This window comes from Marmota monax, unplaced genomic scaffold (genome assembly GCF_021218885.2).
Source record: "Marmota monax isolate L192 unplaced genomic scaffold, Marmota_monax_Labrador192_F-V1.1 WCK01_AAM20220418_F8-fsc00009, whole genome shotgun sequence".
Lineage (NCBI taxonomy): Eukaryota > Metazoa > Chordata > Mammalia > Rodentia > Sciuridae > Marmota > Marmota monax.
Window position 1 is genome coordinate 15,622,401 of NW_026694710.1, and position 144,179 is coordinate 15,766,579.

The 144,179-nt window shown below is 35.8% G+C and overlaps 1 long non-coding RNA gene across 2 annotated transcripts; it reads right to left on the reverse strand.

Annotated features, from left to right (window-relative positions):
* Positions 1-9,751: 9,751 nt before the first annotated feature.
* On the reverse strand, positions 9,752-101,360 carry LOC124078795 (uncharacterized). Of its 2 annotated transcripts, none has more exons than XR_006847056.1 (3): positions 101,265-101,360; positions 89,917-90,126; positions 9,752-9,858 (listed from the first exon to the last, which is right to left on the reverse strand). It is a non-coding gene; the product is annotated as an uncharacterized LOC124078795 (long non-coding RNA). The 2 variants fall into 2 exon arrangements; XR_006847055.2 differs by lacking the exon at positions 9,752-9,858 and adding an exon at positions 62,575-63,181.
* Between the last annotated feature and the right edge of the window lie 42,819 nt (positions 101,361-144,179).

Below are 144,179 nucleotides of genomic sequence, written 5' to 3' on the forward strand. Positions count from 1 at the left end.
AACTCCAAATGCCACACCTTGTGCTGCTGTGAAGGTTCTTCTAACTTGTATGATTTGTTTTTTACACTATTAAGTAATACTGGGAAAAATTTTCCTCTCTACAGATTTATTCTATTACAAATACCACAAATGACAACAGTAACAACAACTGAGTTTAATTAGGCAGGCCCACTTTTTTCATAAGAGTCTATTATGTAGGTCAATTGAGTAATCTATGTTATGTACAAACTACACAATCTTTATTTACTGTTTACTACCTGTATGGATGATTTCATATCTATACTGAGGAAAGGTTACAGACATGGTCCCCTCCTTCAGGAGAGCACTTCAATATCTATGAATTATACATGTGGACCTCCCAGTATCCTTTCCTTAATCCATAATGATATTCTCTAATTCTACTGTCTACAGTAAGTATTATATATAGATAGTAGATATAGATAGATATAGATATAGATTTTAATTTTGTAATCAGTTGACGTCCACCCTTTTAACTATATAATTCCTATACTACTTTTTAACTTTTCATGTATACTGAGACATATGAAATTATTCAGGTGTATTTGTTTAAATTAGGCTTTCTAATCATTTTTTCAAAAATGTTCTGTGTCGAATGGTGTCTTAATCATGATGTTATCATCCAGTGCACATAACATTTGTTCATTTAAAAATGTTTACCAAATGCCTAGTTTGTACCAGGTACCATGGAAGGGTTTGTAGAATCAAAGATGGATATGCAAAGTGCTTCAGCCCATGATAGGCACTTGGGAAATTTTGTTGAATTTAATTTAATTTACCCAACAAAAATGCAGGAGTGACTCTTTACTGATCATGCTAAGAACTGGGGTCACAAAATACATAAGGTTAATGACTAAATAATGGAGTTAAAATTTAAGGTTAAATGCAAAGCTAGTCTTCTGAATTATGCAATTTTCTCACATAATGAAGGCAAGCCATTAAGGATTCACAACTTTTAAGCCTGCTTAACCCAAACAACAATGAAAAAAAGAATCTAAACACAATTTTCCAGTTTTCAGATGAATGAGGTTAAATTGGGCAAGACAGCAAATAATGAGGGATAATAATGAAGAACTCACATCATCTAGAGCATTAACAAAACTGATGTGCAGTTAATACTGAAAAGGATTTATCATTACTCTGAGTGAGAAACTGAAAGAGATTTCTTCCTCAGGGCAACATGTACCTCTCCATGTTCAGATACAATCTATTCTTCAGTACATATTACACAAACCATCTTTACTCTGCCTTACTGTTTCTACCCCTTCACAGTGTCTATCCATTATTTGTATATAATGTCCTTTCTTGTCACCTAAGTGATAAACTGTTAACTTGCTAACATGTCCATGGAGTCTCCTCTGGTCTAGCAACAATGTTAAGCAATATAATTATTTAATTTGTTTATTGTCAGTATACCTTATTCCCACTAAAATGTAAATCCATGAGAGATCTGAGACTTTGTATTTTATTTTATTGATTATTGAATCCTCAGTTATTATAATAGTGTATGGAACCTAGTAGGTGCTAAATAAATACTTATTAGTAAATGAATGAATCAATCAAAACATGGTGGTCTGGATACTTTGCTACAACTTGAATCTTGTTTAAGCCTTTGATGGTATCAACAATGCAGTGTTTCCACTGATCAAATATTCAGATTGAATTTTAATTAAAATCTCATATATTCATAGTAACTTTATTTCTATAGTCAAACTTGAAAAGCATGATATAAAAAACTACCTATGTATGTGAAATAAATATTTAAAAAACTAAAATAATTCACAATAATTAACATCATAACACCTTTATTTTTATGAAAAAATAACAAATCATGAAATAGAGATATACTACTTGCTCAGAACATACACTTCTCATCAAGTTCCATATTCTCATTGCTTCTTCCAAAATTGATTACCAAATGCCTAGTTTGTACCAGGTACCATGGAAGGTGGTGTGTGGGAAATAGAGTGATTAAAGAAGTGAGTAATGTATAGATCATCTTTTTTCAGGATTAAAGTATAAATTATATAACAAAATTAATATATGGGACAGAATAAAATTATTAATAAATCTGTGGTTATTGTGGTAATTTTTTTATTTTTTTAATTAGTACTCCATTAAGTATTTATGAAATATGGTAGAAGTTTACAGGAATTACTTCAATAATTCCATACACACACACACACACACACACGGGTCTTTTGATCTCCAGAATGTCTAGCATAGTATAATATTTGACATACATAACACTGCCATTAGCTATGAAAAAGGATACCATTTTCAGAGTTATGTTACAGTGCATCTTCAGGCGCAAAGGAGCAGGAAGACTCAGCTATCCCCAATCCCTTCATCTGAACAGATGTAAGTGATGCTACATGACTAGTATCTGTCTCCAAGCCCACTTTTGACATCAACCAAATTGCTAAGGATGACTTTAACTATAGCATTCCCTACTTTCTGAACTCCAGTTTGATAGATATTGCAGATACATGATATTCCCCAGTGATCTCGATTCATTATTTGTCCATTTACCTACTTAAAAAAATATGTACTGAATGAAGACTGTGAAGTTACTCTTCAATGTCCAGAAGCTCTTTTGAGGGTTGACCTCTAGTTCCACAGAACCTATAAAACTGTCTTATGAATGACAGGAGTTGTCATTGAATGGTCAAAATCTATACACCACTCACCTGTCAGGTCACAAAATTCTGATTCCCTTCCTTGACTGTGCCTTTGAAAACCAATTCTGGAATCAGGACTTTTTGGTGCAGTAATAGGAAAAGTGACATACAGAACATTCTACTGGGACCCTGGGGGGGACATTTTTAATTCCTATTTTTCATGAGAAGTATGTTTAATTATCATTCATCTATTTCTGTCAAGAAAGATCCATAAATTAAAATTAATTCTGACCATTAATACTCTGGCATTCAGATTTCAGAAAGGAATAAGATTTGGTGAAACACTTTCATGCTCTTGTGCTTTTATTCATATTGAGCCATTTGTCACCTACTCTGTGATGTCTTCTCACCATTCTTATAAATCGAAGCTAAAGAATAATTTATTTTTCAGTGGCTCCTGAAAAAATAGTTGTTTTTTTTTTTCTCTTCCATGAGAGTTTGGCCTACCTCTGCTTATATGCTGGGTGCTCTGCATTGTTTCACTGGTAATTCCAATATGTCCTCAAGATATGCATCTCCACTTCATATACCAAAATTCTGAGTCTCACAAAGGTTAAGTAATCGGCCCATCATCCTCCTAAGTCTGAAGTTATAAATGTAACAGTACTTTGACAATGTCCTCTCCCTTATCCCCCAAACACAACTTATTGCAAAGTTCTAGCAAGTCTGTCTCCTTATTTTTTGAAAAATTTACTCATTTTTTATCATTCCCATAGCCACTGCATTAATTTAGCTTACTGTCATTTGTCACAGGGACTATTGTTTCTTCTCTGACTTATTCTTCCTAATGTCAGCATTCTTACCCACAATGCATTGCACTGTTGCTAGAATAAACTTTCCCAAACAGAAATGAATACTTCAACCCTGTATTGCTGTATAATGAGAAAAATCCTTATGTTCCTTTATTCTCATTATTAATATCATTATTCAAGTCATTTTCATTCTCCTTTGAGGGAAGTAGGTGGTTAACACAGATTTTCTTACTCTGCCTCAGGTCTCAAACATCACAAAACCATTGCAAAATCCACAAGCATTACAATATCAAAGGAAACCTCAAGAAGGCCTTCCAGAGGAGACTCATGGAGGGAAAGCACATACTGTTCAGGAAATTACAGAACAGCAAATATCAGAGAGATCATTTCCCATGACTAAAATGAATTAGCTGCAACAAACCAAAATACACAGATAACTGTCCACCAACATGTGGCTCTGTCATTAGAAACAACTTGCTTATTTGTGAATAAGTTATGAGGATGACAAAGGACTTCTGGGATTATGTCTTGAAAGCAAGGTATCGTGAGAGAAGTTGTGCTCATGGCCAAAGGTGGTCATTCAATATCTTATTACCTAACAAGAAAGTGACTTTTGAGAGTTTCATGGGCTATTTATGTGTTCTATGTGCAACTTGGCAAGGATATTTCCTGACATGCATTTTGTGTAATATAACATTATAAATTTGATGTCATACCCTATACATACATTTGCTGATCTCAAAATTTTATCAGCCCGATTCCCATAATATGAGAAGAAAAACAAAGACTCTTATCATAGTTCATTACAATTAAGAAGAAATTTAGAATTCCACTATTTAAAATCTCTCACTTTGTATGGGAGAGAATAGAGATCCAGAGATATGACTATTATTGAAGGACTCACTCCCAGTGAGGGGATAAATTTATATATTTGGCCTAGGCAATTTATAGTCTTGGTTTGGTGTTCTTTCAATACCTTATAAAATGTCCATGATGCTCAACTTTCTCCAAGAGAACAAACAGGAAGAAATGACCATATTCCTTGAGAAAGTCAAAGAAACCAATAAATCAGATGATTCACACAATAAACACAATAAAGAGACTGAGATTAGAATTGTAGTCCATGACTCCTCTTCTGAAAGTTGATTTCCTGTCTACAAAGTTATGAGCTATGACTTTTGGGGATATTACACAAAAATATACATCTTTACAAGTTCAAGATGAGCCATAACCTTAATTTGAGATTCATGATCAACAAACACAAATTTTATATAATCATCAAAATTCTAATACATTTTTTTTCCGCTAAAATGGTCAGAATGCAAACAAACTAATGACATCTTGTGTAAGTTTTCCATTTCCTTTGGAACACTGTACTTCTAATTCAGCATATCAGTATGTAACTGGGGCAAAACCATTATTTTGGAAACAAAAAAATCAACATTGTTATCATCTTTTAGGTTATTACATCAAGCAAAGCCATTTCCAAAGCAAAAACTATGTATCCACAAAAATAAATCAAACATTTCAAAGTATAAACAAAGAAAAATTTATGCATAAGCCTGCAAAACTTCAAAGGAAGGGCAGGATTAAGTGAGAAAAGAAAACATCTCACAAATTTGGCTCAAAATCTGCACTCTTTCTTGGTATCTGAAGCATCCGAGACCTAATAGAAAACCTTGGTTTCCAGAGGATAGAAAAATAAAAGTTTAGCATAGTTTTGTGTATTTTCAGTTTTGCAGTGAATTCTGTAGCATTGGTGAAATGAATTTGGAAAGTATTATGGCTCCAAAACTGAAGAAAATCTATCTCCTATGACTGGAATTTGTAGGAAATTATTTTTTACACTGCAACCAACAAACGCAGTGAGATGCCCATCATGTGCAGGGGTATATGTGTCTTGTTCTGGAATGTAAACTGCAATGCATAGAAGCAAGCTGATATTGTTAGCATGTCTGATTGCCTGTCGCTGTCAATCTTGGGAGGGAGCAACAGATGAATTATTGCTAATAACTTCAGAGTAGGCACATCCTGTGCTCACATATTACTAGAAAGAACAAAATACAATGAATCTGATGTGGACAAGGAATGCAAGAAATATTTCTTTCAGACTGTCAGCAAGCAATGGAACAAATGAGATTTATGGCAGAATTGGATATGTGATTTATAGTTTTGCTTGTTCTTCATTTAAAAGAGGAAATTAAAACCACACTTGCATACGATTCCATCTTTGATCACCAGAGAATAGCTGCTGTGAATTAATTATTATAAATTCTATTACACTTGTTCACCCCAGGTGTGGTATTTGTAGGACCTTCCAACTAGTATCTCAGGGGAAACTGACCTCCCCCATTTTGGTTAGAATTTTGAAGGAAAAATATCTGGTATTTGGCATTTCACTGGGAAGTCATTTATTACTTAAGGAACTAATTGAATAATCTTATGGGAAGAAAATAATTAGAAGATCCAGAATAAATTGTTAACAGCTATTTACTAGCTGAAAGAATGGGTATCTGTTTCCTGTTAATTATCTATAAGCCTGAAATCAAATGCTTAAATTTATTCAAAATTATTTTCAGTTTTGATAGTTCCACTTAACTCTATAAGTAAGCATGGAAAGTATTTATTTTATAAAGAAAATATTTTCTTTATTTAGTTTCCATTTAAAACAATAGTAATAATTTATTGTGACTGGTGATATAGCTCAATTGGGAGAGTGCTTGCCTTGCATGCACAAGGCCCTGGGTTTGATCCCCAAACCACAAAAAAAAAAGAATTTATTGATTAAAATATATTAAGATGAAAACAGAACACTGCAATGGATCACTGAAAGCAATCAAAAATATGCCAAGGAAGGAATCAATTTTAAAAATTATAAATAAATATCCTACCACAAATTCAATAAAATACATGACAAAATTTCATGATTAATCATAAAAATCCAACACTTTTTGAAGAGACTACTTAAAAAACTTTTAATGGAAGAAAACACAAATCATAAAAGGAAAAAAACTCTATATTAAGGTCACAAATATTATAATTCAGGAAATGCATTTTGCTGTCACGTATAACTCATTAGAACAAATACAAAATAACTTAGGGATGTTAAAATATAAGACAAAAAGTCTTATCTATTTGATCCTGTGAGCTGCAAGTGACTGTGGAGAAACTGAGCATGATTACATACCTTACTGATGGAGCAGCAGAGAGTGGGCTACTTTAACAGAAGGGATTGGACCTTCAAATGTTTTGTGTTTTTTTTTTTTTAAATTGGAACATTTACCTTCTAATTTTTCTTTGATTCTCTACAAATGCATCCATTTTGTTTTCACTCCTAGATTCTAAAACAATTCAAGAAATAAGGGTGATAGGAACATTTATTGTCATTTATGAGAAGCCCCTCTTACCCACACCTGGGCTTATATAAATGAGCTTACTTTTGGGAAGCCCCAAGATAACCACAGGATGGGGGGCTGGTAGCCAGGGGAGGGAACCCAGCGATTAGAGCGCTGCAAATTTCCCAAAAGCAAGACATCCCAGTGTTGCAGAGCTGGGCCATCTGTGGAGACAAAGTCATCTCAGATATGCTCGGTTACCAGTTCATAAGATCATGCCAGAAAGATTTCAGATGTGCCCCTCAGAGTAGCAGGCATCAGTTTCTTAGAAGGGATAGGAAAAGAGGAAAAAGAAGACACTTTTGAAAAAGTGGGTGGGTCCACTCAGAGAAGAGAGGAATGGTGTGCCCCTCCTGCCCTCAAGTTTTGTTGGGGTCCCAGGGAAGTTATCAGAGAGTCCTGCCGCGTCCAACTCTTGACTTTGGACTGAAAAGCAAGATTGCCTCAGACGTCCAAGCCCCCATTGAACATGGTCTTACCCCATGAAGGGGATACTTTACTATTACAATGACATGCTAAATGCCCAAGAAACTCTGGGCCTCTTTGGTCCAAGCTCTTTCTACTTGTTCTTACAAATTTTATGCTTGGGGCCTTTGCTTCTTATTATCCTGTCTTGAGTTCTTGAATCTGGTCTGTGTAAAGGTCACAAAAGTCCCACTTCAGGGTTACTTCTGTTCTTATTGGCAGGGAGGATCCTTTGGACCTGCATTCCTCCTGCAGATAACAGGCTGTTTGCTGAGGAATACAATATATCCTATTGACTAAAGCCATGCAGAGCACAGATAAATTGTTTTTTTTTTTTTTAATAAAGTATGTCTGCTGGGGTTGTGGCTTAGTGGTAGAGCGCTTGCCTAGCGTGTGTGAGGCACTGGGTTCAATTCTCAGCACTGCTTATAGATAGATAGATAGATAGATAGATAGACAGACAGACAGATGTCCATTGACAACTAAAAAATATTTATAAAGAAAATAAGTGAGGCTCAATGTCATAGACCAAATTTATAGAATTATTGCCTTAACCTCAGGTTCCCACTGCTTACCTATCACCAGAAGTTTTGGGATTGGTTGGTGAACAAGATCATATTCACATGACAAGAGGGTTGTGCACCCCAAAACTCCATGAGGACGAAGTGCCCTCTGGATCCTCCTCTTACGTTTCCCTTCACACCTCTGTAGATTTGTACCCTTTAATGTATCTTTGCAGTACATCAGTGAGCATAAGATGTTGTTTTCTTGAGTTCTGTGAGTCATCCCAACAAATCATCAAAACTAGGAGGGGGTTGTGACACCCTCTCTAATTTGTAGGCATGTGAAGTGGAAGGGGAAGCTGTGGGTAACATGAGAACCACAGCTTGAAATTGACATCTAAAGTGAGGAGAGGGACTTATGGTACTGAACCCTTAACCTGTGAGTTCAGCACTAACTCTAAGATGTTATTAAAACTGGATTAAATGGTAGGGCCCTCAGTTGGAGAATTGGAGAATTGGTTAGGGTAACACCTACACATAAGGTGTGAGAAGTGAAGTGTTGAGATAGAGCAGAGGAGTGTTAAGTAAATATTAAAGGTGGCCATTGTTTTTGATCTAAGCTCCTGCTTTATGTTCACAAACAAAAACACATAAAGGTTGAAATAAAAGCAAAATCTCAAGTTTTATTTGGAAATAGCATTCAAACGAGAATAGCAGTATTGCAATGGAAATATACAGAACATAGTAAATCACAGACATTCAAAGAGGTTGAGACAGGGAGAAGTTTTAAAGGTAAAAGTGAGGACATTTACACAAGATGCATTGGAATAATAATTTTTGATTGGGAGATTAATAATGAAGGTGACCTCCTAAGTTTGAGTAGATAGATGCTGGACAGATTTCCTTGGAGAAGCACTATTAGGTTGCAGTGGCCTCTACAAGCTCATGGTTCTGGAAGAATCTTTTTTGATGGTTATCATCAGGCAACCATTTGTAAGAACTCTTCTTTTATAACTTCTCAGCTTTGTTTATTTTTGTTAGAGTTGACCCAAGCAACTCCATTTTGATTTTGGTAACTTTTTAAAATAGGTCCCAATAGAGGAAGCTTAAAATCCATGTGGAATCACTAATGCTGAAATTCCACATCACCAAACTGAACTGAGGTTGTCAGGTGGCCTTCCTAGAAATCAGGAGAAATGAGAGAGTACCCTATTTTCCGAGAAGGCTAGTGTCAATTATCAGAATAATAAAGTTTCCTCTGTCTTTAGTCCTTACATCTTTTAATCATAATAAAAAAGTAACTTTAAGTAATCTGATGTTAAACCCATCAATTATATTTTCTATTATTTTATCTTTACAAGGAAAGTAAATTTTAAATGACCAGTTTACTTTAATTTCTCATTTCTGCTTTCTTCAGCTTATTTCTTTCTATAATATCTACTGTTCAGCTCATTGAAGAACTTGCTCTATTATATAGAATCAAGTATTGTCCAGTCTCAAAAATAAAAGTAAAGCTAACTAAGAACTTTTTAAAATACCTTTATTTTATGTTTATGTGGTGCTGAGGATTGGACCCAGTGCCTCATGCATACTAGGCGAGTGCTCTACCTCTAAGCTATACAACCCCAGCCCCCAACTGAGAACTTTTAACTAAATTGTTGTAATTTGTCCTTTGACAAAGGAAACAGCAGTTTTCCTTTCAAAACTTAAAATACCTTAAACAAAACCAGAAAAGGTATTGTTTCAAGTTCTCTAAGATGTAAATGGAGCCAAGAACTTCATAGTTGTTATTATTGGTGATCCTTAGGAAAATGTGCATTCTTTTCTTAAAAGTTTCCAGCAAAACCCTAAGAATTGTTGATGTTGACCTGGCCTGGCTTTATTCCTATCTCTGCATCAATTCCTATTGATTGGAATGAAATAAAATGTTTAACTGACCTGAATCAGATGCCCATCTCACTCAAACTCCAGAGCCTGAAAACATTGCACAGGTGGTTTCCAAAGAAAAGTCAGGATCCAGTCTCCACAGAACATGAAAGCAAAGCTGGACAGGAAAAAGCAGATGTTCACCAAGAGCATGTTAAGAGAGTTTTCTGAAGTATGTTACTTGTATATCTACTGCCAGATAAACTGCACAAAAAATAGGTAAGTTCTGCCAGGAGCAGAGATAAAAGGCATTAATTTTTATTAACTTAGTTAATTGATGCATTTTAAAGTACAATCTAGTGTTACTACTTGTTTGTTGGGGATTTTTATTTTTTACATATGCCCAGCACTTAGTAATATAGGACTATTCTTTCTAAAGGGTAATATTTTAGTGAAGTTAATTTTAAAGCCTGCTTGTCATAATTTTAGAATATACTAAAGATTTTAGATGGCAAATAATAACCCATAACTTTACTACCCAAGGCCTTTTTGTGTCTTTCATTCTCTTCCCATTCTTTCTTATTACAAGTTTCTGTTTATTTAATTTCTTTCATATTTAAATTTTCATTAGGTGTTTTTAACCTACCTTCTATGTTTAGCACTGCATTGCTAATATCCGCTTGTTATTAGAAATTGTTCATGGAAAGAATTTTAATGAATTAATAAAATTTTATTCATAATAATTCTTAGTACTATATTTGAATGTTAATATTACTTCTAAAGTTTTATGTTTATAAATAATGCTGCCCTGAATACCTTCTTGTCAAAGTTTTATTTTCCAAATTTCATTTCCTTAAGAAAATTTTCTAGAAATAAGATTTCAGGGCAAAATGTTATAAGTGTACATTATATAATAAATTGCCTTTTTTATTTGATTTTAGAATTTTCTTTATAATCACTAACTAAAAAATATTGAAACATTGAACTTAGCATTTGTTTAGCAAATAAATTTGGAACACCAATTGGATGCTGTAAATCACACTGTAGGGATAAAAAACCCAGTATCATGGAAAGAAAGAAGACTTATATAAAGACATAATATGCAAACTGGGACCTGAAGAATGGCTCAAAGTCAAGAGGAGAATTTAAGTAGGAAAGGAGAATACGTAAGGAAAAACACATCTCATACAGAAGATATAAAATGAGAAAACGCATGCCATGCTTGGAAAATCACGTGCATTTTAACGTTACTGGAAACATGAGACTGGAGGGATGAAGTAGGCCAGATTTCCAAAGGGTCACCTGCAGGCATGGGGGGTGTCAAGAGGGACAAAGTCTGATGCTTACATGGCCCTGGCTCTTCATGTATCATGTTGCATTTTTTAGATTTTTACCCTGTTTAGTGAATTTCTCTGATGCAAATTCTAAAAGGTGGTATTAAAGCACAAAGGAGGAGTTGGAATAAAAGGAGGAGAGAGATGCAGAAATTTAATTCAAGAATGTTCCATGTCTGGTGCCGGAATATGAGTGGAGAAGCTTCCTTCTACTATCACAGGAAGAATGAACTCCAAGAATTTCTCTCCGCACAGGGCTGCTAAAGACTAGCTAACCTTTAGGCTGACATAACGTAAGGAGCATATGCATATTTCCCAGAGAGTACCTAACAGTTGAGTGAATATAATAAATTCCTTGTATTGCTTGCCCATTGCACACTTCAGATTGCAAAAAGCCCTATTTGACCCTCTGAAAATTTACAATATCAGTGAATAATTTCCACATGAAGAAATTGAGCTCTACCTAGTCTGTTTTTTATTTCAATTTCTGCTTCTTTAGGACTTGGCTCATTCTGGCCTCACGTTGGGATGTGTAGCTTGAAAGCTGTTCATCGAAAGTAGTGGCTCTGGATATAAGAAAACATGCAAACATCAGTGCAGCCTACACGTCTGCTGCTGCCAACTCACTGCCAAAATGCCCAGGTCATATTTTGAAGAAATTCCTTGACAGAAAGTTATAAAAGAAAAATAGTGGTAGAAAGGCTTGTGGATGGATAGCTCTGCCAGAGAACAAGGTCCTCTTCCTTTCTTTCTGTACAACTCATTAGGGACCTTAATTGAGCCACTTTGCTGTCATAAACTCCCCTGTCTGTGAAATGAGGATAATTATTGCTGCCCTTTCCTTTGCCCTTTGATAACTTCACAGGGGTGTTCAGAGATCTTATGAAGATTAATAAGCCAAATGCTTGTAGAGTGCTTTAAGCTCCCCACAAGGGAGAGGATAGCAAATTAAAATCCATTGTTTTGTGAGCACAAGGGGCCAGATACCAGAGGCAAGGATCCAGAGCCTTCAAAGTCCTTGGTCAGGCTCTATTTTGAGTTTTGGAGAGTACTTCCATATGATCTCTGGCCCACAAAACATTAGTTATTCACCTCATGTCCCAATGTGCACTTACTAGGTCTAGTCTAGTACTTAAAACAATGGACCAGATCTTGAAGTACACATTGTATTTCCTTTTTTGGGGGTGGTTGCGGGGCCAGTAGGTGTGATAGACTGAACAGTGGCTCTCCAAATATGTCTGTATCTTAATCCTCAAAACATGTGGCTATGCTCCATTAAAGAGAAAAGGGGATTTGGTAAATATGATTAAGTCAAGGGGGTATTAAGATGGGGAGATGACCCTGGGATATAGATTTGATCTCAATAAAACATCAAGGCACTAATAAGAGGAAGGTGGTTAATAGTAGAAGAGATCATGATAAAAACAGGAGGTTGGAATAGGGCCAGGAGAGGACACTGGACCAACAAATATTGGCACCCTCTAGAAGATGAAAAGGCCAAGGAATAGATTCTCCTTGAAACTTCCAGAAGGAACACAACACAAAAGATATCTGACTTCAGACTTTTGAGCTCCAGAACTCTAAGGTAGTAAATATTTGTGGTCATAAGTCACTCAGTTTATGATAATTTGTTATATCAGCAATAGGAAGCTAATACTATAGGCATGGTGTAGAATATGTGTTGAATGGCAGCCTTCAAAAGATGTCCACATCCAAATTCCTAGAACCCATAAACATGATTTTGTTTGGCAAAGGTGTCTTGCAAATATAAAATAAAGTTAAAGAATTTGGAGATATGATCATCTCAAATTACATAGGGGGTCATAAATCCAATGATAAACATCTTTATAAGAAACAGAAGAGAAAAACAGAAAGAAGACCCTGTCAAGATGATAGAAAAGACTGTAGTCACACAGACTAGCTGAGAAATGTCAGGAACAACCAGAAATTTTAGAGTCCAAGTTTGACTTTTCTTCTAGAACTTTCAGACGGTGCACAGCACTGGCAATACTTTGATTTTGAACTCCTAGCCTGAAGAACTGTGAGAGAATAAGTTTCTTTTGTCGAAAACATACATAGCTATATATGTATGTATGTTTATATACAGACATACATACACACAGATTCATAGACATACATATGCACTATATATAAACTATATGTATCTATGTACCACATCTTTACACTTTTCATATTTATGTGTTCATATATGCATGATCCCTTCAAGGAAACAGGTTTGCAGTTCTGGGCAATCCTCATTCATCATGGAAAAGAAGGAGAAGGCAAAATCATCTCTAACTGTCCTACTTAGGTATTAGTGCCATGAACTATGTCATATAATTAAACTTTCCACAAATCTGAATGAAATTGAATTATTTTAACAAAAATAATGGTGAATGACTATTGGTTGGTTAACTAGGAGTGTCAAACACACTTCTTCCTTAAAAAGTGTTGTATTGACAGGACTTGTTACTTACTACTGGGGAAGGATACACCATCAACCTCCCTGAGTGTCAATGTTTCATGTATAAAATGGGAGAGAGAAATGACTCTTGAAAACCCATAGAGTGATGGCTAATCTAGGACAAGAAAATTGATGTGAAAATGATTTACAAACTCTAAAATATTAAAAAATTGACTTTTTATGATTATGAGAATTCAAGTGAGTTAATATTTTAAGTTTGGTTGCTAGTAAATAGTCCTTTTATTTTAGTAGGGGCTTCCAAATTTTTGTGTCAAATGTATGATTAATAGTCATCTATCATGGCCTGTAAACTGCTTATTTATCAACTTAGTCAAGGAGTAAATAGAGTCTGGAAATAAGATGTGGAGATACAGTCTATATTACTCAACCTTCTGTGTGGTGATGGGTGCCCAAGTTCCTGAGCACAAATGATGGATGCCACTCCCAACCCTGACCCCTGAAATCTTTTACAGGAACCTTTGTGCTGTAATCCACTATCCACAGACTCCAGAGAGAGATGGGAAACGGAAGGCTACAGAGCCAGAGGGTAAAAACCTCAGGTTCCTGATATTGAAATGAGGCCTTTGAAGACCTGCATTACACTGTGATGTAACCAATAAATAAATTCTTGAACAAAACAGTAACAAAGGAGCAAAACAAATATTAGAGACTCGGAGTGATTTTCCTTGACTCTTGGCTTCACCTGACCAGCAAGGGGTGCACAGATTATAAGGCAGAGAGATGCCCCAGGGTGAAGGAAGAAGAGACTCATGCACTATCCACAGAGAATTTAAAAACACAAAATAAAACTCCTCTAATCCAATCTTCCTGTTATTATTACCATACACTGACAAATCTAAACAATGTCAGTGACAAAGTCTTCCTCTTCATGCGGGGAAGAGGTCATATACGCAAGAGGGAGTGGAAGAGAGGAGGCTCCTTCTCCCCTTCATTCCACTCCTGCTTGGTATGCGACTGCTCTGGGGAAACAAGACAAACAGACAAAGCCAACAGGGCTAAGGTTCGAGATTATTGTAAATTTCCATTCTACCACTTTGGAAAGGAAGTTTTCCAATCCTTCCATCTGGGAAGTGGATGTAAGACTTAATTCACTGAGTTTTCTGAGGATCAAATGAGGCAAGACCTTTGAAACATTTGGTATATTTCATAAATACCATGTGAGTGAATGCTGGTATTACTACTACTCTATTGAAAATTATTTTTATATGACTGTCATGATCACATGCATGATCAACTCGGCAGTATATCATAAACCATCACTTTCTTTTTATTATATACCTATATGGGTAGGCTGTTACAAGCTGGAGAGAAAGACTAAAATTGCTTTTTATGGAAAAATACTGCTTCTTCACGTGTTCTATTTTTGGGAGGAAAGCACCCTTTTGTGTTTCTTAAAATTAGGAAGACTAAAATTAAATGTTTCTATTACTTTGCTTGCCATTTTATTACCAAGCTTCTCTCCATCCATTCTGCAGAGAATATTCATTAAGTATCTGCTGTACGAAGTCCCAGTGTCCAGATCAATAAGGCACCACCCCTACCGTCCCAAGGTCTGGAATCTATCAATATAAAGAAACACTTGTAATAAATGTGGACAGGTGCTGCTACAGCAGTCTTGTGGGTTTTATAGAGCAGTACATATTTATTTACTTTAACTTGAAAACTCTAATTTGGTTGCCAACTTTCGATTCTGCCAAACACAGTAAGAAAATCCAATTACCACTGCATTTTCATAAACCATGGAACAATTTATCATCGGATATACAAGAACACACTTCCAGAATAAAGGCAGATTCCTGAATTTTCTCTCTCTCTCTCTCTCTCTCTCTCTCTCCCTCTTTCTGTCTCTCATTTTATTTTATTTTTTTATGGCTTCACTACAGACCATTGAACTTTCTATTTCAAGGTACAGGCCCTGGCCTCCAGACCTGCACAGTGAAATAGGTCTCCTGAGGAACACAAAGCAGGGGGAAGACTACCTCCCAGAGGATCCGCTCAGAGGACTCCACATGAACACAGATCCCTGGAGTTGTGGCCCAGGGGAATGAGAGTAAATTCTTCAAAGGTAAAGGTAGCATGGAAATGGACAGGAAAATCTGCTCACCAAACATTGTCCTAAGGCTCATCCATAAAAGATGACAAGGTCTTAGCAATTAAGCAGAGGACAGAGGGGATGGAGACAGCCTGTCCGGGAAAGGAAGCAAACCAGGCAAAAGGCAGGGTGAGATAAAATAGCTCAGCACTGAAGTTGCTCACTGGGAAGAGAAAGAGTAGGTGAGGCCCAGAGACTTAGGATCCCAGTAGACAAAAATGATTGGAAAATGGCAGCTGTCACCCTTCTTTCTGCTTTGCTTTTTTTGTTGTTGTTGTTGGGGGGGGGGTGGATGAGGGGGGGACTGGGGATTGAACTGAGGGGCACTAACCATTGAGCAACATCCCCAGCTCTATTTTATATTTTAGTTAGAGAAAGGGTCTCACTGAGTTGCTTAGTGCCTTGCTTTTGCTGAGGCGGGTTTTGAACTTGCAATCCTCCTGCCTCAGACTCTGGAGCCACTGGGATTATAGGCATGTGCCATGCTTCTTTTTGACACTGTTTTCCACTAAACAGGACCTGACTATTGACACTGAGGTTGCGGAATCACTTTATGTTATATGAAAACAACACTTTCAGACTATACAGTTTTGATATCAATTGTAATGTCAAACACTAAAACAACACATGATGTCAACACATTCTATGCATTTTCCATATTAACTGTGATGACATGTATTTTTCGATTACACTTGTAGTGAAGAAAAATGAAAGCTAATTCCCAGAATAAAAAAGAGGTTAGAAACCACCTTCATAGTGAAATTCATGTTTGGAAAGGAGACAGATATACTTTTAATATTAAGCATTAACAAATGTTAGCAAGACAGTAACCCTTCTCTACAAAAAAAAAAAAAAAATTGTTGTTACTGGACTTATAAAAGTCTAGATTAACAAGAAGGAAACAACAAGTTGTAACCCATAGCCCAGACCAGTCCTTGACCTCTCCTAATTCTCCAGTATTCTGATCCAAAGTTTCTACTGTGTGTTGCTCAGCAGCAGAAATCCTCAAAGATGTCAGAGATAGGGACAAGATTTCCAGAACAACAACATCAAAAAAATGAGCTCCCAGTTCAGGGACCAAATCGAAGTAGAGATCAAGAGAAATGGATAATTTAAAAAGGAAGTTGTAAGTCTGGCTTGGCTGAAAGAATATTTTTATGTGGTTACACAGAGTCATGGCCAAGAAATTCCACTGTGTGGGTATATGCACAGGAATAAGTGCATAAGGTTTGAGGTAGCACATCTCCCTTATCTAACCCCCTCACTTAACATCTCTTTAGGAGATGCTATTTTTAATGTAGAATGAAAAAGTCAACTGAACATTCCTTGGGATACCAATTTCTGTCTTGTCAACTGGTTGAAAGTTTAAAAAATATATAAGCAGAGGTGGGGGAGATTCAACTCTGTTCAACAGTTTTCACTATTAAAAACTATGATGCATTTGAGATAGTTTAGAAATGAAACAAAAAGGCTATGCTTCTTTGTTCCAAAAGACTTAAAAGCTTATGTCTACACAGAAACCTGACTGTGAATGGCCATGAAGCATTTTTCAACTTCTGAAACCTGAGAGTCACCAAAATACCCTTCAGTAGGTGAACAGATTCATGCACTACGCTACATCCAACAGCATGTCAATCAACACTAACAAGCACAGAGCTACCAACACAAAAAGAGAGAACACTGAAATGCCTTTAATAAGTAAAAAAAAAAAAAAAAGCCAATCTGAAAAGGTGATATAATAAAAGAGTCTAATGATATCACATTTTGGGAAAGGCTAAACTATAGACGATGTAAAAGGATCAGTGGTTTCTAGCGGTTAGTGGAGTAGGAAGGATGAACGGGGAAAACACGGAGGGTGTAGGGCTTTGACACAATGACGTGTAGGCCTATCATTTTACACTCTCAAAACCCATAGTATGCACAATAACCTTGGAATCTGAGTTGTAATGACAAGTAAAAACAGATCCATCCACTGAAATAAAGGTTCTGCTGTGGTGAGGGATGTTGATAATGGAGAGTGTTCCACATGGGTTGAGAGAAGAGTTTATGGGAAATTTTTATCGTCCACTCAGTTTTGCAGTAAACCTATAAGTGCTCCAAAAAATAAAGTGTGTTAAAGGAAAGAAGGAGCACCTTGAGAAGCTTGGTCCCCTGATCAGTGAAACTAGCTCCCTTGTGTACTTTGATAATTGCCTCCATCAGACATGGCTTGCAGACATTTCCTGCCATTCAGCAGGCTATCTCTCCAGTTTGCTGGTCATTCTCTTTTCTGTGCAGGAAGTTTAAGTTTGCTGTGGTCCCACTTGTCTATTATTCTTCTTTTGCCTGTGTTCCTGGTGTCATATCCAAGAGATAGTGTTGCTAAGAACAAAGTCAAGACCCTTTCCCCTTTGTGTTCTTCTAGGGGATTAACAGTTTCAGTTCATATGCTTAAGTCTAAACAGCTTTGAATTAATTTTTATTTATGGCATAAAATATTAATGGAATGTGTACTCTGGTAATGCAGTAGTGTTGGCCAACTCTGTATGTTACAGCAGTAGCTCTCTATTACTCTCAGGCATCTACCATCAGTGGGACTAGATATCAATTATAAATCAGAAACAGCTGACCTCTGCAATGAGTTGGAAGCAATTCTTAGGTATTTTCCATCAATAAAACTTAAACCAAAGAATTTTGATCTTCTTAAGTTTGGTTTGTTTTATATAATCTTAAGATTTAATTGACATGATAGCTTCACAAGTATCATTTGTTTGTAGTGTTTTACCTGAAGACTTATTACTATATAATAAGGGTAGCACTTATGTGAAGAATTTTGGTGTTTATGCTGGAAATTAATTTTGGTCGTAAACCCTACCTGGGTTTTCTGAAAATGATCCTGAATGCAGCTATAAGATCTGTGCATAAAGGAGAATGAAGGGAAGAGATTGTGATAAGAAAAGAGAAGACAGCAGAATGAATTCAAACCTAGTTTCTTATGTACTTATATGAATATACCACAATGAAGACCACCATCATGTATGTCCATAACAATGGGGTCCTAACTAGAATAAGATACATTTTATTCTTGTACAATTATATCAAAATGAATTCTACTATTATGTATAACTAAAAAGAGACAATAAAAAAAGCAGTTTAAAAAATAAATCTGTGCAATCTCCCTTACTTGGAAACTGACTGTCTCATATTTAAAGAATAAAAAGGAAATTATAAGATTATTAAATTTCTAAGTTTTTGCTGAGGAGACAGATAGGCCCCAAACAGTTATTTCACGAAATTAATTTCCTAGACTAGAAGGCTCAAACTAAGATAACTCCAAACACAGAAATTTTCCCCCATTGATCTTATATTCCTTTCTCTCTCTTCTTTTGAAAAATGCACCCTTCTTCCTTTTCATATTCTGAAAATCTCCCCACAGGAGTTTCCATCCTCTTATACACAGTTGGCAAGCTAGCTTCAGGCTCTGGTCTAGGGAGGGCACAGAACTCATGAGAGGTCAATCAGGAAGCCACCCATACTTTTTCCAAATGGAGAAGTTGGACCAAAGTTCTTTCTTTTTGTGTGAATAAAAAATGTGTGTATGGTGCCAGGGGGTATTTATGGATGGGAATGTGTACAACTGTGGAAAAGCCCAGTCTTAAAGGGAGAAAGTCTGCACAGAAGGACAAACACAGCATGTACCTCTATGGGGGTGGAGGGTCAGGGACACTGCTGCCTTCCTAAAAGCTAAGTCATGAAACTAGTATTTTCAGATTTGTCTTCTTTTAATATTTTAATTGATGGACAGTGTGTGTGTGTGTGTGTTTCCAAACCAATTTAGGTTGACTTTTGATAAAAATGACATCATTACCAAGCATTCTGAGTAAGACATCTGTTGGAATTTGTGTATGTGTGTGTTACATATTACATGCAGCAAATACCTTTGTTACTGTAAACTCAAAAGTGGATTTTGTGGATTCCAATGGCTGGTCATGCTTAGTAAATACAGGGTACTCATTGATAATGCAGGAAATTTATAAATTGTTCAAGTTTAACTTTGTCGCTGTTCAGGATGGGGAAGTATATCAACAAGTTTCTTGGATCTTCTCTAAAATAATAAATATGAGTTACCTAATAGTTTAAAATTGTTATGCAATGTGCTTTATCATTCAAGCATATGTATTCATGGCCATTGTTTAAAATGAGCATGAAATTCATTTAAAATGGGACTTACAGGGCATAAGGAAACATTAGTTCCATAAAGAAAGAAGAAATTATCATTTTCAGCATCTAGTTTCACTTAGTGGCGTCTGAACTCCAATATGAAGTAGAATAAGAGGGATTTGAATAGGTTTCCAAGTTGATTGGGTTCAAATTTACCAAATGATATAATAACCCAGAAGTAACCCATAAAAATATGATCTAATTTATCTAATAATACGTAAAATTAATCAAATTTACTTTGAGACAGCTGGAGCCCTGTAGCTCTGATTCAACGATTGTCTGCAACCCCAGCAGAGAGAACATAAGAGTACCCTAAAATATTTCTCATTCCCAAGGCTCCAGGATAAAGCAGAACAATTCAAATGCAAACCTAACTTGATTCCTTAATGTCAAACAGGCCTGCTTCTGTTGGGACTTTTAACACTGCCCTCTCTTCCTGCAACACCCCTGAGCTCCAAACATCAGACACCCTTGAAAACTGAGGCAGTACCTTGGGAATAAATGCAAATATCCCCAAATTCTCATTATAGCTGATGTACAACAGAATTTTGAATATTTGAAAATAATTCACTAATGTGTTCCATATACAACTCCTTTGAAAAGATCTCCAAGTGCTTAAGCTTCTCTTGGAATTTAAAGTGATTTTGCATTATATGTAAGTTCTAAAAAAATTATATAGCATTTTATCATATGCGCATGTATACATATGTACACATGTATACATAGTATTGAATATGCATATATGTGTGTACATATACTACTGTCCTATTGTTCTGTTCATTGATATTTCACTGGAAAATTGTAGAACCTAAACAGGCTATCTATCTATATCTATCTATCTATCTATCTATCTATATATATATATGAATAAATGTGTATATATGCATACATATACACTTATGTTTATACACAAGTGTGTGTGTTGTGCATATAAACTCATTTATACATATTTAAATATATATATATATATATATATATATATATATATATATATACACACACACACACACACACACACATAGTTACATGTGGGTTTTTTATGTTCAGCATTGGAGAAAAGGATAAATTTATTGCTTTTAAGATATGATTTTTGCTTTGTTTAAAATTGTAGTTTGGTGGGCAGAGGCTGTAGCTCAGTGGTAGACTTCTTGCCTAGCACATATGAGGCACTGGGTTCAATCCTCTGTATCACATAAAGATCTTCTTTGAGCATGATAGAGGGGAAAATTCAGGCTGGTCATTAACTGGCATTCATCATAAAAAACATTAAATGGCATCCTAGACTTTTCCACCCAGAAGCCAGGCTACTGTGAGATGCTAGAAGGCCTTCACTTTCTTCCAACTTCTGCATCCAAAGCCTCTTTCCTTTTCTTCTGGAAATAGCATAGAGCTCAAAACCATACCAATCCTTGTAGATATTAGGAGGATTGAATGGACTGTGGAGAGTGAAAAACCGAGACTGAGTGGAAGAAAGAGCTGATGGGGGTGGGGATGTGGGAGTCTCCAAACCTTGAGCAAAGTGACTAGAAAATACAGGGATAAACACAAGTGAAAGGAGTTTGGGATGCAAATTTCAAAGTCAACAAAATTCTCTCATGGAAAACTACCTTCCTGTAAGCTTTAAGTGTTTAGGACCATGTTATTTAGACGTGGTGTAAATATCTGATGGTTCAAGCATTCTCTAAGTGTTGCACTGACTTAAGTCTACAACCACATTATCTGAAACCTACTCCAGGATAGAGCTTACTGATGAACCTCTGTGCACACAGCTGCCACAGATAAATAGCAAGATGAGTTTATGACAATTGTCTTTCTGCCTCCTCTCTGTTGTCATGGAATTCAGCTTATCAGCTTTTGTTTTGCATGATTCTTCAAGTAAAGAAACAGTCATGTCTCCTGCAACGTTCCCGCTGATTGCTTCCAGAAACTCTGGAAATGTTTGTTGACATATCTACATCCCACTTCTAATGAGCAAGGGAAGGGCCAGGTTGATTCACTGAAGAAATTTTGATCACTGAGAACATTTGGGGGGTAAAGTATCTCATTGCATAAGTGAGCCATTTGTTTCTTTTACAATTTGCCACCCACTTTGTCAGGAAGGGTGGGGCACCTGGGTTGAAAATGATGGGTTTGCCTGAAATCCAGCAACTTCAGTGGGTCACACCAGCAGAAGATAACAAGCTCTTCTGGCGGCAGACTATATTGTTCTTGTGGGGTATGACTGATCCCAAGCGGCTCTGCATTCCTTCCGATGCAAAAGCCCCAAACATTTCCCTTTTTTTGACTTTCTCCTATTCTCCCTAGACATTTTCCTTTGATGCCTTTTAATTTTTTATTTTATTTGTCATTGTTCACCTGAATTTTCAATACAGATCAGCAGTCAACCTTGCTGGGATTTTCCATGCTTCATCGTAGGTCCACATATGTGGTGAATATTAGATGTCTCTTGTTACATGTCTTATTACCTTTCCTGCAGTACTTGGCTGCATTTACTTATTCAATACACCAAACCTGTATCCCAGGATAGGCATAAACGAGAGAAACTCTCTGGCCTTCAGAAGGACCAAAGAACGTAAGAACAACTAATCATTTACACTTTGGTAGGTGCAATAAAATTCTAAATTTTTATCCTACAGAAGTGAGAGTATTATTGTGGAATATTAAAGGGAAACTGTACAAAAAGAGAGTATTATGAACTGCTTCTTCCAGGAAGATACAGTATATATTTGCCAGGAAAGTCTCCCTTGACAATAAAGTATGGGCCCAATCTTTTTTTTTTTTTAATTGTAGCTCTATTAGAACATAACTCACATAACATTATTTTTCTTTTATAATTCCATGGTTATTAGTATATTCATAGGGTTGTACAGTTTTTGCTGTCTTTTTTGAAAGTATTTTAAAATGCTTTCAACATTTTGAAAGAAATATGGTACACTTTAGTAGTCAGTCCTCATTCCTTCTCCCCCAAAGCTTTTTATAACTACCATTCTACATCGTTCTGCTTCAGATTCACCTATTCTGGCATATTTTGTATATTTTGCAATATAACAAAGGTCTGTTCCATCTGACTTCTTTCATGTAGCGTATGTTTTCAAGGTTTATAACTATTACAATATGTATTAGTATTTCATTTCTTCTTATCACTAAATAATATTCCACTACTGTCATATATACTTAATTAAAGTAAATAAATAAATTTTAAAAATAATATTCCTTTGTATGTACATGTGACATTTTTCTTTTCTACTAACGAGCTGATGGATGCACATGTAAGTTGTTTCCATTTTTAGTTATTGTGAATAATGCCATCATATCTGCATATTTTACTGGCATATGTTTTCAATTTTTTGAGTATACAATTGGAAGTAGGATATCTCAGTCATGTTAACTCCAAAAAAGTTTTAGAAGAAATAGCAAACTTTTTATCAAAGCAGCTGGACAATTTTATATCACCATTAGCAGGATGAGGTTTCCAAAAGTTAGCCTAGTGAGTGGAAATGATTTTACATTGTCAATTTTATTTGAATGTTTCTAATGATTGGTAAGGTTGAGGATCTTTTCATAATCTTTTTGGCAATTTTATATCTTCTTTGAATAAATATATATATACAAATTCTTCATCCGTTTTTAAATTGAGTGTTTGTGAAATAGTAATAGTTCTTTACACATATAGGATATTAGAAACATTTAATATACTGTATACAAACACTTAATACTATTCTAAGGGGTTTCTTTAACTTTCCTATTATCCTTTGAATCTCTAAAATTCTTAATTTTGACAAACTTTGATTTACTTTTTTTTTCTTTTGATTCTGATGTCATACTTTCAAACCCTGTATCATCACAAAGTTTACTTCTATATTTTCTTTCAAAAGATTTATAGGTTTATCTTTTGCATTAGGTTGTATTATTAATTTCCACTGACTTTATAATTAATGTGAGCTTAGGGTCTAATTTCTTTTTTCTTGCTTTCATACTTTTTATTTACACAATCCAATTGTTACAGGTCTCAGTAACACTTTTTGGAAAGACTCCCCTTTCTTCATTGAATGATCTTGGCACCCTAGTCAAAACTCAATTGACCTTCAGTGTAAGTACTTCTTTTATCCTACACCATTGCTATATTGTTTCATTTTCTCTAGATTTTTAGTAAAAATTGAGATTAAGAATTCTGATCCTTCCAACTTTATTCTCTCAGATTATTTTGCAAACTTGGGTCCCTTGTATCACCATTAAATTTCAGGTTTAACTTATCAATTTCTACAGAAAAGAGATCTTTGAGATTTTATTTCAGATTGCTTAAAATCAGAAGACCAATTTGTAAATTATTACCATGTTAACAATATTATGTCTTCTATACCATGAACATGGACTATCTTTCCACTTACTTAGATCTCCTTTAATTTACTTCTATAGTAGTTTGTAATTTTCAGTTTTTATTAGGAAGGGATAATAGATTTTGCAAATTGACTTTTCTGCATCTATTTAGATGATCACATTGTGTTTTTCTGTGGTTCACTTAACATAGTATATTATCCTGATTGACTTTTCCAGTGTTATACCAAGTTTGAATTCATGGTATAAGTCGTACTTCATCATCATGGTATATTGTACTTTTTATATGTTGCTGTGTTTGGTCTGCTAGTTTACCAAGAATATTTGTATTTATATTAATAAAGACATGGCTGTAGTTTTCTTGTGAAATCTTTGTATATTTTAATATCAAGTTCTCACTAGATTTAAAAATAAGTTGTGGAATATTTTGCCTCTCTTTTTTTTTTGGAATATTTTACTTGAGTTTTCACTGCAATAAGATAAAATTAGAAGCTAATAATAATAAATTTTTGAAAATCAGAAAAATATAAAATTTAAGCAACAGTCAGAATTAAACCATCATTGGTTCAAAGAAGAAATATCAAATAGTAATAGGAAATACTTGAGCTGAAGTGAAATGAAAACACCATCTACTTAAATGTGTGCAGCACAACTAATATAGTGTCCAGAGGGAAAATTGTAATTATAAATGCCTACATTAAAAAGAAAATAAACCTCAAATAATAACCTAAACTTCTACCTCAAGCTGCTAGAATATAAGAGCAAATAAAACCTAAAACAATCAGAAAAATGGAAATTATAAAGATTAAAGTTAAAATAGATGAAAAGTAAAAGACAAAAATCGGTAAAACTAAAGGTTGTTTTCTTGAAAAGAACAACAAAGTTAGCAAAATTTTAATAATACTGGCAAGAGGAAAAAAAGACTATGCCCAAATTGTATATGAATAATAAGAAAATTTTTAACAACTGTAATAGTTGACATTGGTAAAGTTAATATATCTTCTAGAACCATTCTGTACAAAGTGGCAGGTAGTCATTGAGAATAATTTTGCATATTTCACCCAAACTATCTGACAGGTGAATTCCTAACTTTTCAAAATATTATCTGAAAATATCTATCTTGTGACATTGAATGGAATCTCAAAAAATACATTTTTACAGTGAATAATCATGACTTGGAGTAGATGTTTAATATACCCTTCCTTCTTCCCTTACTGGCAGTTCTCTATACATCTCCATCCCTACTACATTTTGTGACATCCAGCATGGTGGATCTGTTAACCTGACTGAATGAGGCAACCTGACTAAAGTGTTCACTGTCTCAGGAAATGCAGTAAGTAATAAGTACCTCTGTTTGTTATATATGATGACAGTTTCTTGAAGTCAGGAAGACTTCACCCTCCAACCATCATTAATTCTGACAATAGGAACAGGTTATTGGATGTTAATGTTTCCAAGGACATTCATCTCCAAAACCAAAATGAAAACAAAACACCCATCAAATAATTTATGTAAAGATTAAGTGACTCGATAGAATTCAACCATCTCACATAGATTTGACACAGATAAAGAATACAAAATATTATTTTCTTCTCCCTGTATCTTCATTTCCTTCCCTTCTCTTGTAGTATATGCTTTTGTATATTCTTAAATGACACAGAAACAAATTCTATCAAATGACAGCACCATTCACTGAGGCTGGAAAATCAGTTGTTATGACATTCTGGTTATAGCCTTAGCAATCTCCTCCAAAAATTGTGCTGTGCAATTAGAATACAGCAGATGTTTAACTGACCTCCCCTTCATTCATGAGAAACTGATTGCTTATTTCCTCATCTGTTTTCCTCCCAAACAAGTAAAGCTGGAAGCAAATTGCTAACTTCATGGTTATCAAAGACTCATTGGTTTCCCCGTCTGCATATTAGTCCCCATTTTGAGCCCTATTAGGGATTCAACTAGAGGGTTAGCCAGTACACAGCTATGTCAAGGGCTAGAGGTTTGCATCAGAAACCCTTCCCATACCCCAAATAGCTAGAATCTCTGACAAGGGAGAACATATGGGGAATGACTGCTTTAATCAAACATATCTTTTGCCTCACCTTTTTCTAATAAATTACTTCTCACAAACTCTTATTATGTGGTACAGTAATTGCAGCAATAACTGTGGATAAACATACAGTATCTGGGCAATTGCAGCACACCATGGTTATTCCAGATGACTCTTATCTATGGCACAACTGACCAAAAGGGTTATGGTACAGAACTGTATTTCCTCTTTGTGCCAGAAGTACTGAGCATTGAAATGGTTCCAAGCAAACTCCAGAATAGCATCATTCAATAGAATTTTTGGTGATGATTTTTTTTTAATTTTCCCTGTCAATACAGTAGTGAGTGGGCACTTCAAATGTGATTAGTGGGACTGATGAAGTTAATTTTAATCTGTTTAATTTTAATTAATTAAAATTTAAATTTAGACAAATTACCAAAGACTACCCTCTTGGACAGTGAAAGATTTTTTAGGCAGTCTACCACTATGCCACATCCCCTGTCCCAGACAGTGAAAAGATTGATTGACTTGGAAAAGTGATAATTTTTATACTGAAATTTGAAGAGTTCTTGCAAAATATTCTGTTACAAAAAGAAAAAGAGATAAGATCTGTCTGATCAATACTTATAGAGTCTGAAATTCTATTGAGATTGAGAAAGATAAAAGGCCTCACAGAGTACAAAAGGAAAAGTCTCCCACGGCCATGTATTTTCTTATTATCCTTTATAACCCTTATATCTTGACTTACCCCTTACCTGGTCTCTTAATTCACTACTAAGAGCAATCTCTTGTGTAGATCCTTAACTATGTTTTCTCTCCTCTCTAACCTACATGATGAGGCTCTAACTCTAGTTAAAACCTACATCCCCTCCCCTATCATGTGCCTAGGAGTAGCCGCATGTGATTGGAGAAAAAGATCTGCATTCTCATGTTTCTTGTTTCCCTTCCATGATTGCTTAAGAAATATCACTTTTTATTTGAATCCATTTATTCTCTTGTGCTTCATTTTATTATATATCCAGAAGATATGAAAATCTCCCATCTCCTCAATCCTACAACACAGATTTCTTCATATTGCTACTTTTGAGATAGGATTTCTCTGGCCATCCTATGTAAAATAGCATCTTCACTCTCCATCACATTTAACTTTGATTTAATTTCTTCCTAGGACATGACACCATGGGACACAATGTGTATTTTGTGCATATTTTATTGCTTTTCTCCTCTCATTAAAAAGGACATTTTCTGAGTACAGCAGCCTAGTTAGTCCCTGCTCTACTCTCAGCTTTTTGAGCTATGTTTTGCACAAGGAAGTCTATCAACTTTATACTGGCCTTCTCTATAGATGAAGAAAAATGTGGAAAATTTTCATTTTAACTAAGATTTTATGCTTAGCTAGTTACAAGGCTAATAATTTTAGTATAGTGTCTAGAGAATTGTATAAATAATTTTGGCAATCATACTACTAATCCTTGCCATCCTGTCTATGGGCTGTTCTTCTCCACATAAATGCTTTCTGTTTCATTGCTCCTTTCCTTCAGCTAGCTCTGTTTTCTCTGGGTTAAGATTGTCAATCAACTCTGGACAAGAAACCAGGATATAAATTTTTTGCCATTTGAAATTAGAAATAACTGAATAGTTTAAGCTTTCTCTTGGTGGTCACACAGCGAGGCTTGAAGCTGGCTCAAGAGCAAACTACGACTTCTGAGGAAATAAATCACTTCATTACTCTGAAGCTAAGTTGTGTGTGTGTGTGTGTGTGTATGCGCGCGCATGCACGCTTGCTTGTGTGTGTGTGTGTATGTGCGTGCTCATGTATAACTAAGAAGACAATACAAATGCCTTCTTTATTATATTATGCTGAAAGTTAAGCAAAGTGTAATATTAAACACACCTGGCAGATAAGCTAGCAGATTCACCTACACCAGAAGTTGGCAAATCATTATCTACTTGATCTTGTTAATGAAATTTTATTAAATTACAGCCACATTGTTTCTTACTTATTGTCTGTGGATCCACTCATACTTGTGTCAGTCAGCTTTATGTCACTGTGAACAAAATATCCAATAAGAGCAGCTCACAGGACAAAAAGTTTGTTTTGCCTCATGGTTCCAGAGGTTGAGTCCTTGGTAGGAAGACTCCACTGCTCTGGGCCCAAGGAGAGGTAGGACATCACAGCATTAGGGCATTTTGGAGGAGTACTGCTCTGCTCGTGTCATCCAAGATGCAGAGAGAGCAGAGAGGGGAAAAGGAATGGCTGTGGGGAAGAGGAACCCTTCCAGGGTCTGCCCCAGTGACCCCATCCTCCAGCCTCTCCCACCTGCCTACAGTTACCACACAGTGTGTTAAAACTGTGATTAACTCATGAGGTTGTAGCTCTCACAATACAATCATTTATCTATGAATGTTCCTACATTAACACAGGAGATTTGGGGAATCACCTCATATCCAAACCATACCAACAATACAACAGGAGAGTGGAATATGGCCTCTAATGCCATACTCAGACTTAGGGTGAACACTCTTAAATACATGTCTCCTAAATAAACCTAAATGAACCATATAGCACTTTATCCAGGTTATCAGGGAAGAAGTACACTTTGAGTTATGGAACCATTGACTAAGTCTGTTAATTTATTTTGTCCTGATAATATATAAATTTTTTGCCATTTGAAATTAGAAATAACTGAGTGTGTGTTTATGGTAAAACTAGAGACCTGAGAAGTTGACATTACTTTTAAATTTGGAGAAACACAAACTAGAGATTATAAGACAGGGATTTCCTCTGAAATTCAGGGAAAGTTAATGGGTTGGGTGGGGTCAGTGTTATGAACATTGTATTTATGTGTGTCAGAAATTTTATTTTTGACAATGATTCTGCATCATGCAGTGTTCTGTATCCTATTTGCCTACTTTAACTCAAGTCTATGGAATTTCCTGTTTCCACCAACTCATTCAATGAGAACCCAAAATTCACAAGGCAACATAAACAAAAAATGAGCACAGGTATAAAAGAATGTAGGAGGAAAGCAAGAAGCATAAAAACATATAGAATATTGAAAGAGTCAAAGTGCACAGAGAAAAGGGGAATAGTCTCTGTTGTTAAACTTGAGCTTGAACCACAAAACTCACAAACTGCATACAGAGCATACTGAGTGATTTTGTATAAGTTGCTCATTTTTTTCTCTTCTTCAATTTATCATCTTTAAAATGTTGATTATGTCTGTACTCATCACATATGAATATTAGGAGGACTAAATAACATGCTACTTCTAAATTTTTTAGCATACACTAAGTGCTTAGTTAAGAATTTTAAAAAATGATGGTTCTTATTATATCCTGGAGTAGACTGTCAGGGCAGAAATTGACTTCTTACCTATTTTTAGGGTCCTAACTTGGTGCTTGATATAAAACATATACTAGTTAAGTATTGATAAATTACAAACCTTCTCCTTGCTTTTCCTTCAAAGTGGACACTTATCCCTTTGCCCTGTCTGGTCTACCCTCCCCATCCATCAGAGAGAAATAGTCATCATTGTATTGTGAAGTCCTAGCCTTGAAAATAAGAGAACTTGACTTCTTCTTTACTCACTTAGCTTCCAGTCTGTTAAACAGCATTAATACCACATGACTTCTCTGTCTTTTGGAATATTTGTAGAAATTAAATTAATGATGTAGAGGACTTTGAGAAGGTGTATAGAAATAAATAACTGGCATTATTCTTGGTCAGTACATACACATGCTTCGTTTTGTCTCCCTGTATGCAGTTCATCCTTCATGCTCTAGGAAAAATAATTCTTTTCAAAACGAAAGTCACAACCTGTCATTCACTCACTTCAAGTCATTGAATGGCTTTTAAACAGGCTCAAATACATCTGGAATGATTTCCATGCCACTGACCTCGTAATATAAAGTGTATCCGTTGCTTGTATTTTCAACTAAAATACAAACTATATAAAGGTAGGGATTTTTAAATTGAAAATATTTATATCACCACCTGGAAAATGATGTCTAACATATAACACATGCATGCTAAATATTGGGTTGAATACATAAACTTGTAACAACATGGAAGTCTCCTGACCTGTTCTAATGGAAGCGAAACTGAATTTTAAAATGAGCAGATATGATTGCTCTTTCTGGCTCTGTTTGTTAAGAATGATATTGAGTAACTCACTTGATATTCTTCAGCACTGATTTTCTCATGTGTAAATTGAGAGTTGAAGGCAATTTAAAGTTCTCAAAACTCTGCATGATCCAATACTTTTATGGAAGAACTTAGTGAGATAAAGGGGATATTGGTGACTTGGGTTTTGAAACATAATCTTTGCTTCAGCCAAACTTTTCTGATTATTTTTTATAATGGGTCATATGGAAACTAGCATTAAGAGTTTGAAGATGAAATTTCATGACTGGGGGGGGGGGTCCACATAATATAGCCATGATTTGTTGTGGGTTTGTTTCCTTGGAATGGCTATCTTGTTTTGATCAACAAATTTATTGTGACTCAGTACGATAAAATAAGACCTAACTGTAAATATAATTAGCAACAAAGACTTTGCATTGCCACAGCTTAATCTTTGTATTTTGCATCTTAAAACTTATTAGTTTTACTTATGTAATATACATTGGTTAAAAATTCAGAAGCATAAAATAAACATTTTAATCAGTAATTGAAAATATCACATTCATTTTTAGGACCATGACACAGCCTAATATTAGTGATGAATTAGATGCAGTAATATTCAAATACACCTGTTAACTCTTTTTTAAATTTCCATAAATCATCTAAGACATTCTAAATATGTTTGACTTTAATCTAAGATCTGGGAAATGGACCAATGAATGCTATATTTTAATAGCACATGTGTGAATAATCAATTGCCGGAGTGAGATGAAATTTTTAAAGCAATCAGTTCCTTTGGATTTTCCTCAAACATTTTATAAAGTGTAAATTAAAATAACTGTACCACCCCTATATAAATGGTCTGGATGGCTCCCATTCTTTGTTTTAGATAACATTATTTAAATTTACATGTTGCTGGGAGGTTGGATAATTCTACTGCTCTAAAACAGTCCGTTGACTTATGTAGAGAGTAGTTTCGAGTTTGTACAGTGCTGTGAAACTGAGACAAGATGATTGCTTGCAGGTCATGCTTTTTGATCATGACACAACCCCATCTTGGAAACAAACTCTGCACACTTATAGGATGACTGCTCTCCTAAGCCTCCTTTAGTTCTAAATCCATAACATTCTGGTCTAAGAATTTCAAATGAAACTTTTGGACATGTGCTTACATTTTGTATCCAAAGGTTTGGTGTAGAAAAAGGAGAGATTCTAAATTTTTTAAAAAGGAAAAGAAAAGACAAAGAAGTCATTGAGATTAAGTCTCAGCTATCTGTGTCCTAAGGAAACTATAACTCTGGAAGCTCTGTTCATGGAGACGAGGAAAAAACTGACAAGAATGTCACTTTGCTTCCCACACACTATTCTGTCCTAATTTTCCTTCACCAGTCTTCATTTTCTATCAACAAATTCTTAGTGACAGCATGCACACACAGTTGAAGGCTGATGTGTGTACAACAGGCCAGAAGAGCGTGTAGGCTCCTTGGCAGCAGCCTGTTAATGATTCCTGACAGAGCTACCTTTCCATTCGTCCTCCAAATATGGGCCTCTGGGAGGTAAATTCACAGAAGGCTTTAAAAATAGCTGGTAGGTAAAACTGGAAATAAATAAACCAACAGATAACCTAAGTGGGTTGAAACACTTCTTCAAGACATAGAGGAGTCTGCACCCATCGCACAGTGATGTTATAAATCAGTATGTTCTGCAAGGCAATGACATGAAAAATGAGACTGAACAAGCCACAGATGCACAATTTGTCAGCCTCAAAGGAAAGGTTAATGCAAGTTAAATATTGACATGTCAGCAATAAGGATTACACCAATTATAAATTTACACCGTCACTGGTGCACTTTAATGACTGTGTGACACTGACAGGTCAACATGGGGTGGAGGGATGGCAATTGGGGAGCATCAGAGAAATTAGAAAGAAGCACACTTGGATGTTTTAGTTTCTCCTCTTGTTTCCTCTGTTTTATTCTTATATTATGCAGGTGAGTTAGCTTCATGCTATTGTGTCAAATACCTGAGAAAAACAACTTAAAGGAGTAGATTGATTTTGGCTCATGGTTTCAGAGGTTTCTGTCTATGGCTGGCTGACTCCACTGCTAGTGGCCTGTGGTGAAGCAGAGCATCATGGCGGAAGGGCCTGGTGAACCATTAGCTGCTCATCTCAGGGCTGCTGCAAGCAGAAACTGAGGGAGAAAGAGACAGGGGCAACAAAAACTTACCAGGGCATACCCTAGTGACCTACTTCCTCCAATCTAGGCCTACCATCTACCATTGCACCACTTCCCAATAATGTCATCAGCTATGAAATTACTCCACTAATGAGGTCAGAGCCCTCATGATCCTGTCACTTCCCAAATCCTCATCTCTGGACATTGCTGGATTGGGTACCAAACTTTTAACACATGAATCTTTGGGAGACATTCCAGATCCAAATAATAAAAATAGTTTCAACAGAGAATAGAGCCAACACACACACACACACACACACACACACAATTTATTATAAGAAATTGGCTCAGGTGATAATGGAGGCTGGAATGTACCCAGATCTGCAGGATGAATTAGGAAGCTGGAGACCCAGGAGAGCTATGGTATAGTTTCAGTCCAAAAGTCAAAAGGCTTAAGGCAAAGGACTTGATGTTCCAATTTCAGTGGAAGGCAGAAAAAAGGCTGTCAGGCAGGAGAAATGGTCTCTTACTTAGAGGAAAGTCAACCATTTTGTTCTATGCAGGCCTTCTACTGATTAGATAAGGCCCATCTACATTAGTGCTGGGAATCTGCTTTTATTCAAGTCTATCAATTTGAATGTTAATCTCATCCAAAACCAAAACAACTTCATAAAAACTCTCAAGACAATTTTAAACAAAATATCTAGGCACCCCATGTCTCAGTCAAGTGAATCTATAAAACTAGCCATCACATCTGAATTCTTGTGTGAGAAATAGGAGACTCTAAAAATTATTGAACACTTTAGATGTTTCAGGTCCTGTGACAAATGCTTTTATACATGCTATTATTAAGAACACTATTATCCTATGAAGCTACTAGCGTATATACTAGCTTCAGCTTCCAGATGAGAGGTTAAGTAACTTGTTCCAGATAACAAACTGGTGATAAGAGGACCTGGATTGGAACCTTAGATCCAAGCTTAGCTCCTGAGCTCACAGTTCTGACCACTATACTAACACAGATGCCAAAAAAAAAAAAAAAGTTATTTTCTGGACAGCACCTATATATAACCTACCAACTCAGTGAAAGGCTTCTACATAAAGTAAAAGTCTTCATTTCATAAACAAGTCTTTTTTTGTTTGTTTGTTTCTGCACATTCTTCCTATGGTGTGTTTCAAGGACTGTGTGAAAAATATTTATTAAAACGTAACAAAAGTTAATCATTGCAATCACTCAGGAGGAAAAGGAAAATATTAGTGTCCAAGCCCATAAAATAAATCATGTCTTGAAATTTATTTCTGTTATTTGAAATAAATATTTTCTATTAAATAAGGAACTAGATGTATGTTATGAAGACTTTTTGAATCCAATGTGCACTCAAGTATACTCTTCTGTAAGCAATCACTGTGGATGTCACATAAGTGGATGGTGACCTAGCTTTTGCTAATGAAGTTATTAATTTAGGAAATAACATATTTCTTTTAGAAATGAAAATATAGTTTTGAAAGAGAATGATACCAATAAACATTTTCAAGGGGGATGTCCTAAGTAATTTGGAGAATTTTAAGTTACTTTAATAAAACTGTACCAGGCAGCTTTTCAAAGTATAGAGAATTCCAGGTAAATCATACATTGATAAGAGATTGGATATAATTGATTTTCTAATTATGTGAACAAAATAGACAACTAGGAGTTGCCTCATTCTCATAAACATTTCTAAAAATCATAGGACGTATCCCTCAACTCAAGTCAAAGACATTCTAAAAGGATATGTTGAGAATAATTAATTGAAAGTTTGCAAATATATTAAGTTTCTATTGAATAACATCATTCTTAATAGATGCTATTTAACATTGTCTATTCTACTGAGTATAACTAATTTCAAACTATAATAGAAAAAGTGAACCAAATGTTTTAAGAACACTGACAACTGGCCTTATATTTCACTTTACCATTTCAATTTTTGTGTTCCTGACTTCATGAAACACCATTATTCAAAGACATTTTCATGAGCAGAGAAACAGAAAAAATATGTAGGTCTATAATTACTATAAACTTAATGAAATCAATCAGTGAGGACACTCTTAATGGTTATATTTGCAGAGTAATCTTATTTTTCTATGCCTTACAAAGGTCTCCATTTATAACCAGTTCCCACAAAAATGACATTACTATCCACTTATATACAAGGTAACTATAAAATGAAACTGTTGGGACTCAAAATTTGTAATGATATGGGAGAAAAATGAGGTAAGAATAAAATGAATGATCACTAAGATGTGAATAAGAAGAGAAATCCGGGTCTGTATTGTAGGTAAGAAAAGTCTGAGCAGTAGTAAAGAGAGCCCTAAGATTTTGGCTGCACTGGTGCCATCAAATCCCTGAAGGCCAGGGCACAGAGGTGCTTCCAGGCAGGAGTGGGGAATGTGCGTAGATGTTTGATGTAGTAATGACATGGATGGCCATCCAACTCAGGAAGTCATGTTGGAGAGGAAACCAAGCATTCAGATCTTAGTTTTTTATATATATTCAAGAAAAGGATCCAGAACTCCTTTGAGAAATGATTGATTCCAGGTCTGGAGAAGAGAATAAACTAAATGACTCTGGAAAACTTTGTGTTTACAGAAAGTGAGGAAGATCTCAAAGAGACAAAGGGACAGTCTCACGTCAAAGGGACAAGAGAGTTGCTGTGGTTTGGATGTGACTTCAGTGGCCACCCAGGCTGCATATGTTGAAATTTACTTCCCTTCATGAGGTTCCCCAGCCTTAGATATTTCATTACAATACTGAAATGCTCCTGATGTTCACAACGAGAACAATTTGAAGAAAAGAGCAAATGATGTACAATTGGATTATAATCCAAAGGGATGTCAATGAGTCAATGGAAAAGAGGTAAAAGTGATTTATGGAGAAGAAAATCTACAAATATTACCTTTGCCATGACATCATGCCAGATGTTGATATCATTTACCCTAGATATGACAGAATGAGAATGGCACTTCCCAAATTTGGTCTTCATTCCCAAAACCAAAGAGCTCAGTGGTATGGCCTGAATTTTGGAGTACTTCCGAAATGCATGTGTTGAAATCCTTACCACTAAGATGTAGGAGCAGGTGGTGATTTCGTGATGACGGTGGAACCCTCATGAACAGAATTAGTCCCTTAAGAAAATGGGCCCAAAAGAGACCTCCCTCACCCCTATTCCTTGGAAGGACAAAGCAAAAAACACCATTTATGAGCCAGAAAGTTTGCCCTTTCCAGACAACATCCTATTGACACTTTGATCTTGTAATTTCCAGCATCCTGGCTATATGATAAATAGAATTCTGTTGTTTACAAGCTACCCAGTCTATGGAATAGACAGATTGAATTACAGCAGATTGAATTAATTAAGACATAATTTTAAGTAGAAAATTGTAACACAAATTTGAATTGGTAACCTACAGAATACTTGACCAGTACTGCTCATATCGACATCACTGAAAAGTGTTACAAACCAGAGAAACTTAAGAAGAAATGATACCTAAAAATAAAAAGCCATTAGGAAAAAATAGCAAACTCCCAATAATGTATAATTGATAATAAGGTATGAGTGTTAGTCTCTCAAAGGTGATAAATGTATCATTAGAATATAAAATGCTGAACAGAAGCAACTTGATGAAGGCATGGTACCTATCTGTACTTTAAAACTATCTAATAAATCTAAAACTATTCTAAATCTTTTGAAAAGTCTATTTTTTACCCCCAAACCTTTAAGAATATTAAGTTAAACCTAGACTTATAAGAGAAAAAACTAACATGAATCAAGTGTGACTCCAATTCCTCAGCAAGTACATTCAGTTTTCTCATAGTATGAGTTTGATTTGAGTAGCCCCAACGCTCCATTGGTTGAAGGCGTGGCTCACAGGGTTGCTCTATTAAGAGATGGAATGGACTTTCCAGAAGTGAGGCCTAGAGGGAGGTCCTTAGGTTACTGGAGGCATGCCCTCAGAAAGGAAATGTACCCCATTCTGTTTCCTCTGCTTGTCCCAGTACATGTGCTCACCATCAATGTCCACCATCTGCTAGAAGCCTTGGGGTCTTCACCAGAACTGAGCTGACAGTCACCATACCCTTGAACTTCCAAAACTCTAAGCTAAATGAATGTCATTTTATAAAGTTAGCTACCTCAGGTATTTCATAGTAAGGCATAATTGACCCATTAAAAGGGTCAAATTTGGCCTCAGTGATGGAAGAGAAGCAAAGGTATAGCTAACTTTGATAGGATGATTTTAAACCAAGATAATCCGCCCCCACACTCTGTTTATTAACTTATTTTAAAGGTTAATTACCATGCCCCATGATTTGAATACTAAACAAAATAAGTACCTTGTCTCCAAGGACAGTGTAGTCAGTCTAATGGATAATATATAGGAGAAAAGGCAATGGTTAAATAACAGAGTGAAAAGTTCTATAGTATATGATAATGGAGTATGATAACAACAAATATGATTTATTGCCTTTGGGACACTGTTTTTGTGTAGATATATGTACTTGGAGTTGGCCAAATTGGCTATTTAACAAGAAAGGGAAAATCAAGGAAGTATTCCATAAAAGTGATCTTTGAGTTTAGTGTTTCCAAGATTAGAAATACGAATAAGTCATGCATGACCATATCTGACAGAGAGCATGAATTATGCAAAGACATAAAAAGATGAACTAGCTAAGGTCCAACAGAAGCTTGCTATGATGAAGTAGTCAAGTGTACATAGGTTCCAAAGTACCAAGCACAATTCTAGAAATTATTAGTGGGTGAAGAAGGTAAGTGATTGTTTTAGAGAGGTACAATAGTGAATAGCTAATCCCTTACCACAAGAACAGAGTTGAGACAAAGCTTAGCTTTTTGTGTGTGTGTGTGTGTGTGTGTGTGTGTGCTGTTATAACAAAATACCTGAAGCTGGGTACTTTAAAAGAAAGAGAGATTTATTTACTACCCAGGTTTGGAGACTGTAAGTACAACACGGAGCACTGCCATCTCTTTGACCTGAAGTGAAGGCCCAATTTGCTACACCAAAGACAGCAAAAAAAGTAGGGAAAAAAAGACCATATGAGGAAGGACCCAAGATAATGGGATAGGCTCATTTTTATGAGCCCCTTTGTAGGACTTATTGCAAGAATGAGGATCAGTACACTCCCTTAAGAAAAACATGCACCCTAAATTACTTCTCACAGGCCATTTCATAAAATTGTGGCACCACTTCAATGTAACCATGCTGGAGATTAAGCTTTGAACACATGACCTCTGAGGGACATGCTTAAGCCACATACAAATCATAGGCAGTCATAGCTTCAGTCTATGAGAGAAGGAGGAGAGCCAAAACATGATATGCTCTGTTACTCACAAAATAAAGGGGAAAACATTTTGATGAAATAAAAATGTTTTGGTTTTTTTTTCCTATCAGAATGACATTTATTTAAAGAAAGTGTTGGTAGTGTTGGGAATCCTTCAAGAGATTGACAGGCTGATCACAAATATTGTGAAGACAAATTGTTATTATCTTCCTGAAAAACCTTTGGGAGTGTGTTAAAACTTAAATCTGGTTTGACCAAGCCATTTTATTTCTATGAATATTTTATCCAAAGGAAACACTTGATAATGTAAGACGTTATATAAGAAAGAATGTCTACTGTAACATTATTTATAATTTCAAAAAAAAATAAAAGTAAGGCCAAGAATTGAACAAGATTCAAGTGTACAAATTCAATATTATGAAACCCAACTTATTCCCATATAATTAAGAAATTCCAGATATTAAAAATTACATTAGAGAAATTATGGACTCAATTATGTCTCTCCCAAATCCATGTTGAAGCACCAACCTCCAAGGTGAGTATATTTTGAGAGAGGGCCTTTGGAACGTAATTAAAGTGAAATTAGATCATGAGTGGGGCTCTAATCCAATACTAAAACTAACTCTCTCCTGCCCCCACCCCAGAAAAGGTCATGAGAGGACATACTGATAAAGAAGCTATGAGCAAGTCAGAAAAAGAGACCTCAATAGAAACAAACCCAATAGTAACTTGATTCTAGGCTTCTAACCCCCAGAACTGTGAAATTGTTTTGTTGTTGTTGTTGTTGTTTTTGTTTTGTTTTGGTTGTGCTTTAGCCACTTATTCTGTAGAATTTTATTGTGGCAGCTTGAGCTGATTAATATAGGAATCTTTCTTTAAGAAAATATTAATGGAAGCAACCTAGATGCCCTTCAATAGATGACTGGATAAAGAAACTGTGATATGTATACACAATGAAATATTACTCAGAATTAAAAGATAATAAAATTATGACACTTACATGTAAGTGGATGGAGCTGGAGAATATCATGCTAAGTGAAGTAAGCCAATCCCCCAAATCCAAAGGCTGAATGTTCTCTCTGATAAGTGGATGCTGATCCATAATAGGGGGGAGGGGGAATGGAGGAACTTTGATTGGGCAAAGGGGAAGGAGGGGAGTGGAGGGGAGGGGATATGGGGGCAGGAAAATGGTGGAATGTGATGGACATTATTACCCTAGGCACATATATGGCTGCACATATGGTACTAGGCTACATTGTATACAAAGAAATAAAAAGTTGTGCTGCAGTTGTGTACAATGAATCAAAATCCATTCTGCTGCCATTAAAAAAAAGAAAAAGAAAATATTCAGAGTACATTGTTAAAAGGGAAAGAGAGGTTAAGAATTATGTAAAATGTAAACTGAATTTTTAACTGTAATTATTCTTCTGTAGCATAAATTTTTTAAAAGAAGGATTATATTCCAAAATGTTAAATGATACTTTTCTCATATGTTAGAATTACTGAAGATTTTAATTTATTCTGCCATCTGATTTTAATTTATTCTGACCTGTAGTGAAGGCCCGATTGGCTGCCATTTCTATATTTTAATTAATCATGACCATAAATTACTTTGTCAAATGAACCCAAGTAAATAATAATAGGTAAGTAGAAGAGAATATAGGAAAAGTTATTTTGAAATGTGAAGAAGGAAATATCAAAGTTCTAGTCTATAAAATTGGGAAGCAGAAGCAATATGAAGTCCCAAAATCAGCTCTGGGGGCCATAGCCTTCAACCAGTGGGAAAATAAAGGAAACAAGGAGGAAATTCAGGAGATGCCAGTGACCTCAGGTACAGTGGATGACCTACCTCTAGAACTCTGCAGCCTTTTAGAGGATCAAGCCCATCTTGAAGCAGTTTATGTCCATACTGCCTGACCAAAATCAGCCCACGGATCAAAGTACCTCTGAGCTTCTAGACTGGATATCAGTGGATCAGGCAGTGAGGCCCTTGTGCATAGGACGAGAGTGGTCAGATCAGTGAGGGCACTAGCAGGAAGCACACTCACTTCTCAAAGCAGCCTTCAAGTTCACGCAGTCAAATCAAATAAACATAAAACTGATAAATGTAAGAATCATATTCAAACAAGAAAGAGATCAAACAAATATGAGTAAATGGAAGAGAAAAATGGGACTCTCAGTAAAATGGATTAAGAAGTTCCAGGTGGAGAAATGAAAATGCCAATGAATAATAAGCACCCCCCATATATATATGAATATATATAAACATTATATATGTATATATTTATGGAAAACAACAAACAGGTAAAAGGTGTGTGTGTGTATATATATATACACACACACACATATATATATATATATATATATATATATATATGTGTGTGTGTATATATATATATATATATATATATATATATATATATATTTATGGAAAACAACAAACAGGTAAAAGACTCATACATAAAGTTTCTGTTTAGCACTCAATGGAATCCAAATCCACCAGAAGCTACATATATGATTTTGGTTGTTGTATGCAGTTCCATTTAATTTCCATTTTAATTGGAAACTGTGCACTGGAGAACAAAAAAGATGATAAGCCATCAGAGAAGTTATTAATTCCAGGAGTAAGGAAGATAATGTTTATATTTGCCAGAGAAGAGGCAATTAAAGTGAGATTATGATTGAAGGGATAAGAGGCAAGGCATACAAAATAGAGGCATTAAAATGGTGCAGAATAACAGAAGCAAGAGGAGCATGTGGCACTGTGATTGGTGATGATAAAACTTTCCAGAAATATAATGGTCTGCCATATAATTTGTTCTCTACAGTGTTATTATTCACACTAATAAATGATGCTACAATAAAAGCATTGTGACACTAGTCACACTGATCCACATGCCATAGCTCTATGCTGTGGAATGCTTGAAAAATCATAAATCGGTGACATTAAGAGCCTAGTGATATTAATAAAACTTAAAACAAAACAATCCTGATAATATAATTGTTAGTAGTATTTGTGGTTTATCAAATACACTTACCACAGCACTTTATAATCTCTTCAACTTTGAATTTATACTTACATTGAAAAGGTGTTGTGAATTGCAAATGAACATTGGAGAACATGCTAACAAGACGCCCTTGGATCCTTTAAAATCTTTTCTGATTGCAAATATGAAATCCAAAATATTAACTATCCTGTATAAGGACGTAAATGACTTTCCCACAAGGGTGAATTGATTATATATTTTTATGAACCTTATCCATTCCAAATTGGGAAAAGAGCCGATGTTTGATTTACAAAGGAAATTCATTGTCTTATGTATCAGGTAAGAACAGAAGTGAATTCTGGAGATTATCCATGTCTTCACAGCTGAGTTTTTCTCTTTGTCTCTATTTAGATTTCTTCTTAGGAAGAGCCTTACTACCTGCTAAGTGTATTGACTAACACTACCATATCCTCACATTTTGCAAACCCAATACAAAAGAAATGTTCATCAAATCACCACACACTCACAAGGTTGGTTGTGTTTGGCTACATAACAATTTCTAGATCTGGTATTTGGGAGCAACCAACCTGGGTCATTTACCCAGCCCAAAGATAGAGGCAGGGTTTGTCATAAATGGTTCCACGGGGGCCAGTGAAGATGGGGACACACTTCCTGAAGGAACACAATCTGGAGGATCAGAAAGTGTGCAGAACACAAACACATACACACACACACACACACACACACACTTCCAACTTTATTTTTCTATAATGAAAACATTTCTCAGGAAACATATTTTCCTTTTATGCCACTTTGCCACTTAGATGTTCTGATATTTTGTTTACTTCCATCTAATAGTTTTAATAAGTCTCTGCCATACTCCCCCTGGGTTTGCAATATTTCAGCCTTTCAAAATTACAATAACCTCAATTTATATGTGTGAATACATGTGCATCCACATGCATGTATGCAACCACACACACACACACACACATAGAAACACAAACACACACAGTTTCCTGAATTTAAAAAATCAGGTTTGCTAATAACAACACTAAAAGGAAAAAATGAAGCAAGCTTCAAAATTATTAAAATAAATAATTTTGTAAACTATAAAAGTATAGCTAATCAAACTTGAAATCAAATATATAGACATATTAAAAATATATTCATGTATTAATTTATTTAAGGGGAGATACTGGAAGATGTGCTTTTGAAAAATAAAAGTGCAAACACAAGAAATGAAATCTAGGAAAACCAAAGATCCAATCCAATTAAATTATTCAAAGAAAATTTCTCTATGTTTTGAGTAAATACTGTGATAGAAGCGTAAATAATAAGAAATTGGAAATAATATAAAATATAATTATATATATGTTTGTGTGGTGTGTGTATTAATGTGGAGACACTTATATGTGTATGTACATATCTGTATATGTACATATATATATATTCATATATATTTCTTCCAGATATGATGCTTCTAAAATTCAAAATAAACCAATATATTTTTTAACATGTTGGAACACTGGGAAGTGTTACTTTTATTAGAGAGCTTAGAAATAAGAAATTGGAAAGAAAACTTATCACAACCAGGAATAGCAACATTTTGCAGTATCATGGAATTACAATTATAGTACACCAAGTGGCACACAACTGAACGATATTTGTGTCATTAAAATAAAACACCAAATATTTATTTTGCACATACTAATGCTAAGAAAAGTCAGTGGTTCGCAAAGTTTGTCCCCAGAATAGCAGTGTTGGGACCATGTGAGAATAGTGATGGTGAGCCTTCTTTGACGGTTCCCACTTCAGAACTCTGAATCAGAAACTCTGAGAATAACACCCCAAGTCTGGGTTTCATAAACCCATTCATTCACCCTCATGTATGCCAACATTTCGGAACCGCTGTTGTCATGGTGTGAGAAGGCTGTGATTGTGGGTCCTGGAGAAGAGTATGCAAGGAGAGCATTCCCTTTCCAGAGTAGAATGCTAATAGAAAACAGAAAAATCAACAGTAACATAAGTTTCCTAAGAGAAATATAGATTCAAGCCCAAAATGGAAGAGGTAAATTTACTGAAAATGTTTTCTTTGAAAGCACGAGAATTAGGAGTAGAAAATGTGGGACAGAGAATTGCTATATTTCTCTGTGACATTTTTAGTACTGTTTAATATTACAAGAAGGGCAAATGTAAGTTAATAAAAACAAAAAGATAATTGGCAAGTGATGAAAATTGGAAAAAGCATATATTTTCAAGAAAAATCGTACAGATCATATACATTCAAGCAAATAAATCATATTCCCTAGGAATATGCAAAATGTGCTTTTATCCACAACTGGTTTCACTCCTGGCATCTTTTGCTGGTCCTAGAAACATTTGAATTTGCTATTCAGGCATATATTTCCTGAAAATAGGACATCACAACTAAAGATTAGGTGACCATCAGAATTGATCTGTTAAAGTATTAAAGATCTTCACAAGGAAGTTAACAGAGACAGTAAGGAAGCACAATGAGTGATATTGAGAAAACGATCTGCAAAGGGAAAAAAATCAAGCATATCTTTGAAACTGGAGCTTGGGAATAGGAGGAATGACAGCACTGAAAATTGCAAAGCAATGGATGCATAAACCTGTATTATATAAAGAGTCAAAAAATGGGGCTATGAATTTGACTACTGACTGTGTCTGCACCAATGGAGGTTAAAACTAGGACCTTGATCAAGTTTCAAAGAAGGCAAGAAGAACCTTCTTGAAGTGATCACTGGCTTGGTGGGGTTTTTAATTCCCAGACTGTGATGGTTCAGTAAATATTGTTGGTGAGTATCTATTACTTTTTTGGTGCCATGGCTGCATAGCATCTGATAATATAAAGCTAATGTGAATCAGTGATTTATATTTTCATGATTACTTAATGGGTAACTATACAGGACGTCTAACTACATATGCAAATTAATTGATGAACCTGTCTCCCTTTTCAAATGACCTCTGTTTTGTATTCATATGGACTCTTGATTTCTGAAAAGATTTAACATTGTATAGTATTTGGGTTATGTAGAATAGGGTGAATTTTAATGAAAATCATTTATCATCTTCAGAACTTAGCCAATACGTGTTCAAGTCAAGCCTGTTACTCTGTCACCAATTTCAGCATGTTGCAATGGGATGACACATTGAACATTAAGAAAATGCCATCAACACAATACAATTTTGTTGATAACAATAATGTTGGCCAATCTATAAAATGATGGTTATTACTAATCATTTGTAACCCAAGCTTTATAGTGATAATGATAATAAAAATCACTTCTTGTACACCTACTGTGCTCCAGGTTTTGTGTTATATGTTCTCTCCGATTTCTTTAAAACCTACCCAGGTTGCTCTACTCTATGCATATAAAAATTGAAGTTAGGTGAAAAGGTCAATGATTATATGAAAACGTGGCTATATGACTGGTATGCATAGGAGCACAAAATTCTAACCTAAGTGTCCTTCCTTGAAGTTGTAATTTTCCTCCATTGATCTCATGGTTTGCTGTCTTTAAAACTCAATTTCCTGTTGCAATGTCATAATATATCATAAGATAATTAAATATATATACTATTATACCAATCTTGCATAAAACTTTTATAATGTAACTTAACTGATGAATGAATTATTTAATTCTTTTTAATATGCAATGCAATGGACGCTTGACATACATTAGTTATGTATATAAGAACTAAACATAATAGTTATCTTCCTTGATTGAATATTATTTTATACATGCTGTAACAGAGGTTAAGAAAAATTAAAGTTGGAAGATAAACAATTTAAGAGACAGCATGAGAGGGAGTGAAGCTCAGTGTAACAAATTTTTCAATGTCCTTCTTTAAAATACTATGCTGACTAAAATAGAGAAGAGAGTGTTCCCTAGCAAAGTATGGAGACAAGAAGCACAAAGACAATTATATAGACAAGACCATTGTAGAATATAGTGTTGGAGGATGTAAATAAGGAATTATTTAACTACTATTTGGTTAGTGTTATATCATGTGTTCTGTATAGTATTTTACATGACATTTTGTTCAATATTCACAACTCTAAACATGGGATACTATTCAGAGCATAACAACTCTTGTACAAATTGATTTGCACTTGAGAAGTTATAATGGCTCAAAAGGACTGAAAGGTAAGTTCTTGCTCAAGTAGTATTTTTGAACCAATAAAAAGGCAGAGCACTTGTCTTCCACGTGGTCATTCAGAGATCCAAAGCAAGGTTTTTAATTTTAAAAATATGATGAACTATCCCATCCTCGGTCTATACCCAAAGGACTTAAAAACAGCATATTACAGGGAACAGCAACATCAATGTTTATTGCAGCAAAATTCACTATAGCTAAACTATGAAACCAAGCTAGGTAACCTTCAGGAGATGAATGGATAAAGAAAATGTAGTATATATAGACAATGGAATATTACTCAGGAATAAAAGAGAATAATGCCATGGCATTTGCAGGTAAATGAATGGAGTTGGAGAATATAATGCTAAGTGAAGTTAGCCAATCCCAAAACACCAAATGCCAAACACTTTCTCTGATATAAGGAGGCTGATTTATAGTGAGTTGGGAGGGGGAGCACAGGAAGATTAGATGAACTCTAGATAGGGCAAAGGGGAAGGAGGGGGAAGAGTGAGACAAGGGGTATAAAAAAGATAGTGAAATGAGATGGACATCATTACCCTAAGTACATGTATGAAAACATGAATGGTGTGAATATACTTGTACACAACCAGAAATATGAAAAATTGTGCTCTATATGTGTAATATGAATTGTAATGCATTCTGCTGTCATATAACAAATTAAAATATTTTTAAAAATCACTCTTGCAGATGGAAATGCATATTATGCTGAGTCTATTATTACACATTGTATATGTGTATTAAATTACCTTAATAGGCCCCATAAAGATGGAGCATCAATAACAAATTTCAAAAGAAAAATCTAGTTGTATTGTCTTACAGTTTGGGAAGTTAGAAGTCTCAAATGGATCTTACTAGGCTAAATTCAAGGTATCGAAAGGGCTCTATTCTTTGTTGGAGGCTCTGGGTGAGAATCAGTTTCCCTGTCTTTTTCAGTTTATACAATTTTCCTTCATTTTTACATTTTTACTCTTTCTGTCTTCAAAGCTAGAAATAGCTAGAATCATTCTGACATTTATTGTTCTGACCTCTTCTTCAATTTTTAAGGACTCTTGCAGTTATTTTGACAGGGGCTCTTCTGCTTTAAGCACTCTTGTTATTTTTTATTTTTTTATTTTTTGAGCCTGCTGGATAATCCAGGATAATCTCCCCATCCTAAAGTCAGCTGATTAATCAGCTTAATGTTATCTACAACTTTGATTACCCCTTGCCATATAATCTAAAATAGTTGCAGAGTTCATAATTTAGGATACGAACATCTTTGGAAGGTCACTGTTCTGCTATGGCACTGAACCCTACTGTATTCTAAGCAGTCTATTGTTGTCACTCTTTTATTTTGACCCTAAAAAGAGGTAAAGTTTTGCTGCCTTCAGAAAAACTGAATCTGTGTTTCAAAGGAAATGTAAAATACAGGTGGAGAGAAAGAATGAGAGGAGTACTTTGGTGGAAGAAATATTTGAAGAAATTGAAAAGAAAAAGTCACTGTGCAGCAATGGGTAGGGTATGGAGTAATCAAGGATCCAGAATTCTTTAAAAAAGAAAATCCCATACTCTGAAGACAAAGGAATAGAAAAAAATGCACAGGCTCCAGAAGTTGGTTCTGTTGGTATAGTCAGGGAAACAGAGAAATAAAAAGAAAAATATCATTTTTTCAAGAAGTTTACAAGCCAGATGTAGTGGCATATGCCTGTAATTGCAGCTTCTTCGAGGGCTGGGGCAGGAGGATTGCAAGTTTGAAATAGTCAGGAAATTTAGAAAGACCCTGACTCAAAATAAAAATAAAAAGGATGTTGCTCAGTAGCACAGCACTTGTGCAACTAGCACAAGAACAAGACCTGGGATTTGATTCCATGTGTGTCTGTGTGTATGTGTGTGTGTGTGTGTGTGCGCGCACACACACACACAAATTACATGCAATGTAAAGTAAATTGACCTTTTGTTTTTTAAATTTGAAAAATATTATAATAAGAATATCTACCATACACTGAACATCTTTTCTTTATGAAGCTCATTAAAGATATTAGTCTGCAAAGAAATCATTAGTGTACCAAGTTTAAAGACACAGAACTAAGATCAAAGTCAGTTGGTCTTAAATTTGAGTAAACAAACTAGTAAATATTAGACTTGAGCTTTTTGACCAGAAATATATGAAACTAAGTACTTATACTGGATACTCAGGATAAATATTGGTAATTTCCATAAGTTTTCTTAGTCTATTAGAGTCTAAAATTCAAAATCTCTTGTGGTGTCACATCAAACCTAGCTGGGGGTATTTAGCACAATTAGTCCCTTGGATTTTTTTTTTCTTATATTGTTGATTGACAAGATCTAATAATAAATAACATATAGAATTAAAAATATGGGCATTTTAAAGCTGAATACTTGAATATATTTGCAAAACATAGTGGGAGAGCTCACTTTATAGTTCTGCAATGGTCTCATTTGTATTTTGAATGGCAGGTACCCTCCCACCATTTCTGCAGGTCAGTGTGAGATTCTTCTACCTGTCCTAAATACAGAAAGGAATAAATTACATTTTCAGTCCTGTGGAAATAATTATATTTTCAAGGTCACAATCAATCATCATAAACTCAGTACCTTCCCCTTGGGAGAAGAATGATTCAAATCCCTGATGCATTGCTTTTGTCATTTGAAAAAAAAATGTTCCAAATGATATAGCCAGTTATGAAACAATCTGCATGGTGAAAATTCATTGTATTCTATTGAGTTCCTACTTTGAGTTTTTGTTGCAGTAAAAAAAAAAAAACAGCAATAATGGCAATGACACTAATATATATAATTATTATTTTTCTGCACTTAATTATATAGAAACCTTATTTATATTCAGTTTCTTTGTTTAATTCTGGTAATAGTCTACTTTGATTCAGAGCAATAATTGTCATCATTTTTTAATAATAGGCATAGATGGTCAGGAGGTTTAGAACATTCTCCAATATTGGTCTTTCAATAAGACAAGAGCTGAAAATCAAACCCAGTACCCACGGGCAGGAAGAAACTCCTATGTTGGTGAATATTTACTATTTAATCCTGCCTAGAAAGTATTAAAAAGATGTTGTCTTTCCAAATAGTTTTGTAAAAAGCCATGGGATACAGACTCATCAACTTAGAGAATGTTACAATCCATTTTGAAAAAATTACTGTGATTCTGACTGTCAGGGCTAGGACAGGTATCCACTCACACCTGGAGCCAGAGTGTACAGCTGTGCCAAGGATTTAAAGCAAGGAGAAGTACATTTTAACGGCATTAGTAGAAAAGGGAATGAATGATGAGCAGGCACCAAGCAATAGATAGATAGGCTCCACAGAAACCTAGAGAAAAACAGTTATCGAGTGCTTACTATATGCTAAGCTAACATTATAACTGTTTTCCATAAAATAATTCAGTTAAACATTACAACAATCTTATCATCATAGAATTTGAATATGCTGCCTAGCTCACGTGTTCTAAGTATCTGAACCAAGTATCTGATATATCTAATACTTAGATATATCTAATATATATCTAAATTATATATATATATATTAGATCTATCTATCTAAATTATATATATATCTAAATTATTATATGTATATTAGATCTATATCGAATATATAGATATATCTAAAATATATAATAATTTAGATATATTAAAAAATATATCTAAATATACAGGGAATACACCAGCTATTGAGCAAACCCAAGAGAATAATATTGTAGGTAAGATGAGGAGACATCTGAACACAGAGTAGCAGAGGAGGTGGGAGAGAAAGAAAGGAAGAGAGACCTGGAGCAATCCAGTTTTTCTTGATAAAGTGTAAAATTAGATTGAATACATGGTCTTTCTCTCTTGTTGAGAAGCACTTACATTTTGATGGTATCCAAAAACCTGGCCAAGAAATCTCTTTAACATGGCTCAGAATTATCCTTCAGCACTCTCTCTTCTTCTTCATTCGATAGAGGTTTGTCTTGGTGCATTTAAGGTTACTATAACAAAATACCATCGACCATAGTTTATAAACAACAAAAATTTCTTTTTCACAGTTTGCAAGTCCAGAAAGTCCATGACAGGGACTTACTGGCTCACAGATCATACCTTCTTCTTGTGTCCTCACATAGTAGAAGGGCAAGGGTCCTCTATTAGAAGTATTAATTTCATTCATTGCTCCACTCCCTTGACCTACTCTCCTTCCAAAGCCCTCATCTCCTAATACATAAATGCCAGGGAAATGGTATCAACATAGGAATTTATTGGCATGCTGTTTATTCTGAATAATGCTTTACCCCCCTTTTCCATAGCAATTTTTGGAATGAGAGAGGTGCAATGGACTGAACATCTGTGTCCTTCCAAAGTTCATATTTGGAAAGCTTAATCCCCCAGATGATGCATTTAACATTGAGTTTCGTTCACTCCAAGCTCTCATGACTTGGGGTCCATCACCTAGGCTTTTGCCCCCTTGGCTGCTTTCTCACACCAGATTCCCCAGCCAGCTTCTACTCATTTTTTACAACTTAAATGCAAAGTCCCTCATGGGCTCTAAATTAAATTCCCTATCTCTAAGCTCTCAAAGCCCCTTGAATCTGCCCACAAGCTCGACTCACACATTATTCTGAGTCCTTGGTTAATGTTTGCCTTTGCTGATATACAAGAACCTCTGTGAGGAGTATTTTCCAGTTTCTGGCTGCAGGATTGTAGGTGTTAGTTCCAGAATTTCACATTCCCCCTCTTTCCCATCTATTTCTAGTTCTAATAGCTTCATTAGTGGCAAATCATGTATCCAAGTAATCCCTCTCCTCCCTCCACAAACACAGACACCAACACATACCTCACCTCCAAACAGTGCTTCTCAGTTAAGAAGGAGCAGTGGAACAGTGATGTGGGCTGAAGGTCTTGGGGGAGCCTCTGCTCCTGCCTCCTGTGGATTCCCCTGTCAGGAGGGAAGACCCAGCAGTGCTAGCAAAACCCTTGTCAATTGCGTACAGCAACATGGGCTGATTAACCCACACTAAGACGAAGCAGGCGCTCGAGTGAAGAACCGAGTGGTGACAAAAATAAATAAAAACAAAGAAGAATATGTCTAGTCCTTTCTACCTCTAAAGATCTTTCTCCAGCTTAACCCACCAAAAACACAGGAAAAAGGGCAAGGCAGACAGAAAGCATTCTGGTCTTCATGTTTCAGCATGCTGTATAGTTCTGAATATCACCCATTTTTTTCTTTTTCCTCATCAATCTCTTGACTGAAGGAACTGAAAGGCTCTAAATGTTCCTTTCCTCCCCAAATCCATATATTGAAACCTTAATACCAACGTGATGATATTCAAAGGTGATATTCAGGTTTTAGGAGGTAATTGGGTTATAAGGGTGGAGCCCTCAGGAATAGGATTAGAGCCACAAGCTGTCCAGGAAGCTAGCTATATTTCTCTCTGCTGTGTTAGAATCCAATGAGAAATCAATAATTTTCAAACAGTCAGAGAACCCTCACCAGAACATAACCGTGCCAGCACCCTGACCTCAGACTCCAGCCTCCACAACACTAAGAAATAAGTTTATGTTGATTATAAGCCACCCCATTTGTTATTTTGTTATCATAGTGCAAAAGACAGGAGCTATATTGTGAAGCATAATAATCCTGTAGACAAGCATGTATAACTTTGATTTATAGCTAAGCATGGACCCAGAATCCCGTAATACAGAATTGCCTCAAGGTTTGGAGAATGTGGTGTGGTTTGGAACATACTCATAGTCAAGATGATGTTGAGGCCCATGGAAACGTGTGTCGGAGAGGAGAATTGGGAGGAGTTTCTGATGGGATTTGGGCTTCCAGTAGAGAGTTCAGTAGGTTGAGGAAGTGGGAACAGTTTGGGTTCAGACATTATCAAAAAGTGAGGTCGATTTAATAACTGGGTATCAAAATAGATTTTATGTAGGAAGCAGAGGAGTAAAATGGTATTGGAATTGCTATACTAAAGCAGCAGCAATCACTTGAAGGCAATTTTCATCAGGAGAAGAGGATGCCCAGTTCCAGAGTTTCACATCCGCCTGTCCTTGTAGTGGTCATGAAGACCCTCACCTATATGTTAGGTACACATAGTCGAGGGGCTACACTTTTCGCCCAGTCTGAGTATTATTTATGTTCTATTGTGAATGCTGCACTCCGTGTTTACAGGGCTGGTTTTCACTTCCTCCATTGTTCAGATAGAAATGACTAAGATCCCTGATCTTAAATCTTGTTTTCTCTCCCTTCTTGGACCTTGGGGTGCAATCTTACCACTGTAATGTGATAAGAACTTACCCTTCAGTGCTAGAGGGAAAGGAGTAAAATGGAATAAGCCCCGACAAAGCAATCCCCTTGACAGACCACTAAACCCTGAGCATGCCTCAGGAAGAACACAGAGAGAAGATGTCCTACTTCCCTCCATACAAAAGAAATTTGGCCTCTTATTATTCTCTGAACATGGAAGGGGGGAGTGGAAGATATCTCACTGCTCTACCACTTTTAAGGCACTTACTGAATGTGTTCCAGAAAATGTCTCAGAGTCTGGTCCTGCCTCCCTTAGGGAAAGCCAGTGAAAGAAGAGAGACAGGTCTGGCTCAAAGTGGGAAATAGCATCTTTTAGTAATACTTGACTCAGAATATGATAGAAAGGATGAGCCCCTAAAATACTTGTTGACTTTATGAAATTAAAAAACTGAAAGAAAGAAAAAGTTTTAGTGTATTGCAATCTGTGACAGAAGAACATCCTGTTTAAGGACATGTGCTTTGGAGCCAGAAAACACAGAATCGATATCTACTCCCATTATTAACTTTCATGTCATACTGGACAAGTGACTGATAGTCATTTTCAAAGGTCTGCTCATAGATTGTTGAAAGACTAAATAAAACAGGATATGTGGTTTTAAGCATAGTTCCTGGCATGCATTGAGTACATGTTCAGTGGTACTCATGGGCAGACTTATGTAAAACACCAGCAGGTTCTGATATCCAGGAAAAAACAATCCCAAATAGAAGGAGGAGTTTCTTAATAGGGATGGCATATTTAGCCAAAGGTTTCTATATTTTTATTGAGATGTAAGTTTCTGGGCATGTGCCTTAGTATCTAAAATTTAGAGCTGTACAAATAGAATTAGATAATTATTTGTCTCTCTTATTAATAGTAAGGATATAGTGATAATTTTATGCATTATCCCATTCTATGTAGCATGCATGTTTTGAATGCCTTCCCTCTATCGAAAAAGATGAATGAACTGGGAATTAAAGATGAAAACATGGTCTCTAGCCTTATGTAACTCTCAGACATCATTTGTATTTAGTTTTGGTACTTTGATATATAATTCACTTTATTAACATATAATTTAAGATGTTTTAGGAAACATCTGATGTCTATAGATTGGTCATTGGGAATGATGTGCTGACAAAGTTAGCGCTGGTAAAGAGCACTGTAAAGAAAAAAGAAAATTAAGGTGGTGTTTTCTGCATAGAAGATTAGATGATTTATTACCCATGTTATGAGCATACTAAGAGAAGTGCTTTGTTAGCAGTTTTAAAAGAAAGAGCCTTTATTGCAGTATTGAAGTAGATTCGTGTCTTACTTAGGATCAAGATATCACATTTATCCATCCCTGAATGTTTTGGCCAATGTTGAAATTGTAAGGAACACTGAATTATTGAAAATTTATATTTTGCTTAAGGCTCAAAACAAATCATCTCAAAACAAATCATCTTCAGGGATAGGTGATTCCAATTTTTACTAAAAATATCATCAGAATGTTCTCTTGCCCTTTGGTTTCCAAGATTTTTATTTGCTTGTCCAATCAAAATTTAATATTTTGATGACTAAAGTAAATTGATGTCTTACAAGGCAATCTTTTTTTTTATTTTTGGTAACATCTGTTAAGGAGACAACATAACAGTTTGAAAATAGCAAAAATGCCACAAACTTATGGTTAGAAACACAAGTTCAATCTTTTCTCTACCAATAACTTATTGAATTAACTTGGTCAAGTCACTTAATCTCTCCGATCTAAGTTTCCTAAAATGTAAAGAAGAAAAAGGATTAGTAATATATTCTCATAAGAAACTTGTAAAAGCTGAAACATCCAGGTGTTATAAATATGAGAATTTTTTCATAAGTTAGCAAAAGGCATTTAACTTTATGATACAAAGTCCAAATGTTTTGGGTACACTGTGTTGACGACAACTCATCTGGATAAAGGATATATGCAAGCTTCTGACTATTTGCTGCTGTTGGTAGATTGAAATCAATACAGCATTTAAACTTTATTGATTTTATCTCAGATTTAAGGGCTACCTGTAAATAAAATACATTGAAACTGAGCTGAAAATATATAATCTTACACTGCACAAAGGTGTTCAGACTAAGTCTGATTTAGAGATTATGTTTAGTGAAGATATAGAATTTTGTGTTTCATCTGTACCTCATGTTAAGTAAGTATCTATTTCTTAAATTATGAAAATAACGTGAACACTAACTTCCATCTACCAAAGACTCACTTTATAGTAGAAGCTCTTTCCACATCATCTTTAATTTTCAGAATAACCTTGCAATATAGGTATCACTTGTTTCTTTTTATAGATAAATGAGTTAAAAAGATAATATGTGGTTGGTAATGGTTAGACTCGATCTCTGAACCCAGGTTAGTGGATCTAAAATTTTCTTCAGCATTCATGAAACAAACTTCCTCTTCACCATAGTTTACTTGAGGAAGCAGGAAACATGGGAAGGGGTTTTGTCTTGAAAACTATTCCCCTCTTTGCTGATAAGTCAAGTCTCTGAGGCCCTCACATGCTCTCAGCAGCCCCTTCCCTTGAATATGGCAAGTAAGCAAGAGAATGCAAGTGAGGTGCAGTGATTCTGAGGATGGTCTGGGAGAAGCCTGGACACACCTCTAAGGGCTTTCTTGGAATGCTTCCTTAAAGAGAATGTTCCTCACCTTGATGGTTGTCTTTCTAGCTGGATGGTCTATCCCCAAGCATATCCATTGCCATGTTACCAGTTGAGATCATGACCACCCTGATTCCTGCCAATGCCAAACTGATGAAGTCCTAGATGATAGCTTCCTGATTGGCTCCTTTTTAAAAAAAAAAATAGAAATGTGCATGATTCCTTCTCCTAGACACTAGTGATCTAGTGATCAAAGAGACAAGGTCCCTGTCTGCAAGATGCTCCTCATGGAGTGGACCAAGACCCAGACTTATTGACAGACAACTTAGAATGAAGATGAGGAAGATTCTGAGAAAGACTTCAGTTAGAGAGTGCAGCACATGTGTGCCTCTTAGCTAAGACAGCTTATGGACTTTGTGCAAAAACAAATAGTTTCATGTGCAAAAAGCTCAGCATGGGAATGGGGAGAGAGATGCAAGACGAGCTGAGATGAGAAGACAAGTGGAGGGAATACTTCGAAGACTTTATATACTTAAGGAGAAGCAAAAAAAAGGAAGAAGAAAGAAAGAAAATCAATAAACACATAAAGGAACACAACACTACATTTAATAGGGAAAGTTTTGTTAAACTCCAAAAATAATCTGGGTTTGAGTTCAAAAGAATTTTCTCAATCCAGAGACACTAAGGTTAATTCTTTGGGATACAAAGCTGATAAACATCATTCTTCTTTCTTTGGCTCTAACAAGAAAAGGAGGCAGTATTAAGTGAAATCAAATTTTAAAAACTGTCCAGAGAATAATATTCTAGTTACTTTGCAAAGGTATGAGTGAATCAGCATAGATATTACAGAGTTTATAGTTCAAATAAAGCAAATACTAGGAAGCAGTGAGAGAGTATGGGAAAATCATGTGTTAAAATAATTTCCTTATATGAAAACATCCAAAAATTAATTTCTTGCACATGTATTTAGCCTTAGCACTTCTCTACGTTCCTTACACCAATAAAATTTTAACAATTTATAGTATATGTAATATAGGTATTATTTAATCTATGTTTGCGCTCATTTTGAGGACCAAGAAACTGAAGTATAACAAACATAAGTAAACTGCTCAGTGTTTTACAGAACATCATTAACTGGTGGAACCTGAATTCAAACTCAATTTGATTTTAAACTTTTCTTTTAATCACTGATTATGCTATATTAGATTGCTTCTGATCATGGTTTCCAATTGCAAAATTTCCAGTGCCCTCCCTGCTAGATGAATGGGCTTGGTATGGAGCTCAGAGATTGCAGTTTAAACATGCAAGTGATTGTGATAGGAGGTGTAACTGGACCATATTTAAGAAAATCCTTCTAAACCACAAATTGGCCATTTGCAGGAATGTAAATTCATTGTTATTGTCCATGGTGACATTTGTCAATATAGGGAGAATCTTATGTACAGAGATGTACACTGAATTTGGGGTTCAAAGCCTCCTGGCCTCCTCCTATTCTCCACAAGGCATTCATGCCCCTATAGGAGCTTCTAGAAATCCAGGTCATAAGAACAGTCGGTTGTCTACTTCACGAAGAAATTCTTTCTTCTTTCTCTATGCCATTATCAAGAGGGGAATATGGCCAATTCTTTTCTATTATAGTCTGTTGCTAAAATCTTCTAAATCAACTTCATTCTTAAATCCTGTTTTATTTTCTTAATCATATATTTCCAATTCCAAGATATGTTATTTTAAAAGCACAGCAGACATATCTATAACTTGCAATATTACAACTGTTCTGTTAAAACAATTCATAAGCAGGGTTTCAAGAAGAAAAATGATGAAGCTGCTTATTGCAAAAATTTTCATTAAAAGCAATTCTCACATGGAACATCCTTCTATAAAAACATCACAAACATGTGTATATGTTAATTAGTGTGACACTTTATTTGACATCACCAATAGCTATTTCCATGTTGGCACCTTCTTTTTGATCCCATCTGTCTATAGACTGTAATTTTCTATGCAGTTCAGGAAATGCTGCCCTATCACTCACCCTTGGAGAATGGTGGAGGTGCATACAGATGGCTTCTCTCCATGACAAAGCAAATCTACTTCTCTTATGGTGGAGAACCTGAATTCTGCTCTTATATGATGAGTTAATTTCTACTCTGAATCCCACATTATAGACAGAACAGGGAGTGACTCAGGGTGAAGTGGATAAGCAGAGTAGAGACATTTTTAGAAAGCTGTTGAACATAACAACAACACATATAAGGGTTATTTGCCAACTTCCTTCCATAAAGGCTCAAATTAATAACATTGCTGTGGGTGTGTTGGGATACAATGGCCTGGCTTTCTTTTGCTACACTTTTCACTTATTCCATGTTTAAGAAATAAAGAAAAGAAGCATTTCTTAATTGTGTCCTAAAGAATCATAGTTTACAATCCACTATTATATTCTATACCACTTTCCACAGGAGAGTTAGGCAACTTTGCCAAGTTATTGATCTATTTACCAATTCATTCATTCAACAGAATTGATTGAGCATTTTCTATGTGCTTCTAAGAACTGTATTGGGCTACTCCACCTTTAAATCATAGAATTGGGATTTGCATGCAGTTTCATTGGATTACCAAGTCTAAATTCTAATGCATTTCAGGGTGAAAACAGCAGGAAAAGTTTCTTGATATCAGTTATTATTTATTTAAATGGGGAATATAATTCCAACATTTCTCTTTTTCAAACAAAAGCATTCAATTTTAATCTTAGTACCCAGGCTTATTGAAGGTAAGATTTTTTAAAGTGCAAATTACAGAAAACCAAGTAGGCTTAAATACAGCTTAAATCCTTGCCACTTATAACTAAGAAGCCCCGGAGACACATCTTCCTTTGGGAATGGGGTGCCTAGGCACTCAGGCTACCCTAATGCATACGGGTACCATCACTCCTCTCTCCCTCTCTCCCTCCCTCTTTCCTTACCCACCTCACCCTCTTATTCCCTTCTTTCTTTTTTTTTTTTCTTTTCAATGTTGCTACCTGTGAGTTGACTAGACTGCTCAGATTTCTTATGGTAAACTTTAGAAACTCATTGAAATTTAGCAAAAGAAATAATAATAATAATAATATATATCTCCTTTTTACTGTGGTATTATAATCATACATAACAGTGGGATTTGTTGTTACATATTCATGCATGCACAAAATAAAACAGTGTAATTTGATCAGTTTCACTCCCCAGTAGCTCTCCTTTCCCTCCCCTCCATCCCCCATCTCCTTCTTCTATTCTACTGGTCTCCCTTCTATTTTAATGAGATCCCTCCCTATCTTTTTCATCTTTGTTTTCTCTCTAGCTTCCACATAGGAGAAATAACACATGCCCCTTGCTTTTGTGAGTCTGACATTTTTTCACTTAGCATGCTGTTCTCCTGTTCCAGCAAATGACATAATTTCATTCTTCTTTATGGCTGAATAAAACTCCACGATGTATGTATATCATATTTCTTTAAAAGATTTTCCTATTTTAATGGTACTAACAGGATTCTGACATTGAACATCATTTGGCTAACTTACATCACATCCTTACACCTTTTAAGACACAAAAATTTATACAAACACCATGATGCTTTTTATCAGCTAGGCTTGGTCACTGTCTTCTCAAAGGTGAGAAATGAAGCCTCACCTGAACTGCATTATTCAATAAATATATATCAAGCGCCTGTCTTGTGTCAGACTTATACCACATGTTGAAAATGCATTTGTGTCTTCACTGAAGCTATTTCTGTTAAGAGAAAGCTATCATCCAGTGTACAGACTAAATCTTAATTATCATTTGAAGAAAAAATAAAAGATGCTGGTCAGTCAAAAAGCAAACAGTGTTCATTGCAGGCAAAGTGAAGCACATTTACAAAGAGTGCTCATGTTACAGTCATAAGGAGCTCTATACAACCAAATTCGCCTTTATCTCGGATGGGAACTCAGGCTCAGAGACATCAAGTATGTCAACAAGCACCTGCAGCCTCTGGGATTGTATCCCTGACACCACACTTTTGATCCAGAAATCTCATCTCTGAAGGAAGGTGGAGCTTTTCTTCAGTGTTTCTTCACCGGCTGTCACATCTGACATCTACTTAATTCATACACATGGTATGGAGTCAAATTTACCCCTTTTCTCAGAAGGAATAAAAATTTCAGTCCCTTTTGTTGCCTCTATTACTATAAGTGATTCCTGAGCACCGAAATCCTTTGGAAAGACTATGTAGGTTCTACTAATTCTCTAAAATGTTCAGGGATTTGAATACATCTTGAGCCAAAGAAACAAAATCCCTGTTTAGTATTTTCACTCAAACTAAAATTCAGCAAAATATCCTATAGCAAAGCCTCTGTCTGAATTCTTCTCTACTAGACTCATTTTCTGGAGAAAAATTCCAAACATAGACTATTATTAACCCAACCAATAATCCCTCCCATTTCTCATGCACTTCCTGTTTGATGTTTGTTTACTTGATAAAACCATGCAGGGAAAGTATTCCAGTTTGTTAACTCTCATTCACTGCCTGTTGGGAAAATCCTCTGTGTATTTTAATGATAAGAGCCATTTCCTTTACATTTTTATTATAGAGGTCTCATTATTTGCTTTCTCTTGGACTTTGTTACTCTAAAGCACTGTAGAATTTCTATGATAGATCTGCATGCCTGGAAAGATTTGCTAAATCCATAGATCATGTACATGAAGTCCCAAGCTGGGACAATCTCCCACTCCTGCCCCTTCTCCTCTAACCCTTTCTAAGGGAAATCTGCTTTGGGAGAGTCCACTCTGTTGGAGGAATGGCAGAGCAACGTGCAGCAGGAGCTCCAAGGGAATCACTGTGCCTTTCAAGGAATCCCTGGTATTCAACTTCAAGACCTGTTGCTTTTTGCCTTGTGGTCCATGGCTTCCATAAAACAGTAGAGGTAACAAGCTCTTATTGTGCTTTCTGATCTTGCCTTTGCTTAATTGAAAACTAATTCTATCACTAAAATCTTGCATTGTTTTTAAATGTCTTCAAACTTTTGCCCATATTGGTTCTTTTGTTCATTACTCCCTCTCCATTTGCCTATCTAGTGTCCTGGGTTTCATTGTTGTTGTTGTTATTATTATTATAAAAACAAACAAACAAACAAGAAATCTTTATATATCTCCTACTCTAGGAAATCTTCCTTGATAATATTTCCTCTTCAAATATGCATGGTGATTAAAAATGATTGAGTATATTAAAAAGCCTTATTCCATTGTATTATAAACAATATAAAAGCATGGTAGAAACTGATTATTATCACAACAGAAAACCCAGTTCCTAATGACTTTCAGGTGAATTCTGCCAAATATTCATGGATTTGATGATAACGTTTGTTTACGATTATTTATAAGTGTTACTTCATTGCTAAAAATAGACAAGGGTACAAGACAGGGAAATTATAGGTCAATATCACATGCAAAATTTCAAATAAAATATTGTTGAACAAAATACATTAGTATTAAGAAAACCATAAAAATAATTTATCAAAAATAACAGATTTATTCTGGGACTAAAAGAGTGGTTTCACACAAGAAACATATATTTTATCCATTAATTTTAGATATTAGGAGAAAAAAATAATGTAATGAAATTCAACATCAATTATAATAAAATCTTTTATAAAACTGAAATTAGAATGAAGTTTCCTTAATCTTATTTAAAGTATATCCATTCTGCCTTCTTGAAAAATAAAGTACAGAAAACATCAATATATATAATTTCACTTATCAATTAAAATTTATTTTTCAAAAGTATAGAAAATATCATTCTTTATGGTAAGCAATTTACTAGCATCCTCCTACCCTCCAGTATTGATAACAAGAAAAATTTCACTATCATTACATCTGATTAGCATTATCTTTACAACACCAGCAATTATAGAAACATAGGTATGTAAATAAAAAGAAGAAAACAAATCAGTCACTATTTATAGATGTCTGCCATAAAAAATAATTCTTGAATACCTATAAATAAAACAATAAATTTAGTTTTATTTTAAATAGGTAAGAAAAGCAGTTGAGATAAAAATTCATACTAAAATCAATCTTATTTCTATAGAACTGAAATAGAAATATAGAAAAAGAAGATAATATTTATACTAGCAACAAAATTTAAGTTTGTGGTAATAAATTTCACAAAATATACATACTATATTTATGGGAAGAATACATGACTCTCATAATGAACATAAAGGAATGTCAAAATAAATGGAAAGAAATACCATATGCATGTATGAGAAGGTTCAACATCATGCCAGTGTTATTACAAAGTGATTGATGGGTACAGCGTAATTCTGATGAAAGTCCAATTAGTTCTTCCTTAGGAATTTAATGAACTTATTCTTAAATACATGTGAAAGATATAAAGGCCCACAATCGCTAGAAGAAATAATATAAGATGTGCTGAAAACACTCTCTACCAGATATTAAGACATATTTAAAGTTTGGTTATGTAAGATTGTGCAGTGTTAGTATAGACATGGACAAATAGACCAATTGAATAAAGCAGAATTTTTAAAAAATAAAATCCACTAATATGCTAAAATTGTTTCATGAGGGATGACACTGCAGATCAGAGAAAAGGAAAAATTGTTTGGCATGTGACAGTTACATAATTGTTCATTATTTAAGAAAAAAGTATAAATTGATCTCTATTATATACCATATCTAAGAGAGTCAAAAGAGGAAAGACTAAAATGAGAAAGAAATAATTCAAAACTCTTAAAGAATATAGAAGACTCCCATTATAGCTAGTAGTTTCAATAGAAACAAAACCTGTTCAGCATAAAAATAAAGATTGTTTTTAAGTCTATTTAAATTAAGACCTCATGTTTATCAAAAAATGACCCTAAGAAATCTTCAATTTATTTAACTGCACAGATGTCTACCCAGAATATATTGTAACAAACAAGAATGTACACATACATACACTCAAAAACAATGGAGAAAAACCCATTTGACCTTGCTGAAAAGTTTGTAAGGCAAGAACATTTCATAGAAGCACAGTAGACAAAAAATTAAAATTAAAAAGATGCATGATTGTCATAGAAAAACAAATTAGACCATGATAAGTGCTTCTTTTTTACCTTTGGATAGATTAGCAAAATATAAGGAATGATGACCCTAACAAAGTACAGGTGAAGCTTTGAATAAAGAAAATTTACCTGATGCTTAGGGTTAAGTGGCACATTCACTTTGGAAAACTCTCCAAAACATCTTTTAAAAAATAATCATAAACACATCCTATAATCTGGCATCTCCATTTGGCTGCACAGTTTAGAATAGGCCCTAGAGAAATGCATGCTTATGGGCCAAGGACACATGTCGAGGAAGGCCCAGCAATGCCTGTAGCAGTAAATTACTCCATAAGAAGGTGGGCTCAGAGCCTTCCGCTCTGTTGCTATGTGTCTTGACTTATATTTATGTTACATGTTTTCCATCAAATTATCAAATACTGCACTATTTAAAATATTAAAATGTAAAAAAAGTCACGACATACAAAGGGCATAAATAACATTCTAAGGGACTTCAGAAGAGAACATCACTATAATAGTGTTTTCAAGATCATGAGAGCAAGGAAGTTTATATATGTACGTTAGCATTTTCAACAGGCCCTGAAGGAAGTATTATTCATTATTTATACCTTGCCCTGTTTTTCCAAGGAGTTAAAATTGCTTATAAAAATTTTTATGAAACAAAATTAAAAAATAACAAGGTACAGACATGAGTGTTTAAAAAAAATAATGAGTAAAAACAAAAGCAGGGAAGGCCTAATACCATATCAGAATTTATAGTATTCACTTAAGTTTTATTTATGTGGGGGAATGCAAATGAAGACAACCGGTGCTATCAGTAACTATATTAATGGTAATAAGTCAGTTAAAGGGGAAGACCAGGGACTTTCTTTTGTTGTTGCTTATTGGCTTGTGCTTTGCTTTTTTCTGGCACTACATTTTTAAAGGAGATATTGTGAAGAGTGGCAATGAAGACCATTGTGAGTAAGAATAACAGAACCCAGGTGACAACCCAAAGTGAGAAAATAGGGAAACACAGATGTAATCAGGATGCTTGATGGACATCAAGGGTCCCAGGGGACACTGGGATCAGACTGAAAGGAACAGTGGAGGGAGTGAGTTCTCAGTGTGTTCCCTGAGCCAGAAGCATCAGTACCTCCAGGGAACTTATAAGAAATGCTACCTCTTGTCAACTCCCCAGTTCTACTGAATCTGAAACCCCATGGATGTGGTCTAGGTAGCTGTTTTAACAAACCCTCCAGATGGTTCTAATGTGTAGCTAATGGTTGAGAACTTCAAGGACATGAAATTTGGCTTCTAAGACCATATGTAATAGAGGGCCAGTGAGGTATTACTGTCTAATCCTAACCCTCCTTTAAGTTCTCATCCCCCTGTATCCCACTGTGCAAGGAGAATGTCCTGCTTCTGATACCAAGAAGGGGAACTATGAGCCAAAGTAGATACCCTGGCTTCTATTTTGAGATTGCATCCCAATCTTAAAAGAAAACTCTAGAGCAGAATTTTCCAAAAATCAGCATTTTAAATTTTTTCAGCTGAGTAGCTCTTCAGTATGGGGGCATTTCTCATAGTAGACCCACTTCTTTTCTGTCTAGCTTTCCACTGTTTCAGTTACCCATGGTCAATAGCAGTCCAAAAATAAAGTACAATACAGCAAGATATTTTGAAAGAAAAAGAGTACATTCACATAAATTTTATTACGGTATATTACTATAATTATACTATTTTGTTATTAGTTATGGTGCTAATCTCTTACTATGCTTAATTCATAAACTTTATGAAACATATGTATGCATGTATGTGTAGAAAAGTAATGGAGAGAGAGTTGAGTAATATCTGTGGTTTCAGGCATCACTGGTGGTCTAGAAATGTGTTCTCCAAGAACAAAGGGGAGACTATTGTATAGGCAGCCCTCTGCCCTGATATAACAGAGTTCTCTAATTCTCATCAACAATCCACTTTATATCAAAATTAATTTAATGATGGCTTTTAGTATTGTTGTTGTTGACAGAGAAAGAAGCACTTCCCCCATAAAGGCAAATATGAAATTTTAAAAGTGTGGTGTTTAAAATGAAAAAAACAAAAATCAGTAGTCCTCTTTCCTGTCTAAATCTCTAGAGTGTTGTAAAACCCTTATCGGTGCAGCAGCCCTGTAAGGAAGAAATGCACAGTAATTCCCAGGCAGCATCCTCACAGAATTGAAGTTTGGTCATTCTAGCATCCTCACAGGTTTCTGAAACAACAAGCAAAAATAGAAACAGCTTGAAAAAAAAGAAATTTTGAGGAGGAATATGTCATCAAACTAAACTTTGAGAATTTGTACACAGAGAGCCTGAAAATTTTCTGTATTTAAGATTAGTGATAGAAGAAAAGTACTCAGGACATCAGTGTCTGGAAAAGGATTGTACATGGAACCCAGAAGACACATTGCATTGGAAGCAACACCAGGCAATGTAAATCAGAACCAAGATATTTTTGTAAACATTTCCTCTTAGCTTTTCCCAAATATTTAAGATCAATGTTTCACAACTGGGCAACTATTAATATTGGGAGCAGAAAAATTCTTCCTTGCAGAGGGTGGGTTCAAATCGAATGTTTATCTCTTCCCACTCTGCACAATTCTGGCATTATAATCCCCTCCCCCAAGAATGTTAGCACCATGAACAAAAACAACAGCAACAAAATAAATAAACAATCCCTGAATATCTACTGCTTCTTGCTGGGAAGCACCACCCTATTTGCAAACCACTAATTTTAGCTATATCAGTATTCTTTTCAATGAGTAAATGTGTGGGAACTAGTCCATTGTTAGATCAAACATTATTTGAGATTCACTCAAATAATGTTTGATCTAACAACCTCTAAAGAAGAGAAACACTTTACCTATAATTTAAAAGTACCTGAGTCCCATCAGTCAACCACCACTTATAGTCAAGATTCAGGAAGGTAGTCTGCTATGTGTGAGCACCAAGGCTCCACTGCCCCCAAACTCAAGATTGATATCTGGAGAAAGTCACCATCCTTTTGCCCATTATCCTGATACGATTCCTAAGCGTCATCTTATTGTCTTCTCCGTTTACTTCAGGACCTAAAGAGTCCATTTCAGCGTTTTTATTCCATTCCATCCAATCCCAATATAATCAATCACAAGGCAAATTCAGTGAAATTCTGCTTATACTCATTATAGTTGTGAGGTTAAGCTTTTGAGTATAAAACGATATACTAGATGTGGCGTGGATCTCAAGACAATCATAATCTAGTAGCAGATAAACTCATGGGATTAACAAATAGTTAGTATAGAATATGACAAATACTAAACGAGATGACTGTAAAAACTCATGACAACAGACAAAACCTATACCCTGCTCACAAAGAAAGCATTTTAGAAGATACTCAAATAAATGCTAAATTCTGAATGCTAGGTAGACATTCATCACATACACGTAGGGAGATGTTTCCTAAGTATGTTGATTAGCACTGTGGGGACTAAGAGTTGTTTTGTTTTTGTTTTTGTTTTTTTTACTAACATAGATCATGAAACAAACAAATAAAAAATAATCCCTATTAAGAAGAGGAGAGAGTAGTGGGAAACTAGCTGAGGGACAGAATTAGATTTGGTCCATTTAGGAACTAATATGTGTGAGATGATAATTTTAACCAACTGCTTAAAACTCTCAAATGCATCTCCATTACTACAGAACTACTCAGCAATTTAAAAGAATTGACATGAAACACCATGAATGGAACTCAAATTAACTATGCTGAGTAAAAGAAACCAGGTAAAAGAACAATATATTTAGTATTATCTCATTTGTCTACAACTCTGCAAAATATCAACTAGTGTACAGTGACAGAAAGCATATCGGTTGTTTCCTGAAGATGTAAGTGAGGTTGGCAGCTATGGTCAGGAGAGAGAGAGATTACCAAGGGTACAAAGAAGACTTTAAGGATGATGGATATGTTCACTATCTTTACAGTGGATGGTTCCAACATATATTTATTTGTCAGAGTTATGAAATTAAATGTTGAAAATGTATCATTTTTTGTGTGCCAAAGATACTTTAATAAATTTGTCAAAAACCAAAGAAATAAAGGGTATTATATGTCTGTTTGGTTTTTTTTGTTGTTGATGTTTTTGTTTTTACTTTGTAAAAGCTCTGTTAAAATCCACATAGAGCTCAAAATAGAAGTTTCCTTTTGGAGCGGTGTAAGAACTGGGTAATAAGGGCCCAGGGGAGAAGGATATTTTTTTTCATATTCCTCTCAATTTAATTAATCATTAATTAATTAATAATTTAATTAATTTATTGAGCACTTTTTATGTGACAGATACTACTATTGGCATTAAAGTTGCATTAATAAACAATACTAAAAAAGCCTACAATTCTTAAGAGGTTTACAGAATTATATAATTGCCACATAATTTATTAAATAGAAAAAACATGCAGTTTAACATTTTTTATTAAAATGTTTATTTCAGAAATCATTCATTTTAATTATGTATATGAATATGTTTATGTATTGTGTATGTGTGTATATATATATATATATATATATATATATATACACAAACATACATATATATGTGTGTGTGTGTATATATATATATATATATATATATATATATATATATATATATACTGTATGCATGTATCATGCATATAGATATTTCCTCTTTTTGGATCTTTTTTCTGACTTCTTACTTTTTCACCTTTTTTTATAAAAGCTAATATACTTGATAATATACTTATTAATAGAGCATTTCAATTTAACAATGTTCTTCTTGTGTCACTTCTATTACACTTATTTTTTAACTAATACATAAAAACTGCAAATGTTAATGGAATAACATATTTCCAATGCATGTACAGATTTTGGAATGTGTAAATCAGTTTAAATATATCTCTACTAAAACATTTATCACTAGCACATGGTGAGAACTCTTTAACTCCCTTTTTGTAGCTTTTGGAAACATGCAGTACTTTTGTATTATCTATTGTTATCCTATACTGCAATAACACACCCGAACTTCTTGCTACTCTCAGATGTAACTTAGCACCCATTGGGTGAAGGACATTACCCCAGGGCAGATCTACAGTACCTTCTCCTTTGTGGAGCTTCTTAAGCTCAGATGCACACAGGGCAAGCTCCTTGTGTGTCCTACAAAGTCTCCTTCATGCTCCAATTATTAAACAGGTAAAACTTCATCTGTTATTGACATATGTGCCTCTTTCACTTAATGAAAGCCAATATTTGTGTATTCTGAGCAATCATCAGTGTCCAACATATTGCTATACACATAGTGAAAGAAGTAATACAACATTTCTCAGTCTCAGTCCATTCTTCCTGACATTAATAGCTGAGAGGTGGATGCTGTTGTGCCAACTCCAGTCCACCACACCATGATTGGCCAGCTGCACTGTATTGACCAGGATTCTAATTTCCTGGATCCAACAGGAAATAGCCATGTCTTCCATAGATTTCCTAGGGATATATGAAGACATAGGTGCCATATTTGTGACTTCTAGATTTAAGAATGTATAGTTAAACTATTATAGAGAATACTTCAAATAGAAAGCTATTGATTATTTTCTAGAATGTGTATAGCTTCCACCCCCCCCCATATTTGCTATTTTGGGTGCTAAAATTAAGTCATCTTTAACCTTTCCTTATGTAGGGAAAAAAGGAAATCAGTGACAGATCCATGGCTCTATAAAAAGTGAATATTAAACTGGGGGGTGGTTGGGAGATGAGAAAAAGGAAACAGAGAAACAGAGAACTTAATTGAGGCTGGACAGAAAAATTTGAGGCATAAGAATTCTCCCCTGAAGTACAGGTGCCGGAGGTCAGCTTCTGAGAGGAACATGCCCTGCATGCTGTGCTTCATGAATATGGGAATTTCATTCACACTGAGTCAGTCAGAAAGAAGAGGATGCGTAGACACCAACAGGACAGAGAATTTAGTGGAAGCACAAAGAAGACAAAGGCGAAAGTGACTATAAATACCTAGATGCTACACAAACCCTAGAGAAGCAATGGATTTGCATTAGATCTGAGCAGGGAGTAAAGAGAATGTCTTTAAAGAAACAAAACTTTAGGATGATCGGGGGTTACAAAGTACATAATACGATCCTGGAGTTATTTATAGATTACAATGAATTTCTAATGACTATTATTGAATTTCTATGATGGTTCTGGAAGATGAGCAGGTCAGAAACTATTATTCTACTGGGGGAAAAAAAAAACTGAGGTTCCTAGCCCTTTAAAATCACACTGGAGCCAGTGAGTAGAGGAGGGATAATGGGCCCACAGGTCTATCTGCTTCTTCACTCCTCCCTAGATCTTTGCTCTTCTCATTTGCTTCCATTCTTCCTTCTCTCCTTCCTCCTCACCAACAGCAATTTCTGTCATGAGACTGAGTATATGTGAATCTTCAGTTAATAATTACAATCCTGTACCCTTAGCATCATGGTTTTGAATACACAGCTGCAGAAGAAGCTATAGAAGTAAAGAAGATGAACCACATTTCAATAGAAAGAACATGTCAATATGTAATTTACTTTTTTGAAACAAATATGTAATATAAACATACATGTTGTCTTTGATTTCTTTTTCTTTTTTTGCCTTGGGGATTAAAATTAAGCACAGTGAGAAAATCTGATGCTATGAGTCTGGCTTATTTAGGCTTAATTGCTTATACTTTAACTATGATGGAACTCCCCAAAGTTTTCTATGTACACATCAGTATACTAGATTCTGCAAATACTGTGTATGATTTTAAACTAAAACCAAAGAGTTCCCCCCACACACCTTTTTTTTTTTTTTTTTTTTTTTGGTTGTTTGGCTTAGGAAATTGCATTTAGAAAAACCCCTTTGGCCAGAAACACTGTTGTACTCTAAATGGGAAACTTGTATCTTTCTTGATAAAGACAATTTTTTTTTCTTTCTGTGTGGAACTAAACTATTCTCTAATTCCCCTAGTGGGACTTGAATTAATATAGTAGAACAGAGTTTACCCTCAACAGCTGCAACTTGCACCTGTGCAGTATTTTTTTTAATCCTTTTTCACTGCAGTGTGATAGAGAAAAAAGCAGGGGAAATGCTTTATGGGATCTTCCAACTGTGATGCTTAATGTATTATTAGGAACAGAAATCCTCAGTGGGATTTAACCATGCCTACTAGGAATTAGGCTTAGGGAACCAAATATGAAAAGTATATAACATTTTTTTCTAACCTACACTAAGTTGGGCCTGGGGATCCACAGTGGTTTTTCTGGTTTCTCCCCAATCTGTTATCCTAGGTTTCCCCAGTAATTCCATCTTCTGACTTCTGTGATCCACAGCCTACAGGGCAGAAGCATTTGCAACACCATACTGGCATTGCATGAGGATCATTGGCTAAGACAGAGCACACAATCAGCTTTGCTGTATGCCTGCTGCACGCATCATTAAGCATTAATGAAATGTTCCCTAATTGTTTCTCATTCCTGGTTTGCAGGCTCTTTATCGCTTGGTACTTCTGTGTGTGTGTAGCTACTCTTGAAGTCAAGCTAACTTTTCCAACTGTTGAGAGGGCTGGCACACACCTCTCTGTGGAATAAACAATATTAACCTACTATGATTTGGAAGGCAAAAGAAGGAGTAAGAATGTTCCTGATCACGGGCATCTAAACAACATTTTCAGTTTTGCTTTTAGCTGCCAATTATTTTACTTCTGAATTGCAAGTACTGCCATCCACTCTTGGCTTTGCATGAAGATCTGTGCCAACTATCAAAAACATCTTATCATCATTCATTGCTATTTGAAAAAAAATTTCAGTAATGGATGTGAATAAATGTTCAAGATTTCTGAGGAAACTTCTCTAAAGAAAACCTTGCAAATAATGTATTTTAAGAGAAAATTGTTTGGAAAATACAGAAGATTATAAGGAAAGAAGTCGACCAATTTGTACCATCACACAGAGATAAAAGCCATTCATATGCTTGGTATAATATATTTTGAAAAAAAAATGTTTTGGATATGTCTCAGCAAAACAAATTTCTCCCATCAGAAATAGAAATAATGATCATCTTAAATGTGTATGTTGGGAGTAGGAGGAAAGTTTTATTGCTGACTGTTAGAAAAAAATTAAAAGGTGCAAATGCTAATAAAAACTGTCACCATGCTTGACAATTTAATAAGGGGAGATTATGAGTGCATTATTATCTTAGCAGAATATTTCATTTCACCCAGGATCTCCCCCATAAGACCCAAGTGGCAAATCTAGCTTAGAATTCAGTGCCAATTTTTATACTGGATATATTTGGGGAACTGCAATCTCCAACTGCAGCAAACTGTTCCTGTTGACCAAGTAGTAAAATAAAATTCAGGAAGAGTTAGTGGTGAGTTTGCAAAATTCAGCAACCTCAGGAGTTATTAGACAGAAAACTTTTCATTTTTAATGAGGGCTGTAGGGGATTTAGGCACATAAATGAATGTGGTTCTGATTAAAAATATCAGTCACATATTGCATGCAAACATTTAAACTAAGGCCAACTTGCAATAAAGTTTCAATGGGGTCAGGCTATGTCAAAATTCATTCTTTTTTTTTTCTTTCTTATATTTTTTTTTCATATTGGGGATTGAACCAAGGGCCTTGTGCACTAACACTATTTAACACTATTTCGGCCTGACCTACACCCCTAGACCCTCAGAATGTGACTTTAAAGAATTCATTTAATTAATATAAACTCATTAGCTAACAAATGAAGTAATTATCAATTAAGTTTAATTTATCTTGAAATATGAGCATTCTTTCCAGAACCAAAATTATCCATAGAATATATGTTCCTTTAACATTAATTCTGCCAGTTTTAGGTTACCAAATTTCTCCTTTCTCCTCCTGATTCCCTACTGAAGTGTCAGCCAGCCATATTTTTTGATTAAGCGGACGTGTATGCCTCTTTTTACTTCATCTGTTGTTCTGTGGCTCCCAGGGTTGAATGCGTATGGCAGGGCCCAGTGAGAACACAAGTTGGTGGCCAATATTGCCGCATGCCTGTCATTTCTCCGGCTTATACTGCACAGATGAGTGGGTCTGTCCTTTGAGTGATAGTGGGGACAGGGCCTGGGAGAAATCAGAGTGACAACTTAGCTCAAAACAGACCCCCCTTCATCACAGACTGACGTGCTTCAGAGGACAAGTGCCTACAGTAGACATTTCCACCACATCCACGGGCTTAAAGGTATATATTTACTTAAAGTCACAGGATTTTCAGATCTTCATGGGAGGATGCTAAGTGAAAGAAAACAGCACCTCCATGAGAGAAGAGGTGCTTGTGACTGGTAAGCATCAGACCAGCAGACCAGCATCTGCCCTTCTGTCCTCTGGCTGTCAGGTCTCCCCACAGCAAGGTTCTTTCTATGTTCCATTTTTAATAGCTCTGGACCAAGGCAGCTGGACTATTGGGTACCTTCTTGTTGTGACTAGAATTTTTCTCTTCTTTTTTTTTTAACAGTAGAGTCTCTCTTCTACCACTGAAGTCACTGAAGTTCATCAGTTGATTTTACAAAGAGGATTTTAAGTAAAAAAAAAAAAAAAAGGAATGGCTTATTCAGAATAATTTTACCATATTTGGGGGGAAAAGTCATTCAAAGACTAGATCCTGTTGATGTTGATTTCTCAGTATGTTTGTTGATATAGGATCTCTCAGTACATCCATAAAATAGGTACTCAATCAATGCATTTAATTTAGTTTAACTGTTTCCTTGAATTCAGGTAGGCAGTAGGGCAAAAAAAAATAGAATTGGCTGAAGAAACTGTCCATGTCAGCAAAATTCAAGTCTATGGAGAGTATGGAATAACTCTTCCCACGAAGAAGGTTGTGTATACGGTAGACAAGTACTTCCAGCTGTACTGTCTTACCTGCCCTTCAATTTACCCTCCCCACCCCCCACCCCTGTCAGACTAGGCAATATAAAAAGAAAGGTGTTAAGAGGCTGTTAACAATAGAACTGGGAAGGAGAGTTCAATCCATTCCAGATGTAGTAGTTGACACCTTGTTTTGACTTTGTTCTAAGTCTAACACCTCATACATCATTGACAATGGGCCAATCAGGAATCATACCTGGTGATTGAGGTACCATGATTAGGTGCTAATAATTAGGGCTAGAATTCCTTTGACTGAAGAAAACATTTTGGTAGTCTGTTTCTCAGAGCATCACACTAGATCTTTTTTACCTGGCTTTGCAATTATACTTTCTTGAAGCCAATTTTGCAATTATGTTTTTTTTTTCTTCTTTTGTTTGCCCTATTTGGAAAAAAAACATATCTGTACTTTGTTGTTGTTGTTGTTGTTTTTCTTCTTTTCATTTTTTTTAAATCTACCCAGTTGGAAACCACAAATATGATATTCTGAACTATACTATAGACCTAGTTTACCAACAGGTATGAATTTAATAATTTCTTTGTAGAATATGACAAGAATGAAAAGGCAAAAGAGTTTTTTTGTATTATAATGAAGGATATTTTGAAAGAGCTTCAGAACCCCAGGACTACAGTATGAGAACCACTGTATTAAAAGATATTTTCATGATTATACTCACCAAGAGAGTTTGGAGCATGGATAATGGAGGAGGTAAGGAAGGAATGGAAGCTTTAGAAGAGAACTGAGAAGTATGAAGATGGGAAAATGACAGAGGAAATTTCTTATACTAGAAAAAAAAAAGGACAAATCAAGGTGGGAAAGAAGACACTGACTAAAATATACAGACGGCAACTATCCTGTTCAAATGTGGTGGTGTTGATGCAGTTGTTCAGTCGGGAACCAGCCTAAGACAGGTACAGATTATTCAGGGTATATTCCATGTATATGCACTTTCAGAAACAAAATATTATCTAAAATTCAGACAAAACCATTATTCTTGAAAACTCATCCAATGGATTGTAGAGGGGAAAAAGTATAGCAGATCATTCAATAAGTCAAGACCCTTATTAAAATAGAAATGAAAAAAATATCTTAACTTAAACAGTGAATCCCTAAACTTAAATGAGATTGTATAACTACATTAGAAATTCAGAGTAGAACTCATTGAGAAGCTGACATTTAAACAAAGACTTTGAAGAGGTGAAGGATGTAACCTTGTAGGTAACTTAATGAAGAGCATTCCAGGCAAGGGGAAGAGTCAGCATAAATGTTGTAGATGTGGAAAATGCCTGGAGTATTTAAAGAAAACTATCAGGAATTCAGTGTGACTAAAGCAGAGGAGCAAAGTAGATGATTGTGGAAAATACTTTTAGACAGGTAACAGGGAGCCAAAGGTCATTATAGAAACTTTGACCTTTGTTCCAAGTGAACTAGAAGCCATTGCAGAATTTTGAGCAGAGGACTAATAAGATGACACATTTGATGATTCAGCAATAAGTCACGGAGGGCAACAATGGAAAGAGACAAGTGAAAAGCTATGCCCAAGAGACTCTGAGATGATCGTCTTCAATTCTTTCCCCTCTCATATTAAGCATGTGGAGCTTTTCAACATGAAGAACATGAATCTTCAAATCTGGGATAGAATTATTGACTTGTTTGACTAAGAAGATGAGATAGAAAAAGAGGAAGGACCCTAATAAGAAGTCCTGCATTCCTGAACTAACTTTTCTTGAAGCTCACTCATGGGATGCTTCAACTTAAAACTATGTTACTTGAAACCGAGCCTACATGGAGAGTCTATGTGTACAGGGCCCTGCTGACAGGTCCATCTGATCACCACTTACCAGCCAGCATCAACTGCCAACCAAGCTCATACACCATCTAATTGTAAGTGCACTAAAGACCCCAGTGAGAACCAACTCAAATAGCCACGTCAACTCAAAATGTAATGAAGAAAGGTAAAATATCACCTAAGTTCACAAAGATCTGGAATAACTACAAATAAATGAAGCAAAAGCTATTGCTTAATTCATAGAGAGGTACCAATAAAGAAATGAGAATAGTCTGGCTTTTCAGTGCAATTTATATAGAGCAAAAATTTTCATCTGACTGATTTATGTCTAAGTAGATGTGAAGAAAAAGCAATGACTAAGAATATCTACAAAACATTTTACCAGAACAATAGAAAGGTAGAATTTGCTACCAAATAAATTTTTAGAGAACTGTAGATGGAATAATTATGGGGGAGAAGCAGCCTTTTTCATATATTAACTTTTTATTTGTTTTAATTACTTCTACATAACAGTAGAAAACATTTATGCACTTTGATATAGCGTATACAGATGGGATATAATTTCTCATTTTTCTGAGTGTACATGTTGCAGAATTATACTGATCATGTAGTCGCATACATACATAAATTAATAATTCATCCTACTATCTTTTCTATCCCCACATCCCGCCCCCTCCCTTCCCATCACTTCTCTCTACCTATTCTAAGGTAACGCTATTCTTCTCTAATGCTCCCAGCCTTATTGTAAATTAGCATCCGCATATTAGAGAAAACATTAGACCTTTGTTTTTTTTAGGATTGGCTTATTTCACTTAGCATGATATTCTCCCACTCCATTTATTTACTGGCAAATGCTATTATTTCACTCTTCTTCAAAGCTGAGTAATATTCTGTTGAGTATATATACCACATTTTCTTTATCCATTAATCTGTTGAAGGACGCCTAGGTTGGTTCCATAGTTCAGCTATTGTGAATTGAGCTGCTATAAACATTTGTGGCTGCATTACTGTAGTACGCTGATTTTAAGTCCTTTGGGTATAAGCCAAGGAGTAGGATAGCTGGATCAAATGGTGCTTTTTTGAGCATAGAATTTTAAAAGGAGTGATTTAGGAACTTATTTGGTAAAAGCAAGTAAGGTGGGCAAAATGGACAAATTAAATCCAGGAAGATTAGTGGAAAACTTATCTGGATAGAAATGTAAAGAGAATCTGGCTTTCTTAGGAATAGCTACAGGAAGTAAACAAAAAAGAAGAAAAAGTGTAAGACAAAAAAAATGTCCAAAGTGACAATGTCAAATGTCAAAGAATGAGTCATATAATTTGATCATAGTCTATGAAGATAGGCACAAAGACCATGTCTAGGTTTCTATAATTTAAATTAGATAACGAAGGCTTCAGTAGAAATGAGAAATTTATGAAAGTTCATGACATATTCAAAGTAAATTGTCCTGAAATAAATGGGGAAATCAGAATCGTGTATATTTCTCTTTGTGGAGAGGAGCCACCATGGATTATGATTTTGTAATGTGTTTATCAGTATATTTAATTTTGTACTTATTTACTTTCTTTCTTTGTAGAAATGAAATGAGAGATTTTTGGATTCTGTTTGTTTTCAGGAGGTAGGTAAATTTGTCATTTTTCTATCTTATTCCAAAAGTGTTCTGATTAAATGTTGTGGCTTTATTTGTAACCCAGAGGCACTTAAAACATTCAAGGAAAATCCGTATCTTAACAGATTTTCAGCATAATCACCATATACTAGTGATCCAAATAGATTTGAATAAGCTTTGGTTAAATATCAAAAAGTTAATATTCTTTCATCACAAAATCCCCAGCCCGCTTTTGCCCTTCTGAGTAAAGAAAAAAGTAAATATAAACATGTACAAAAGATAAATGATTAAAACAACCTAAAAAAATTAAAAAGCCAGTTTCTCAATAAAGAACAGAAAGAAGAGGGTCTTTTATTCTTTGCTTTTATAATCACATTTCTGGTGTGCTTTACTGAAAAAGGAAGGGTTAAGAGGGAATGTAGGAAGCAGAAGTGGAGTTAGTACCATGTTGTCAAATTTCAGGAAGGACCGGTGCATCTATTTGCTGTTTGAAATTCAGTTTTCATTAGCAACATAATTCTCTATCTGCATGTAAGCCTGACTCACTTTTACTGTCAGTTCTCCAAGCAGTTTTCTTACAGTCATGGGTGGTGGTGATTAATTTTTCCATGCTCTATCTTCCCTGTGAGCATGATATCTGCTACTTGCAACTAAATTTTAAATCTGAAGGTTAGCACTTGACATAGGAAACTCAACTTAAACCTGTTAATACTTTATATGCATGCACATATAAATATTGAGTCTTAAGATGTGTTAGTATGCTATTTTTGTTATGCCCAAGTAACACTGCATGGGAATAGATAATGTTCCTCAGTAAGAACTATATACCAAGCAGTTTTTAAAGAATTTTGCACCTATTACCTTTTAAAGTCTTAATAGGAAATGTATAAGGTAGACACTATTATCTCTATTTTACAGATAGGCAAACTGAAATCCATAAAGATTAAGGAACTTGACAATGTTACACAGTGAATAAATTGTAAAGATTTAAACATGAGATACTGGCCGCAGAATCTGTACTTCTACCTCTATACGGCACTGATTATTTATGCACAGAAGAGAAGGAAAAGATATGTGTTAGAAAACAAAATAGTACAGAGAAAAATCAACACTCTGAATTATGAGACAGTTATAGAAATTTCCCAAGGCCCTACGGAGAAGACCTCTTAACTGGTTGACAAAAAATATCAAATGAATCTGGTATTCATTACATCCAGTGGGGCAGTGGAAAAAAAAAACTGTGCAGTATATTCAGACCATGAGATAGTGTTTAGCAACTGAAAGGACAAACTACTGGTGCATGTAGCAACTTAGATGAGCTAAGTGAAAGAAACCAGTCAATCATAAATGGTTACATACTGTATGATTCTCTTCCAGGACCCAGGAATAGCAGAAGACAGTGACTATAATGGATAGCATAAACAAATATTGGTGTATAATGGAATGTTTATGAATCCTGATTATAGTGTTGGTTTCACATGTCTTAAAATTTATAGTATTGGGGCTGGGGCTGGGGCTCAGACATAGCGTGCTCGCCTAGCATGGGCGAGGCACTGGGTTCGATCCTCAGCCCCACATAAATGTAAAATCAAGATATGTGTCTACCTAAAACTTAAGAATACACATTTTAAAAAATTTATAGTATTAATGTATTGCAATAAAATATATCAATGAAAAAAAAAAGAGAAATTGTTAAAATTCCAGTAAGGGAGGAAAATGCAGATTCAGTATCTTGGTCACTTTCTCAAACTTGATCAAGTTGCTTAGACTTTTATAACTTCAGTTTCTCTCTTTAATTAACCATTAAAACACCTAGCCAGCAGCATATTATAAAGGCAAATTCTCTGAGGTGCTCAGCACCGTGACTAAAAAGTAGAAAGTTCAATGAATGGTCATGGATACTGTTCATTGTCTTGAGAGGAAAATAAAAGTAGCTTCCTTTGCTCTATGTCCAGATTCTCCCAATTACAGAGTAGGATGATCTGGTCCTAAGAAAGCAGGTTCTTTCAAAAGTCAAAGTCTGCAGGACCTTTTTCCGGGGTTCTCATGTGGTGATTTTACTGTTTTCCATGGAAGCACATTATTCTTCTTACACCTGCGTCAGGAATTCTGCCAAAGCAGCTGCAGGTGACACATTCAACCACAAGAACTGAAGATTCATCTTTCTCCCACCACCTCTGATGCTACTGCCTTGGGTTGCCCTTCCCTCTTTTTCTGTCAGCCACCAGTCCCAACTTCTTCTGGTTGATGAGATCCAGCACTGTCCTTCTCTGGAATTGTCTGAGAATCACTATGGGGAAGCTCATGCAGCTCCATGACTGCAGTCCTTCCAACAATCAGTTAAGCAAATAGCAGATCAAGATATTTGCCAAATAAAATCCAGTTCTCAAAGACAGGCAGCCATAACCAAAATACACTGCAAGTCTGCTATGTGCCTGAACTTCTTGGTACTTCATAGGCATTTTTTGATTTCTTCAAAATATATCTATAAAACCAGCAACTTTATGTCTAGTATATGAGAAAAGAGACAGATGTAAAGTTACTTTCCCAAGGGAAAGTCACTGATATTGGAGCTGGGATTTGAACTTAAATGTGATTAAAATTCACTTTATCTTCTGTAGGAAATTTTACACTGCACAAAAAAAAAAAATATGTTTTTTTTAATATTCCACTGAAAAGTAAATACATGCAAGGATCATTAACTATTTTAGGCTAAATTAAATAAAATAATATCCGCACTTTTTTATTAGTTTGCTATTTCCTGGAGAAGGTGATGATTTGACTTTCACCAAATTAAAGTTTAGGTGATAAAAAAAGGGATTTAAAGATATTTTTTTCTTTTTAACTTATAATCTTACAATCTATCTTCTATTACCTTTTATTCTTCTGTTTTTCCCTCTTTCTCCTCTTCCTCAAACCTTTCTTGTATTTTTTCCTCTGTCACTAGTATTATTATTAATCAATGCCATTTCTTAGAGTCAAAATATTTTTTACTAAGATATGTGAAGATATCTTGGATAACAACAAGTAGAATTACGGGTAATTTGAGAACAATAACAGGAGCATATTTATTTCTTTTCAAGAAATTAACTGTGTGATGTTGGTAAAGGAAATTTTAAAATGCAAGGAGATAATGTCAGATAATTTTTCTTGTGAGTTCATGAAAATGATCAATGGAAGCATTATTACAGATGGTATCAAAATGATAATTACAAATGAGATAAAGTCTGGAGAAAAGCTCACCCTCCTGCTTTGCTATGCAGTGAATACACAAATATTGTCCAGTTGTAATGGTACTTGATGAAACTTCTGTTCATGCCCATAGTACATGAACCAAGTAAGACTCAGGTACCTGGCAGCAGAACTTTAAAAAATTTGAAAGTTGTTCAATAAGAGTACTCTTTCACATTGCTTGACCTCATTTACATATTTAAGATGAGCTAGAAAATTACATTTCTATAAGGTGTTAGAGAATAATATTTAAAATTAACACTGATAACTCAACATATACCAATAACTAGCTAAGACCTATATATCTGTTTTCATATTCAGGTCTCATAATGACTAGAGATGATTTTCATCATTTGCATAGTGAGAGAAGCCACTGAGCCACCTGTGCTCATAATTATTCTATATTGCTTCTCCTGGGGAAAAAGCAGCTACTGGAGCCACCTTCAGTGACTTCTGATGAAAGATCCTATATATGTAGTCTACCCTACTGTGTAAAGAATTGCATTTAGCCACTCAAATGAGATATTTGCTATGCACTCCTTGAAATTTATTCTGAAAGTACAAAAGGCTTTGTTTGGTCATTGCCCAAATGCATTCTTGATTATTCTTCAAGCCAGTTTCCTTGTATGGGTATTGATGATGAGATTTGCGCTTGCAGAAATTCTGCTGATATGCCAACAAAGACAAGGAGACATCTTAGCTTCAAGTTAGTATCATCCATAATAATTGACCTTGTACTGTGAATTTTAACTGTTGAGCAATTGAATTTCAGACTCCAAGCAAAAGAAAAGATTGTTACATGGGTGTAGTACTAGCATTAGGAGGTTGCACAGATGTGGGCAAGGAAGAAATTAGGTGTTATACCATTCATTAGTTTTGCAGACATGAAGGTCATCTGTAAAAAATCATTTACATGAACAGAATGCAATTAGAATTCAGATAATAAGCTGGCTCATCAAACACCAAGACAAACACATTAAATTCCTTCTCGGTATATCAATGTAGCAATAACATCAGGCATTTTGGAACAAAATATAATGGATCAAATTGTGACAGTCAAAACAGCCAAGTCCACAGATACTACTATCAATGTTTTTCATAGAATATAAGACAAACTGATAATTACTAATTCAGAAAAAAAAAGCACTGGCTTTGATATAAAAAAGATTTGGCTAACTCTCCAGGACTATTATGTTGTGTGATTATATGACTGTACTTAAAGACCAGTGGAGATCTGTATTTTTATTTCCCCAGTGATATAGAAAATAAAATTTTGAAATGAATTCACTATAATAATTTTAGTCTGTGGAAGGAAAAAAATAAACATGTGTCTGTATTTTCAGAGCTTTGTCACAGAATCTTGCAAATGCCTGGTACAGAATCAGGAATCAACACATATTTGAATGAATAAATGATTAAGACCCTCTAGAAAACATAGATACTAGCATGCACTACAATGAAATTTAATATTAAAGGAGATAAGTGTCCCTATGTACAGAAGGTACTCGTGAAAAAGTAGTTATACATCATTAAGTTATCCTAATTTATTGTGTTCCTTTTGCCATCTGACCAATTTGTTAGGCACCAAGCTACAAAGGTGAAAAGTTATTTTTCCTAAGTCCACTAGGAAAGGACTTATTTGAGAAGCAGTAATTATATCATGCTATAATTAATTTTAGAATGTGGGTTTCGTGGCACAGAGTCAATGCATTAAATTAAGTCTTGGATATTACATTATTAAGGGAAACCCTAGTTGGTAAAACTAATGAGTTCCAAATTTCAATAGCTTTGCATGCAGGTGTTCCCAGATGGCAGAAGGTGGTTTTCCTCTGTGTGTTATTCAGCCATCTGCTTCCTCAGCCATCCTCTGTCATGCTTCAGTGCGATATCCAGCTGGAGGATGTGGGAAGAGAGCAGGGAAAGGACACCACCATTTCTCAAGCACCTTAACTGAGAAGGCATAAGCATGATTTCTGTCCACAAGCCATAGCGAAAGCTAGTTAAAGGATTCATCCTGTATGACAGGAGATCTGAGCTTCAGACTCTGATCTGGCCTATGAAAATTCAGTGGATGGATAGAACCATGTTTGCCATAGGTCTCTACAGGAGGCCAACACTGCTGGACTGGAAGAGTCAGAGGGGCCTTCACAAAAGTGGTGGTACATGAACTGAGACTTGAACCATGACTAGGCATTATCCTGAAGGATAAGCAAGAAGGGGGTCCCAGGTGAAGTGAACAGCATGTACAGTGGCCTGTGGGCTACAGAAAGCAGGTGCAAACAGGAAAATCAGGGAGTTGCATCTTGCTTCTCCATTAATTGTGCATTAGTGAGTGGTGGAGAATGGAGCTGAGGGTGAAGAGCCTGAATATCACTGTCTTAACACCCTATCTCCTCTTTCGATTCCCCTTCTCCTTCAGTATTCTCATTGACTGGGTCTAGGTCCTCACAAACAATTGTTCTCATTCTTGCTCATTCATGAGGATAATCTCCCTGCTAGACAGGGCCACTAAAGGGAAATCCTTCCTATTGAATGATTGACCTTTTAATTCTCCCAATTGACTGTGTAGATAAAGCCTGGTCATGTGTCTCAGCCAATTGGCCCTCTATTGAGAAAAGCAAAGCATGGTTCTCTCACTGCAGCAGACATGACTGGAGTGCACCAAGGACATGGGCCAGCGCTGTGCATATAACATCTGCTAATTAACTGCCTTTTGAAATGTAGAAAGTTCAGTGTGTGGTGTCCCGGTATTGTGTTTCCTCATCGATACCCTTCAGCCAAGAGAGCACAATCCCTGGTGACAGCAATATGTTCATTTATTTTTAATATTCCATGACCTACTCAGGGTTGTGGCCTCATTAAAAAACGATTGATGTCGTTGACATAAGCCTGTGAAGTGTCCTTGTTGTCTGCATTTAAACATGATGAAGGAAAAAAAAAATGAAAGAGTTGCCCTAGATCTTTCCAAGACTGTAACAAAAACTGACAAGAGTAATTGTTCGCTACTTCAGGGACATACAAAAATAGATAACCAATCAAATGAGGTCAGTAAATTTTGCTTCTGCTATATATGGGTGGAAAAGTTGCTATTTTTAAAGTTTTAAATTACTAACATTAATGGGAAAAATCTGGCTTCCTTATTAATTTGACTTAATTAATTTTCTGCATTATACTAGGATTCTAGGATATGTAAAATCTTTTTAACATCAGGTTATGTATGTAAATCCCACAAATGGTCTTTTTTTCTTTCTTTCTTTTTTTTTTTTTTTTTGATCTCTACAAATACTGTACGAGGAAGACTCATGAATAATGTGCATAAGTCTGCATGGATCAGACCAAGCTTCTAAATACTGACAGCTGTCAAAAATGTGACTATCACTAGATTGTTTGAAAATTTACAGACAGTTACAGTAAAGGTATTACTTTAAACAAAGTATGTTTTTATGTTTACTGGTTATTGATGGCTGATATTCACAATAATATGTTTCTTCTAAGATATTTCTTTTTCCTGCAGAATCTTCTGAATGATACAGGAAACAATTGCATCCTGCTAAGTATTATTTTACTAATAATTCTGTTGTGGGATAAATTAATTACATATAAGAAGCTGGACGGCAATGTTTGGTGTGCATTTTAACCCTTGAACTCACTGACTGTTTAAGGCCTGGCAGAGAGAGCTGAAGGTGTGGGACCACAATTGCCAAAAAGCCCAAACCGCTGACTTTGAGAAATTCATGGTTTAATAGAAAAGACAATATGTAAAACAATTGCACTGGATTTGCCTTAAGTGTTTAAAAAAGAGAGAGAGTACATAGCCCTTTGGGTATAATTAAAGAGAGGAGAAATAAAATTTCCTTGGAACTTTTAGGGACACAAAAATGTGGGTTAGAACCTTAACTCTATCTCCATCACTCTCTTCTCCAGTCTCTTGTAGATACTCAAATTGCAGGGTGTTAAGAGGTTTAAACAGAATAAATTATGCAAATGGCTAAACTGGTGCCTGATCATCTTATATTCCTCAAAATGTTAGCTCTTTGTTATAGAATCACTAAGAGACATGAGCAATATTTCAAATGTGATATTTAAACATAAAAAAATATTTAGGTAGAAAATATAGGGAAGAAGACTATTCTAGGCAAAGAAAAAAAAAAGCAAATGTATAAAGCAATATGCAACATAAATTTGTGACATGGGATTCCCTTTCCTTTACTCTAACTAAGCAAAAACAAACCACAACAACAACAACAACCGCAAAAACAACAAAAAGAAACATTGATTTTCTGTTTTAAGAAGGAAATGCAAAAAAAAATCCATAATGAAAATTAACTGGATAGTTTAGAAAATGCTTAGGTTCAGAATCTTCTATTTTATAAATGAGTACACTCTGATCTCTTAACTCACTCTAGACTATCAGACTAATTAAGGAAAGTTCACCATCCACATGCACTTACTCCTACCTTCAAAACCTAGGCTATTTTCACCTCACCAAACTTGGGTTACGCTTTGACAATTCTAACTGATATGGTACTAATGACAGAATTTATATCATTGAAAAGTATGCAATCACTATGAAAACATTCAAGTTGATCATTTGACTGAATTTCTCTGACTGTATTTTATTTGATACACTAAAAAGAGTAAGGAGGTATAATTATTCCCATGTTGAAAGTAAGGCTCAGAGAGAGAGCACATGTATAAAGTCACTAATTTAAAACTTTGGGGTCACCAGCTAGCAAGTGGTAAATTAAGAACCATCTCAGTCCATTAAGCCTGCTATAACAAAAATGCCATACCCTGAGTGGCTTTTAAACAACAGAAACATATTTCTCACATTTCTGGAGGCTGAAAATCCAAGAACAAGGAGCCCGTGAATTTGGTGTTTAGGAAGCACTTAGTTCCCAGTACATAGATGGCACTTTGTTTGCACATCTTCAAATAACAGCAAGAGTGAGGGAGCTCTCTGGCATCTCTTTTATAAGCCCATTCATGACATCCCTGCCCTTAGAACCTAATGACCTTCCAAAGACTCCAATTCCTGACACTATCATCCCAGGGATGAGAATTTTTTTAAAAAACAGGTAGAAGTCATTTATTTTTCATGTGCTTTTTATATAATATTTTAAAAGATAAATCTCAAATATCATTCTTTGACTCTTCTACTCTAATGCTTCTGTTTTGGCCCAATGCACTCAACCAAATACACAAAATCACAAAATAGATGTTGATATCTTTGAAAACATCTCCACAAAGACTTGTGTTAGTAAAATATGAGATAAAGTGAAATAATCCCTGTCCAGAAAGACAAATACTGCATGTTTTCATTCATTTGTGAAAGTTAAATTAAAAAAAAAAAAAATGACTTCACAAAAGAAGAGTGGAATAGTATTCACTAGAGACTGAGAATGGTGACAGTTAGAGGGGACAGAAAAAGGAAGAGAATTTTAGATAAGAGGAATTAGGGGCTGGGGATATAGCTCAGTTGGTAGAGTGCTTGTCTCACATGCACAGGGCCCTGGGTTCAATTCCCAGCACCACAAACAAAACAAAACAAAAAGATAGGAGGAATTACTCTTTATGTTCTATAGCAAAGCATAGTAATTATAATCCACAGCTATTTATGATACATTTCTAATAACAAGAAGAGCCTGAAGTTTCCCAACACAGACATAATAAATGTTTGAGAAGGTGGAGATATTAATTACCTTGATTTGATCATCACACATTCTATATATGTATCAAGTTATTGAACACTACCCCACAAATATAAACAAATACCATGTGCCAACTGAAAATAATAACAAGCCTCACATAGAAAACTAAGATGTGTTGTTGGTTGAAGAGTCATTTGTTCATCAGATAATTAAGGAAGCACCTACAATGCACTAGGTGTGAGAATTTTAACACAGCAGTGTGCGGGGAACACAAACATCAAGGTCACAAAGAGAATCCAGGGCAGCTCTCTCTGATTCCAAACTCTCTTTTCCCAGTATACTGGATGCCATTTTTGATTTATAATTTGGTCAAAACCTGTCCCTAATTGGAGCTGACTACCTCTGGACACATCTAAGGATCCCTTCGAGTGCTTTGTTGTATGTATCACTGAAGATGATCAATAATTCTTGTGGTCTTTTATCAGCTTCTTTGTAGAAAGAACTGCACTTAAATAAACCAATCAAAAATGGAAAAACAAGCACACGCTGAATGACAACACGAGCCAGGCAATTGACAAAGTAAAATCTTTCAGCATCATTCCCTCCTGTCTTACATTTAAACTCTTCATGCTGATCAGAATGTGTTTCTTGGAGATTATTTTGGCCAAAATGAAATAGGCAGTTAGCACAAAACTAACCACAACCTAGACACTCAAATTTCAAACTAATTATTCTCCCCTCTGCAAATATATTGACTGAAATTTAAAAACAATATAAGAGAATGAAGGGAAATGGAACTTAAATATGTCTAGAATCCTTGTTGTCTATTTTTCTTATTCAACAAAACTCAGCATTAATTAAGCACTGGCTGTGTGCCAGAAAGACTTATAAGACTGCATGCATTTCCTTCTGCAGTCCGTACACCATCCCTAGCAGGCGTTATCAGTGCCCCCGTGTTGTAGATGCGAAAATGGAGGCACTAACAGGTTAAATCACTGCTAGTATTGGTGCAGCTGATAAAGACTAGAGCTAGGATTTAAATCCAAGCAATCTAGCTTCAGAGTCTACACTTGATTTCCTCTCCAAGTGCTCATTTGGTGTAGACTATATAGTGGGCACTGTGCCAATTGTGCTTTCGCTACCATATAATCTAAACCATTTTTTTTTCTTTTGCCTACTGGCCACTTACATTGGAGACAGATCAGGTAACTAACCAATGAAACACATCATCCGCTTCTCTCCCCTGTCACCCTAGAAACTTGAAGTTTGGATAGGAGTGATCTCTGCAAAGGAGAAACTAGTGCAGAACATACTTTTATGTATTCTAAGTGTCTTGTGCTCCCAAAGTAGCTTTCAGTTAGGGGTGCAAAACAGATAACAAGGCATGCAACCTTTTGAAGTCCAACCAGATGAAGAAACAATCAATGGCCCAGCTGCAGAGCTCAGACCTACAAAACTCCTCTGCCAATTCCCAGTCATCCTCCCAGGGAGCCACATTGTTCTCATCAGCATGCTCCATAAATTTTGCAGTAGGATGCAAGCCGCTGGCTGGAAGCAGACACTGATTGAAAAACCTAGCCCCAGGCCAAGTGCTCTAAGGACAGAACTTGGGGCTTTGGAAGGAAACTCCAGAGCTGTTGTTTCGCAGATTTGTCAGCGTTTAGAGATCACAGGAGAGATAGAGAACACCAAGATAAGGCTAATTCCCCAAGGGGAAATATTGTGGGGCTGTGATTTCATTTTCTTTTTTTTTTAACTTTGGTCAAGCAAAAATAAAATTCAGTATCAGGCATCAAGCATATTGTTCTTGGTAGTTACGTAAAAACATGTTAAAGAGATTTGGTCTGCCAGGTGCTTTTGTTGTTGTTGATTTTCCTTTTTTTTTTTTCTTTTTTACCTCCCAGTGAACTTTCTTTTCTACCTTCAAGCAACAGAGGATGGCCTCCACTACAGAAACCTAGCTTTCTCTCATTAGAGAGTAGCCAAGGGCTCTTTAAACTAATAAGGCAGGAGAAAATCACAGATAAAACAAGATAGGATATTCAGGTGCAGATGACAAGAGAGTGCCTTAAAGGGTTTATGTTAATAATTACAATCTGAAGATAGGAATCAGACCTCTAAAAAGAAAGGCATTTTATGATGTATTTAGAGGCTTTCAAACTGTTCTGCATAATAATGCCAATTTTTCCATCTCTTCCCCATAAACATAACAGTATTCAAAAAGCAAAAGTAAACTCTGTCCCTCTCTAACAGAACAGAGTCATTTTTACAACAGGAAGAAAATGAAATAAAGCACACACTACACAATACAGGCCAGTAGCCTGTTGGGATCCTGGTGGGCAAGACTTTGGATCCCAAAGGCAATTTTCCTTAGTCTATTAGGAGAAAGCCTACAACTTCCCACCTTCAATCTGTGCCTCCTAATTCCAGGTCTTTTCTTTATCTTTCTCTCTCATGGTGTTTGTTTGTTGCTTCTCTTTCTGTTTTGTTTTTACTACACTCCCAGGTACCCATCAATGGATAATCAGTTGTTCTACCACACATCAGCCCTCCTCTGTGCATCTGTGGATTCCACATTCACTCATCCAACCCACCACCAATCAAAAATATATTTTTAAAACAATGCCTTCCTGTAGTCAACATGGGAAGACTTTTTTTATTATTACTATTCCCTAAACAATGAAGCATAACAGCTATTTATATAGCATTTATATTGTACTAGGTATTACTGGCAATCCAGGAATGATTAAGGGGATATGTGTAAGTTACATACAAATATGATAACACTTTATACAAGGCCTAGAACAACCCAGATTTGGGTATCCTAAGAGGTTCTGGAACCAATCTCTTCTGGAGACCGAGGGACAACTATACTTCACTTTTGTTTTTACTTATTCATGCTGTAATTTACCCAACAGATATCTGGAGACAAGAGTACTAACTGTTTGTAATGCAAAAATGAATAAAAATAGGTTTCTGATTTTATCAAATCATACCAGTATAAAAATAGACATATGCAATTATATGTCATCAAGAATTATAGTATCTAAAGTCATCCCGTGGGGTCATGTATGCCTGGCCTTGAACACTATCCTTTTCACTTACTAAATACATTGAGTTTCATTAAGGTGCTTAAGTTTTCTGAACCTGACATTTTCATCAGTAAAATGAAGATAATAATATGCATCTCATAGGTTCGAAGCAGGGATTAAAAAAAAAATGTATTTGTGGTATTTAAAATGTTTAATGCCCATCTTGAGGTTCAAAGGAGGGAAAAAATAAATATAAGCATTTAGGTATGGTGGTAAATAACATAATAGATAAATGAAGTGTTGTTGATAGAGGAAAGGAGGACTAACTCAGCCATGGCTTCCCAGGAGAGGTGAAACTTGAGTAAGATCTAAAGAAATCACAGCCCAGGATGTAAGCAGGTTGCAGGGAGTCCTAGGGGTGAACACTACACATAAATACATAGACTTGTAACAGCAATGACCAGTGATTATTTGTGTTGGAGTGTGGGTTCATGTTAAGTGATTGAAGAAAGTCAAATAGGAAAAATGAGTTGGGAGGAGATTATGAAAGGACTTCTATTCCATACTGAGGAATTTTAATCTCTGAAAATGAGAAGTAATTAGAGTTCTTTCAGACAAGGAATGAAATTCCAGAATAATGCTTTAGAAATTGAAATATGAAACCCAAGTCTTGTGTAGACAGTGGATAACAGTAGAGAGAGACTGGAGGCAGGAACACCAATTCAAAGAAAAGAAGAATTATCTATGAATAATATTTGCATTTAACTTATATATAATTTACAAAGTATAATATTATAAGATTACATAAATTTGTGTAATAACATAAAATGAATAAAACCTCAAGCCAAGCAATAATAATAAAATGAAAGAAGGTCTGAGACATGAGAATAAAAGAACATACACCACTTCGTGATTGACTAGAAGGAGGGGCTTGTGGACATGGATGTGTCAAAGGCATTCCTGAGGCTATCAGCCTGGCAGACTGCATGTTACCATGCTTTATCATTCCAGATGAGTGGCCAGAACAAGGAGCATAGTGGATTGGATCACTATGCCCTAATGATTTAGGGTCTCCCTTTGGCAGGGGGCTTTGTCATGCCTCCCACTTGAGGTACTTTCCATAAGTGTCAGGAGTGGTTAAGTGTCTTGCTTTAGTGGATAGAATGTAGATCCCAGGGTAGGATGACAGCTTGAGGCTGAGGCTCACAGGCATCTCTTATTTCTGTTCAGATTCGTATGCTCCAGGGAGTCACCACGAGAAGTACATGTGCCAGGTACCTTTTGGTCCAAGGGGAAGGAGAAAGCACAGGGTGTGTGCCTAAACCCAATCCCAGTATGGACAAAAACCCAGACACCACACCCGTTAAAACCTACCCAAGTCATAGCCTGAAACAAATCTCCTGAGCTCACTGGTAGATTGATGAGTCAGAAAAATAAATTCTTTCTGTTGTATGCTTTCTTGCAAAAAAAAAAAAAAGTTACACTGTATTGCGGTGGCAAAAGTCCCATTAATACAATGAGACAGCAACAATGACATTTGAATATCTGGTTCTAATTTGTTCCCAAGGCCCAACTACCTCCCTATGCTTGGATTCTCTCAACCGCCACAGAATTACTCCAATTAATCTTTTTTGTTTTCTATTGTTTTCTCAAGCTGAGTAGAGTGATTTCTATTATTTGTCACTCATTGAATCTGAGTATACTTACAGTTCTGCAGAGATATGTTGACTCTTAATTCTCTTTCCAGATATAATAGAAGAATAATGAAGCCACATGTTGGGCCAGGAATTATTATACATAGGAAAGGACCATTGCATTAAAGATTTAGTCAATTAATGAATGAATTAACTAATGTTGAGTGGATTCCAGAACTGCAACCTTATATTTCCTTAAGCCAGCTAAGCATCTTGAAACCATGTTTCATTGATGAGTAACAAAGGGACTGAATTAAAGAGCCTGGGTAATATAAACATTTAAGATGCAGTTAAATAAAGAATAGATTGAAAAGGAACATGAGTAAAGGAGAATGAGAGAATGTGGTTAAAGCAAAAGAAAATGAGACTCTTATGAAAGAGGAAGTGATAAACAGTAGCAAACACCAAAGAAATGTCAACAGGTTAGATGAGCATCAGTGGACTCAGGTGGTGAGTGAATACCCCCTGAGCAAGAACAGTGGTGAGAGGTCTTCTCAGAGAACAAGTACTGAAAGAAAAATCCTTGCCAATACTGAAAGACATTTGCTTTGTTTCTTCAAGGGAGAAAAACATCAAATAAATCTTGGTAAACACCACTGTTTTCATCAGATTTTTTGCTGCTGTGACTAAAAGACCTGATAAAGACAAGTTTAGAGGAGGACACATTTATTTGGGGGCTCACAGTTTCAGAGGTCTCAGTTCATAGACTCCCAGCTCCATTCCTTGGGGCTCAAGCTGAGTCAGAAAACCATGGCAGAATATTGTGGCAAAGGGAGGCAGCTCAAAGGATGATCAGTAAGCAGAGACTGAGAGCCTCTACTCTCCAGATATGAAATATCAAAGACACACACCCAATGCCCAGCCACACCCTACCTGCCTTTAGTTACCACCCACTTAATCCTGTCAGGGGATTAACTCACTGATTGGGTTAAGGTTCAAATAATTCAATCATTTCTCCTCTGAATCTTGTGTTGATTTTGGGGAACATGTCACATCCAAACCATAACAGCCACATATTATAGCCCCCCTTTTGAAATTTCCAAAGTATATCAGCATATTAAAATGCCAATAGTCTTTTACAATGAGAAGAGTGTGTATGTGTGCTTAGGTTAGCTTTCAATATACCTGACCATAGGTGACTTTATGTGAAACAATATCCAATTAATAACCAATTATGTATCACAGAATAGTTGAAATCATTCAGATGAAGATTTGTTCTCTTTATTCCAGGACTCGGAGGGGTCCTTGGCACACCAGGATCTTTTTTTTGGGGGGTGGAGTGCCGGGGATAATGAAACCCAGGGCCCCGGGCATGCTAGGCAAGAGCTCTAACACTGAACTACACCTCAGTTGTACTTTTTCACTTTTTTTTCTTTTTGTTTTTCTCTCATTGTACCTATTTCCTGTGGCATCTTATTTTCTTTGCTTCAACTATTTCCTACTTTAAGCAGATACTGACTCCAAGAAGCTATAGTTGCTATGGTCATTAGTAATTTTGTCCCTGTGCCTAAAACACCTGACAAGAACAACTTAGAAGAGGAAAAGTTTATCCGGGGGTCAGGGTCTCAGAAGTTTTAGCCCATAGTCACCTGACGAATTGCTCTGTGCCTAAGGAAGGCAATGCAGGAGGAAAGCTGCTCATCTCTGGGCACCCCAGAAGCAGAGTGAAAGCAAGGACCCAGAGACAAGAGTTCAAGGACACAGCCCAGTGACCCACTTCCTCCAGCCACAACTAACTGCATGCAGGTACCACCCAGTTCATCCCTTCGATTTATTTATTCATCAAATGTATTATTCCACCAATAAAGTTACCTCTCCTAATCTCATAATTTCACCTCTGAGCATTTTTGCATTAACTAATCCATAAACTCTTTGGGTGGGACACCTGGAATCCAAACCTTAACAATTGCCTTCCAGAAGTTCTTCTGAGCTCTGTGATTGACATGTGTCTACTTTCTGGAATTTTGCACTTGATTGTTATACAGAAAAAAGAACTATTTGTCTTATTTCCTTTTTTCCTTTCCCGTTAATATGGATGACACCCACGTATACCTGAGAATCATCCTCAGTTTGTCCATCTTGTTCTTGTTTTTACTCTTCAGCATCCCACTGAATAACCTCAAAATACTCTCGACTTCAAGACTCAAAGTACTTGGAAGTCTTCATCTCTTTTCATCGATTGGTCGGAAAAATTCAGATGAGCTTGAGTTTCTTGTGATTGTGCCAACGACCCCAGTTTATTGAGGAGCAGAGATGCAGAGGCTGGATGAGTGAGCAAGAGAAAGAGGAAAATCACTTACAGGTGTGTCACAGGCTGACAGGCACCATGTGTAAGGGCTCAAGGTACTGGGAAGATTCTGTAGAACTAAGTAAAATGTACCTTAAAATGGTACCTGCAAAGGATGGTCAATGAGTCTTTGTTCCTTGTCTCCCTTCCACAACCAGTTGAGAGGGTGGCCCTAGGAACATTAGGTTTTCTGAAATTCTGGGCTAATCTACAAATATGCTCTGAGGCAGAAAAGTTGAATTAAGTGGGGCACTTGAAGTTATGTGCTGCTAGTTTGCAGTAACTGCCCATCCAAGCTGTAGCTAAAATCAGTGGAGTTGGGGGAAAAAAAAAAAAGAGTTTGCTAAAAAGCCTTTTAATTGCTCTTGTCTCTCTTGACTTGTCCCTCTCCAAACCATTCTTTATGAGGTCTCCAGATAATGATTCTTACATTTCCATCCATTAAGGCTACACAAATTTCTTAAGTGCATAGTATTTACCAGACATTGTTTTACATGTTGGTGAATTGGATCAGTTTTTAGTGTCAGGGAATTTTGCATTTTAGAAAAAAAAAATGATTTAAAATAAATAAGTGGCCAGGGTTGTGGCTTAGCGGTAGAGTGCTCGCCTAGCACGCATGAGACATTGGGTTTGATCCTCAGCACCACATAAATATAAAATAAAGATATTGTATCTACCTAAAACTAAAAAATAAATGTTAAAAAAGCAAATAAGCAGGGCAAACTGTATCAGAAAATAATAAGTTTTGTGCAGAGAATTAGAATTCATAAGGCAAAAAGAAGACTGAGTAAGGTACTCTAAGTTACTCAGAAGGTTGCTGTGGAAAATAAGGAAGAATTTAAGTAAGTAAGAGTAAGTGTGGAGGGGAGTGCATGTTTAGGAGTCCCATTCAGTGGATTGGCTGATGAAGTCATTGTGAAATACAAGGAAAATAGAAAAATAGGGAACATTCCTAAGTTTTTGACTTGAGCAGTCAGGAGATGGTGCTGGGGTGGAGAAGCCTGAGGAACAGCAAGTTTCAGAAGAAAATGGTGGGTCTCATACACTCATGTTGAATTTGAGGTGACTATTGGATATACAAGAGGAGATGTCAAACTTAAATGTGAGATGATCAGTCTCCCAATTAAACATTTTTCTAGAACTTTGGTTTCCTCAGAATAAAGGCCAAACTTGGAAGGACATATTCTGTCCTGGAAAAACCTCATATTTCATCCACCTATATATTTTAACATTCAACCACCACACTGATATTGATTTATAATTCTAAAAATGACACTATTCTCATGTCTCTTTATGTCTCCCTACAGTGTCTTTTCATGATTTCTTACTTTCTTTCTTCTCTTTCTTCCAAACTCTAAAAACATGACTGCAGGCTACATTCACTCCATCTTGGGTTTAGAACACATTGCCCCCAGTCTGTAATTCTCTCTAACATAATGCCTGACACATGCTGTATTATATTTTTTTTATTGCTTTTCTGGTTTTTTTTCCTCCTTATCTATGTGCAGAAAAAATTTATTTCCAGAATCTAAACTTCTTCCCTAGTATTAGATATCTGGTTCTATTGACTGAATAAATCGACTGAGAAATTAATGACAACTTAATGGTAAATGAATGAAAGAAATATATAAAGAGCAAAGTATCACACATTTAAAAATTTGTACATTCTTGAGTATAACACAAGTTTTACTTTATTAGCATTGGTTCTGCCCTCAAAAATTTATACTGTTGTGTGGATGCAAGAAACTGGAAAAAGTCTACCATCTCCTTAACAGTTAAATTAAAATTTAAATTATGTAAATTCTATTACTAAAATAAATACTGAACCGAAGAAAATATTTAACTTTCATTTTTATTTCTCATTCGTATTCCATTTTTTCCCCCTCTAAAACTTGTGTAATGTTGCAAACAGGCATAAGCAGGGTAAGAGGGTAAATAAAGTGCACTGTGAAGTAGATGAGCACACCAGGAAAGACACAAGGTAAGGGTTCATCTAAAAAGAAAGATGTCAAGCTAAATTTTCACAAAGCCTAAAGTTGGTAAAGAGGTGAAGATAAAGTTGGAAATACAACTTTAAAATCCAGTCTAGGAACAAAAGGAATGATTAGTTTTAAGAATTATAGTGTCTGGGGATAAAAAGCAAATAAAAAAATCCTTAAGCACAAAATTTCTGAATTATGCAACAAGCACATTCTCTCTGATAAGAATCTAAAAAGTTCAAATGGATTCATGATGAATGAATTAATGAATCAATGGATGTCCTATTGATTCTACAGAAACCTGAGTGATAAAGATATATAACCAATTCAATGATTTTTAGTTACTGATGAATGATGGACAAATAGCTTCCAAGGAACTATTTAGCTTTATGCATTGTTTAGTGAGATTCAAAGTGTATTCCCAGGTGGAGAGGGGACTTATGCAATAAGGAGTCATTACCATCTATATAATATATTTTAAGTTATTCTATGATAATTGCTATTCTTATGTTTTTAGTTTGTTGGAATAGCTCACACTGAAAACAATCCTTTTAGATTTTCTAACTAAATTTCATTTTCATAAGATATAGATAATTTTCATAGGGCCAGAATGAATCTGATTAAATAATCTGTTTATCCAAATATGTTTTTTTCTTTCTTTCTTTTGTTATTTTTTTCAGCAGTGAGAATTGAACCCAGACTCTCTCCGTCACTGAGCTACTCCCCAAATCCCCAGTCCTTTTTTATTTTTATTTTATTTTATTTTTTTTAATTTTTTATTGTTGGCTGTTCAAAACATTACATAGTTCTTGATACAGAGTCTTACTGAATTTCCCAGGCTGGCCTAAAACTTGCAGTCCTCTTGCCTCAGTCTCTCAACTACTGAGATTATAGGTATTTGACACTGCCCCTAATTTACATATGATTTTACATACCTTATGTAAACAGTTTCTCAGAAGTTTTAGGACAGTTCCCACAAAGGGAAAGAACAGCTCTCATCATTTCAGATTTGGACATATTACTTCTTATTGAACATCTGTGCTATTTCAGGAAGTGGGTTGAGTACTTCATAGTGAGCCTCTCAGTAAAGTGCTTTTTAAGATTTTCCTCAATGAACTTTAAATATTTCATAGACAAAGCTTGTTGTCAAAGACATTACTCAGGCACAAAGTATAGTAGGTACTCTAAAATGATTTATGGATTCATTAATGAATTTGATCTAGCAGTCATTGAGTGTCTTCTCTGTACCTGGTCCTGTTCCTGATACTGACAATGTGAAAGTGAATCAAATGGACAATCTACTCTCAGAATCTTGAAGTCTAGTGGGAGAGTTTGGTGTGTGGACAATAAGATATAATTAAGTACTGAAGGTTGTGTAGATACAGGGGACATAGGGCAAAACCCTTTTGTGTTGCACTTCTTGAAAAAAAATGTGATGGCTTTTATAGGACAAGGACAGTGCCTTTCAATAAATGGCAGTGGGATAAAGAAATTGGATATGTGAATGAGCAGAAGAATAAGGGGCAAAGGTGGTGGCCATTTCACAGTGCCTAGAATGAAAGTTGGATGACAGTGGAGGCGGATGAGACTGCAATGGCAAAACGGATCCAGATTATGAAAGATTTAATATTTTCAGCTAAATCATTTGGACTTCATAATGGAGGCAAGAAACATCTGAAAGTTTGACTATTTTTGTTAGCTTTGATTTTAAAATGGTAAATTTCTCGAGCAAAAGTTTACTGTGTACTAAGCCAGATTCATTCATTATTTTATTAAATGTTTCTAACAAACTCAAGGCAGAGATACTATAAATCTTTTTTCTTTCTTTCAGATATTTGTCTTTCTTTTCTCTATTCTTAATATTGAGTCATATATTATTTTGTTAGATGTTTCTAATAAGCTCATGACAATAATACATTATTTCTCTTATTTTCTTTCTTTCTTCTTTCCTTCCTTTCTATCTTTCTTAATACTGAAGGAATGGGCCTTACTGAGTTCAGGCTGCTTGCCTTACTTGAGAAAGACAAACTTGAAAGCCAGGCCTGAAAAGCTATTAACCTCTACTCTATCAGTCCCTTTCCACATTTCTAGGCTGGATTATATTGTCAAATGGACCCTAATGACCAGTAGGAAAGGCTCAGAAATGCTGTGGGTGCCATATTTCTTATACACAGAGCACTGTAGGTCATAACTAAGCTCAAAACTTTAAGTCATGACAAACCCAAGTTGTACTAATAGCACAAGTTAGTTTAAAGATGGAACCAAATAAGCAGCTAGTGATTTTAAAATATCTGATTCGTACCTGGAACTCACTGTTAATTTGATTTAAGTTTATTTTTATATTCTTATATCCTAAAAAAAAAATTCAGCAAATGTTTTGTAGATGAAATAATCTCCTAACTGGTACAGAGATACAACATGCAAGGAAGAACACAGAGGAGGATAAAAGAGAGGTGTTAGAGACAAAATTATTCAGTTCTCTGCAGATTTGTCCTTGAACCAGTCATTATAATTTCTCATTATTTATCTGATCATGTGCAAAGTAGAAGTTGTATTATTCATACTGGGAAACTTCTACATGTTTAATGTGCATGGCATATGGAAACATGTATGTCAAGGCTTTGTACTGTTCTCTAGAAACACTTTCATCATCTTGATAAGCCTTTGATATAACCCACTTTTAACCATTGAAAGGGGTGCTTTACTACTTCAACTTGATGTTGAGATTAAACTACCTTATTTGAAAAAGATCAGAGATGGTCTTCAAAATGCCTACAAAGTACCACACATGTCTATACATAGCATCAACATATGAAGATTGAGTACTTATTTGAGGCTGTGCCAAGACTTTATCTGACAAAGCCATCCTTAGACTTCATAAGGCATCAACAGGCCCTGTGAGGGTATAATAAAAGCTCTTTTGTTGCTCAGGAAAGCAGAATTAAAAATGGAAACAGCTAAAGACCTTCTTTTATGTATTGGGGGGGGGGGAAGTTTAGTAATACAGGAGCTAAGGAAATTCAAGGACAGTGACCATAATCTCATTAAGATCTGTAATTAAAAATTTAGTACATTTTACAAAGAAAAATGTGCCTGGCAATTTAAGCAAAATCAACCTTTTGATGGAGCTGTAAAGTATAGGTGAAAACTACCACAATTTATTTATTAACTGAGTTAAAGGATCCAAGAAATGGAAAAACTTGTTACAATTCCCCACAAGTCCTTTAGTTTATAAGATGGTAAACCCAGGTAGAGAAAATTAATTCTAAATTAAGTACTTAGGAGAAAATAAAAATATTTTTAAACAGTACACACCTGCAATACTAATTATTGGAGACCCAGGAGTTTTTGACCAGCCTGAACAATGCAATAAAACTCTGTCTCAAACCAACAAATAAAATAACTTTTTTTTTTAAAGATAAGTACAGGGAAATGAAAGGTTAGAAGCAAAAATGATAAAATTGATGTTAAAAATATAAAAACAAGATAAAATGCTTTGTATGGTAGAAGTATTAGGAAACAGAGAGATGAGCATGGTAGGAACATGAGGTTAAAAGAATAATTCTATAAAATGGGCCCAGTGTGCTGACCTCCATATGCTTCCTGTTCTAAGAAACAATTTACCTGCAGCCCTGCCTGACCTCAGTAGACAGGAGACGTCATATTCCTCAGCAAACTACCTATTTACTGTAGGAGCAGTGCAGGCCCAAAAGAATGATAAGAGGAACCCAAGTTACCCTGAAGGAGGAGATTTTTGTGAACAGATCCTGAAATTCTGAGAGCTAAGGATAGTTCCTCCTAACCATAAAGTATATAAGAATTTATGACTGAGATAAGCACATTTATTTAAATATGAGGGATACGTGTAGAAAAAATGAATGTATATATATGAATGTATCAATTGTTATCCAATAAACTTCAAATATATAAGTGGAAAAAAAAGAATCCAGTTAAAACCAATCATCATGGGCCAAGGTGACCTAGAATTGTCATCAGAGAGGGGACTTGAAAGTCTAATGTTACCCTACTGTCAAGAAATAAAGAAAAGAGGTACACCTGGGTGAGACTCTCTGGAAACTCTCTGGGATCTCTGGGATCCCCAATAAAACTCGAGTGCAGGAAAGGCACATTGTCCGTCTTCTGAAAGGACCCACTCTCTCCCTTGAGTGTCCCCTTCTACTTTTCTATCCCCTCAATAGACTCATTCCTGTTACTCTGACATGTCTGAAATCCTTCCGACTTGATTGTAAGAGGGACTCTTCGTGCTGCCTCAGTTTCTTGGAAGGCCCCAGCTCCATAACAGTAGGAACAGAAAACTGGAAGTCAGAACATTTGATGTCTAGTGGAGACTTTGTCACTAACATGGAGTCTTGGATGAGCCATTCCCTTATCTAGGCCTCCATTTCCTCACATATAAAATGAAGAAATTGAAATAAAGAATATCTAACTTTATTTTATGATTCTGAGTTAAACTAGAATAAAATTTTACTTGTCCATCAAAAACTAACTTAGAGTAAGTTGCCACTGTCTGCTCTTGTGACAGTGGTGCTGAGCGGGCTTTCCTTCCTCTACATATGCACCATCTCTCATAGTATTCCAAATGCATTGAAAGGGATGTATAAGTTTGCTAGAGTTGCCATAACAAAATATCTCCAACAGCATAAGTTAACAACATGATTTTACCAGTTTATGAAGGCTAGAAGTCCAAGACCAAGGTGTCACAAATTTAGTTTCTCTAGAGGATCCTTTTCTCATTCTTTCTCTTTTCTTTCTTTCTTCTTTTTTTTTTTTTTTGATTTTATTTTTTACACATTCATAATTTATAAAGCTTTTTGAATTAATAAAAGTAATATTAACATATTTAAAAACCTATATGTACATTATAAAATGTCCTTTTTTAATTTATTTTAGTTTTTAAATACATGACAGCAGAATGCATTACAATTCTTATTACACATATAGAGCTCAGTTTTTCATATCTCTGTTTATAAAGTATGTTCACATCAATTCATGTCTTCATACATGTACTTTGGATAGTTCTGTCCATCACATTCCACCATCATTTATAACCCCCTGCCCCCTCCCTTTTCCTCCCACCCCTCTGCCCTATCTAGAGTTCCTCTATTCCTACCATGCTCCCCCTCCCTACTCCACTATGAGTCAGTCACCTTATATCAGAGAAAACATTTGGCATTTGTCTTTTTGGGATTGGTTAACTTCACTTAGTATTATCTTCTCCAACTCCACCCATTTACCTGCAAATGCCATGATTTTATTCTCTTTTATTGCTGAGTAATATTCCTTTGTGTATATATGCCACTTTTTAAAAAATGCATCCCTCTACTGAAGGGCATCTAAGTTGGTTCCACAGTTTAGCTATTGTGAATTATGCTGCTACAAACATTGATGTAGCTGTGTCCCTGTAGTATGCTGTTTTTAAGTCCTTTGGGTATACTCCAAGGAGAGGGATAGCTAGGTCAAATGGTGGTTCCATTCCCAGTTTTCCAAGGAATCTCCATACTGCTTTTCATATTGCCTGCACCAACTTGCAGTCACACCAGCAATGTATGAGTGTACCTTACTACAGAGCAATAAACAAAAACAGCATGGTATTGGCACCAAAACAGACTGGTAGACCAATGGTACAGACTAACCCACAAAATTACAATTATCTTATATTAGACAAAAACACCAAAAACATGCTTTGGAGAGAAGATAACCCCTTCAACATGATGCTGGGAAAACTGGAAATTCATATGCAACAAAATAAAATTAAAACTCTATCTCTTACCATGCACAAAATTCAAATCAAAGTGGATCAAGGACCCAGGAATTAAACCAGAGACCCTGCATCGAATAGAAGAAAAAGTAGGCCCTAATCTCCATCATGTGGGATTAGGCCCCAACTTACTTAATAAGACTCCTATACCACACGACTTAAAATCAAGAATCAATAAACGGGATATACTCAAACTAAAGTTTCTTCTCAGAAAAAGAAACAATCTGTGAGGTGAATAGAGAGCCTATATCTTGGGAGCAAATCTTTACCCCTCACACATCAGATAGATCACTAATCTCTAGAGTATATAAAGAACTCAAAAAGCTAAGCACCAAAAATACAAATAACCCAATCAACAAATGGGCCAAGGACCTGAACAGACACTTCTCAGAAGAAGATGTATAATCAGTCAAGAAATATATGAAAAAAATGTTCATCATCTCTAGTAGTTAGAGAAATGCAAATCAAAACTACTCTAAGATACCATCTCACTCCAGTCAGAATGGCAGCTATTATGAAGACAAACAACAATAAGCGTTGGAGGATGTGGGGAAATAGAGGATCCTTTTCTTTATTTACAAATATCCACCTTCTCACAATCTCTTGGCGGAACTTTTTTTTTCATGAATCTGAATGCTTTCATCTCCACTGCATCACTATACATCCTAATCTCTTCTTTTTATAAGGGTATCAATCAAACTGGATTAGAGTCCACCCTGAGGACCTCATTTTAACTTCATTAGCTCTTATTAGCTCCTATCTCCAAATACAACCCCATTCTGAGGAACTGGACATTAAGGCTTCAATATGTGAATTTGGGGAGACAGGCACACAATTCAGTGCAGAACCAAGAGCAAAGGATTTTTCTTTCTGCAGTGAGAAAGTGCTATTCTCTTATGTTGGTGATAGTTTTTATCCAGAATAGTGGGTATACATAGAAAGGAACAGTCCTTTCCTTACATCAGATTCTGAATATTTTGAACAGGGAGGGCAAAAGTATTGAGGAATAGACAGTGTGATGCAGAACAAGTTCCTAAGAAAGAGTGAAAACACAGAAATAAAAGTTACCTACTATGTTCTCAGTAAAGACTAAAAATCAGGTGGACTCTGTCCCCAAATGAGGTCAGTTTAGACATCTCAAGGTCAGGTCATTGTGTCTAACTTTAAGAATTGAAAAAGGAAATTCTAAGGATTGAAAAAGGAAAGAAATAAACAAGAGTGGCAAGAGGAGAAAATAATAATAACAAAAGGGAAAAAGGGAAGCAAAACAAAAATATTGAATTGAAAACATATAAGAAATAAAATATCTCTGATGTTGTCTTTTCTCTGCTTGGGCTGCAATTAATAAAATATCATGGCCAGGTGGGTTGTACAACAGAGACATATTTTCTCGCAGTCTGAAGGATGAGAGTCTGAGATGGGGGTGTCTGCATGGTCAGTCTCTGGTGAGCACCCATTCTGGCTTCCAAGAGGCTGAATCTCACTGTGTATCTCAAAATATTCTCCCATGGCCCCTCCTGCTCATGTGAAAAGACAGAAGGTTCTCTCTCTTTTCCTCTTTTTACAAAGCCATGGATCCTTTTTCATCAGGAATCCGCCCTTCTGATCTCATTTACCTTACTTTCTGAAAGATCCATCTCCAGGGGCAGTCCTGTCGAGTTCTAGACCTTCTACGTAAGAAAATTGGGGGAAAAAAATTCAGCTCATAGCACCAGTACTGCTGATTTAAAAGATAGGCCCCACATGACTCAACATTTCCAATAGATTGCCTCCTGCTTGGTGTTCCAGTTACTGAGACAGGAAAGTTTTGCTAGGCAGCTTTGAGTAAAGACCTGGTAGAGCAGGAAGCTGGATCAATAATGCCCTAAAGGACCGAAGAACCACAGGTAAAATTGATCCTTGCCAAATGAAAGGAGCAAGAGGTATGTGTGCTTTTACTCAAGAATGCGGTTAGTTTGAGGGTCCCTTGTACTTTCAGTTTGTCAATTTACGAATCTACCCTTTAAATGGAACCAGCTTTAAGCCAAAATCTGAACAGGAGCAAATTAGATCTTTTCCCAACAAGGATGAATAAACCCAGGGCAATCTACTTATCTTGTTTGTAGAGGACACCAAGAATATAAGTGCTGGGTGACTTTATAGTTTGTGTTTCTGAAACTTTTGGATGGTAGGAGGCCAGTAATGAGGAAAAGTAATCAAGTAGACTCATACTCTATTTCTACTTTCTCTGCTCTTCAAATATTTACCTCCTTATTTTCTAAATTAAAGAAATCTGCATCTGTTAAATTACTCTACAGTAGCCAAATGGATAATATAGAGGGTTATTTTTATTAGAAACACCAAGTGTCCAAATCTATGCAGGAGTGCTGCTAACACTAAATTTGGAACCAACTAGCAGTTCCTAGATCTGTCATTTTATAAGTTGTGAGCCTTGGTCAACTTCTTCTCTCTGTTTTCTCAGCCATGAATTAAATAAAGCAACAGTACCTGTGGCAGATGTTGTTGTGAGGATTAAATTTGACGCCAGCCTTTCCAGAAGTGTCATGCTGTTGGCTAATGTTAAGGCTTTGCTATTTCTCCCACTAGAGCTACTACTGCTGTGATTAGAACTCTTGCTATTTCAACTATTGCTAGTATTATTACTACTTGATAATATTAAAGATATTTGCCACCATTGGATTTATTCTGAAGGCCCAGTATGAATCAATAATAATTTCTTGGATTCTAAGACATTTTACGGGAAAGAAATGCAAATTGTGATCCTTACTCTATGTGGGCTAAACCTTCAACTAACGAAATCAGCAATATTTCCCAAAGCCCTTTAGAAAAGAAAATTGAGGCCCAGATAAAGCCTAAACATGTTACTCTGAGCAAAGAGTGAAGCCAGAACTAGACAGGCAATCAGTATAGATAAGTAAATTGAGATTGAGGCAGGCCAGTTTTGAGTGAGTCCCAGGTAGTTGGAGACTGTCCCCTGAGGGACTGAAATGTTAATTCCTTCAGAGCCCTTCCTCCACCCTTATTAAGAACTTCCCGCTGCTCCAACCTGTTGCTGAGGTAACCTGTCCCAGGAATTGCCCCTTCCTACCGGGAGCTGTAATATTGTTAATTAATGTGGCCTGGGCTGCTCCATCCTGCCCTTCCCCCTTCAGCCCACTGGTTTCTTACCTTTTGGCCATCCCACTGAGCATTCCTGGGCCTAGTCACATACTCAGGAAGGAGAACAAAGGAAGCCTAGGACATATAAAAAGGGCAGAACAACTCCCGTCTTGGGATACCAGGATACCAGCTATGGCCCCCTTCTCCCTCGTGGGAGATGTCTATGTTACCCCTTTTTAAATAAACCCTGCCTTACCTGCTTGCCTCAGCATACTTCTCCAATATCTAAACTTCAACATGTGAGGAAGCAGGACTCCTCACCAATAACTGGCTGTATCAGGAGCAGCTGAACTCACACCCAAATTCAGTCACCTGATTGAAGCGCCAGGCTCACCCCTTTGGCCCCTGTGGGATTTGAGAATCCCATAACCCTGATGGGAAAGGACTCTACTGTGCCAGATGGGGTCAGAGTTATGACAGCCACCAAGAGCCAAGCCAGGCCATTGAACCTCGGCCTCATTAGCACTGGACGTTCATCATTTCAGCCTATTTTCTCCACAGCCACAGTCCCCAAACAATGACAAACCAAAAGACACTAACAGAAACTGATCCAGTGGCATTTTTTTGGGTTTCCTTTCCAGAGACAGTTTTTCTTCTTTACTGTCAAGGATAAAAGAGGTCAAGGAAGATGTGACTGGTACAGAGAGATTTTAAACTTATCCACAAATATGGTGCCCACATTTCTAAACTCACTCCAAATGCCTGTCACAGTAACTGTATGAGACAGACTCTGGGTCAGACCTAGCTTCTGAGGTTAAATAAAGGTAAAAGCTTAAGTTTCCATACATACCAGAGATGCCACTGCAGTTTCATGGCCTTCCGGAGAGTAAATAGGCAAAGGAAGTAATCACCCTCCTGCAATTTTTGCATGATATTTGTACATTCCACACCCCAACTCCCACCTATAAACACTCAAAGGAAATCATAAGCACAGTTAACTACAGATTATATATAAGTCCAGTGTTTCCTACAGGACATGCCCCAAGGCAGTCATTCAAAGGGAATTTGGAATTTTCCATCAGAAATCGTTCAAGTTCCTAATAATGATCTCACATAACATGCATTCCTGTGTTGTGTGTGTGTGTGTGTGTGTGTGTGTGCATGTTTCCTTTTTTCTTCTGATGTATCTCACACTCTCCATTCTCTGGGAAATGCGCTTTCTACAGTCTGAACTTTAGTCCAAGAAATGCAGGGTAATCCTAGGAGGTTAGGAAGAGATCTTCTGAAGGAATGCATTTGATCTCCAAGATAGCCCGGCCAAAAGACATCCATAGCCAGACTTTGGGAACAGGGCCAGGGCCTGCTCAGCGTCAGAACAGACCAGAACTCAGAGCATCTGGCCCCTCCCTTCTTCTCTTTGCAGGATAAACAATGCAGCCCAACCACAGTTAGGGCTATAATTTGACAACTTTATCTGTTTCTTCCTAGGCAAAAGTCACAGTTGACTGCAATGAATAACAACCAAAGTAACATATTTTAAACATCTAGGAAATTTCACAGCTTCTCAAAGAGAGTAGCTCCTCAAGTTGGTTTACTATTGTAAGCTTAGGTTGAAATATTTGTCTTTGTCCCTCAACCATCTTAGACTCCTGGTTGACATGGGCCAGGCTGGAGAAGGTGGTGGACAATGGGATCTCTATTTTAAGAGTCCTTTATTTGCTTCAAAAATGATTTTCAGACTAATATTATAACTATAAGAAAGCCAATTCCCCTCTCTTTTTCAAAACGTCTTCCTTTAATATCTCTCAGAGGAATCCTAGAGTTCTTTTCTCTCCCTTTGTGAAATAATACTATTGTAACTGCTGAGAAAGACTTCTTAAAATGAAAGAGAAAGAGAAAGTCTTGACATAAAACTATTTTTGAATGATTCTTATTATGCAGACAAGTGGATCACATGATAGAGAGAAGGCAAACAGTCATGATCGGCCATCAAGTATTTTTTGTTGAATCAACAGTATTTTTTTCTTATTGCTGCTATAAAACCACCAACTTGTATATGAAGCCACGTTATGTATGTTCCTATATTGGGTGAATTTCTTCTTCCACTTCTCAGGGGTTTTTTTGTTAACAAAAAAAGGACACTAATAGCATCCATTTTATGGATTTTTATGAAAATTAAATATATTACCACATGTAAGCTTGTAATAAGCACTTAGTAAGCATTAGACATTATTGTTCGTGGTAATAGTACTATCAAGTTTTTTCAAAAAGCTGAGCTTAACTCAAGTCATATTTTCCTCTGTGGATCTTAGTCACTGACCTGGAATCTGCTTTCCCTGGCAGGTCAACTCACTCCACCAGGACAGATCAAGCCCTTGGTTTTCAATTAATGAACTTTTTATTCTAAAAGCATATTATTACTATATCCTCCTTTTTGTGTTTATTTGACAGTATTCTTGCTTGGAATGCAACCTCCTAAAAATCCATCATATGAGAAGATGCCCTTTTCCTTTTCTAGAGATATGTTTGCATTCAGTGAGAAAACTCATAGATAGGCATGATACTTTCTGCTAAAAGATTATTTTCACATATATTATTTAATATATGTGCTTTAAATAAGAACATCAAAATCTCTCTTTGAATATAAAAGCACATAAACTGGGGATATGGCCAGATTCAAGTCTGTGTGTTATCCATCATGTATCTTCTGTACTTTGTAATAGTTATGGGTTGAGTTGAATTGGAGATGCAGAGTCCTGACAGGAAGTGGATGTAAACTAAAAGAGGCAATTAAAGAGAGGTTAATGATAAGTCTATCTACAATCCATGGCAGGGTTTAGGAAACCAACAGGGATGATACAGCACTAGCAAGAGTTCTCTTACTCCATCTCAAACTGAAAAAGTAAAGGGAGTACCCGCATCAGGAGCCAGACAGAGCAATGCCTGCCCGGGAGGAATGCTGGACAGAGGTTATGGCCCTTCTGCCACTGCTGATTCTCCACCTTGCCAGCTGGGAGCTACAGTGATCCGAACCCCACATGGGCTTTTCCATTCTCCATCTCCTGCTAGGGCTTCTTGTTAGCCAAATGCAAGCAGATGTCACAATCTAAAAACATTTACATGACATAGAGGTCAGCTTCCCTAAGGTCATGGTAAGGTAGGAAGGGGGAAAGTAGATCTGAAGGTGCAAATAACCTGCAAAATCCAGAACCACTCCAGAATATTCATTGATGTGTTTCATTTTATAGCCTTTCCCAAGCTACGAGAGTATCCTGAAAGCTGGTATTAAAAACCGGCTTCCAACCTTCTGAGAACCTCTCCCAAGTCAGGGCCCTAACAGTGTACACATTGAAATTGACAAATGACAACAGAGACTAGTTACTTTTTATATTTAAAGCAGTTATTTTTGATACATATTAAAGATAATTTGAATTAAACAAAAAAAAAAACCACTCTTACATGATTTGGACCCTTTATTGCTTTGGACTAGAGGGATGCAAATTCTCTCTAGTTTATGTGTTCCTCCTCCAAAATTGGAGACTCCAGATTCTTTTGACTATTAGCTGGGAAAAAAATTGAGCATACACTTACAATATGTAATATTTATTATTAAATTATATATTTGTTTATATATATGTTATCCTATTACACTATGTGCATTACAAAATATATAAAAAGAAAAACTATCAACAGATGAAACAAAACAGTTTTATTTTCTTCCTACACTTCTGAGAACATCTTAATTTCCTACTTTAGAAAGGTGCCTTAAAGGCCTCTGTGATTACACACTCAATCCAATGGCCATTCAAGATACATAATTATTCTACCCATTAATATTTTAGTACTTAAGCTTTTAAGAGAGAATATGTACACCAAAATCTGGAGTATCTTCTTAGCAATCCTAAGGTGCTAAACAAGTACTGTATTTGAGAAACACTTAAGCCATTGTAAAGCGTAGTTAGTGCATGCTTCAGAGTAACCCACAACAAATCTCAGCTCCATCCTGCAGAATAGGAAACTGAGTCACAAAATGTTTCAGTAACTTGTTCAAGAGGATTTCTCTGTGTCATAAAACCCAGGTTTTCTGAGTCTGAGCTGAACATTTATTCTCAAGGTTACCAGCCTTGTCACCCAGCAAGTTTTCTATAGAAAAAATTTATAGAGTAAACAGTATTTGCACCACCGAGAGGTCTCCCTGGGAAAGGCATGTGATGGTCCCTAAGAGGAATGATTTGCAGAGAGAACTTCAGCTAAATGCTTGATGCATACTTGGCCTCTAGGTTTCTGCTTTTCCTGCTGTGGCTGAGAGATTCCAGCAGTGCTCACTGGAATGTGAGTCCCCCTGAGCCATACTGTGATTATCATTGCTTTTTTCTACAGCACCTGACCATGGCTGCTAATTTAAAAAAAAAAAAAAAAAAACAGCCAAATGAATAAAGATTGATGCCACTGAAACATAAGCTCATGTGTCTTCAAAACAGTGGAAAATTTAGAAATCAGAATTAAGAATCCCCTCCTCCAATTCTTTAAATAGATAAAGTTTTCACAACTGCATCTTGATGCTTAAAGATCATGAAAAGTACCTCAAAGGCATCCCCTATAGTTCATTGCAACAAAGGGAAAGAATTCTTGGCCAGTGAGTCCACCTCATTCACAGCTTTCATCAGTTAACAAGGTACAGTTCAATTCCACTTTGCCTCCAACTCCTTCTCATTAAGCTTGGCTCAAATTCAAGCCCTGGAGCCCCTCCCACTGTCCTGAATGGTCCCCATGTTTCACTTCACTAAAGAAGAGATTAATTTGTAGAAAGGCTTCAGCACATTCCTGGGTTGCCCAAGTGCACTTCTTTTCATAGAACAGGCTTTTGATTTTGCGCTTTAAATCAAAGGCAGAGAGCAAAAATTCCAAGTATGTATGAGCTTCCGACCTTTAAAAAAAACAGGATTGTTCAGATGGAATTCAACATAGAAATGCTCTACTCTATTACCCTTGTTAGTTTGATTCTTCTTCGAGATATACCCTTTCTTCTTTCTGCTAAATATCAGCTTTTCAATCAAGCTGGAGTTTGGCAAAGCATTAAAGATAAGTGAAGAGTTCTCCATTGGTAATTTATTCGTATTGACATTTCATGGGACTCATGTCATTGGGAAAGACAGTGGTCCCCTTTAGGAAACCTGTTTGGCAGAAAATATATTAATACTACTTTCTGTGTCATAGGAGTTGAGGTGTTTACTTAGACACTGACACAGGCGCTATGAACAAAACTATGGTTTTTGGAGAAAACATTTTCTTAATACATGTTCACGCTTCTGAGCCACAGATTTTATGAATTAGAGACATGAAAATCATCAAACACTTAAAATAGTGCCTTCAAATGATTGCTTTAAACAATCCTTAAATCCTCCTCATTCTACCATTTCTATTTTTTAACTTACAGATGTGTTGTACCAAAATCATAAGGCAAGCAAAACAAAGTGGTACTATTTGTCACAAGAAAAGCCTTAGAGCATGTGAGATAGAGATGCTGTTTTGAATCTGTTTAGGGTGTGTGTTATAAAAAATCCTGAAAGGTCACGGGTTCCCTCTTAATGCACTCTTGACTTGGCATCCTGCTAATGGAACACATTTATAATGATGCTGGATTTTACTTTGCATTCCTTTCATTTGTTTCTGATATTTAAATGGATCTTCAACACTGATTTTATGCAATTTCCTTTCCATACCATGGGGCTGTCTTCTTGATGATGAAGCTTTTCAGAAACTCAGGTTTCCTTAGAGTTCCTGGTCAGGAAAACCACAGTATTTGGGAAACAAAATGAGCTAAGATGAGCTAGGCTTAGAAATTAGGCTTCACTTAGAATCACAGAACATGCCATATCCCATCCTCCTCTAGGCTACAACCATAGATTCCATAAAGTAAAAATAAAGAAACATGGAATCAAGAAACACATGATCACCATGATTAATCCACACCACCCTGTGGCACACACAAATGAGGAATGAAACCAACCCATCAAGAAAAAGCATTTGCATAGAAAACAAGATGTCTATGTGGAAAGAAATCAATTACTAGAAAGTACATACCCTGACAATTTCTAAACAATACCTAGTCATGATTAATTTTAGCTTGAGAAATTCAACAAAGAAATATTGTCCATTCAGAATCCCCAATACTGCTGAGATCTTGGGATATTGCCAGTGGCTCAGCTACTATTCACAAAACCTGGCAGCCTAAGCTTGAAACTACACACTTTAAATCACCAGAAGAAGCTACCAGGGCTTAATTTCTCCAGTCTTTATAGCCATTCTGATTCCTTTGGTAAAAAAGGAAACAAGTTCTCCCTGCTCTACTTGCCATAGGAGTCTGGGTTTGTACATCAAACTCACCCAGGCATTAGAGAAATGTAATTAACCCATCAAGTTGAAGAGAAACCAGAACTCAAATTCAAGACCTGGACCCATTTTTCCTGTGTCTTGATTTTGGGAAAATTGCTTATTCTCTCTTTTTCAGACTCAGTTTTCTCATGGTATAAAATGGGGTAATTATAGTGGTTGCTGACTCAGAGAATCATCTACAGAGCCAAAGTCTGACTATTGTACCAACAGCATCTTGTCACCCAGGAGTTTTCTCAGAAATGCAATTCTTAGGTTCTGTCCCAGAACTCAAACAAAATTGGAGATGGGAGAAGGATGTTAGCTATGAATTTATATTTTACAGCTCTCCAGGAGACTCATATGCATGCTAATGTTCAAAAAGCATTGATTTAAAACAGTCAATAAAATGTGAAACTCTTAGTATAGCCCCTGGTATACAATATGGTCTTAATATATGTTAACAATTATTTTTATTAGAGTGGAAAAGGGGAGCTAAAGTTTGACTTTGATCAATGATTCAGGAGCTCAGATGGCTTCAATGAACTACTAATAAAGACACTAGCTAGTTGCAAGCTAATCAGAAAAGGGTTACAGATTTGTCATTCCAGCCTTTTCATTTCCCAAGCTCTTCATTGTATTTCCAGGAATTTTTATTCCTCATGCCTATAAATCCATTCAATTATAAACTATAACGATTCTGTAACTCCTTAGGAATTGTTGTTCAATTTACATCATGGAAAACATGACTGGTTTGCAATGAAAAGGTCCACACCTATAGGGCAACATGAATCATACTTGAAAACAGGGAGTGGTTGGAGAAAGCGGTTGCATAAATGGTCCTTGAAATGTTAGAACAGCTAATAAACCCATCATGGCACCAGAAGAATGAATGCCAAGGACGCATGAGAATTTCTATGGGCACCATTTTAACTTGATAGGGATAAATTGTAGCCAGAGTATCATCTCAGCTACAGCTTCCTGGAACTAGACATGGAAAAAAGACTCTTATTAACTACTTCTGGACACTTTGAAGAACTCTTGAAAAATCACATAGCCCCCACCTTTATCCCAGAAAATACTATGCAAGGAAAAGTATAATCTTTAATATTTGAAAAGCATTGATTATACCTATAACACCAGGATGTTTTACTCTTAGAAGATGGAATTCTTGAATTTAGAGTTTCAGTTGGACAAGCTTTTATGAATTCATAAGGACCTCAGGATATAAGTCTGATCTCTAAAGAGGGAATTACATCTCCAACAACTTATGTGAAGACTCCAATAATAAAATTCTACATTTCCAACTTCAATAGATGCCCATTATTTTATAATTACTTTATAAATTATATCTTTGTATATTTTCTATACAAACAACACTACCTTAATCCTGGACCTTTTATAAGTGTCCATATTAGATACCCAAAATTTATCACCCATACATTGCTTTTTATCAAAACTGATCATGATGGATAATTAATCCAATTAATAAAGAATGTTTAAAATAATTGGCAAACATATTTTTTCACATCAAAAGTATACACATGACATGTCTCTGCCCATCTTTACATTTCCTTTCTTTCTTAAGTCAATTTTACCCACAATGTATCACCCATAATACATCTTGCAAAATTTTCAATTTATATTATAGTTTCTTTAAAATGAAGTAATGATTTACAATCACTTATGAAACATATTAGTTATATTTGCCTTAGAAATTTATGATTATTTTCTCTATGTTAATTGTCTCATCTAATTTTAAAAAACTTCCTTTAATAAGTCTTCCATTAGTTTGTGAAATGACATTATTTCTATAACAGCATTCTTTATATTTTTATTTAGTTAGTAGTTTTAACAAAATTACATAAGTAAAATAACAAGGAATACTGACATTACCATTTGTGGATCAAAAAGAACTGGGTTTGAGTAGCTGTACATATCAAAGAGTTAGCTTAGCAGCGTGTCAAAACATTAGGAAGAGGATTTCCAAGCCTGAGTACTGAACGTGCTCTGTCAATATGCTTTACACTATGAACATAGAGCTGCATTTGATGAATTTATTATATAGAACTTAATTAAAAGTACTTTGGGAGAAATATTTTATTGTGGAAATATATGGTGACATATTATACTATAATATGTCAATATATATATATATATATATATATATATATATATATATATTCATCTTATACCTCCTATTAGAATGGGATCTTGCAAAGAGAAGCAGAAAAAGTCTGGGATCTGAAGTTAAATGCTCAAAATGTGCAGTTAAAACTAGTGATTAATTAATAAAAAGTTTACTTAAAGAATAATTTATGAACTTTGTTGAAAAGAACAGCTACTGGCTATGCTACGCCAGATGCTAAAAGCAGTTTCTCCAAAGCTGAGAGAAGATGTAAAGCATATATATCTACCCACCTGCTCCCGTCCTGACAATGGCATCCAATCAGCCTGCTGGATGAATAACTGACACATTGTACATGTATCTGATAAGGGCCAGTACCTAATTAAATTATGAAGTTCTATGTCATACTCTAGAGTATGATCTGCCAGAATATTTTATCTGGAATTGAGCCACATTTACAGAGTCTCTGAGAAAAGAAAAGACATTTATAAAGTCCTTGGTATATAGATAGTAAAAATAAATAATAATAATAATCTTTATATCCTAAATAACATTTCCTATACATAAACACAAGTTCCCAGAATTCTTAGGATCTTGTATATTCTAACCTTCTGTTCTACTAGTTACTGACCAACAATTTTCCAAAATAGCTGTGCCTATCCATTATTTCTTCACCACAGAGTTTCTGTTTCTCAGTACCCTCACAAATATTTGATATTGCTAGACTTTTTTTTTTCAAAAAAAATTTTTCAGTCTCATGGTTTGTAATTATAGGTTGATTTGAATTTTTCAGCTCGCCCGTGAAGCTGAAAGTCTTGCTGTATAGGAGTTGTCTGTGCTTCTCTACCCATTTGTTTATGTCTTCTGTTCATTGCTGTAGTTGTATTTTTTTTAAATCTTTCATTTATTGATTCTTAAGGATTCCTTATCTTCTTGAACTTTCATCTTGACCCTGAAACATGGCTGTGATTTTCTTCCTTTACTGACAAGAATCCAAGGATTGAGAGACTAGGAGAGATGTGTAGGGTCATAGAGATAAAAATAATGAAGGACAATCTGAACCAACTCTATTTGACTCCAAAGTTCAGGAAGCTTCTGCTAAAAAAAATTGTCTTCAATTTTGTGAGTGCTTTCTTATTTCTGTACCACAAGCACCCTCTAGATTCTCTGCAAAGAGTAGTGTCAGTGTGAATTCCACAGGAAGAAAAAAAAAAAGTGGGCAATTGAAAATGACCAAAGGAAGCTAAAATATTTTGAAATGGCAATAAACTAAACTAGGTACAAAACTGAAAGGGTGAAGGCTTTGGAGGAGACCTTCCTATTCTTCTTACTTTCAGCCATTATTACCACTCTCATCATTTAGAGGATAATAATACTGAAAGTTAAAAAAAAATAATTGAACATTTGTTGAGCACTTAAGGTACACAAAATGCTGCAATAAGCACTTTTGGGGCACCATTTAATCATCATGAGTTAGAGAATCGATTCTGACTTGTTATGTTGAAGAGAAAACCAAGTTTTAGAGGAGTGAGAGAAGTTTCTCCAAGACCGCATAACAGTAGCCCAGTTAAAACCAATTTGTTTGACTGGCTACCACAATTCTAAAAATTATACTTATATGTCACATGCCAACAATCAAAATACCTTGTCCAATAGTTGAGGTATCTTCATTCCAAGCACATACATTTATAATTTTCTTGTTGTCACATTATGTAACAGATGAATAGTCCAGTCATAGAGAATTCAGAAGGATCACTCTTCCTAAAAATGTCAAGCTTAATGGAGGGTAGTTTTCAAGAGAATTATTGTTGACATTTCACATGTTAAATGTTGCATTATTATTATTATTATTATTTTGGAGAAAAAGTTTGGATTCTGAGTTTCAGAAGACTGTGACAAAGATTGTTTGCCTGAGAGCAGAGACAAGACCTATACCAATCTTTTGCTCTAATCTTTCTGCTCTAAAATTAAAACTTTTTTCCCCCAGACTTGGAGAAAACTGTTCATAAAGTTTGTAGAAAATTTTGGAAGTACTAACATACTTTTCAGATTAATTTTTAGTATTTAACTGATCTATCTGAAGCAAATCCCATTGTCACCTATGAAAAGTCAAACTCCTCCATGAACATTTTTGCAAATATTTTTGCCATCCTGAAATGTATTCATTATGTCATTTTTATATTAAATATAGCAATAAATTGATAACTAAGTGTTTTAAATCACATAATTATTTAACTTGATGACTTTTTGTTGACATCATCTTAAAATGCATGGGAAAGTATATTTCCATAGAGCCTAGAACAAATAGCCTCTGAGCAGACATCTGCACAGAGCAGGTGCTCAGTTAAAGTACTGAAGAAATGAATAGGTGGCTAAATCTATAAAGGAACTAAATGTCATTACCACACAGAATATTTCTCCTGGTGATTGTTTAGAGCTATTGCTCTACCCATTGGGACATATTTTTGTCCTAATGCAGTCTTTCATTCTCTCTCTCTCTTTTATTTATTTTTTTATTCAAAACCAAGATGGCACCTAAAGAAAAGAAAAAAAACTGGGTCTGGGGTTATAGCTTGGCGGCAGAATGCTTGCCTCACACTCACAAAAATAACTAAATAAAATAAATAAATAAAGATATTGTGTCCATCTTTAAAAAAGAAAATAAAAGAAAGAACTATCATATGTTGACATATTTGAATGGAGCATTTCTTATATAAACACAATTGCCAAAAAATAGGAGTCTTCTTATCAACCCCACTTCTATAGGTGAAGAGACTAGTCCCAGAGAAGAAAACAATTTGCCTGAGAATGGGATGAGAATTTAAAACTATGTCTCTTAGAAATTTTTTGGTTGTGTGTGTGTGTGTGTGTGTGTGTTTAGACTACTAGAAGACTACAGACAAGGAAGGAAGGAAACAGCACTTGTTGAAGGCATATTTGAATTAGAAACTATATATTTCAAAACCATCTGAGAAGTCATTATGTTAAATTATTTTCTACTATAGAGAGACTGAGTCACAGCTGAAATAAAACAAGGGTGAAAGGAAATGTTACTTACGGAGGCCAGTGTCAAGCAGATTGCAAACAGACCACTGCCTATCATGTTGTAAAAAAGATTCCAGCTACATTATTCAAAGTTATTTAGCATATTTAAAGGAATTTAATTTTGTATAATAAGTAACTATGGTAGACTTAATTTGGAAACAATTTTTCAGTCAACACCTGGGTGGTAGGAGTTTATAGAAGTCATAGCTCTTTGACGAACTAAGAATTCATAACACATGGTAAGACCTTAACTTGGGTTTGTTGAATAAATGTTTCATGAGACAGAATAAATAATATAAAGCATTTTTGAAAGAGTGCCTAGATATTTAAAGCATAGTCTATTTTCAACTCCTTGACAACAAAGCCACTTTCTGGCTACTGGATTATGGATCACCTATCCTATAAGCAGGTTATGTATTTCCAGAAGATACCACCCTCATTTTGTCAACAGTCTTCTCCAAGTGGTGAGTAAATCTTTATTTAGATTTACATTAAGTAAGGTCAAATGGGAAGAGTCTGCTGGGGACTCAGGTTGGCCAGAGTAAATGGTGAGAGAAGAGAGAAAGAGAGGACAGGATGGTTATGATCACCTGTGTGTGCCTAGAGGTAGGTACATTCATATGCACTGTGTGACACTGAGGAAGGAGAGCTAGAGATGGTACAATTGCCAGAGGAAGTAGTTGCTATCAAGCAATTTAGAAAGACATAGTTTTTTTTTTTAAATGGTGAATACAAAATAGTTTCAGAGAATTTACTAAATCTTACACAACTGTCCCAAGCCCTGGAGACCCAAAAAGGAACCCAACTAAGTCTCTGCCCTCAAGGAAATCCCATTCTACAGACAAAAATTTACAAGTATTGCTTTTTTGTATTTTCATGTTTTTGGGGGCTGCTAAATAAGTATGCATCACAATAATTCTCAAAATAGACAGTGGTTAATGAATTAGGATTAGATCTTGGGGTAGAAAAGAAATGTTCATGAAAAAAATGGCAATACAAAAATTAAATCTGAATTTTAGGTAACGATAATATACCCATGTCAGCTTCTTACTCTGCCTTGGAAATGTAAGGTTTCTATAATGACAAAAATTGAATGGAATATATATGGCAACTCCATTATCTTAATAGAATTTTTTTGTAGAAAAAAAAAAGTATTATAAAGGCAAGCATTAGCTTTTAAAAACCAACCAAGGGCAAAAAGTGTTTAAAAACAAACAAAAAGTTAGGGTGTGGGGATGCTCTTCTCAGGAGTAAATAACTTGAAATGCAAAAGCCTGAAAACATACTACAGACAAGTGCAGGAATTTTATATGACCCCTTGTGAAAATCCTGAAAACCCATTCACATACTGGGCTGATTATCTGTGTCAGTGACCACAGCTATAATGAATACAGACAAGTTTATGACTGTAAAAGCAGAGTGAGATGAAGGTGAAACATGGATTTTGTCTTTGAAATAGGTGACAAAAGGTTCGACCATGTGAGAACTTATTTCCCAGACCTTGAGTATCACTTGCTGGAAATACATGCCTGGTGTGGAAAAAAGAAAAAAAAAAATCTCAAAATAAAAACCATGTGTGAGTGAAGCACTATGAAAGGATAATTTATATCTCCAGGGATTTGGGAGAAGTAACTAAAATAGTCAAGGAAGGCTGCATTTGATTCATTTAATAAGAGTTGGAGTGAGAACCACTGGGCCATGCCCACTGCAATTATTTCTATATTCCTAGACCCCAAAACATGGGAGGCATGAATGAATGAATAAATGAATTAATGAAAGAATAAATATCATGGAAAAATGGAATGCTTAAATTGGTGGAAATGGTATAACGTAGTGTTCTAGTAGGGAAATACTTGCTCAGGAATGATTTTCTTTTTCTTTTTCTTTTTCTTTTGGAGTACCAGGGAATAAAGCCAGGGGCACTTAACCACTGAATCACACCCCAGGCTCTTTTTTAATTTTTTTTTTTTTTTTTTGCACCGGGTTCTGTAGGTTCTGCTAAGTTGCTTAGGGCCTTGCCAAACTGCTGAGGTTGGATTTGAACTCTCAATCCTCCTGCCTCAGTCTCCCAAACTGCTGCAATTACAGGTGTGTGTTAGTGTTCCCAGCTCAAGAATGATTTTGATTTAAAAGGAAAAAAAAAAGATAAACAAGCGGTAAGAGGTTTAGAAAACAATAGGCATTCAAAGAATTACATTTTAAATTCAAAATTAGATCTAGGCCTTCCATTTGTGTTGCGCTTTAAAGTGTTGTCTGGATTTGCCTACGTGATATGTTAAGCTTCATTCCTTCTCTGGTTGTGTGTGGTATGGAGAAAGTACTTCAAGTGAGAACATAAAAATTTGCATCTCGGCTTCACACTTAACCTCAACACACTTACCTCCCATAGCTTCAGTAACTTCCTCAGTAACAGAGGAGATGAGAATATTTAACTCACTGATTTGCTGGAGGATTCAATCAGAGGTTTGAAACAATGCCTGGCAGAGCAGAGTGGCCAGGAAGGCAGGGACTATGATTTTATATACAGGAAAGTGAATGACAATTGATCATTATTGCTCTGATCTCTTCACAGGTTAATATTGACACTTTAACAACACCCCTGCAGGCTACTCTAATACAGGGATTTTAGAGAGGGAGAACAAGTAGGAAGTTCCCAAGCCATTGACAATCACAGCATTCAGATGACTGTCATTGAAACATATTCTTCACTACTTTTAGGATTTAGTCTGACAACTACTGAAAGATGCATATATTGGCTTCTGAATCCATAGACTATGATCGTTCTGCTTAGGCCAATTGGTATTACACAATGGTTTCATCCATGTAATATGTAGTTTTCAATATCAAATCCTTGAGATGATATAATAATATAATTCCCATCTTGAATTGAAAAATTCAAGTCAAGATCTGAATAGCGCCTCCTTATTTTCTCAAATGCAAAGGGTCTAGCAGGGTGATGGATAATTGGTAGGGCAGTTGGTCATTTGAGAAATCTTTTTGTAGTTGTTTTGTTAGTTAATGTTCAATTTTAATTTTTTTTGCTTCAAATACTCTACAAATCATGAAAATTCATTATTTCAAAATATATATACATACATACATACATACATGCATGCGGGGATTACTATACCCCAAACTTTTAAGTTCAGGAAAACTATCTTAAATGTCTCCATCTTGGGTATGCAGTGGTCTTAAGTCCTGGGCTTTTAGTTGCAAGAATGTCACCAAAGCTGGAGAAAAAATAACACTATTAGTCCTTAAGAAGTGTTCTTAATCTTACATTATTTAAATGCTCACAATAGAAATCTATGGATCTACTTAATCATTTCAGTTTTCCAGATAAAGAAATACAACTGAGAGAGGTTAAATGACTTGTTCAAAGTAACAAAGCAAGTTAGTAAGCCTTTTAACTCTGCATCTAGAAATTTTCAACCCTATGCCCTACTGTTAATACCTCGGTGTGAATTAATTTTAATTAGCACATTCTTCCTAGGGCTATTGGATTTTAAAAGAACATAGCAAGTTAAAGGACTCATTTATTAAGGCTGGAATTTAAGACAGTATTGTTCTTGAGTAGGTAGATATTTCAAGGAAGCAAAGGACCTTTCGGTTGTTCTACAACTTATATAAAATGTAAGTGAAGAATACCTTCTTACAGGTAAGATTTATTTTGATGGTATCATTCACCTGTGACCCTGACTTATTAGTAATGTTATGCATATTTAAATTCCTAAATAATTTAAGGTTCTTTATAGCCACTATAATCATGAGTCAGAACAGCAGTGGAACAATTACCTTCTGTCATAGTGATTATTGGCAGAACAATAATCTAGAAGACCACAGGCTATAATTTGAAATCTTGGATATCCTAATAATTCTATAATGCTCCTACCACTGAATCTGTTGTCTTAAAAGCCAGAAAGTGATTATTCCTCATGTCAGTAAACCAGATTTAATTTATATAGAGATTCAAGAAGACTGACTTTGAAAGAAACAAAACCTATTGATGTAGTTTGAGTTTAGAGTGATTTGGACAATATGTTGATAGGAAGGAGGCTTATTTGCAGAGATATTTAATAATTTGAACTTTGAATTTCTCTGTCATGAATGAATAAAGGTACAATAAAGAAGCTATGCACCGTGTTGTTGTTGTTGTTTTATTTTTCTGAATACCCAAAATGGTTTCAGGAAAGAATAATTGGCAATGAAATAGAAATGATAATGATGAGGATGAGGATGCTTTGTAGTGAGATTAGTGTGGTGAGATTAGAGAGTACCATGGAAAACTGTCAAGAACATTGAACTACATGTTACAAGACTGAACCTGGGCCTGCTTCTGCTGCTTGCCAGCCTTGTGACTTTGGCAAGGTATCTGGTCTACTTAAGTCTCAGTATACTTATCCATAAATTGGCTAACACATCAGACTCCAAATCTTTACATTCCCTCCGTGGTATAAAATATTTCTTGCTGAACAGGTAAGATGGCAGATAGGCACACTCATCTAGTTAAACATTCATATTGAGTTTCATGCTCTGGAATCAAAGGGGATTATAGACTCTGAGTCCCAGTCATACTCTACATCCTCAGGGCTGAAACCGTCCAAGACAGAGGCAAATTCATTTATAAGAGTAGGAGCATGGGGAGTGGTTAAAAGAATGGACTCCAGAAACAAACTTCCTAAGTGGGAATCGCCTCTCTATATATGAGCTTGGAGAAGTCACTAAGTTTCTCTGTGCCTCACTTTCTTAGCTCTGTAGACCCAGTTCCTCAGTATTCTCAGCTGCAAACTAGATGTGACCCTAGCTCCTAATTCATACATATTTATGTTAATATATGAGGTGATTTTAAAAAAAGTCATTTTACCATGTGTGCGATATTAATATTTATTAAACAAAATAAGTACAATAAATGGTTTAACGGGAGTGCACACCAATGGTTCTGAACTGGAACACCACCAGGGGCAATAACTAAAGATGCTTTTGGTTGTCACAAGGTATTAGTAGCCTTTGGTGAATAGAGAGTAGGAATGTGGATAAATATCTCACAGTAAAGAGGACAGGTACCCATAAGAAAAAATTATCTGGCACCATATCTCAATAATGCCAATGTTGAGAAAATTTGGTATATGCAGAATACCAAGATAAAATTAATGAAAAAGAATTCAGTTTTACCTGGGTTGTCAGGGGACAGGAGGTCTTGTAGGCGTGGCAGTAAATGGGTGCTTAAGAAAATACCACAAGGCCCTTTGGAGAACACCATGACCAAAGCCACTGATATGAGGGCCTACTCTGTGCCAGCTGTGGCCAGAGGCTGTGGGAATTTAAAACTGGTTAAATTACTACCTGTGATATCAAAAACTCAGAATCAATGGCAAAGAGATTTTACTTTATAATTAATACTCTGCATTACTAATTCATTTGTCCTCATGACAATTTAAGATAACTATTATCACTCCCATCTTATAGATAAGAAAACAAAAACAGAAAGTTTGTAAAACTTGCCCAAAACTTGCACAGCTAGCAATGACTGTAGTATAACTTCTGGTTAAATTAATCATTCAAAATGTGCTATTTGTAGATCACATAAAACAAATGAAAAAAAATGTATATGCTAGTTAACAAAACACAAATAAATAAGACAGCTACCATAGCAATGGGAAATGATGCTTAATTTTTATACCCCTAAATGCTTTCAGTAAACAATGAAGTCTATACAGAGAGGGAAATTTAACCCTATGTTCCTTTTAAGCCAAAGTAAGAAGGAATATATTCATCATAGTCATGCATCACTTACAGATGGGGATATACTCTGAGAAGTGCATGGTAGGCCATTTTGTGGTTGTGAAAACATCACAGAGTGTTCCTACATGAACTGAGATGGCTGCAAGGTCACCAGGTAACACAGTCTTAGGGGAACACCATGCTCTCTGCAGTCCACTGTTGACGGAACATCATTATACAGCACATGACTATACATAGATATTGTTGTCTGATAAAATGAAATCAACTATTCAAGAGACAGTAAATGCTCCCTAGGATCTCTTTTCTGAAAGGAGTTTGCAGTATGGGACACTGTTGTTCAAGGAAAAATGAAGATTATTAGTCAGATACATCAAGCCATGTGCTCAAGCAGGATCAGACTAATCTTTCTCTCATAATTAATGTTAGCCATTTTAGGATGCTGGGAGATTTCCTAACTTCTATTCATCTTGACTTTAAAAATATAGTGTTTAATCAGTATACAAAGAGCATATTTGATGATCAAAGAATACAAAGTTTCAGTTATTCAAAATAATCTTTGGAGAGCTGATATACAGGAGAGTGCTCAGAGCTAACAATACTGTACATATTCTTAAAATTTTCCAAGACATACATCTTGTGTTCCATGTTCTTACAAATACACACACACACACACACGTACACAAACACATAATCAAAACTATAAAAGTGGTGGGAGGAAATTTTGAGAGATGACGGATATATTTACGGCATTGATAGGGTGATGGTTTCATTGGTGTGTATTGTTGCTTAAACTCACTGAGTTGTGTGTATTAATAAGTACAGTTTTTACATGTCCTTTACACTTCAATAAAGTGGTTTAAGAATACACATGTTCTTATATATATTTCATAAAACAGAATGCTTCCTTAGTGATCCTCACATTGCCATGTTGGTTTAACTCAGCTGGAAACCTTGAAGCACTGTCGAGGGTCTGTTGCTAAGAATTAAGCCACTGATGGATGAATGGAAGAATGTCACCTCCTTCTCCATGAAGGGCCTTTCCTCTCAGTTGGACAGCTATGGGCTCAATTTCTCTCTCTCTCTCTAAACCAAGGAAAACCTTTTAATTATTACTTAAACAACTGCATTAGACAAATCCAAAAATAGATTGCCATGGGAGTTTTTTTTTCTCTAAAAGGAATGACAATCATTTACCACAAGTATATGTTTGGTATATATTCTGCTTATGCCTGGGGCTCCCCAACCTTGTGGAAAAGAACATAAAATTATTGTATTGGCAATACTGTTCAGTGGTGAATTTTTATTTTTTATCCAACCAACACGTATTGAAACTAAGTTGAGCTGGTCCCCTTTCTAACTTGATAACCACCTTTTAAGAAAACTTTTCAAAACCACATTGACCCATTACCCAGGTAGATGGTAGAAGAGTAAACTGTTATGTAATGTGTATGCAAAAAGAGCACACATTCATTCAACAGCCATTTATCTAGTGCATACTGCACCCCAGAGTTTGTACTGAAATCACACAGTGTGCAGAAACACAGAGTTTCTCTAAGACACATTTATCAACATTTATTTCATTTTTCTCCTGACACCTGTGAGCTCACTTCTCAGTAGGCAAATTGATTTTTCAGCTGCTTTTCTATAGGGCTCTCAAATATTTTCACTCGATACAAAGCTGCTATAAACTAGAAGAAGACTTGCAAAACTGCAAGGTAAACCCTGAGCCCTAAAGCTATTAGACACCAGCGCAATTCATATCCACTCAGGTGTTTTATTTACCAACTCACAAGCATACAGTGAAGTGAAAAGTCTAACAAATGTGTCCTCTTTTCTCCCAGCAGTCAAATCCCTCAGCACTGTGGTTTGCTGGAAAAATAAAACCATAATGCACTTTCCAATCTCTGCTGATCTTATCAGCAGGGCTGTAAGAGTATCCCCCCACCAGCACACACACCCTGGCTTTTCCTTTTCTTTCTCCTCCATTCCTCAAACTAGTTCTTGGAGAAACTCTTAATAGAACTGAATCAAAGACGAGAGCTGTGCTGCTCTCTACAACAAACCAAATGTCACCCTGTTGTGCTGTTTGAACTGAGAGGTTCAGAGATTCATAGAGGAGCAGCAGGCCCTGTCAGGGCCACAGATCAGCGAGTCAGAACTTTAAAAAACAGAAAGAAAGAAAGAAAAGAAAAATGTGGAAAGCAAGTTGGAAGAGGTTACTGTTCCCATACTTGAAAGGCAATAGACAAGCAGGTTTGAGTTAAGTCCATTTGACACTTCTCAACTCCTGGAAAGCCAGGTGTTTTTAAAGCTGGCTTTTGTGATCCCAGGGTTCTATAAGGGAAGCTAAGAAATGGATGAGTGAGTAGCTTTCCTGACTCCAAATTCAGTGTGGATGCTTGTGGGGATAATGCATTCAAAAGTCAATGATATCTGTTTGCTTCTAGTTGAAGAGAAGAGGAGTTACAAATACTGTCTCTTTTCTCTTCTTACCTCTGAGTGGTGACAGACTGCCCTATCTTGTATCTTGGCTTTATAAAATTTGTCTGAAAGTCTTCCTCATGGAAATCAGGCTGGCAGTCTGAGGCTCAGCAGAGCCCAGCAACACGGCCTGGCCTTCTGTTTGAAAAGTTTGGACAGATAAACAAGTCTTGGCTGGAGTCCCTGGTTAAGCAATCATCAACACCTCCCTACAACTGCCAAATCCGATGCAAATAGTCTGATCCCAATGTCTGAGGTCCCAACCATGAGAATGTGGTGACAATCCCAGCCACTGATCCCTAGGAGAGCTGTTCTCAGAGGCACCTCCCATTCAGCCCTTCCAAGAAGGTAACTAGCTGTTGCTAGGCAGCGACTCTCTGGAAGGAGATGACTAGTCTTCACATTACTTTAAGAAGTTCATCAACATGGAACCAAGACTATCCCTTAAGACCATTAATGAAGAATTTCATTAAGAAATGGACAGTTTGTAACACATGCTTTCTCCCTGTGAGCATGGCCAGAAGTTAAAAGTTTATTATTTGTTTTTTTTTAAACAAAATATATGATATATGCTGTGTAAACTGAAATGTCTTGTTTAGAGTTACTTAAAAAGACAAAGTTCTGAAGTACTAACTGCAAAGATAGCCTGGTTTAAAAAGAGAAGAGCATGTGAGATCATGGAAACATGAAAGAGAGAGAGAGAAAAAAAATAAAGATATAAAGTAGCATATACTTAAAATTATCAGCATTTGTAGAGGTAATAAATAGAATATAGGGTATCAAGAAAAGTTAATGTGGATATGAATCTCTAAAAATAGTTTGTCTTTTTTTCCATTGAAGGAATATTCATTCAAATAATAGAACTGTCTGAAAAGTCTGATTGTTTACATTCAATCCAGGGACTATGCATTTCCCCTGTGTGGCCATCTGCTTCCATATTTTACTTGACAAAAGTTACTGGGTGAATTTAGAAAGCCGTGTTGGAAATGAAGTCTATTGGCTTTACAGCTAAACCTACTTTACTTCTAAATTCTGGGTCCAATATAATTCAGTTTTCTCATCTAGAAAAATGGGATTAATAATATCAATCCTGAAAGATGGTCGTAATGATTAAACACATCATGTCCCAAAGTAATGAAAGCTAACACTTACTGAGATCTTATTTTGTGCCCCACACTGCACTAAGTACTTTTCATGTATCAACTTGAGTATAATCTTCTCAACTACCCCATGTGGTCCAAGCTGTTATAACCTCTAATTTTATAACTGTTAAGTAAATGGCGCCTTCAGTTTTTTAAACAAGTTCTTCACTGTGCTTGGCATTTGTCTTCAGAAACAAAGGCTTTGAAAGACTCTCCCTTTCATGGAGTCATTTAGGATACAGTCACATTATCTGCCCAGGTTCCCTGCAGCATGTCTTGCCTGAAGGACTCCAAGCTGAGTGTGGGAGAATTTACCAAGGAGAAAAACAATTGACTTTTACCTGGGTGACAGCAATTATGCAGAATGACAAAAGGAGCAGTTAAGTTACAAGTTAAGGATGATAATTCACTCTCCCCAGGGACTGTCACTCAGAAAGCCTCTGAGAGAATATAATAGCAAAACAATGGCAAGCTCTATTGTTAAAAGTCATGTCCCCATAATGCCTTGGCATTCTGAAACAATAAGGCCAAAAATTGTAGTCTGCTCTCCCTGGAAAGCTCTCCAAGCATGTATGCAATATCTCAAGCTGTCACTTCTTGGAGACCCACCACCAAATGGGTCACCAGGTCAGTTCTGTTAGCCATGATGGCTCTGCAGGACCCTCCAAACCTCCAGATAACTTACTTGAAACCTGAATTCACCAATTGCTTTTAACATACATGAACCAAGGAATTGGAGAAACCTGGATAATTCAAAATGTAGCTTTCCTCCACATAGGCAGGGGAGTGTGGGCAGCATTGGGGGAGTTGAGTATGATGATGTAAGGTGTTTGCTGAAACAAACTGCAATAATTATTAGTTTTTCACTTTGTAGAATAGAACATTTAGAAAGAAAGTCATCAAATAAGTAGAAATAAATTACAGATGCCCATAGCTCCAGAAGTCGAAAAAGTTGGCTGATTTCTGATTCATTCATTTCATTTGCTAGTTGCTGTAGTTGTAAAGGCAGTATTGCATTAGTTCACAGTTAGTTGGTGTGACAGTGGCACATTTATTGCTTGAGATCCATAAATACAGCACTAGTCAGTTTTGCATCACTATAATGAAATATCTGACACAGACTACCCATGAAAAAGAAGAGTTTTATTTAGCTCATAGTTTGAGTGGATTAAAGTCCAAATAGCATAATGTAAGCCATATGAAGCTCTTGGTAAAGGCTGGCCCTTTGGCTGGTGTAGTTAGCAACAGCAGGATCAAGGAAGTAATTTCATCTCCAATCAGGAGAGAGGATTGGAGGGACAGGCTTGTTCCTTTTATAACAACTCCCTGCAATATTCAGGGGCTCTCTGAACCACTACCAAATGGTTGTATGAGAAACTCCCTCCCACCCCCATTCACCTAAATACCTTCCACTAGGCCCCACACCTTAAAGGTTCCACTACCTCCAGTTAGCACCATTCTAGGGATCAAGGTTTTAACACATGAATTTCTGGGGAAGAAAATTAAACCAGAGCCAAACTATAGCCGGAGAGTGACAGGTTTTGCTGATTTGTTATGCTATGCATATTATTCAGCATAAAGATAGGGAGCCAGCCTACCTGAGTCCAAGTCCTTGTTCTCTCACTTTTTGATCTTTGATAAGTAAATTTCTTAAACACTCTATGCCTCAGTTTCTGGAGCTATAAAATAGAGATATATGAATTAATATCTGTCAAACGCTTCAAACAGTGCCCATGTATGATAACCACAGGGTAAACATGAATTCATATTATTAATTATTTAACACTTTCAACACCTAATCATTTTAACTTTATTGAGAATGAAACTGGTGCTCAGAGAAGCTCCATAATCTCCCCAGGTTCAGATGGAAGAACTGGAACTGAAACCCTACTCACTCATCTGGATGGAAATTCCAGATTTTTCACTACTGAATTCCATTTCTTTAAGAGTAGGAGCTTTCAGGAGCAGATGTGACCTTGAGGAAATTTTCTGGTAATTCTGCTAAACTTAGTTTCCTTATCTACAAAATGAGGAGCATCAAAACAGCTAATTTACAAACAGAAGTAAGGATTCAAAGAGATTGCTATGACAAGAAACTAGCAAAAAAATCATCTCATCTGAGTTCTTTGTCATTTATAAGCGAAGGTGCTCTGTTTGCAGGCACCTGGAAGTCCTGGTTTAACACGTGCGTTGCTTTTGCAGGTAAGCATTGGACAGATTTATGGGAGAATTTATGCATTTTGTTTTTTACAAAAACTTTCTTTTGAGAAAAATACTATCATTACTTGAAGAATTTCAATTAAACTTAGGCAGTTTAAATTTAAAATCATATGAAACTCTGTAACACTCAAAATTATTATGCCTCTGGTACTTTTTGATCTTGTGAGCTTAAAATTTCAAATGTTAGAAGAATGTGGCAGTTTTACTTTTAGGAATATGTCCCAGGGACAAGGAAACTAGGCTGCTGTAGGCTTGGAAGTCTGTACTCTGAACAATAGGTTTCCATTAAGTACTAATTGGGTACTATGTTTTTCCAGAAGGCCTGACCTCTTAATTCAACCACAGTGGGGGAGAAACATCAATACACAACTTTGGGAACATTCATACCATAATATGCAGACTTCACTGATCTGTATCCTCCATAGGATGGACTTTTGCACAAAAGGTCAATATCATTGATATTGTGTCTTTATTGTCAAATGCCATATTAGAAGATAGCAAGTGTCAGTAAGTCAGTTTTCAAAAAGAAATAAAGAAGAAAATGAGCAACCTATTAAAACATATTTTGAGCCTATCAATTTTATTTAAACAATAGTTTAGCCCTTAACATAGAAATAGAAGCTTGGAGAAATCAAGGCAAGAATACCAGGGTAAAGCCAAAAACCCTCCATGTCAGTTATTCTTTTAGCACAGTCACCTGAAAAACCTCATATAGATATATAATGATTCATTCTATCCAACCCCAAAATTAGAATATATAACTTAGAGGTCAAAGTCCAAGGATATGCAGCCATTTATCCTTTAATATAGGAGATATACCAAATATCTCCTATATGCAAAGGGTCTTAGTTGGTATGGATTCAGATGGAAAGCAGTAGAGTCACAACACAATCTTCTCAAAGTGCTTATAACTTAGAATTAACTCTGATCCCAAACAAAGAAATCAAATAAAATTAATCACTGTATGATGGTTGCTCTATAGAAAAACAGTAGTATAGGTTCTGCCATAGCCTGAGAGTGTTTGGGGACATTCTTCCATGTTATTCAGATGTTTCTTCCATTGAAAACCACTGAAGTGGGTCTTATATTCTTCTGACTCTCATTTTTTCATGTTTGGGTGTTTTCCCATACATAGAACTCAGTATTTAAAAACACTTTCATGTTTCTTCTCACAGTGGACTGAAGGCTTTCCAAGGTCTGTATGTAAGTGGAACAAGGTAAGCATGGAGCTGTGATTGGATCCCAATACAATAGAGAAGCAGCCAGGTCAGTATATAAACATGTAAACTGCTATTATCATGAAAGATAAGTCTATCAAACAAGAATCTATACAATTCCCGCCAAGTGTTGGAGGTATGTGCCAGTAATCCCAGTGGCTTGGGAGGCTGAGGCAGGAGGATCATGAATTTATAGCCATCCCCAGCAACTTAGCATGGCCCTAAGCATCTCAGAAAGACCTTGTCTTAAAATAAAATATATATTAACAAAAGGGCTTGGAACATGGCTCAGTGGTTAAGTGCTACTGGATTTAATCCCTAGTACAAAAACAAACAAACAAACAAACAAAAAACTATAAAAATTCCCAATGAAACCCTAGCCACTTTCAAGCTGGTCTGTAATTCTCTTTGAACCATCAAAATAACAAATATCATGGAAAAATTTTTTGAAATCCATCTTTAGGGTTCTAGCTTAATAATAGACCATAATAAATTACATCTTATCTAAATGGCCTTATTTCTTACATTTTTTCCATTCTAATCCTCCTATAGCATCATGGGTAGGATTAATAATCAGAGCTTTTCATGATGTCAGTGAATGCTCAAGAATCATCTGAAATCCCTAATAAAATTGGAGCTCTAATCCTTCACAGTCCACAGTGATAAGAACTAAGCCTTATTTAAAGGAAAGTATATGGATTCAAAGCAACCACACAGTTTGCTGAAAATCAGTTGTCTTAATTACACGGTATGGAACCTGGTCACTTCTGAAGAATTTGGCAGGGCTGGAGGGCATTCTGAGTTTGTTGCTATGGGTGGGCTCAGAAGCAAATAATTTGAGTGTTTCTGCTAGAGGAATTAACCCCGAGTGGAAGGACCCACCTTCCTCAGGCTTGAGTTTCCCTGTCCCTCTTCTCGTCCATTCAGAGATCACAGTGTGGGAGGGGTAGTAGAAGAAGCATCCTGAGGATTTGTCATTTGAGGGTCATTTTGAGCTAAAAGGAGCAGAGATAGGAAATTCCTTCTCTAGATGAGAAATCTCTCTCAAGGGCTTCAAGTAGTGATCTTTCTATTGTTTACTACATCCTCCTGATTTCCCTGTCCTGCATTCCAAAGGTTTCTGCTACCAACACTGCTGATATTGGATAAGTTTACATTTGACAGCCCCCAGCTTCCATTTTATCTCTATTTCTTTACAGTGGAACAGTCCACTCCCATGATAATGCTAAGATCCCTTGTTTTGCTTTGTTTTGTTTTAGGTATTTTGTGGGGTGTACTATTTTTTTTTTTTTAAATCCAAGGCTATTTGTTACTTTTATTGTGTTGTCTGTTTCTTTCAAGTATACCACAAATTCCTTTCTCCAATGGCAATATGAGCCTTTCATAGATTTCTCTGGGTCTTTTATCTTAGCTATCTTATAAACATAGAGATGAACAAAATGTCAAATTCTGAGTCAGTATGCTATGGTCTAAAGAGCACCAAATTGGATTTGAATCCCAGCTTTGCTTTCCGATGACCTTGAGCATGTGAAAGTCAAGCAAGGAATTACATATGAAGACATATCTAGTTACTTATAGATCTCTCTCTAAATCTTGAAAATCTGTATTTCTGTGATGATCCTAGGAACATATGTAGCATAATTTTTAAAACATGCTCCAAAATGGAACAATTTGCTAGCTATTTGTGAGATAGTTTTTATTTCTAAATCAGGATAATAGCACCCGTCTTTTTTGAGGCAAGTTGGGGTTAGAAAGCTACATCTCTGTATTTAACCAGATGTTAAATAACATTTCTGGGTGACAGTTCCCTCAATTTTAGAACACAGGGAGAATGTCTTTTCTCCATGATTTTTGTGAGATTAAACAAGATAATGTATGTGAAAATGCCTGGCATGAGATCTGACACAGAGGGGTCAGAAAATAAATGATAGCAATTCTTACAATTATTGACACAAAGCTTTGTTCTTTTCAGAGCTCATTTATATACATTATTTCATGCTATCAGACTAAGCTAATGCTGCCAAGAAATTTCATGTAAACATATATCCAGGGTCAGTGACATTGTAAAATTCCTATTCTGAAATGAAGACTCTCAGGCCGATTTTAACTTGTAGCAATAAACTCCTTCAATCTGTTTCATTCATTCAAATATCTCCTTGACCCAACAGCCTTGTAACAAGGCTGTCATATTTTATTTATGCAGTCATTAATATGGCAAATATTTAGCAAGTAGAAACTATGTGCCTGCATATTATTTTATCAAAAGCTAGTTTCTTTTATATTCAAAAAGGACCAAGGAAACAGATTACTTTAGTATACCAATGTGTTTAGTGGGGGAGCTAGATTATTTTTAAAGAGAACAGGAAAAATGAAAAGATCTCAGTAATTGTTAAGATTAATTTATTAAAAAATATTTGAGTAACTGTAAAAATAGTACATTACATTTTCACAGTATATTAATATCCACAAAACTATTTTTCTAAAACATCTCATGGGCCTATCCACTTTGCTTCAAACCCACTAAAATGTCTTGACTTCACAGTCACCTTTACTTTGCTCCTGGGGATTGAACCCAGGGCCTCACACATGCTAGGCAAGCATCTATCACATAAAACATACCCAGCCCTTTCTTATTTTATTTTAAGGCAGCATCTTGTAAATTGTCCAGCCTGGCCTGGAACTTGTGGTTTTTCTGCATTGGCATCCTGAGGAGCTGGGATTATAGGCCTGTGCCACCATGCCCTGCACAGCCACCCTCATTAACAAGCCAAGAGTCTCAACAATATGCCCAGTCATGTGATCACTTAACTTTCTGGTTCAAGGTCTTCTCATGTCCTTGGGACACCTCTCAATGTGTGTCCAACAGCTGCTCCTGCCCTTGCTAACTATGTCAAGGCACAGGCAAATAGGGGCCTCTCTGAAGCAAGCAAGGCTGGTTTCTGCCTCCAGAATTTCACATTCATTATTCACTGTGTCTGAAATATGCTTTCCTCCCATCTTCTTGAGCTGACATCTTCATATTAATTGGATATCAGCTGCCTTAAATATGATGAAGTTGCCTTCTCTCCCTATTGTCACTATGACACTCTGAATCCACTGGGGGCCAGAAAGTGATACCCCAAAGCCTGGAGCTATAGCATTCTTAACTGGAAAAACAGTCATAGAATCAAAGTCTCTTTGACCTTCCTACCACCCCATCTCTTGTTTTTCTTTCTTTCCCATGGGGACAGGAAATGGTGTTCTCTAATATTCCTGTACCTGCTTTAAGATGGAATCTGCCAAAGAGAACATGGCTACCCTTCATTCCCTCCCTGAAATCTCATCATCTCTCACATAAGACTGAGGAAAGTAACCAAACCTGAACAGATTTTGTCACAAGACATCTTCTGACTCATTCAAATTCCAAAGGAAATCATTTACAAGCCAATAGCTGTCTCCTAGATCACATATTTCTCCTTAAAATTACCTATATTTCCCACCTGCCCCTGCCCTAGGAAGAAGGATATCTAAGGATCTAAACCTCACCGAGTGATTGGGTGCTCATTGTTCTACTCTTCCCCTATATACACTTCATAAAATTGTACACTCTTTTTCCCTTTGTCTGCCTAATGTCAATTTAGTCCACTAAACTTTCAGAGGGCAATAGATAAGTTTTCCCTTTACTCCTAAGCCTCTATTTCTGTTTTTCATTTACCATAGCTATAAAAATATCATCTATTTGTGTACCCACACAAATTGTCTAACTTCTCCACTAGAATGTCAACTCCATGAAAGCAAGGTTGGTTCTTACTTCTTCACTGACATATACCTGTGGCACAGAGAAATCAGGATGGATAAATCACATATAGGCAACTATAAGAGTCTTGTGTGCAGTATTTAGGGTGAATATAGTTTTCTGACTTCTATTCTGCATCTGATTTCATTTCCTAGTAGCAAATTGGTCCCATATCTCTAGAGTTCTGGGTCTATTTCTAAAACAAGATATTCACTCATCAATAGTTAACGATCCAAGAGTTAAAGTGTGTTTTAGTCAGCTTTTTTAGTGCTGTGATTAAAAGAATCCACCAGAACAACTGTGAGGAGAAAGAGTTTATTTAAGGGCTCACAGCTTCAGAGGTCTCAGTCCACAGACAGCTGGATCCATTTCTCAAGGTTCAAGATGAGGAAGGGCATCATGGAGGAATAGTGTGGTAGAAGAATCAGCTCATATGATGATCAGAAAGCAGAGAGAGAAAGAGTCCATTCACCACATACAAAATATATACCCCAAATCCTAGCCCCTAATGTCCCATCCCCTCCAGCCACACCCCACCTGCCTTCAGTAACCACTCAATTAATCCCATCATGTGATTAGTTCACTACTGGATTAAGGCTCTTGTAACACAATCATTTCTTCTCTGAACTTTCTTGCATTGTCTCACACGTGAAATTTTGGGAGACACCTCACATCCAAACCATAATATACTGCAAGACAACAAAAGCCCCAAAATGCAGTAAGTCTGAATACAATTGTGTGTCTAAGTCATCAGAGATAATAAGTGCCCTGTCCCCTCTTTGTTCTTTGAGTTCATGTTGTTCAACTCTTTAAGGTTATTTGATTTTTTTCTTTAATTAAGTGTCATAACCAAGGGTCTCCTGAAATGACTGTATTCTATGTACTTCTTTTGCAAATTAAAGTTATATTTACTGAGCTCTCTTTTGACCATTTCTTAAATTGCTCTAAATACACTTAAAATAAATGTAGCTACAATACTGATGATTTTGAAAATCATACTGTAGAGGGGGGAGAGAGGCCTCACACAAAATGGTACTCTTCTGGGAAAATCTTCACTTTTAGGAGTTACTAAAAGAAAGTAGTTTATAAGATATATTTCACCATATTTTTATAGCATTTTAATTTATATTTAAAAATTATATTGAAAATTCTATTTGTCCTAAAATTATTTTTTTTACAAATTCTGTTAACAATTCGTCTTCTCCATCTTCTCTACAAAACAACACCCTCAAATCTCTTAAGTAAGCTCACTTTTTTTTTCTCTGAAATATGTTGGAAAGGCTTGCATCCTTGAGAAAATGGTCTGAATGAAAAATCTCAAGACAGTTCTCTTCCTACTATATGTTAGTCCTGATATATGTGGGACCATTGCTACCTGGGGCTTTGGGAGATAAAATCTAAAGAGCAGCCTTTTGAGTCTAATTGCCTTTCTGTGGATCACTGCTCTGTCTTTGTTCTCATTTTACATGCCCAGTGTCACAGAGCTAGAAAGTCCTTCAGTTGTATGACTCCACACGCTATTCCTTATTACAGGCTAGGCAGGATACACATAAAGTGTCACTCAGTGTCAATCAAGTAGCACAAATGCTTCTGGAATTAAAGAAGGCAAAATGAAAATATTTGAAGTAGTCATGCAAAGCAAAATGTAGGCAAAGGTAGCATAAAACCACCATGAGGAAACACGATGGGAAAAATATATATTTTAAAGATAAAAATAGAAATGAGTAAAATGGTAAATCCAGTATGAATTGTAAAAAATACCTAGTGTTAATTTTATATAAAAGTAATAGAATAGTTACAGTTACTACTAACTAGGAGAAAATCAAGAGGAGAAAACACAAATTTTTGGAAAGCAGGAACTATTAAATAACAGCTGCCGGAGTCAAATGCTTTGAACTAAGCTCTTACACCATGTCCCAGCAGACCAGTTGTTATTGTCTGGATTTGGAACATCCCTGAAAGCTCATGTGTTCAAAGCTTGGTCCCTAGCTGGTGGTGCTATTGGGAGGTGGAGGAAACTTTAGGAGTCAGGGCCTCTTTGGTCACTGGGAATGTATCTTTGAAGATGCATTTTTCCCCTGGACAATTCCCATCCCCCCTTCCAGCCATCATGAGTTGAACAGTTTTGCTCCATCACATCTGACATTGTGTTCTGCCTACCACAAGCCCACGGTGATGGAACTAAATGATTATGAACTGAAACCTCTGAATGGATGGGCCAAAATAATTGTTTCTTCCTTGAAGTAACTTTTCTTAGGTATTTTGTCACAGTACCAGAAAGCTGATTAAGATAGCAGACTAAAACTCACAATGGATTCACAGCCTAAAGTTCCATGTCACTAACATGAAACTGAGCTATTAACCTCAGCTTCTAAGAAATCAGGATTAGAGAGTTAATAATAGAATTTCTAAAACAGGCCAGTTTAAATTGGCATAAGAATGAAGTTTGCTCTGCTTTAATCCTTACACATAGAAAATAATACAATGTTAGCTGATTGGATATTTTCCTGTTGTTCTATCCCCATCTTACAATAAAAATAACTTTGATATGCTCAATCTATTTTTTGTTCTTTTGTTTTGCTTTTTCAACATTAAGACCAAGTTCTTCCACTCAGTTCATCAGAACACTCACTTTATTTTATAAAATAAGGTGTTGCCGAATACAAGAATCAAAATAAGGTCCCACAAGATCTTTACACTAAATGTTTATAATTCTTTTTTTTGACAGGTGTTATACTAAGAAATCATTAATAAATATAACGAGGTTATAGAATGAAAAGTTAATATTTATGAGTTAACTGCCTTCCTATATGACATGCAAGAGGGATTTGAAGTAAAAAACACAAAGCATACGCACTAGCACTTCCAAAATAAAGCACATGGGTGTAAATTTAACATAATATGTACAATATCTTACTGAGGAAAACTATAAAACTTTAAGAAGAGACATCAAAGAACTGCATAAATGAGAGTTGTTCCATGTTCATAGATAAGAAGGCTGAATATTGACAACAAGTCAGTTCTTCCTAGCTTGATCTATAGATTTAATACAATTGCAATAAAACTTGGCTAATTATTCTGTGGATGCCACCAAGCTGATCCTAAGATTTACCTCACAGGCAAAAGACTCAGAATAGCCAACTTGATATTAAAGAACAAAGTTGGAGAATTAAAAACTACCTGGCTTTAGGACTTACTATGAAATTATAGTAATCAAAACAGTGCAGTGTGAATGAAAGTTAGAAAATAGCTCAATGCAACATTGTAAAGTTCAGAAATAAATCCACATAAATAATAATGCACATTGTAAAGTTCAGAAATAGATCCACATAAATAATAATGCAGGAGACCAAAATATGTCACCCCAAAATATGCCTCTTTGGCAAAAGGATTATTTTGACCTGATTATTTTGTGAAACAGCATACACAGAAGAGACTCTGAAAATAGAATATAATTTACCCCTTTGTTAGAGAAATTTACATTTATAAAGAAAATCTGCATTTGTAAGGGAGTTTTTCTGCATCAGGAAGAGAAGAATAACTCTAAATCACAAGAGACTCTTATCAGTGAAGAAGGCACTAACTTAAATCTGCAAAGCTATTGAGACAGTAAAAACACTCAGTGGTTGCTAAGACCTGGAGGACAGTGGAAGGAGGGATGAACAAACAAAGCACAGAGGATTTTTAGGACAGTAAGATTCTTCCAGATGTTATGATAAATGGCAGATGCGTGCAATTATACAGTTGTCAAAATTCAGAGAATGTACAATACCAAGAGTAAACTCTAATAAAAGCTATAGATTTGGAGTGACAATGACTGTCACATCCTCTGGTGCAGACTGTTGATAGGGGTGAAGACTGTGTGTTAGAGAAGGACCTGGAGTGCACATAAAAACTCTACTTTCAGCTCCATTTTGTTGTGAATCTAAGCTTCCCTTAAAAAAAATGGTCTATTTCATACAAAATTGCAATGGAAAAATACACAGAAATAATTTGAACAGTCGATCAAAGAATTGTTTGATATTAAGATTAAAAACTCAGGAGCAATCACAAGGTTTTATGCTCCATCATTTCAAAGTTAAAAGAAACAGCTAGTTCCTTGTGCAATAGTTACCATACAGAAAATGAAACAAATCACAAGAAAATGTCAAAAGTGGACAACACTAAAGAAAAGAGATTACAAGGAATTATGTTCTTTCTAGTTTAGTATTGTGTTAAATTTGTACCCAATTGATGCACATGATTTAAATAAACATTTTTTGAGATGAAAAAACACAAATAGAAACATTTGTTTTACATTCTGTGGCCTGAAAAACAAACAAAAATTCTTGAAAGCCATGAATTTTAGTGTTAAGAAAAGAGTTTGATGAGAATTATATATTGTAGGAAAGAAAGAGTAGTATCTTTTCCTCACTCATTACAAAGTCTACAGCGGAAACCAGATCAAAACAAGATTAACAACCAAAGCATAACAATATTGTTTAATGAAAAATTTATGATACAGGAGTCTTCAGAAATGAAGTCTCAGAGACCCAGGGAAAATAAGTTTTTATGCTATGTCCAGTGAAAAAAGTGGATAGTTGTGGATATGATTGAACCAACAGCTTATGATCCAGTGGCAATAAACTGGGGGATCTTGGGAGACCTGTTGACCCAGATCCTTCTTTGCCTCTATATGTAGTGTTTTGACCCATGTATAGAGTAAGACCTTCCTTAAGCAAGTTAGGTTAGAGAATTCCTTTACGATTATTCTACACATGGGCAAATAGGGAAAGGTCAGAGTGATCTTATTTCTATAGCATCCTCAATTTGCCATATATGGGGGTATTAAATTCTAAGCCCTGAGAACATAAAGGCCTAAAGTGAAACAAATTTTATAAAGTACCCAAACAATGTATTTGCAAGGGTAATGCATATGTGGTTTAAATGTTTATGTAAAATCAAGTATATTGGCAGAAACATCCACATTTTTTGTGGATGTGACCCTTAGGACAGGGATCACAAATTACTCAGATTTGTGTTTCCAATACGTAAAGGAAGTTTTGTTTGTTTTGTTCTCTGGAATATTTTCAGGACCTATAACAGTATTAAGCACTTTGTAGGCACAGGGTAAAAAGGTACATTTTTCTTGAGTAAATGATTAACTACTTTGTAAGGAACACACACACACAACACACATTTTCACACACACACACACACACACACTTTGGCATTATATTTCAAAATTTATGAGGAACTTCACTCCTGGATTGCTATCTTTGAATTCCCCTGTCTGCTTTATTTATCTGCTTATTTCTAATTGTTTAAGTTCTTACTAATGAACACTAAATATTTCCAGGACCCTGTCTTCCAGGCATATGGTAGGATTCCATTTCTCAGACCCTCTTTTAGTGAGATTAGACAGTTTTTGACCAATGAGTTGTGAACAGAAATGAAGTGCAGAGAAGCATTTCATTACTAATGCAAGATATTTTTCGATTCTTTGACCTATCTGCCATAGTAACCAGTAGTACTTAAATTCAGGAGTTCTGGACAGAGCTGAGAAATGATCTTGATTATGAACTATAGAATGAACAAAAACTAAATGTTGACTGTTATACAAAGTGTTTATATTTAGTATATATACTAAGGTGTTGAAATTGTTCATTACAACAGTACATTTTAGTCCATCCTAATTGACACACTCATTTAGTAATAAACCATATTAATTATTGTTAATAACAGTTATTCTAATTATTAGCAAGCTTTAATCTCCATTTTACTATATTTTTATCTTTTTTTTTAATTCCTATTAATTACCCTGGATATCATCAGGTATTTTTTTTTTATTTTCAAAAAAATCTATTTGTGTTTTAGTTGGGATTGAACTGAATTTATAGATGAATTTTATGAGAATTTAAACTTTTACAGTATTGAGTTTCAGTACAAGAGTATTCAATAAGTCTAAATTTTATTTAGTCTCTTCAATAAAAAATTTTTAAAATTCCCTACATATAAATTGTGCATATTTTCTGTTCAATCTATTTAAGGAAGCCTATTTTCCTGGTTGCTATAGTCAAAGAGACTTTTTTCTTTTATAATGATTCTTGATTGAATAATAATTTTATATTAAATGTGTTAATGTTTTGTATATTATTTTTGAAAACTACCTAAATAAATTTCCTTAATTTTTGAAAATATTTTCTGTTTCTATATTTTTTATCTTTTAAAATATGTAGGATCACAAAAGATATTAATTTTACTTCCTCTTTTTCCATGTTTATACCATCATCACATTTTAAAAATAATACTAAGTGGAAAATATTTATAAAACAAAGGAGTAGAGAATAAGAAGCCATAACATTTCAAAATCATATGGCACTAACTGTCAGTGATGTAAATAGTTTTGAAATTAAAGTGAAGTATAACCACAACTTAAAAGGTCTTTAGGAAAAAGTAATTTTCCAAAAGAAATGCTTGAAGCAATGTAATTGCAAAAGTATTTTACTGCTGCAAAACAACAGTGAAATGAGGTATTAAAATTAGTACATTTCACCAGTTTTGATGTTAGCCATAGTCAGCAAGACCAATGTTTCCCTACTTATGTATGCAGACCATAACGCACCCAGCTGAGTGTGTCCACATGCTTTCTGCAAATTGTGGTATTTATGATTTGTTGCAATTAATATTGAGGTCTCCTTCCTAAAGCCAGAAGTTACAAGCATTTTGGCAAATTCTCTCTGCAAATTCTGCCGATTTCAGAGCTATATCAGCTCCTGCCTGGCTTTCTTTAGTCTCAATATTCTTTCTTCTTCCTATTGACTTCAGAACTCTTGTAGAATTATTTACCCAGTGGCACCTGACCTTGATGGACAGTCTGACAGTTCTTTCACCACAATCTCCATTTCTAGTGATGAGAAAATAACTGAGTTTTATGAGACAGTGAATTTCATGTCTTTGCCTAATAAACAGATGTAGGGCCTGGGAATGGGGATGAAGCCTTGGGAGCTACTGAGCATTCCTAAATGACAACACTTACAACTCCCTTCCACAGCAGATTTTGAAAATTTGTTGAGGGTAGGAGTGGTTTTAGTTATCATGTGAGGTGGGACAGAGCTACTGGCTTTTATTAGACATGGCCAGAAATGCTGAACATCTTGCAATACAAAGTAAAGAATTAAACTGGCTTTCTAAATCACAACCAAAACCAAACCAAACAATAAACACAAAATGTATGAAACAGACTATATCCTTGAAGCTGCCTTACCCACTAAGGCAATAATAGGTATCTGATTCCTGCTCCTCTGCCTAAGAGCCCCGTGATCCTTTCAGGCATGGAGTAGTATGATTGTACTTTCTACCTATTTTTCAATTTCAGCATAGCTGTGCCATTTTGTGGGCCCCTGAAATGTGAAAGGATGGTAGAAGCTTTGAAAACCAGGGCAGAATCCTCCAACTTTGCTTCTTCTATTCTCTGCACTGACCTACATGTGTTAACATACATTTCTGACACTTTGCATTTCTGAGAAATGACATGAACACAGTCACAGCAAAGAAATAAAAGTTTATTAACTTGCTAAGATTTTAAGCTTATCTATTACTGCATGAGATCCCAGCCTACTCTGACTGATCCCCTTACATGATCCCCTTGGGCATCATGAATCAGATTGCCTCAATGTACTTATTATGAACTGTATTGTGTCCCTCCAAAATTCATAAGTAGAAGCCCTCACCCCCAATGTGACTCTACTAGGAGACAGGGCCTTTAAATGATGGCTAAATGAGGTCATATGGACCACTGGTCCCTTATAAAAAGGAGAAAAAGCACAGATTTGTGCACAGGGAGGCCAGGTCTTGTGAGTACAGGGTAAGAGGTGGCTGTCTGTGAATTATGAAGAGAGAGGCCTCAGTAGAGGCCAAGCTTGCCAACACCTTGATCTTGAACTTCCGGCCTCCAGAACTGTGAAAAAATAATTGTATGTGTCCCAAGCCATCCAACATCGGGGTCTGTGAAAGAAGCCTTAATGTGCTAATACAATCCTAGTTCTCCCTTCTTCTGAGTAGTTTCTCAATTCTCTTTATTTACGCCCTCAGGACTGTGCATGGTGACACGTGCCTGTGATCCAAGGGACTTGGGAGGCTGAGGCAGGAGGATGGCCACAGACCCAGCCTATGTTGACTATGTTGACATTGCACCAAGCTCCCCGTGCAGACTGTCACTCTGAGTGCCCTGCTTACATGAGAAAGCAGCTTTGGAGTTTCTTCTGCAACAATGGTGAGTCCTCCAATCTGGATTTAAATTCAACTCTTCAGTTAATCCTTCCTGTCTTTTTATCCCCACTCCTTCTTAAAGTTATTATGAGACCTTGGATAGGTTACTTTATTTCTTTGTGCCTCAGTTTCCTCACATTTGAAAGGGAGATAGTATTAATATTTATCCCCATAGTGTTGTAGAGAGGATAGAATGAGCTCATGAGAAAAGAAAACACTTAGGGTAGAGCTTGATTGATAATGAACACCTAAGAATATTATGTTTCATTATGACAATCTTTAGGAAGGAATGCATAATCACCAAAAATCTCATTAAACTATGAGGGACTCGGGTAAGCCAAGTGAGGTACTTTTGCAACCTTGGGAGGGGAACCCCCTTACATCTTGTACCCTAGTTGTTTCCCTTGCCTTTACCCTAGTCCTGGGCCACAGAAGTCTGCTAAATCATCCAAAATCAAATAGGCCACACTCCCTTCCCAGTATTCCTATAGAACAAGCAGAATTTCTGAGCCCTAGGCCCTGCTTGGGGGTAATTCATTTTAAAAACCCTGGTTCCAATGCTGCCCTGGCTAGCATTGTGGTGACAAGAGTCACATATGTCTTAAACTCAATTCTATTCAACTTGTAAGGTGGCCTAAGACATCTTTTGTCCCCTAAACAACAATGATGACAAATTAAAGTTCAATGAGCAATTTGCTCAAAAATCAAAGAATTTGTTGGGACATTTAGAAATGCTCGAAGGAGACAGAGCATGCAGGGTTTGATAGCAAAATGCAACTTCATTTGAATTTTATAACAAGGAAATAAAGGCCAGAGATGTGTTTCTTTTCACACTAAAGGAAATAGCTTCTATCAGCTAGAAGATCAGCTCCAATAACTTCGGGGATCCATTTGGCTTTATTAGGTCTCTTGCCATTGTGATGGGCTAAGAACTTTCTTTTGAAGAAAAGTAATTACTGTACCAGAGCCCCTAGTCAAAGAAATGCAATTGTGTTTAAAAAATCTACTTGGTCAGCACAATTTAGGCTCTCTGTGCCTCTCAGTAAGCTGGATCAATAACTGGCAGATATATAGATCTCCATGATGGCCAGAGCTTAGATCCTCTCACTTATACTCGGTAGTGATTCTACAATGGAAGAGAAACCACTGTGTGAAAACACACTTCAACAAAAGCTAAATTAGTACTTCATTGTATTCACAAGGCAGTCATGATTGTTTCCTGGGGTCTTAGAATAGTGTAGGAAAGAATATTTTCAAATATCTACTCTGGGCCCATCTCTGCAATATATGATAGATTTGAATTACATGATTTGAATTATATGATTTTTATCACTACCACAAAAGTATGGAGTGGAAAATGCCTCAATCACCCTCAGTAGGATACATGTAACTAAAAGGCAAGAAAAGAAATCTGAACCATTTCAAAACAGTCAATTACCCAGCTATATTTAGTCAAAGATTTTTTTTAAATGGGTGTTTACTTCAAATCCCTATAATGTGCTATTTAGAGTTGGTATGTATATATAAATACCTTTATCTAGATGTACAGTAAACTCTCTATGGTTTGAATGAGCATTCAATTTTTCTGAGTAATCATTTTTTCCTTCCCAATGTACCCTGAACAATGCCTCCCTGCTTGTTATGGAAAGATATTGAAACCAGACAGACAGACCCAACACTCTGACGGTGAAATTTTCAGACCAAATGAACAACTCCTTTTACAGAGTGTCATTTTAAGGAGTTTTATTTCTGACATTTTCTTTCTAGAGTGATTGCTTACTAAAATGAGGGCCTCCTGACATAACTGTTTTACTTTTTTTTTTTTTCAGAAGAGCTTTTTCTTCAATGTTGGAAGATTTGTATGGGTTTGGAGCCCAGAATTCCCTTTCAACCAATCAAGTGAACCCCTGAACCAGGACCCTTAATTCAAAAAAATTAATGCAGAACAAATTTAGTTGAACATAATCTGAAGAAGACTTCACTCTAGTACTTCTGAAATGGGGAATACAAATTAAAAGTAAAATGATATCTTCTCTAATGTTGTTCTGTGGCAGGCCTTGATTTGAGAGGAAAAAAAAAAAAAGATCCATCTGGCCTTAATAAAAATTTGTGCTTTCCGGGTTGCTGGGGTATATTGTTTCCTTTCCATTTTTACAGTGAGGGCTAATTCTTAGTGCTGTGGAACTAAACAATTTATTTTCTTTTTATAGAGATCAGCCTTATTGATTCCATAAGTCTTCATTAAAAAATAAATGAGTAAGTGTTGAGCATCTCCTCTGAGACACTGATATGATAAGTCCTAGGCCAAAGAGAAGCAAGATGTGCTCACCGGAGAAGACTTTCATCCAATCCGTGGGTTAGGCAAGGCTCCCCAGAGGACGGGGACCTGGGTCAAATTCCGAAAACAGGCAGCAATTACCAAAATGAAGAATGAGAGAGAGGACTTTGCAGGCCAAATGAGAAGTGAATGCAAATCACATTACTGAAGTCTGATCATGATGCATTTCCATCTAAACCCTGTACTTTCTCAGATGTCACACAAACATCACTAATCCACAGCCCTGTTAAAGGCACGGCTCCATCTGGATTCCCCATCTCTGGCCATGGCACCACACGTAACTCTGTCTCCATACCAGAAAGCAGGAAGTCAAACTTGACAAGTCCTTCATCTTTACTACAATATTAAAGGAACCACCACGTGTTCTCTGTTCTATCTACTGGGTGCCCCTTTCCGTTTTTATTTCCTCTTTTGCAGTAACACTTCTTTAAATGGCTTTTTTTCCCCACTTTATTCTTCAATGAGCTTTAATTAAATAATTAGCTACCTTTTAAATTCAGTGGTTACTGGTAGTGATGGTAAGGTATGTACAGGGTGATGGGGACACAAAGATGAATCTGCATGACCACAGCTTTCAAATAGATGATGTCTAATGGAAGAGACAGAGACATAAGGAGATCATTTTAATATAGGACCTTTAAATATACATATAAAATCACCCTAGGTGCAAGAGAGGGCTGGAAAGCCTTCCCGGTGCCTTAAAAGCGTGTGGTGAGACATTAAAGATAAGAAGAAAACACACCTGGGAAATGTTTCTAGAGAAAATAGAACTAGCAAAGGCTAGGTAGACAAGGCAAGGAACTACAGTGTTACTGAAATACCCATTTAGGGTAGGAAACGATGCAGATAGAGTGCGCTTCCTTGAAGAAGAACCTAGAAGGAACCTAATCCTGTGTTGGTTTCCTTCACAAAGATGTAGTCTCAAGAAATGAGGATTCACTTCTACAGCAGGTAAGAAAGACTGATATTGAAATATGATATTTAACCAAAGATCGTATGAGAAATTTACATTTCAGCATGTCAGCTGCATAAGGGAGTGTAATAGACACTTTCCTTATATGGTCCAGTAGAGTAATATAGTCATTCACCAGAGGTATGGCTGTCTCTGAATTTTCTATGCCTACACTTCATACTCTAGAAAAAGGTACCACATATGGTCTAGCCCAAGGTAAACTAAAGCATGGTCCCCCTGTTTCTGCACAGTCACTTGGAGGTTGCAAAGGGTATGCTTTTCACATTCCACACCATTAGCGCAAACCAACATTGGATGTAGCTGTGTGGTGTCTACATCAGAAGATGGACAAAGCAGTTAAGATATACAAAGATATAAGTGTGTACACAAGTCATCCTCAGATATAACACCATTCCATCTATCTTTCAATAACTATTTATTAAAGACCTACCAATTTCTACATTACCTCGAATAAGAATAGAAGACAAAGTGTGAACCCAAAAAAAACTCATGATCTTAGCTAGGCCTGATGGCCCATATCTGAAATTCCAGCAACTCCAGAGGCTGAGGCAGGAGGATTGTAGGTTTGAAGTCAGCTTCAACAACTTAGTGTGACAGTCTCAAAAAAATACTGAAAATAAGAAGGACCAGGGATATACTTCAGTGGCAAAGTTTCCTTGTGTTCAATTCTCAATACCAAAATGAAAACAAAACATGATCTTGCTGGGAAAACAGAACATACTAACCATGTAAATATAAGTAACCATCAATACAAGAGACCTCATCCCACAAGAAAAGAGGTTAAACTAAGCACTTTAATATAGCTGGTGAATAACAAAAAGCAGTAGACTCATAGCAAGGAGTCTGGGTTGTTATCACAGTTCTGATACATGACATTTGTATGACATAGATCAAGTTATTTAAACTCTCTGACTTGTGGGTTCAGATAAATATACTTGTCACGTCAACTTCACTGTGTTTTAGAAAGAATCAAAGTACTTCTAATACCGTAAAATAATACCCAGAATGGTATAAAATAAGCCTTCTATGCTAGGAACATTTTGGTGGAAGTTCTTCCCTGAGTTCTCCATGCACTTACAAGTTGCCTCTTCTCTTACTACAAGTACTAAAAACTCAATTAAATATTATTGCTTTTTGCACCAAATAATGATTAATTGAGCCATTATTACATTCCAGTCAACATGTACGATGTTGGGGATTCACTTATAAACATATCACACAGGACCTGTGTCCTGCAGAAATTGGCATATAATGGGTATTCAATAACATTTAACATTTAACAATTTTTAACTTCCATATTTGGTGAATACAGACAGGTAATCAAGAGTAAATAATAGAAGTGCATGATAGAGAAATGCCTAAATAGAGTAAAGGAAAAAAAATTGATGGTTTTCACTCCAAAATGTATTAGAAACTGATAAAATAAAATTCTATTTGATTTCTAAACTTTACCAGCCAAGAAACAAAGAATAGGAACTAGAAGTGCATAACAGGGATAGGGCAGGCAGCAGAAGAAAACCTGACAGATTTGCAGCCTCATTACTAAACACATGCAGTTGACCATCCCCCGTGGTTTGGAACCCTCAGTGTAGGAAAGTCCCATAATGCTCAACCCCTTACGTAAAATGGTTGGTTTCTGCATATAACATAAACACATCCTCCTGTATCCTTTAAACCATGCCTAGATCACTTGGAGCAACTAATATTGTGTAAATATTTGCTATACTAATGAGTTTAGGAAATGATGACAAGAAAAAGAAGTCTGTCCATTCTTAGTTCAGATACAGAAGACATTTTATTGCTGTTGGTCCTATACACAGATTTGGAAGCTATGACTTAGGAGGATCAACTATGTATATATTCAAATATATGTGTATATGCATGATTATATATACAAACTAAATTAACAAATAATAACAAACTAGCAAATGAAAATACAATAAATTAGTGTGATTGAATTAGAAAATTTTGATAATTTAGTTTTAATTGTTCTTGAAGCATATGTTACTGCTGGAGAGAAATTTTAAAATGTGTTACTATTAGAGTAAGGGTACCACATGATCTGATATATTATTCTACTCATTTTGCTGTGTGAGAATATTTCTACATGTTTGGCTGCTAAACATAATATAAATTTATTAGTTTCTGTGGGTCAGGAAGTCTAGGTATGTTTAAGGTAGATTCTATCTCAGGGTATCAGGTCTTAATCCGAGTGGCAGCCAGGAATGAGAACTCTTCTGAACTTCCAAGCTCACTTGAATTGCTATCAGACTCTCCTCTTGAGGTTGTGATGCTGAGGGTATCAGTTTTGGCTGGCTGTTGGCCAGAAGCTATCCTCCTCTATAGAGGGCACCCATCAGCCCTTGCCTCAAGGGGGCTCCCCAACGTGCCAATGGCTTTCTCAGGGACAGCAAGAAGGAGAGTTTAAGATGGACATTGGAATTTTATGCATCATACATATACATGTAATCACGTGATTTCCATCACGGGTCCATTTTCTGTTGTTTTAAAGCAAGTCAGAAGTCACCACCAAGCACACAGGGAAGGAATTACTCAACACTGTGAATGACAGTAGGTGCAGATCATGGGCACCACCTTCAGATTCTGTCTGTCTGCTGCAACCACACCAGGAAAAAGAGCCCAAAGAGGTAACTCAACCTGGGAGGGAAAGATGAGATAATAGTGTTTATTGGTGTGTCTAGGTATTTGTGATAACTAGAAGCAGTTTTAATTCACTAATAAATGAAGGAAAGAATAAGGGGGGATATAAATGGCTCTACTCTGGAAAATTAACCCTAATGTATATTATGTTACATTATACATAAAATCAAGAGGTCTATACACACATATAATTTAAAAATTGCTCTATGAAGTAATAGAAAATGGAAGGTATATATAAAATAATGGATATGTGATCCTAACATCTATAAAAATTATATAAATAAATTATCAGATTCCGAGATGCTACACTATTTTAAAATAATTTTTGGCCATTGATAATTTGCAAGCCTTCCAAAAGCTTAACTACTTTATTGTTCTTGAAAAAAGCAAAAGAAAGCAATTCAAAAAAAGCATGACATTATTTAAATATTGAAAACAAAAATAAACAATATACATGATCATAAATAACCTTGTGATTTTGATTTTCCTAAAGGCTCACAAAATTGACAAATTTATAGTTAAGGAAAGAAAAGAGAAAAATTACATACTGAAAAATACATAATGAAAAATGAGGCAAATCATATTAAAAACAGCTTAAAATATTTATATATGAAATATTATGTGCAAAACTAGGGCAACTAGTTGAAATAGTTGACGAAAAAGGATTACCCAGCAAAATATAAGTTATCAAAATTGATCTCAAAGAAAGTAGAGAAAATAGACACAAAATACAGAAAACGCAGTGCAACAAATTAAATATTTCACCATTTAGAAAGATTTGACTGAAGTGGAGCATGGCAGTGCACACCTGTAATGTCAGTGATTGG